Raw genomic sequence first — 144,179 nt, forward strand, 5'->3', positions numbered from 1 at the left:
GGGGTTGGATTTTGGAGAGTGATTATGCCCTTATGTTGTTGTAGTGAGTGGTTATCATCTCATGAATTTAGGATGATTGGAGGTGCATATTGTGACAAGAAAAGGACAAGTCAACAACTTGGAGGAGCTCTTCTACAAGATCAGCTGCTACTTATGGTTGTAATCTCCTTCAATTTATATCGATGCAAATAATTCATTGTTTTCCTATATGTGATGTTGTTATTTCACTTATTTCAATACCATATTGATCTATTTAATTAATTACTTAGATGATACTACATAGATCTCGTAGTTTCTTGGCTTGTTTTATCTAACTGTGCAAGTTCTAATTTTGGCATTCGGAGATGGAATTGGAGCTTCCAAGCAAAAGAAGGAGTGAAGTGTGCGAATGATTCTAGGTAGGCCTCACTCCGTCATCTATTTATTTATTTTAAGGAAAAGCATTGTGTTCCTTGTCTCTCTGTTGTTTTAGGTTAGCCACCGACCTAGAGGAGATACTTTTGTCCACAATCATAAATATCATATAATAAAGAGCTCTTTTGATGATATATTTGAAACTCCTCTGTCAGTGCTAAAAATGTTTTGTTCAAAAAATGAGTTCCTTAGTCATTCATGAGAATTCTCGGACACCCAAAATCTGGTCACTACATTATCAAATAAAAAATGCGTAGTTGTCTTTGTGTTACAATATTTGCCTAGAGCGACTTTCACCCATTTAGTCAGATAATCAGTGGCACTGATTATGTATGGTGCTCCATTTTTCCTTGTAGGGGGGCTAATTGGGCCCACAAAATCAATTACCCATTTATCGAATGGATTCAAAGTGAGATGGGGAGAAAAAGGCATGTCGTCTCTTCAGGAAGGCTTCCCCACTTGTTGGCATACATCACAGGTCTTGCAAAACTCCTTGGCGTCAGTATGAAGAGTAGTCCTATGTGCAGGATATTCTGTGCCATGGATTTCCCTACATAGTTTCCTCCAGCGAAACTTGCTTGCACTTATTTCAAAATCATCAGTCGTTCATTCTCCAATACACACCTACGTGAAATCCCATCTGTGCCTAACTTATAGAAGGAACCCACAATTAACTGGTATTCGACCACTTTTACCACTAGTTGTTTTTTTGTGCCACAGTATAGTCTTCTAGCGCCATCCCTGTACTTTAAAATCTTGTAATCTTTGCAAAATTCTCATCCACCAAGGTCACAACAAAAATTTGTGCATCTGGCAAATTGACCTCCAAATTTTGTGTGTCCTCTCCTGAGGTTAGTCACGACCAATGATTGGGTCCTACATTCAATTTACCAGGCTTGACCATCATCTAAAAATTGTATTCTTTAAAACAGAGTAGCCATCTCCAAATTCTCCCCCCCAACAAAGGATTGTTGATGAGGTACTTCAGTGCAAAATGATCAGTATAATTTAAACTTATTTCCCAACATGTAATGCTTAAACTTTTGAAGTGCATACACCTTTTCCAATCCTTCTCTTTCTATCATGGCGTAGTTCAATTAGGCCATGATAGTTTTCTACTTGCAAAAGAAATAAGATGATCAATCTCTGCCTCTCCAGGCTGGGATAAAATTGCACCTAGTGCAATTGATGAAGCATCGATATGCACGTGGAATTCCTTGTTCCAATCTGGAAATACCAAAACCAGAGTTGACACTTGCTTCTCCTTCAAGGTGTCAAAATCTTGTTGGCACTCATCATTCCACTGAAAATTGGTCCCTTTATTCAATAACTTTTCCATGAGAGTATCCTCAGATAAAATTCCGATAGTAACTTGTATGCTCCAATATAGATCGTAACTACCTGATGAATGTGGGTGGTGGCAAGTCCACTATCACCACAACCTTGGAAGGATCCACTAGTAAACCTTGCTTGCACACAACATGTCCCAAAAAAATACCAAAAGGTGAAAAAAATATACATTTATTTATGTTGAATGAAATTTGTAGCTATCTACACTTGTCCAACACTAGCCACAACACCTCGATATGCTTCTTAAGCAAATTGAACACAGTTCATACATCAAGGTACACCTATAAGAATTTATAAATAAATTCCTTGAACACTGTAAACCCTATGCACAAGAAAATGATTGGCACATTCTTCAACCCAAATGGCATAACTATGTACTGAAAACATCCCCATTATGTTGCAAAGGTGGTTTTATGTTGATCCTCTTTAGAAACCTTCACTTGATCGTAGCGAGAGAATCCATCAATGAATGAATAAGATTCTTGTCCACCTTCATTTTCCAATATCTCATCAGTGAAATGGCATAGGAAAGGGGTCATGTGCACATGCATCATTTAACTTTTGAAGTTCTATGCAAATCCTTATTTCTCCCATCATATTATTCTGGACCACCATCAGACTTATTCACTCGGTCTCTTCCACAGGGTTTAATGATTCTTTCCTTTAGCATTTTATCCAAGTCTCACTTGACCTTCTCCTTGCAGATCATATTTAATTGATAGGGCCTTTGTTTCACAGGCTTGGCCTCAGGGTTCAATGGAATCCTCATCTTGCCCAATTCTCCTACGATTCCCTTCTATTGTTATTGCTACAACACCCTCCAAAATCTTGCTATACTTAGATTTCGAGCCTACCTCTTATCATGTGAAGTGTCAATTTTGGTCGTCAAGTGTTGATTTATGTTTTTACACATGTTACAAATGTCCATGTTCCTTCCTAAGTGTCGTTATATCAGTAAGAAGACCTATAGTGCAATTTGAAGTCATAATTCACTTTCTAGTCACAAAACGACAATTTTGGTCGAAACTACACATACTTTGTTGGTTACACTTGGAGAATGTTTGTGAATTAGTGCTTTGATGTATACCTATTAGCATTGGGTTCTATATAATTTTTATTGATGAGTTGAGATCTGTCGCACTTGATTTTACTCCCAACACACTGTGTTTTCCAAGTTTTTCACCCTTCTAGACATACAATTTTTTGACTTTGCAAACTTGCCCTCTGGGCCAGGAAGAGCACACTGCGAACTCCTAAGGCCTAGTCAATACCCACCTTGTTAGTTGAAACTGCACCCTGTGCCAATCCTACTCATTCACATGCAATTCTGCTAACATCACAGAAGTAAAAGATCTTGGTTAATTCCTGTAGTTGAGATAATCCAGATCAGAAGGGATGGAAAATTTCCCCAAACTCTGTAGAATATCATAATTTTTTGATCCCCTATTGTACTCTCTTGGCATGGTCCTGTATTTAATGGTACAAAAATCTTATAAGGACATGGATGCATGAAATTCTTCACCAAGAGCCTCATACTCCCTCAAATAATCAAAGAACCCTTCACCTTTTTCCTTTTTTTCCCTGATTTCATGTAGGTTATTCTTTCAAGAACTGAGGTAAGAGAGGTCTGTGTCACTTTACATGTTTTCTGAGGTTTATTGTTAACTAGGATTTGGGTGTTGCTCCCTTCAGCATGGTTCCCATTATTACCATTTGACCCTCTTGAACCATTGATTTTGGCATTTTTTTGGTTCCCTTGATTATTTTCTCTAAGTTTGGTGATAAGTTGAACCAATTGTTTCTACCCCCTTGCAAGGTCATTTAGAATATTCACAGTGCTTCCCTTGGGTTGTTCATTCTTGTCCCCCATGTCTTCCTCTTCTTTTGATTATGAGTGAACATTCTTATTAGCCTTTCTCTGTATCCTATAGGTGATGTATTCCCTATCCTCTGGATACATCAAGATAGGATGCACTCACAAGCTAGTAGGAAAACCATCGCTCTTTTACCATTATAAAATCTTGTCTTTCTAAACAAGTAACTCAACCAATATACCCAAAACAAAATATCACAAAAAATAAATTCAACCAATATAAAAAATATATTTACTAATACCACTGTAAAATCATTTCTTGCTAAAAAAATAACTCAAATATCATACCACAAGCAAAAATAGGATAACAAATAAACTCAGCTAATATTCTTGGATCTATTTTATTAATTTGACCTCGAATTACATGTTGGGTTAGCCTTTTGAGTTACAAAAGTATATTTATGAAATTCCATAAGAAGCCATGGCTAATGGCACAATTTTTTCAGAAAATAGGAGATGATGACAATGTTGAAATGCCCCTTTACATTATTGTAAATTACTATATTGGAGCATAATTCATGACTAGTTGACCCTCCCTTTTGATGCCACAACCCAGTAAATTATGGCTTGAACTGTGGAGAAAAAAGTGGCATTGGATGGGGCAACAAAATTGGGTTGAAAATACCCACAAGAAAATATCCTATTGATAATAATTGCTATGGTCTCCTCAAGTGATACCACAATATACCAATGAGTGAATCATCCCCATTTTTATCACACAAACTATTGATGGAAAATGTGATCTCTAAAAATACCATGATATTTAATTGTACCCATGACGTGGCAATGAGATGAATCTTCAGCAAGCAATACTGGTGAAAGATTTGAGTGGTATTTCCATCTAATCAAGTAGGGTGGATTTGTTTCACCACCAAAATCAATTCACTTAAGGGTTTCACCCTTAGCACTCCATATACATAAGAGCTCTACAAATTGATATGAGGAAATGCTTAAGCATGCCTATATAGTGAGCTCGAAACTCTCTTTTATTAACTATTTTTTTTCTTTATCTATCTATCTATCTATCTATCTATCTATCTATCTATCTATCTATATATATATATATATATAAACCATTTTGAATAAATCAATGTCACCTTCACATGTTGCTTTTTCACCCAAATGATATTTAAATAAATAAAGTACTTGATCCCATTTTTTACCAACTATACCTTATGAGAATCAAATAGATTACTGAGTCGTTTTCTGGAAGTGCGTTTGGAGAGAAACATTACAAAAAATACCAAAAATATAGAGAACAATTGAGTTCTTGGAAGAGGTGGGTGGTCACTGATATCCACCTACAATAGTCCCCCCCCCCCTTAAGAAGCAATGGTCTCTATCACATCAAGTAACCTCATCAAATGGGGAAACTTTTACTAAATTTGGTTCCTACTGAGCCACTTGCGTTGGCGAAGAAGCTACCTTGCTTGGACAACCTAATATATTTGTATGTGATTTTGGAGGGTATCCTTCATCTTCGTGTCCATGATTTGATCCATTTTATCTTATTTAATGCAGTCATGATTGAGTTCAATAGGGGCCAATTTCTCAATTGCCTAGGTGCAAGCCAAAAAAAGGGGTAATACTCAATTCAAAATCATTTTCACCAATTATTATTATTATTATTATTATTATGTAAGGCCCATATCAAAGTGGTATAAGCTTCTTATGGGGGTCTTTGAGGCACTCTTTCTATAAACACAACCACACCACATCACCAACCCGCAACTTGTGTGAAACCTAATCTTGGTCATATCACTTCTTGTACTTGGAACTATCATTTTGTAGGATATCAATACTTTGTTGTTGGATGTGTTGGAATGGTTGCACAAATTTGGCCACTCTATCTACCTCAACTTGAGCATGGGAGGACTCTTCCGGTAAAGATGCAATGTGAAGTGCTACATCAAATGGGGCCAATGGTTGGAACCTAAGACACACCTAAAAAGGAATGTGGCTAACAAAGTTGTGGAAGGCCGTTTTATAGCTATGTTGAACATATGGAATGATTTCATCACATGTACCTAGATGCATGGAGTTGTACATGTGCAAGATATGCACAATCATCCTATTGACCACTTTTGTCACATCCTTCTATTTTGGGATGAAAGAAAACTGATTTGGTGAGATTTGTACCATTAGAAACAATAGCTTGGACCAAAAGGTACTAAGGAACCTACTATCCCTATTTGAAATAGTGGTCTAAGGTAGAGAAAAATGGACCCAAACATGCTCAAAGAAGAGTTTAATAGTGGTTTTGGTTGTGTTACTCTTCTTTCACGGTGTCAAAATGACCATATTAGAGAATCAATTGACAACCACAAACACACTATCATTACCATGCCTAATGGAGGGTCAACCTAACTTGTAATCAATGGAGACTTACTCCCAAGGCTTGTTTGGGGTAAGTAGGGGACTGTACAAACCCTTCTTCTTGATGGTTGGTTTAGAAATAACACAAGCAGTGCATGATATGATATTCCAATAGACATCTTGTTAAAGCTTTGGCTAAAATAAATACTTCTAATGTACTCATGTTATCTTCTCCACACCAAAGTACCCTAACACCTGCTAAAAAATTCCTTCCAAATTAGCTTGGCATGCTCACTTGAAGGAAAAAAAAGTGGTGTAGGTAGCATAAGAGCGCATCTTGGAGATGAAGTTCTAGAATTTGTTTACCTACAATCAACATCTAGTATTTAGTAGTAAATTTAGAGTCACTATTGTATAATTGTGGCCACCTAGAGGTCCCATGCCCACACGAGTTAAGAACTATGGTCTATGCCACAACCAAGGGCTAACTGAGGTAGTCTGCAACATGGTTGGCATTTCCCTTCTTATACTTGATGTCCAAGTGGAATGGTTGTAAGTATTGGACCATTTCTAATGGTAGTTGTTCTATAACTTTTCTTGTACTTGCATGAATTATATATGCCTATGATAAGTGTGGATGATTGTCTCCTTCCCCATAATATAATGCTTACATTGTTAGCATGCCTACATGATGGAGTACATCCCCTTATTATAGATGGGGTATCTTCAGATAGTATTAGAGAGCATTTGACTATGATAGGCCACAAAATTTCCTTGTTGAGTGAGGACTACATCATTAACATATGCAGAGGTGTCTGTCTCATTCTAAAATGGTTGTTGAAAGTATGGAAGGGTGAGGATTGGTGCAAATCATAGGTGGTGTTTCAAATCTTTGAATGTTTTCTATTATGATTTAGACTAGGAAAACTTTGCTTTATCTCTGCCCTAGATCACTTGACTCAAGGGCCAAGTGACATGAGAGAACCCTAACACAAACCTTCAGTAGAATTTAGCAAGGACAAAGAAGATATGAAGCTCTGTTAGGGTCGTCGAGGCCGGCCAATCCTAGATTACTTAGCTCTTAGTGGGGACCACATGCACCCCATTTTCATCCATGATGCATCCCAAATATTGAATTCACTACATGCACCCCATGTTCATCCATGATGCATCCCAAATATTGAATTCACTACATGCAAATTAGGGGAATTTTGAGGTATAAAATGAACCTCCTAAGGAAAGTAATATAATAATAGTAAAAATAATAAAATAAGAGTAATGAATTTTTAAAAGAAAAGAAATAAAACTATGTTTTTTATTGTATTTCTAACTTATCTCCTCATAGGTTAAGTCAAATTTCAAGTGTGGGCACTCCTTGGATATGGAATTAGATTACACATCTAATGAGTACCCATTCTGCATACTTTTGAGAACACCCACACCAAGAAAGATTAAAAAAACATGTTAACATGTTAAACATGTTGTTTTCATGTATTTTCATTTTTTCTCTTTGTGGGTTTACCCAAAAGTATGCATAGTGGGTACTTGTTGAATGCATAATCTAATTTTACATCCAATGAATGCCCATGCTTGAATTTTTTGTAAAACTATAAGGATATAAGTAAAAAATATGTTTTAAAAAAGTAGTTTTCTTCATTTTCCTCATAAATATTTACCCCTATGGATGACATCAACATTTTGAATCCTATTGGTTCATTTAAAGTTGATTTTTCTACATATTTGCATACAAGTTATGTTGTCGAAAGGTGCATAGGACCTATTGAATGTGTTGTAACTTCTCTTCCTGGGTTCTACTAAAATGAGGATGTCATCCAAATATACAACCGTGAAAGAGTTTGTGAATAGCCATGTTATCACCCCAAGAAACTCTCCTAGGTTGTAGCTCAGAGATGCTCGGGAACATTACAAACTCAACTTAATGTTGGAAATGGATGAATGGAAGGAATGATGCATATTCAAGCCAGATAACCACTCCTACTTTGCTTGACTCCAGACATGCGTGAACACCCCCAGACTACAAGGCTTTAGACCACCAATTACTCACAGTTTAAGGATTGGGTGAATATGGAGAATACTAACCACACCAGCAGATGCACAGGACCCTGTGATGGCCGGCTGAAACCAGTAAAAAGATCTGCAAATCTAATTCACTAGTGCATAGACAGGATGACAGCTCTCTGACACTAAGTGAAAAGAATCCTGATCAATACATCCACTGATACATGCAAGATTATAACACAGAGGTGGGATGACAGCCCCTCTAATGCTAAACGTCAAGAGTTCAAGAAGAATGCATATCAAGCACAACCTAGAACAAAAAAGAAATGGAAAGTGAGAAATTAACAACAAAAGAAGCTTGTATTAGCTGAAAATGAAGACGAGACGCTGCAAGTATCAAAGTAGTTACAGTCTCCAAAAGATGAACCTTACATCAAAACAACAACCATAAACCCTGATTACATCTATTTTTTGGGTATATATAGAGTTTGATTACAAAAATGTTCTGTTATTCTATGCATGGAGGGGTCATAACGGACCACCAACCGCTTTAACTACCTGGCAGAACTTCTGAGTACAATTACTTGCTGTAGTGAACAAAATTGATCTTCTTGGATGCTCTGTTGTACTTCTCGAGTAGGTGAAGTGTCGTAAAGGATACAATTCCATAACTGCTAAATGTATTTATCTGCTCAAGGTTCATCCTTTTCTCCTCAGGTACCCAATGAGTTGAATGCGGTGGTTGAAGAGGAAATGCAACAGGTATTGAATGCTGGCCACCTTTGTCCTTTCGGGAGTATGGAATGTCTATGGGCGTGGACAGTATGGACGAACAGAGGGGGAAGATCGGTTGTTGGATCGCGTAGATGGACGACGAATATGGCTTAGCAGGGGCTATCGGGAAGGTGAGGTGGAGGATGATCGTGAGCTGTTGGATCCCGGGCGGACAGATCCAACGGTCATCGGTGGTCAAAGATACGCGGAGTTTATCGGGTGGGGAGGATGGTTTTGGCGGCGAGCGGTATTTATCGCACCGCCTCGGGGCATAAGGTGGTAATCGTACCATGGTGTGTGATACCTATCATCGGGCAACGCATGGCAGACGGGACGTGATGAAAACCGCCTTGATCGCGAGTTAACGGGCGGTTGGTTTGTGGGTGCGGGAAGAGTGGACGCCGTCCGATCACAGCGGGGATGATCGGATGGCGGGGACTTGATCGCACGATTTTTTGTTTGATGTGACAGGGAAATGACGAATTATGGGTTTTGCGAAAGTGTGCGGTTATATGGGTTTCGGGGTTTTTGTAATGCTCGAGGCTTAAGGAAAAGCATTTTATGTAATATTAAACAAAAGCATGTGTGAAGGGGATGAAGAGGGGAATGGGCGAGGAAAATGGAGAAGGGTGAGGATATCCGGTGTAGGCCTTTTCTAAGTAAAACCAAGGACCCAAGCTTACTCCTGCTCCTCGAACATCAGCACTTGTAGCAGAGCTAACACTGGCTCCTTCTGGGGATGAGATCCTCCCTGTGAGGTCTCAAGAACTTGCATATCAATGCCTTCCTGTGAAAATAAAATAGCAAAATATCCTAGTGTTCCATTGGGCATGGAGTCTAACTGATCTTACACTAAAACTGATAAAACAACATATTTACAACTTTAAGGCCAAAAGACCTTAAATCACATAAATTTTCAGAAAACGCCTGTTTACTGGGCCATCAAAAACCGCTTCTCCTCCCATACTTTGCAATAGGAAAGTATTGTTCCCTTGAATCTGAGAAATGATAAAAGGCACTGTCCAGAAAACATCAAACTTCCCATGGTTGCCTTTCTTTTCTTTCAGTGCATCCCACTTTAGAACCAAATCTCCAACCTGAAAATTATCTGATTTTGTCCTTCTGTCAAAGACTTCCTTGATCTTCTTCTGATGTGCTACAGACTTTTCAACCAGCTGTTCTCTGATTTGGTGTAACTCTGCTAAATCAGTGATCCTATTTTCCATGTCTTCTTCCTCATTTTGTTCTTCCTGTAGGAACTTTGCCACAGGAAGAGTTAACTGAATTGGGAATACAGCCTCGGTGCCATATACCAACTTGAAAGGAGAACTTCCTGTGGATTTCTTGATGGTCACTCTGTCAGCCTACAATGCATATTTGAGCTTAGAATCCCAGTTCTTTTTATTGTCTTCCAGCAACTTTTTAATTATCCTTATCAGGCTTTTGTTGGAAGATTCTGCTAAGCCATTGCCTTGAGGGTAGTATGAGGTGGAATGAACCAGCTTAATGCCCATTGAGTCACACATGTCCACCCATTCTTTTTCCCTGAAGGCTGCTGCATTGTCTATGACTAATTTATGTGGACAACCAAATCTGGTGAAGATATTCTTTGTCAAAAACTTCATGACCACATTATGATCAGCCTTTCTGGTAGGGATTGCTTCAATCCATTTAGTGAAATAATCAGTGGCGACTAATATCCATTTGTGCTGGCCATTGGAATGTGGATTGATTTCTTCAATGAAATCCAAGCCCCACTGCTGAAAAGGTCCATTAACATGTATTTGTTTTAGGGGCAGGGACTTCAATTGCTGTTTTCCTCCAAATCTTTGGCACCTATCACATGATTTAACAAATGATAAGACATCAGAAAACAAGGTGGGCCAATAGTACCCAACTCTGAGGATCTTATGGGCTGTAGTTTTCCAATAATGATGTCCCCCACACATGCTGGAATGAAACTGCTGCATAACCTCCATTGATTGTTCTTTATCCAGACACCTCAAAACAATTCCAAATGGGTCCCTCCAATAGAGCATATTTTCATGGATGCAATATTTTGCTGCCCTGAGCTTAACAGTTCTGGCTTGACTTTGAGTAAGGCCTGGAGGGATTTCTAGCTTCAGCAAAAATTTAGCTATTGCAGAGTACCAATCACAAGAAGCTAGATTTTCTGCTAATGATTGTTCTTTCCTTGGTTCAGCTGCTTCCTTTTCTTCTGTTTGACCATTTTCTACAATTGAGCCCATGAAATCTATGTCCAATGATCTGCAATTTTCTTCAGCCATCTGTCTGGCAAGGCCCTGACCTATGACAAGCTTGGTGAGCTTCAATTCTATATTAAATTCAATTAACTTTGCAATCCATTTAGCCCTTCTTCCATCAGCATCAGGCTGTGTTAAGACATCCTTTATTGAAGCAAAGGGCACATATGCAATTATCTTGGAATGCAGAATATAAACTCTGAAATATTTCAAAGACTTGATAAGAGCATATGCTTGTTTCTCCATAATATCATACCTTAGCTCAGCATCCCTTAAGGTTTTGCTGAAAAAATCCACTGGATGCTCTGAGCCTTCTTCATCTGCTTGCAATAAAACTGCTGCAAGGGTGTCTTTAGAGGCAAAAGAAAATATGTGGAACTCCTTGCTGTAGTCTGGACTTATTAAAGTGGGAGCCTCCATAACAACTTTCTTAATGGACTCAAAGGATCTTCTTGCTATATCAATCCATTTGATCTTCGACCCCTTTCTCAACATGGAGGTAATGTGCTCTGCGTGTTCTGCAAAATTTGGGATAAACCTCCTTACAAAATTTATTTTGCCTAGAAAGGACTGGATGCCTTTCTTTCATCTAGGGACAGACAAAGTCTGTATTTCTCTTACTCTTTCTGGGTCAATTTTGACACTTGTAGCAGAAACAAAATGTCCTAACAACTTGCCCTCCTCTAAAGAAAACTGTGACTTTTTAGGATTGACTGAAATCCCAAACCTTCTACACTTCAGGAACACCCTTTTCAAATGCTGCAAATGGTCATGATGGCTGCTGGAGTATACTGTTATATCATCAAGGTAAATAAGGACAAAATTGTCCTTCTCCCCCACAAATGCTATATCCATAGCTCTCTGAAAGGTGGCTCCAGCATTCATCAGTCCAAAAGGCATCTTGGAATACATAAAAGTGCCCCAAGGAGTGGTAAATGCGGTCTTCTCTTGGTCATCTGGATGTACAGCAACCTAGTTATACCCTAAAAATCCATCCAGGAAAAACATTACTTTAGCTCCTGAGACCTTCTGCAGCAAATGCTCCATCTTGGGCAGAGGATAGTTGTGTTTTTTAGAGCATTTGTTCAAGTTTCTGAAATCAACACACAGTCTGATTTCTCCACTTTTCTTCTTCACTACCACTAAGTTGGCTACCCATTTGGAATCTCTGAGAGGGACTATGATTTTGGCAGCCAATAACTTCTTTATTTCTTTTTCAATCAGAGGAAGGAGCAAAGGATTTATTGGTCTTAGCTTCTGTTTGAAAGGGATGGTGTCTTTCTCTAAAGGGATTTTATGCTGGATGATCTTCTTGTCATATGTTTTTAGGTCACTATATTCCCAGGCAAAGACATCAGCGAATTGCTTCATTAAATTGTAGTATTTAGCACTTTGGGCAGCAGATAGATGAGTGGAAAGATTTATGTATCTTGGCTGACCTGGACTTCCTATAATATACTTACAGACTACATATTGGTCTTCTTTTTGGGCAGCCTTATAAGGCACATCATTTTGGTCAAACAACTTTTCTAATGGAACCAGACCCTTAGGTGTATAATTACTGGGCAGTTGGACAATGCTATCTTTGCCAATTTTGTTTCTAAGCTAGGATTGGGGACTTTCTTCCAAGGCTTCATTTTCTTGGTCAATTTGCATTTCAGAAAATTCATCAATGACTTGCAGAAACATATTAACTTCATCATCATCCTCAAAAACTTTCCAATGCAGGACATTATCAGGCAAGGATGGTCTGTATTTCATTGTGACTTCATAAACTAGTTTGGGAGGCATGTGAGGAATGAACATGCTAGCAGACACAACAAGGGAATCAGCAAGCTGATTTTTGGCTCTAGGGACATATGAGATATAAAAATTATCAAAGGAATCTTTGAGTCTCCATACCTCTTCTCTATATGCTTTCAGCCTTGGGTGCTTTGCTTGAAATGTTTTATTTACTTGCTGAATGATAAGATCATCATCTCCAAACACTTTTATATTTCTGATTCCTCTGTCTTTAGTTGCATTAAGGCCCAATAGCAGGGCTTCATATTCCGCTATATTGTTGGTGACTCAAAAAGCCAGCTTAAAAGATAGATGTGTGATTTCTTGTTCTGGAGATATCAGCACCACCCCTGCTACTGCAGTCTCCCTGGAACATGCTCCATCAAAGAACATCTCCCAAACCTGACTTCCTTGCTCTCCCTCGGCCTGATTGACTGGTTTCTTGATTTGTATTGAGGCCTTCTGGGATTCTTCGATTTGGAGGATACAAGCTCCAAAATCAGTGTCCACGGCATATATGGGATGATTAGTAGGGTTCCTCTCATCACTGATGATGTAGGCCAGCTGTGCTTCTCTATACAATCTCCTGCTTTCTCCTCCAAAAATTGGGACAGTGGCATAAGATAAGTCATTCTATAATGTCCCACCTAATCTCTTAATCCATCCTCTAAATAGCAGCATGCCAAACTTGGGAGGAACATCTGCTACCACAATATCCATCATCATACTCTTCATGGGAAACTGAGTTAGGGTAATGGTCAGGTCTTTGATTAATCTTAGGCATTTTACCTTCCTTGAATCAATGAGAATAAATCATGATATGGTCTGGTGATGTCAAGGCCCAACTCTTCCATGATAGCTTTAGGCATCAGATTGTGGCTAGCCGCTGTGTCTAGCAGGCAATTGTGGGGGATTTTGTCATGAATGGTTAAGGAGACATAAAATGATGGATAATTATTATCAGTAGGTTCAACCATAGGGCTAAGCACAACTGTAGGCTTGTCATCTTGCAAATTTACATAGTCAGTGGGGGTTTGTGTGGCTTTCAGCTCAAGAGCCTCAAAGATAGGCTTTCTGAAAACTTCACTCCTTACAAGTTCTAACAGAGGCACAAATATTTTTAACTTCTAGACTTCTGACTTAAAACTGAAAGGGGAAGGGGGCTTATCAGGGCCTCTTAACTCTTGAGCTGGTGCTTTGAGGATGACTGGATCAACCGCTGGTCCTTTCTATCTGATATTCTATGACTCTGTCTGGAGAGCAGCTTTTTGGGCAGGACTCTCCTTGACATTGTTTGCCTTTGACCTGAGATTATTTCTTTGTTGTTCACCAGTCTGTAGAACAACCTCTCCATCCCACTCTTGACTGGTTTGGTCCATTAGTAATGATTCTTCATATGCAGCCAATGTCAAAAAGGTAGCACTACCTTTATCTTCCATGCAATGAATTTCATCCTCTTCTTCAAACTGCTCCTCCTCCATGACTACATTTTGGAAAGGAGCCTTAACTTTTTGTTCTTCATTTGCTTCTTTACCCCTTTGAAGGACTTGTAATTTTTCATTTGCTCTTCTGAATGGATTTAGATTTTTTGTAGGAAATGTGTTTTGAAACCTTGTTTTCCCATAACTCTGCTCAACTTTCAGCTTAGATATCTCAGTAGCAAATGACTCTATCATTTTAGTCATTTTATCTAATTTGGGTTCTGAAAATGAAGAAGAGGAAGAAGAAGCCTCACTTCTCTGCCTTCTTTTGTCAGCATGCCTTTTAAGCTTTTTTGCAGCCATGATATTTGATTCCACCTCCAGTGCTGCATCTTGCATATCAACTAAAGTGGCACATCTTCTTTCTCTCAAAAGCAAGAAGGAAGCCGAGTCAAAAGCATTGGCATAAGTGAGTTTGGTAGAGGTGGGGGTAGGCTTTACTTCAGCTGGTATCTTACTATACATATGGTTAAATATTTTATTAAAATCAGGCAATGATTCCCCATTTTCCCTCTTTAGGTTTCCAAAATCTATATGGTAATAGAGCAGATCTTTTCTATCTCCCCATTGCTTCAAGAATGCATCATCCAATGCCTCAATGTCTGTTATGGACCTATGGGGAAATTCTCTGAACCATTTCCTAGCCTCTCCATCAAGTGTCTGGACAAACACTCTCATCCACACATCATCACTGATATCTAGGTTATCAGCATAACTATAAAAAGACTCAAGGTGTTCTTCAGCTATCACCCCCTCTGTACCAGTGAACTTGGGCATATATTTCTGATATTCTCCTATAGGCATAGCATTCAAAGGAATAGGCAAGACCAGGGGTCCATACCTAGCAGCTATGATTCTTTCCATCTTCGTGGGAGCTTGCTGACCTGCAATGACCGGGATATGTGGAAGGATACTAGCAGATTGTGTTATCACTCAGGTTGTCCCCCAGGTCGGAGTAAAGGGATACGGCCGAGGTAACCACAAACCAACTTTGGACTGCAGGTTCTAGCCCACTTGTAGTCAGAGAGGGCTCTCTCTTTATGATTTAGCTTTGTTGATGATGATTTTAGGCTAGCTATTGAGTTCAGGGATTTTTGTTTGTGTTTTGTTTGTGTTTTGGTGGGAAAATTGATGTTTTCAAGTAAAGAGGCAAGTGTAGTGTGAAAGTTTCAAACCATTGGGCATGGAGTCAAGGAAGTAAGACTGCTGGTGCGTTTTCTTGGTCACAAGAGGAATGAGGAGCAAGGTAGCTGCACATGGAACAATTTTCCAAGTTTTAAAGGATGGAAAGAATGCTAAGGAAGGAGAGGCAATTAAGAATCTCTCAGTCAGCTTAACAGAGAAAAGTGGATGAGCTCTATCTAAGGGCAATAAAGAATCCCTAGATAACTGTCAAACAGATGTGAATAAGAGTAAATATGAGCCACAAGGAATTCATATTCATGTCCAGTTCGTTTCAGATGAAAAAACATAAAGAAATAGCAGAAATTGAGCCTAGAGTGCAGTTAAACAAGTTCTAAGCTAATCTTTCTTTTTGCTATTTAGATGGTGAAAAATGAAAACAGAGATAAGAGGCACTTATTGGTTCATGTTGCAGCACAAGAATTCCATCATTCAGTCTCCAGAGACCATTAACAACACATCAGGCAGTCATTCTTCCAATCTCTTCAGCAATCTTTGATTAAAGAAAAATATCAGACATACAGTGCGAGTCTCTAATGAAAAGTTATCAATCAACCAACCCTTGAAACAATACAGAGGGTGGTATATATAGGGATGATTCTCCAAAATTGTTTATTACAGCTGTGACCTAAATAGGTCTGAAAGTAAATGAGTACTTTAACCTAAACTTATCAGAAATAAATGCAAAAGAAAAAAAAAATATCTATGAGCCACACTGAGGGCAGCCGTATCAAAACTGAATCAATGCGTTGTCCTCGGTGGCTTGGTGTAGTGCTTCTGTAATAACTGTGCATGGACTTCTGCTCTATTGTAGTTCGGTGGCTTTAAGTGCTTTAACTGTGATTTGAGAGCTGGGATGGGCTTACACTTCCAGACTTGACTCTGCTGGAGGCCAATCAATGCTGACCTGCCTTGGGAACTGAAGGTTTCTATTAAAAAATTAACTGATACTCTTTGCTGCTTCATCTCTCCTTTGATACTCTTTGACAAATGAATTGGGCTGGTTTCTCTCTCGCTGCGGGTCAAATCAAAACTTAATGGTCGTGGTTCGGCCCTTTGTTTCCTTTAGAATTGTCTTTTGTTTATCTCAGCATGCCTCGCGAAGAAAAACGGGTCATTCGGTGCCTTTTGGGCTTGCTGGGGGTTGCCAATGAGGGATTTTCCATTTCGGCCTAATCGCGCATGAAAAACTGCCTCGGAATTTGAATCCGGGCCTCCTAAGCACGATTTTCGCCTTTCGCCTAAAAAATTGATGATGATGTCAGCATGACATCAGTGGGGGGACCATGGTACGGCGGATGATGTGGCAGGATGATGTCAGCAGGGTGACGTCAGCATGTACGGTGGATGACGTGGCAGGATGACTCGGCAGGAGGCCGATGTTGTGCAGGTGATGTGGCACGGTGACTCAGCAGGTACGTAGGACAGGATAGGTGACATGGGGCACGCGTATAGAAGGCAGAAAGTGGTTTCATCAGACTGCTTTCTATGCGGGGGCGGTATTCGTCAGAGCCCCTCCGATGCAATAGGAAGTGGACAAGTGTCTTTGGGTACGGCGAAAAAACCGCCTCGCTATCGGAAGCTAACGACCGAGCAGCGGGGCGCCTCCGAAATCGCCGAGAGCCATCGGATGGGGAGGGCCCGATCCGACGGTGGATGGAGCGCGGAGCTGGCGGGAGAATAATGGACGGGCGCGCGAATATTCGATTTTTGATATAGCGCGGCGGGGAGGGTGAAGACTTAGGAAAATGCGGGTTTTCGTGGGTGTTAAACGAGCGGGGGTCGAATATATATGAACAAAACTTTAGGATAAGGGCAAAGAAGTGGGTTTTGTAGGTTTAGGGTTAGGGGAAAAGGTTGTTAACATGACCAGGTGTCACACCAACTCCTGTTAGGATGCGGATGGGTTCATGATAATCCCAGGTGGACTATTATGTCCCAGAACTGATAAATACATAGCTATAGTGCTAGAGGATGGGGTATGTATATAGGGGAGTTATTTAGCATAGATTTAGTAGGGGAAAAGGAAATAGATAGGGGGCTATATAATATAGTCAGGAGTTAATATGGAGATGATGAGAAAGCGCTAAGGTAAGGAACCTTAGGCCATTTTGGGGGAATAGGACTTTGTAACAGAAGAATGGAAATCCTTGAGTGAGGCAGATCTTCACCAAGGCCAATGATGTGGAAAATGATGACTAAGAGGCATCAAGCAGATCTTGACCTCTTTGGGAAAATTAGTGAGTGATTTTGGGAATAAGAATGAAAAAGGGGAGTTAGTTATGTCCGGCTTGAATTCCTCCAGATGAAAACTGCATCATGGCTGTGATCTGAAAAGATATAACACTTAGAAACACAAAATTGATCATGAATCATCATTCTGCAACCTCAAAAACTACCTACCCAGCCTACCATCCTAACATTTTTTCTTCTTTTTGGTTTGGGTGCACTTAGACTTGTAGACCCAGCTTTACAAATTTTTCTTTTTTCTGTTATCCTATCTAAGTCTACACTTATTTCTGCCAAGGGCCCAGATTAAGCAGTTAGGCTCCTTTGATTCTCTACCTATCTACAAATCTGCCAAGATTACACTGTTTGGACAGATATCATTCTCTACATTCTAAACAGGAAATTGAAACCTAGGGAGACCAATTTTAAATTGTTTGGCCCTCCCTTTCATAGAACAAAATGGTTGAGTCATGAAAATTGGAATTCAGCAGTGGCATTTGGATTGGCACACTTTCACAATGTCTTCTTTAACCTCTTCTTGAAATATGGAACACTGCAGCATGCAAAGTATGACATATTTGGCATGTAAAAATGTCAATCATGAAAAATGAACACATGTCGCAACAGGAGGCTAACAGATTGAATGGTAGGAAGTAATGAAATAGATGACAGAAATGAAGGAAATTGATGGACCATATGGGAGGCTTTCTTCGGACTGAGATCCAAAGGGAAACTAACTGAAGAAGGAGCTATATGAATCTCCGAAGGTATTTCTTTACTAACAGTGCTAGGCTCTAAATCTTCAAACTGTATATCCTCAGCTATAACCTTCTCCTTCAAAGATACATAAGATTTCTTGGGCTTACCTGATCCTGATGCTCCTTTCTGTGATGTTTTCTTCTGCTTATCAATCTTCTCAGGGTCAGGGACTGAGTCAGCTGGTGATTTCTGAGGATTTCTCCGGGTATGCCTCACAAACTGAGCTAGAACTGAAATGTGGAGTCACCACGAGGCAGGTTCTCCAGTAGAGTCGCCAGATAGATGATTACAATCGGAAATGTTTCCAAAATTTGTCTATCATCAAAGCATAGAACTGTGTCGTTCCCCCAGGGAAGCTGAGCTTCAATCTCCTCTCCCCGGCAACGATGCCAATCGATGTTATCACCCTAAGAAACTCTCCTAGGTTGTAGCTCGGAGATGCTCGGGAACATTACAAACTCAACTTAATGTTGGAAATGGATGAATGGAAGGAATGATGCATATTCAAGCCAGATAACCACTCCTAATTTGCTTGACTCCAGACATGCGTGAACACCCCCAGACTACAAGGATTTAGACCACCAATTACTCACAGTTTAAGGATTGGGTGAATACAGAGAATACTGACCACACCAGCAGATGCACAAGACCCTCTGATGGCCGACTGCAACCAGTAAAAAGGTCCGAAAATCTAATTCCCTAGTGCACAAACAGGATGACAGCTCTCTACCACTAAGTGAAAAGAAACCTGATCAATACATCCACTGATACATGCAAGATTATAACATAGAGGTGGGATGACAACCCCTCTAATGCTAAACATCAAGAGTTCAAGAAGAATGCATATCAAGCACAGCCTAGAACAGAAAAGAAATGGAAAGTGAGCAATTAACAGCAAAAGAAGCTTGTATTAGCTGAAAATGAAGACGAGACGCTGCAAGTATCAAAGTAGTTACAGTCTCCAGAAGTTGAACCTTACATCAAAACAACAACCATCAACCCTGATTACATCTATTTTTTGGGTATATATAGAGTTTGATTATAGAAATGTTCTGTTATTCTATGCGTGGAGGGGTCATAACGGACCACCAACTGCTTTAACTGCCTGACTTAACTTCTGAGTACAATTGTTTACTATAGTGAACAAAATTGATCTTCTTGGATGCCCTGTTGTACTTCTCGAGTAGGTGAAGTGTCGTAAAGGACACAATTCCATAACTACTAATTGTATTTATCCACTCGAGGTTCATCCTTTTCTCCTCGGGTACCTAGTGAGTTGAATGCGGTGGTTGAAGATATCCTGGCCCTTTTGGGTGGTCATGAATTTGACATTTTATTTCCTCATTCTCCAAGAAAGAGCATCTGTATATCACTACAAGGAAAATACCTTCTAGCAGAGGTTATAACGGAGGTTTTTAGTGTTATACAGTTGGAAAAATTTGTCAAGAAAACCTCTGCTACAACATATGTTTATGGTATTAAGTGTTTTAGAAAAGATGATAACGTAAATTCATCGCAACTAAAAAAATCTGGGCAGACAAAGGTTTCAGCGGATGTTTTTTATCAGTTTTCTTAATGGAAAAAAACACCAGTGCATTAACATTATAAAAGAATCAATGTTATAAATTTAAATAAAAGCACCAAGGCATTGAATGCAAACAACAATGGTTCTTGAAAAATATACCTCCCCAGTGCTTATGTATTAAACAAATGCCTAGGGAAGTAATTTTCAGGAACTGCACCGAGGCATGATTTTTTCTTTTTTGCAGACCCAATGCTTTTATTTTAATTTACAATGTTATTTCTTATGTATTATACAAACACAAAGGTGTGCTACTAATATAAAATAACCGATGTTGTTAATTTGAATAATGCACTGGGGTTGGAAACAATATTTTGGAGCACAAGGGAGTTGGTTTTATGAAAGCACGGTGCTTTAAGAATTGCAATGCATAGGGGCATTAAATTCAAAAAATGCTAGTGCTTGAATAGTATTATGCTCTATTTTTCATTTGTTTATAAATTCCCTAGTGCTGTAATGTTCATGAAAGGCACTTGGCCGTGAAGAAAAAGTCTTGCCCGACTGGTGCTTTTACATAGTATAACACACCAATGCGTATTTGTTTTATAGACGCACCATGATTTTTTATTATTATACCATTTTTTATAGACAATATCATTTTTATTATTATAAATATAATTGCTGAAAAATTCATATTCAGAGCGGTGCACATTAATATACAATGTCCCAGTATCCATTTTCTCCTTTTTAGAAACATCGACCTGTGACAGTGCAATTATTGTGATTTTTTAAATCCATTATTCATCAAAAAATCAACATATATCTTATAACAATATTCATATAAATTAATTTTTTATTAGTGCATTTGTATATGATGTTTGGATTAATTTGTTATATCATCAGATTTTGCATCTCTTCATTATAATATTTAATCATCCATATATTTAATCAGTGATTTAACATTTTACAACGACATTGGACAATGCAATAGAATAAATTAAAATATATTTTATTACATATGAATAAGAGGCTCTTTGACATACAAAATGTGACAGTTATTGGTAACCCCTCATCTTTCAATTGGGACACTATTTCCATTACATTAAAAAAAAAGTTTGGTTTTGACAAACAATAATTTCAAAAATTACAACAACTTGTATTGATAACAAAATAGATCATCATTCTTCACTAGAACTATTATCAGTACTACTTGAGCTACTTCCATGACTTGGGTTATTTGGACGGATATTTTGTTGATTGCATCAATTGTTTTCGTCTTCTTGTTCCATCTACAAACATCAAAATAAAGTGTAATGAGTGTATCTACATTTGTGAGAATATTGGAAATTGAAATAAATAATATACATCAAAGTAAATCGAATAGCAATGTAACATAGCAAGAAGTGACCCATGAATTGTGCACATGGTTTCAAAGCTAAGTCTCATGCCTTGTTGCAACAACTCTTTTGTTGACGTAGTTCCATACTTTGTTTCCTACAAGTTTTATACCCCATAATAAATCATAGATTTAATATAAATGATTTTTTTTTGTTTTATTAATTATAAACCTAGAGAAGTAAACCAACATATATACTTACAAAATCCACAATTAAATTTTGATATGCCAACATATACTCACAACTCATATTTAACCCAATGTCAATCAATTATTTCGATGGTTCTTCTTTGTATGTTAGCACCTATGTGAAGATATTCAAGGATGGTTGTTGTAAAACAACATAAAATATAAAACAATGGAATCTTAATTTATTATAAGGAAATATTAAAAATTGCTCACAAACTTTGATATCAACCCTTTTCTTCCTTGTTGTCCATTTTCATGTGTTGAATGGGTTCCATTTTGTTTTCTTACCTGCAAGAAAATACTTGAAAATTAATATTTAATGCTAAGTTATTTTTTTATATATACCTAATAGAAAATTTCTATGGTTACATACATTTGAAGCACGTTGTTGTTGAAATGGCTCCTTCTGTGATGCAATTATGTCCATTTTTTTACCATCTTCTTGTTAACTTTTTTTAGACATTTCTACTAGCATGTTTCGAATATCATCTCGTTGATCCTTTGAGATTTTCATAATCTTCCTGAAAAAGTAATAAACTATTTTTATATTGATATATGAAAACTAAATATAACAAAATTGATATTAATAAATGAATGCTTTGTAGTAATATATACATATAATTCTAGAAAAGCATTTTAATTAGGAATATTACTTTTTGAATGGTTCTCATTGACCATTTCTCTCGAAACACTTCCTGTAGTTTTAATATAACTTGGTTCTTGGAATCATTGGATTGATTTTTGTATTGTAAGTGGAAAGTACATCTATATGTTCGTTCCACTATATCCCTCATAGTTCTGTAAAAAAATCCCCACCCCACACCACCCCCCCCCCCACCTTTTCATTAACCTCCAACATCAATCCACATGAGCTAAGGACCAATTCATCGTCATTTACATGTTTTATAATTTTTTTCTTAAAACGACATGCTTTTCCTTAATTGTTGTTTCCTGTAGAACATTAAACGTATGTGAATTCATAGATTCTTTGAAATATGTTATCTAATATTCTTAAATATATTATTAATGAACATCAAAAGAAAAAACTCATATCGAATAATATTTTTTCATTCACCTCATTCATCCTTCTGCAATGTTTCCATCAAGATTTTACGCTCTTCTGCACTTAGATCATAAATAATTTTATTAAGTTTCCTCATTGTGTCGCTCTACGTGACATACACTAACCAATACATAATATTTGAACTTACATATAGTTCAAACATATTAATTTATAAAGAAGTTTCCTTTTCGGCTTTTTTAGATGTGTTATCATTATCTCAATCAATATTTTTGCTACTTGACCACTTCTCAAACATTTTTTATAAATATAAAACATGTACCATTTAATACATAAGCCATTAAATATATTTAATAAATAAATTACATATTTTTCATTTAAAAATAGCTCTACAAAAAGTGTGGTTATGTGAATAAACACATCGGGCATTTAATTATCAAGAAACAACAACAAAAATTAACTTAATTTTAATTTTAATTTTTAATTTTTTTACGACGGTGCGATATGTAACGATAAAAGCACTGCCATCACAATATAAGACAAAAACAAGAAAATAAACACATGTTTTTTTACTTAACGGTGCTATTTAATGATGCATTGAATAAAAATGGGGCACCAATGCATTATGATTTAGTAAATGCATTGGATGTTTAATTATTGAGCACCAATAATGAAAAATATTTTAAAAACGAAAACAAAAAATAAAAATAATTTTTTTTTACTTAACGATGTTATTTTTCGTAGGTGCCCCGATGTGTTATATCAAACATGAAACACTGATGTGTTTTTTAAAACATGGCACACCAATAAGTTGTTTTAAAAAAAATGGACAGGGCCGATAAGGTATGGATCCCATTCAACAACTGGTCCCCATGCTTTACATGTGAAACACCTTATATATAGTAATACACAAACCCCTTAAATCTAAAATGCCTAAAATGAAAAGCCCTAATTGTGAAGTGGTGGAGGGAAATTTTGCAGTAAGCAAGAATAAGCAAGGGTTTAAGGTAAGTTTTGAATTATTTTTTCCCTGAATTTTAATTAAATCTAAATAGGAACAAAGATTGTAAAAAATTTTATTAGTAAAATCAATAGTAAATTTTTTACTATGCATGGTTTTTAATTTTTTTCGAGTTTTAATTAAATCTAAGAGAAATTGTAAAATTTGTTTTTTAGTAAATCAACAGTAAAATGTAAATTTTTTACTATGAAGGGATTTGAGTGAATCACCATACCTTTCAAATTCTAATCTTCTAAATTGTTGATATGTTGTTCCAAAGTATTTTGTTGTTTCACAATGCTCCGAATATTTGTCTCTTGCAAATCTTTCTTTCAATTAAATCTAATAGAAATTGTAAAAAAAATTATTAGTAAAATCAATAGTAAAATTTAAAAATTTTACTATGTAGGGTTTTGAGTGAGTCACCATACCTTTCCACTTTTGATCTTTTGAATAGTTTTGTTGTTCGAAAGTATTATGCTGCTCCATAGTGCTCCCAGTTTGTCTCTCTTGTAAACATCTCCCTTGAAAATTTGTGAAAAATAATGAAATGGTGAATAAATTCTTACTATTTAAAAGACTTTATGAAATTAGATTTCGAAAAATCATTTACCACTCATTTTTCAATTTGAAAAAAACTAACGTGTGTTTTTAACCCCTAAACGTCAGTGTGTTTCATAGAAAAATTCATCAATGCATTTCTGTGTAAAGTGAATTGGTTAAGATAACTTATCAGTGTGATAAATTTTTATAATGCACTGATATGATAGAATTCCTTTTTTTTTAAATCTTGGAAACCATTACAGTTATCGGTGAAACACATCGGTGCAGTTATTATATTAATGCACCTACGTGGTTTTTATTGAAGCACATCAATGCGATTAGTGTTAGATGAGCACCAATATGATGGAATTTCTTTTTTAGTTTCGAAATCCCGGAAGCCAGGGCAGTTATTATGTGAATGCATTGGTGTTGTTATTATTGAACTCATTGGTGCATCGAAGTTTACAAGAGAAATGATGTGCTTTAAAAGTTATCTGAATTTTTATTTTCACATAAAATGGCATATTCATCTCAAAGTATCCTTTAGGATGCATCCACATGAGTTACTAATTCATAATATACATTTTCACTTAAATTCATCTTTTTCTTGAAAAATGGTTTGAAAACCATATTGAAATTTAGGTTGTGGTTATATGGTTCTCAGAATTGATTTGAAGTATGTACACAAAAATTTATTGTTGATTTTAATCAAATGCAGGTTGAAAATCTCATAATATCAAATGGCCAATTCTTCAGATTCCAACTCGTTCCATATTTCTCAAATTCCTTCTCGAAGTTCTCCCTTTCCATCTCCAATAAGTTCAGATTTTATTTATATTTCGATTATCTAATTGAATTTTTTTTATCCATGTCAATTTGAATAAAAATGTATCCAAATTTGTAGGATCCTGATTGAGAATTGATTTCACATGCAGAAACTATTCCCCTATTTCAAAAACGTGAGAAGCTCTTATCATGAGCAGTAGTTGGTAAATGAAAATGGACAACCGCTTCACCCTGCCAATTGGAAGATGGCATCTTCCAGCTGCAATCCTGGGTCAACAATGGTAATAATTGTTTGGTAAAATGTAATTTCAACAAACCAATTGCATTGTGCCTATTAATATTATTGATGTACTAATGCTCAATATTTTTTGAAATTAGGATTTTGGTGATAATTAGAAACTCACCTACCATCTTCGAGATAACCCCACTACAATCTCAAATTTAGAGAAGGTTGCATTAAGAGGAAAATTCAAAGAGGAAGCATACAAATAATGGGTAAATCAACCACCTATTCAATTCCCACTACATCTAGATTCATCAATTAGGAATGAATATAAAAATAGTAGTTCTTCATCATAAGTTGGCAATGGAGGTAATCAAATAGAGCTTGGCATGGACGATTACTTACATGATACAACTACCATGGAGGCAATGATGTTAGATGCATTCGAGAATGATGAGCTAGGGGATGATGCTCGTATGACTAATACCTTATTCGAAATCATAAAATATGCTTCTACCACCACTCCCTTTGGACCTACTGGCTAATTAAAGTCTACCCAACTAAGGACAACGATGTTACTGTACAACTTGAAAATAAAGTTTGGCTTGTTGAATGCATGTTTTGCTCTCATATGTACTATATATGTTGGTTTGATTTCATCTTGGAATTCTAAAATTGAAGCCATCAACAAATTCATCCTTTATGATTCAGAAGTAACACAGCGGTGGGTCGCACTATACGAATAGAAGAGGAGGAAATGGGATAGTGATAGGAAATAATTCAGATGGTTTAATGGTTGAAGTATGTCTTATCCTGATAATTTAAAAGAAAATATGTCAGTGACATGCCTTAACAGTTTGGTTGTTGATCAAGTTAGAGAGAAATACAATGCATCTGGTCGTTACCCGCGTGTTGAGGAGGATACGCTAAACATAGGGATTGGGTGCAATAACTAGATAATAATATCTTTCTGTACATTTTTAACTTCATATTGCACCTTTCAATATTTGTAACATCTATATTTTATATTTTAATTATGTTCGGGTTATTAAAAACATGACATTGTGATTTTTCACTTTTTTTATAGGTGCATTTGTTCCCAGCTGTGTGGGCTTATGGACATCATTTTCACACGGAGGATGTCGATGATGGATGCATGACACAAGAATGTGGAGTGGAAGTCGAGTTTGACCAATCTAGTCATGCTAGCCACCACGATTAAAGCCTAATACATGGGACGTTAAGTTATGTTAGAAAGATACAAGAGATCATCGAAGTGTACTTTTGTTTGTTCCAATGTGTTATTTTTAGGTGCAAGTGGTGGGACACCTTTGATAAGAATAATGTAAAGGAAGACCACAATAGTGGGCCAATATCTATCAACTCTAGAAAGTTGTGGCATGAAGCTTAGAAGCTTTATGTTTTCCACAAACACTGCAACCAAGTGTTTTTTTACCCAGATGTGTTGGATAAGGATTGGTGGTTCGTATTAAAACATGACCCTAGAACAAAACATATTTTTGAGAACAACAATGTTATCATGCCAAGCAAGGAAGATAATCAGGGTGACAACAATGAAGAGTGATATGTACTTGTGTTATTTCATCATTTATACTAGTGTTGTATGTTTTAGTTTTCTTTATTTTGCTAATTATATTTTTTTTATTCGTCTTTTTGACATTTTATATAATTGGTAAGATTCACAAACATTTTTACACGTTTTTTTTCAGTGGAAAAATTTCACACTTAAAACTGAGTATTTCCAATTGTGTAAATTATAATTTAAAAATTAAAATTTTAATATATTTGTTTAATTTTAATTTACAGCTTCTTCTATAGGCTTTGGATAGACATCAAGATGGATCCAAAGATTATAATTCTAAGCATGAGTTATCAATTTTGTACTCTTTTGTCGTACTTTTGTGACCCCAAACATATATTTCTAATATAAAACATTTTCTACTCTAGATAATTTAAAAGTCCATTTTGAATCCTAAAGGTGAGCACTCCATTAAGAATGCTTATTTATAACTATAGTTTTTTAAGAATTAATCTAAATATACTCATTATCTCCTTTCTCAAATGACATTATGAAATTCAATCTAAAATAACTCACAAAGTGATAAAAGTGGAGAAGAAAAATCATATTTTTGTTATATATGTGTATTAAAAGGTCCATTACAACTATCGTCAAAGTTTTCAATATATAGTAAAATAACCTCCCTTATTTTCACTATGCAACATATCTCCATAAATATAAATGTTTAAAACATGGTGTACAATATCTATGATAATAAGGATTCAAGGTGACAATCCTTCTCAAATAGGAAAATGAGAAGAATATCCTAAAAATGTGAAAATAGGGAATTTGGAAACATAACATTGAAGATTTATTCTAGAAAGGTTCACAAGAGCACTCCATGATTTCAATAAAATAAGTCGATTCTTCCCTACTTGACATAAAATGGTTGAGATGAAGGAATTAAAGAGAAGGAATGTATAATTAGATGTTAGATACTTATTGGTTTATTAATCATTTCACATGTTTTTTCTTCAGGTTTATATCAAAATCAATATAAATCATGTAGTGATAAATCTATGAGGACTTTAACAATGAAAAAATTGTGTATTAATATGTAAGATTAAATTCTTGACATGAGAGGTAAACTCATGTTTACTATATTTAAATTCCAATTCTTGCAACATTATGTAAACTAAAAGGAGGTCTTATGTGCATGTGTAAAATGTTGATTACATCTTTTTATGGACCATAAGAGAAACAAATGGGCTTACATGGATGTACGAGAGGTTTTACTTTTTCTTCATGAATAATGGAAGAGTTTTGACTTTTCTTTTTAATGGTAATTGTAAATAAAAGTTGAATTAATAAATATCTTATGGCTAAGAATTTAATGATAAATAGTGTGATGGTGATTAAGAGGCATTTTTTTGACTTTCTAATAGACTTGGTGATGCATTTTTTCTTTCCTATTTAGATTATGTAAAATAAATATCCATTTTTATGTATTTATAAGTAAATTGTTTAAAGTAGACATGTCTTTATCAATGTAAACATGATGTATTACCTAGGAGAATTGTGAGAACATGAATTTTAGTGACCATCTCGTGATAAGTATGTGGAAAAAGTAACATTTCTTCAGTTTTTCATTAAGAAATAATCAAATATATTATTTGTCAAAAAACTAAATCTCATATAGTATGCCTTTTATATTATTTAACTCATAATTATTATTAAAGTGATAAATTTAAATCACAATAGAAAATAAAAAACAAAATTAGCACCAAAATGTTATATCTTTATTACTAGAAAAAGGTTCACTTGCCACTTTAAGGGATAACTTCCAATAGAGCAAATCCCCAACTACAAGTAACTTCATAAGTCTTGTTTTACATTTCTTCCTCCTTTTTAGAGAGAATTATTTCTAATTTAAATTGGTAAGATTTGCTATAAATATTAAATTTAAATTGCTTGAAACTCTCATAACTTTAGTGATAAATTAAATTTGATTAAATAGGAATTTTTTAAGTTATATTAAATCTAAATTAGTTATAAAAATTATGACTAAAGTTTTTCTAATTTCACAATAGACTATTGAATTTTATAAACTAGTATAGATCCCTATCTAGATCTACCAAGAGCCGAGAGGGATAGAATCTTATTATATGAAAATATATTTTTAGAAAGCAAACTTGAAAAATGGTGTACATATTAAAATGTTTAATCTCTTTTAGTGCTTCATAAATTTGTGATTAAGATGGATCTATAGTGACTTTCTATTTCTATATATAGACCATGTATAAGTTTTCATTATTGAAATTGTATTTTGGAATAATTTATTGATATGATTAATATTTTATATTAAAAATTGAATGAGTTACACATTTTCGTCTTATTAAGAACTAGCAAAATTATTTTACTTTTAATTATTTTTTCCTTCTGATTATTGAAATATTGTACTAATTAGTTTAGAATGAATATGTATGAACTATCTAAGCAATATAGAAATATTTATAGTAATTTTACAATTATAGTTTCAACCATATTAAACTTTGTAATTTATAAAAATATCTTTGCATTTTTTTAAAGTAAGTCATTTTGCACGTAATTTCATATATAAAATTTTGATATAAGTTCACAAATACATATTCTATAATAAATGACATTTCATAGAAATAAACATCATGATGATAACCATCTAACAAACATAAACATCATCTAAAATACACATTTAAATTTGCTAACATCATCTAATTTTATACATCTCTAGCACATATAAGCGTCATTAGCTAGCACATAAATCTAATAATCTAATAGGCCATCATCATCGTGATCACATCTAACAAAACACAAGTATTGTAATCTAACATCATCACCACACACATCCTCAAATATACATCTCATGTCAAATAAATGCTATCACATACAAATCTATATACAAGCACATTAAATGAACATATCTAACATGACTTAACAATATACACATAAACACCAACATTGAAACTAAGTACATCAACATGAACAAGAAAATGCACCACACACACACATACGCACAAGTCAAATCAAATAATTGCATCAAGTGAAATATTTGATACAACAGTGATAGTGGTAGCCTGGTTTGTAGCAGAAGAAGATACATAAGTAGTTAGGGATTTTTTGTCTCTAGAAAATGATGATGGATGGTAAACTACCTCAATGGTCAAAATATGAGGTGGAGGAGAAGGTGACTAGTCTACTCTCTGATCAAGAGAAATATGAGGGAGTGGGTGATCATGAGGTGAATGATGAGGAGATGGAGTACTACTAGAAGGATCTCTAACACCCGGTTGATCATGATCTAAGTGAAGAATGTGTATATGAAGGATCACCAATAGGATCACCACCCTCATCACCAGAAGGATCATCACCCTGATCATCATGATATGATGGGTTAGTACTGAGTGAAGACTCATGTGTGTCTGTTGCATGCCCATGATCCCTCCTCACTGCCAGTAGCCTAGTAGCACCAAAGATATGACACGTTAGACTCATCATATCTTATAGACAATCCCTTAAGAGTTCCACAAGCCTATGATCTTCCCCAATGTCTCAAGTTGTCATAGGGAAGACTCCCTCCTCAACCAAAAGTCTAGAGAGTTAGCCAGAGTAATGCATCCTAAATCTGACACCATCCCTACACGCCCACATGCCTGCGCCCATCTGCATTTGAGGATGTAACTCACCCTTCGTGGCCTCGTACATCTCCGCATATCCCTCTGGTGGGGGAGGAGTCATGTCCCCAATGAAACTGTCGATGTCTACAAAATATATTATACACAACAATAATTAGACATTTTAATAAAATAAGTTAAAGAACATGCGAGAATAAATTTTATTCTAAATTATTAAGACAATAAAATTAAACTAGATTAATTTAAAGAAAACACTAATATTAACTCTATCTTCTACACACTCATCCAATATGTAGGGAATGTTGGCATATTGTCGCCAATCCATCCTTGCATAAGGACACGGCACCAAGAAAAACATGTGGTCATCCTCATTGCCCAGTAGCCCTAGTGCTCGGAAAAATCCTGGATGGATACTCTAGCAGGCCCCTCTTGGCCATCATCTCACCCCACATGCACATATGTACCTCATTCACTGGCCTAGAAGGGCGACGATCAAAAGTAGGCCTTGTCTCTAGAAAACTCTCAAAAAATAAACAAAAAGGCTCTGATGCAAAAGGGAAGTTCAGCCTCCCATGTATCATAGCACGACATCTATCTAAATCCATACAAAGCAACCACAAAAAAATGGTAGACCATCTGATACACCATGCCCTCTGCACCAAAGAATCAACATTGTTAATTTTTGGTATGTTCTATGCTGGAGCAATTTATTTAAATTTTCACAGTTAGCAATCACATCAGCATTAAGATAAACTACAGATAGAACATAAATATAAATCGCAGAAGACAAGCCAAGGCAAGAGGACACAAGATATGGTGGGAGCCAGGGACAAACCCCACAATGTGTGGGGAAACCCTTTGATCAAATCTTCTTTTATGTTCTTCAATAGTTCAGCAGAGAGAGAGAGATAGTACAAATACATGAGATTTTATGACAGCAGTAGCAAGACCATCATTCTAATAATGATGACAGTTCTGAGATGCAATCCTGAATTCTCCTGACAGTCTTCAACCAATAAGAGTGCTGTAGTAGATCATCAATCTAGTAACCCTCACAGCTGCAACATTCCACTGATAGCTTGCAGCACCTGCAAATCTGATAAGAGCACAAATAGCAGCCCTAAATAGCCTTTGCTATGATGCCATGGCCTTTGGCCTAGCACATAGCAACTTCTGTAGCATATGTTCTCAAAACATCATCAACGCAGCAATATGGGACTATAAGAACTCAGCTTAATGTTAGCACCTAATCCACATATGCTATTAAGCCCTACACTGATCTTTTATAAGCCTTAAGATCAGACCTTATGACTGCGGTTTCATTATCTAGCAGACAGTCTTAAAACCATGTGTTGAACAACCTCTTTCATCACAATGTTACCTACAGCAAACACACTATCTTTTTAGGCTTATTCACACTAAGATAAGACCCCTTCTTGCTGCGGTTAAGGATCTCTTCTTGACTGCGTCTTAGAGTTCTTCTTGACTGAAGTTTAGGGCCTCCCTTTTGGCTGTGGCTAAGGCCTCTTGATTGCGGATCAAGGGCTACTCCTTAAGTGCGTATTGAAGCTCCCTTTGACTGCGACTAGGGCTAGAGCTCCCCTCTAGGACTGCGATCAGATCTCTCCATTACCTCCGGCTAGCTGTGTGCAGAACCCTCATCATGTATAGGTTTCCATGACTATGTGGACAACATACATGAATGCGTTCCATTGTGTTCCTTACCTTCCAGCAGACCTAAATTATCATGCTGTCACCTACATGTTATAGACATTTTTGTGCCTTACAGCTCTAAGCATGAAATGTCCATAAACCAAGGGCTCCTAAGTCCCTAAAAGTGTTGTTCTAACTCCTAAAGGAACAAGGTCAACAAATTACAGCTTCTCCCAGAAGTTCTCCACCAGAAACTGCTCAGAACTAGTCAAATCAGGATCATTTCAGCTGCTCCACTAGCCAAGTGCGTTGCATAGACCCTAAGTCCACTAGCTAGGTGCGTTGCAACGCACCTAAATGCACTACCAGGGTGCGTTGAGCGGGAAATGACAAGTGGCAGAGTCATTCCACGAGGTGGAGAGACAATGGAAGCTTCCAGAATCTTCTCCAATGACACTTGCCTCACTGAATTCGACCAAGGATGAGTAAGAGGCTCTCAGTCTCCAAGTGGAAGCAAGAACTGACAGAGAGAAGCCACTAATTAATTCATGAGCTGACTCATCCTCCTTGCATACATCTATATATGAATCCCTCATCCCAGAGATCCAGAGGCTGGAATATTGCACATTGTAAGGAATTGCTGTTGGTTTTGAGATACATATCAGAGAATTGGGTGATCTATGCTTTGTTGGGGTTGAAGAAGGGACTTCTTTGCTGGGAGGTTGATGCTGGGTCAGGAATCATCGATTGTAACTCCTCCTGGATCTTCTTGTATATCAATAAAACTATTTGAGTTTCTTCTCCATGCTTGTGTTTCATTGATGCTTGTTACATTTGTATGGTTAACTTAAATCTGATCCTAAGTTATTTATGAATATAAACCCATGTCTTTGTATAGTTTCTTTCTTCTGTGATCTTACAGGAACTTGGCGAAGCTGGGCAAGTGAGAGAGTAGGTAGCTAGAAGCTGTCAAAGAGGAGAGAAATTGGATCAAAGGACTAGCGCAAGACACAGGTTGGTTCATCCTATTCCTCTTTGTTTATAGTTTGTAAAGAAGAATACAAAAGTAGTTTTCTCTGTTTGTTTCTAAGGTCGTTGTCACACCTTAGTGGGATAGAGCAGATCTAGATAGACACTTTTCCCGATAACACTACAGCAATCCAAGTTTATATCAATGACATCTTGCTGTGATTAGGGCAAATTAGATCCACCATTAACTGCGGATTTGGATCACTTAAAACAGTGAATTTATATTCCTCTTGACAGCGAGTAGTAACACCTAAATGAGGCCAGCTTTTGACTGTGTATAGCAGCCTTTATTTGACTGCGGCTAGCTGCAGATAGGAGCATATCTGAACGGTGGATCAAGGGCTCCTTATTACTACGAGTAGGGCTTCTAAAGCACCTTCATATCTATGTCTAAGACTCTCTTTAGACCTGCAGCTAGAATACCTTTGGACAGCAGCTAGACTTCTCTTTCAGCTGTATAATAGATCTCTTTACTGCAGCTACGTCTCCTCCTTATTGTGGATGCATGATCTTTAGGTGACTGCGTCCCACTCTCCTTTAGGACTGCTTCTAGGACAGCGGATAAGAGCAGCGTATAAAGTCTCCATGTACAGCGTATAAGGTCTCCTCCTGAACAGCGTATAAGTAATTGACTGCGTTGGATCAGCTAGGGCATCATCTGCAGCTAGGGCTCCTTCTTAGGCCAGCGTATTCCTTTTTTTGTTCTCTCCTTCTCCAAAAACCCAAGACGTGGAGAGGAGATCACCTCAAGAATGTGAGTGCTAAATGATAACAAATCCTCATCTATTTATACCAAAACAAGGATGATGAATAGACACGTCAGTTGGGCTTCTAGAGGCTACATAAGAGCTGGTCGGCTTGATAATAATTACATAAACAAAATAAATTCATATCTCCATAAATACTTATCGGAATCGAATGATCTTTGGATCAATCCTACACCTCTCGACGAGAGGGATCCAATAAAAATATCAGCTGCCATAAATAAGCCGACCCACATGGAGTTTGGCACTAGTTGCCAATTTAACACTCCCTCTCAACTAGGGAGAACTCCATCCGGTGATCCATAAGTTCGACTGTACTATCTCTGCCATCAGTGCCCTGCACTGTTCTGCTCAACTCTACTCAGCTCTGTTGGCTCTGCTCTACTCTGCTGGCTCTGGTAGCTCTGCTCTGCTCAGCTCTGTTAGCTCTGGTAGCTCTGGTCTGCTCAGCTCTGCTAGCTCTGCTAGCTCTGTTCTGCTCAGCTCTGCTGGCTCTGGTAGCTCTGCTCTGCTCAGCTCTGCTGGCTCTGGTAGCTCTGCTCTGCTCAGCTCTGCTGGCTCTGCTAGCTCAGCTCTACTGGCTCTGCTAGCTCTATTATGCTCAACTCTGCTGAACTATGAAGAAGAATAATTGATCGAGAATGAGTCATATCATTCTCCACTAACCCGAAGTTAGTCTCAGAGTGCGTACCACTGGTCCTAGACCAGTCTCAACCGACCCAAAGTCGGCGTCATAGTATGTACGACTCTCACTGGTCCCAAACCAGTACTACACTGACACGAAGTCAGTCTCGGAGTATGTACCACTGGTCCCAGACCAGTCTCAGCCGACCCGAAGTCAGCATCATAGTATGTACAACTCCTACCACTGGTCCCAAACCAGTATCATTGATCCCAGATCAATGGAGGTCATCCTAGTGTAGGGTGTACGGTAGATACAACGATGCGTCCATCGGTACTACTATGGTCCCTAACTTCATTTCCCTACTCATTGATCAGATGAGAGGTACTTCCCATTAGTCCGAGACTGCATGGGTAGGATGCCTCGACAGGAGAACTTAATCAATCCTGTCCTCACAGGAGAACACATCAATCCTGCTACAATCACCATGGAGAACACATCAATCCAGGCCTCACAGGAGAACACATCAATCCTGCTACAATCGCCATGGAGAACACATCAATCCAGGCCTCACAGGAGAACACATCAATCCTGCTACAATCGCCATGGAGAACACATCAATCCAGGCCTCACAGGAGAACACATCAATCCTGCTACAATCGCCATGGAGAACACATCAATCCAGGCCTCACAGGAGAACACATCAATCCTGCTACACAAGAGAGCGTATCATCTTGTCCCACAAGAGAGCGAATCATCTTGTTCCAGTACGCACCACCAGGGGAGGGTGAGTCACCCTGTGGTCGTATGTTGTTCCAATAGAATTGCAAGCCCCCTAGAGCTCCCAGAGCTCAATGTATGCAACATGCAGGACCCTTTTACAAAGGTCTCTCGATGACTCCAAGTCGTTCGGGAAAATCACAAATTTGATCTTTCCTCAGGGCTTTGTCCTGTACATCATCTTAGTGCGATGGAGCCTCCTTGATCATCGACTTACCATATCCCAGATAAGGCAGTATTTGATGTCTATCTGCTGGAGCAATTGTTGAATATGAGATTCCTCAATAATCGAATCTCACCTCTAGTTGTCACAGAGAATCACAGTGGTATTCATCATGTGTACAAACAACTCACTAAAGAGTTTCAACAACCAGAATGCCTCACAGAAGGCCATGCTATTGCTCAGAATCACCAACTTCTGCTTCCTGCTCATCGAGGATATCGAGGCAGATTCCAAAGAGAAACAGCACTGGGAAGTGCTCTAGTGATCCTCCATACTGCCTGCCCACTCATCATTCGAATAATCATGTGGTTTCATATTTCCGCCAGTGTATCTCAATCCATGAGAGATTGTGCCCTGAAGATATCTCAGAAGATTCTTGGCACCAATCCAGTGAGGCTCAAATATGAGCTCACCATGCTAACTGCATCCCATATGTCCAGACGAAGGTTCTCCAAGTACATAAATGTGAATGAGTTTATGAAACTCAAAGGCATTTCCCAAATCTGGTCCGACATCATTACCATATAACTTCTTAAAGTTAAGATCCTCGAGACAGTCACAAGCTTGCAGCTTATCTTCTCACATTCAGAATCCAACTCCCTTTGTCTCCTATAAATGAGAGGGTCTGCACCTGTCAGACATAGGTGCTGGTACGAGAGGTTTATCATCCACAACCTTCGAGTAATGGTTTGGATCGGTTTCACTCCTAGTGAATCTCAGCTTGCATTAAACAGCTATCAATCCTCTCATACTATGCCCAAGGTGTTTTTCTTCAAGCCATAGAGGGCTTTCTTCCATCAAACTCCTCGGGTTGTTCCAAACCTGTGAACCTGCTGCATGAGGGGAAAGGTCCCCTTATAATATTTTCCTTCGGTACATTTCAGACATGTACCTTCATGCTTCTTTTTGAATTCAGGCATCCTAGTCACCATCTGACTCACAGACCTCCAGTGTTGAGTCAATGGACATGGTCCCTAGTGGACTTCCTGCAACTTGATACAACCCTGAACTCAAAACATCTTTAAAAGATCTATTTTCAAACACATACCTTTCATCGATAAGTGCCACCCTGTAACCTTTGACTCCCATTTCCGAGATGGACACCAGGTTCGATCAGGTACATAAAAGAGATTTTGGGGTTCCTTGCTTTCGTGGAAGAGTCGACCATTTCCTTGATGACCTGCATTACCAGTCATTCTTTTGATCATAGAAGATGTCCCGGGGATGATTGTTATCTTTATCAAGAGATGAGTCTCTGCCATTCGGGCACTCCTTCACATAACAACTGAACTTATTTCAACAAGGCATCCGCCTTTCCTTCCACCCTTAGATCCGAACTTCTCAATGAAGTGATCTTAAGATGGACCATCAGAATCTTCCGCTGCGCCATTCTGATAACATTCTCTGCTTTGAATTCACCCTAGGTGAATTATGAGGAACCCATTGATCCTTTTGTCTTGTCCCAACTGTCTTCACTGATTGCTCTTTCACTCTTGCTTGGGCATTGTCTTCACCTCAGCTCTGATACCATGTTAATTTTTGGTATGTTCTATGCTGGAGCAATTTATTTAAATTTTCACAGTTAGCAATCACATCAGCATTAAGATAAACTGCAGATAGAACATAAATATAAATCGCAGAAGACAAGCCAAGGCAAGAGGGCACAAGATATGGCGGGAGCCAGGGACAAACCCCACAATGTGTGGGGAAACCCTTTGATCAAATCTTCTTTTATGTTCTTCAATAGTTAAGCAGAGAGAGAGAGATAGTACAAATACATGAGATTTTATGACAGCAGTAGCAAGACCATCATTCTACTAATGATGACAGTTCTGAGATGCAATCATGAATTCTCATGACAGTCTTCAACCAATAAGAGTGTTGTCGCAGATCATCAATCTAGTAACCCTCACAACTGCAACATTCCACTGATAGCTTGCAGCACCTGCAAATCTGATAAGAGCACAAATAACAGCCCTAAATAGCCTTTGTTATGATGCCATGGCCTTTGGCCTAGCACATAGCAACTTCTGTAGCATATGTTCTCAAAACATCATCAACGCAGCAATATGGGACTATAAGAACTCAGCTTAATGTTAGCACCTAATCCACATATGCTATTCAGCCCTACACTGATCTTTTCTAAGCCTTAAGATCAGACCTTATGATTGCGGTTTCATTATCTAGCAGACAGTCTTAAAACCATGTGTTGAACAGCCTCTTTCGTCACGATGTTACCTATTGCATCTTAGAGTTCTTCTTGACTGAAGTTTAGGGCCTCCCTTTTGGCTGCGGCTAAGGCCTCTTGATTGCGGATCAAGGGCTACTCCTTAAGTGCGTATTGAAGCTCCCTTTGATTGCGACTAGGGCTAGAGCTCCCCTCTAGGACTGCGGCCAGATCTCTCCATTACCTGCGGCTAGATGTGTGCAGAACCCTCATCATGTATAGGTTTCCATGACTGTGTGGACAACATACATGAATGCGTTCCATTGTGTTCCTTACCTTCCAACAAACCTAAATTATCATGCTGTCACCTACAGCAATCCAAGTTTATATCAATGACATCTTGCTGTGATTAGGGCACATCAGATCCACCATTAACTGCGGATTTGGATCACTTAAAACAGTGAATTTATATTCCTCTTGACAGCGAGTAGTAACACCTAAATGAGGCCAACTTTTGACTGTGTATAGCAGCCTTTATTTGACTGCGGCTAGTTGCAGATAGGAGCATATCTGAACGGTGGATCAAGGGCTCTTTATTACTACGAGTAGGGCTTCTAAAGCACCTTCATATCTGTATCTAAGACTCTCTTTAGACCTACAGCTAGAATACCTTTGGACAATAGCTAGACTTCTCTTTCAGCTGTATAATAGATCTCTTTAATGCAGGTACGTCTCCTCCTTATTGCGGATGCATGATCTTAAGGTGACTGCATCCCACTCTCCTTTAGGACTGCTTCTAGGATAGCGGATAAGAGCAGCGTATAAAGTCTCCATGTATAGCGTATAAGGTCTCCTCCTGAACAACGTATAAGTAATTGACTGCGTTGGATCAGCTAGGGCATCATCTGCAGCTAGGGCTCCTTCTTAGGCCAGCGTATTCTTTATTTTGTTCTCTCCTTCTCCAAAAACCCAAGACGTGGAGATGAGATCACCTCAAGAATGTGAGTGCTAAATGATAACAAATCCTAATCTATTTATACCAAAACAAGGATGATGACTAGACACGTCGGTTGGGCTTCTAGAGGCTACATAAGATCTGGTCGCCTTGATAATAATTACATAAACAAAATAAATTCATATCTCCATAAATACTTATCGTAATCGGATGATCTTTGGATCAATCCTACACCTCTCGACGAGAGGGATCCAATAAAAATATCAGCTGCCATAAATAAGCTGACCCACATGGAGTTTGGCCCTAGTTTCCAATTTAACAAACATAAAACAAAAGAGAGCAACTAATTTGTTGCCCATCACTAGTATAGTGTGCAATGGTGCTAACTAATAGTGATAGGCACCTAATATCCTATGCATCAAAATAAGTGACCTGTAGTTGTCCACTAGACACCTGAAAATTTGTTGCATGCACTACATGATCCCCAACTGTTAGGTCCCTATAATACTAGTGATGCCCCCATTAATATTGTAGTTGTATCCCTTATTAATATTGTTGTGCCCCTATTGTCCCCATATTGTTATTTTTGTGCCCTTATATTATTATTGTTATGTCGGCTTGGTTATATTATGACCCCTTGGACTCTTATATATAGAAAGGAGGTTTTGTCATTCGAATCATCCAAGAATTGTTCATTTATGTAATGTAAAGGAGGTTTCCCCCTCGAAGAGGCTGAATTCTAAGGCGTTGATCTATCTTTTCTATCTTTTTGTGAGCTGGTTTCATAACATTTGGTATCGGAGCTTTGGATTCTAGGGTTTCGCTGCTCCAAATAGGTCATCGTGGAATTTTCACTATAACTTTATTTCTGCGATGTTTCAGAAGGGAAAAAAAAACACATTTGAGACGAAATCGCATCGAACCTCGAGTTTGAATTTCAAAGCTTTTCGCGCTACATTTGCGGAGATATGATCTGAGGAAGTTGGTCTTTTTGTAGATTCCTAAATTACATTCCAAACAGGTGACCTGGGGAAAATCGTCATAACTTTTTCTCTGAGCATTGGATTGAAATTTTGTAAGAAGGCACAGAAAGCGGATGGACTGTAGTTTCTTGTATATCTTTTTCAGAGCCAAAGGTCGAAATAGTGACACGTGGCACTTCATACAGGTTCGCTCTTCTGGAAAGGTCTATAATTAGGTCATCTTGGGAGATTGTGCATAACTCTTCCTTGGAGAATCCAATTTGGATTAGACTAGTGGCATTGGAAAGAGGACGTAGAGGGCTACTACAGGTCGCAATTTCAGAACTGGATGATCCGAAATTACAGAGATACATCAGATTCAATATCAAGCTCCTACAAAGTGAAAAAAAGGTGTGTAGTTTTTTTAAAATTTTTGCATAAGCTTGGTTTGAAAAATTAGTTTGAAGGAATTCAAAGGGCATAGTAAAGCATTATTATCAGTAATTGATGCCCCGAGGAAAGAAAATGCAAACACCTAGTAAGTAATTTGAAAGCTCTAGCATGACTCATGAAGAAGAGGAAGAAATGCAACATGATATATCAAAATTACGAGACCAAGTGCAACAAGTGTCACTTGCACAAAAAGTAACAGAATCATAGATGGATGGTTTAAAGAAAGATGTAGAAGCTAAGATTGATTGTTTAAAGAAAGGCGTAGAAGCTAAGATGGATGGCATGGAAGCTAAGATGAATGGCATGGACGCTAAAATAGATGGCATGGATGACAAGATGGAAGAATTGAAGATAAATATGAATAAGTTGCTACAAGAAATGGTCACTAATGGTGAAAGGGTAGTAAAGGAAACTCATGATGAAAACAAAATAAATGTTAATCATGATTCCATATACTCTAATGTTGGATCGAAGGCCCACCATATTCTAAAAATAGATATGAGGAAGTTTGATGGCAAGGATCCCGCAACATGGATATTACAAATGGAGCAATCTTTCGATCTCAGTGATGTGCAAAACACACAAAAGGTATGTATTGCAACTTTATATTTGGAACCAAATCATTTTGTATGGTATCAATGGCTTTTCTCTTGTAAACAAATTATCACTTGGGTAATTTTTATGGAAGAATTGACAGCACGCTATGAGGATACAAAAAGCAACACTTTTTTTAGCCAATTGATAAGTTTCAAACAAAAGAGTTCAATAATGGAGCACATTGAGGAGTTCCAAAAATTGAACATAAGGGTAAAATATATTCCAGAGGAGCATAGGATTGATGTGTTCATAGGGACTTTAAAGGATAATATCCAACATGATGTTTTCCTTTGGGAACCTGATTCATTAGAGAAGGCATTCAGGTTAGCAAGGAAAATGGAAAGCAAAATTATGGCATCCAGGAAGCATACCACTCACAACTATAAAGATGGAAGTGTTGTTTCCCTAGCGTTCCACAACCTATAAGGTTGACACAACAACAATTGGAAGAAAAAAGAGCAAAAGAGCTATTTTACAGTTGTGATAGCAAATACACTAAAGGTCATAAGTGTGTTGAGAAGAAATTATTCTACATAGATTGTGAAGAGGAAGAAGAAAAGGAGCAAGAAAGGTCAAAAGAAGGGGATATACTCCAAGAACAAAGCCTAGATAAAGAAGAAATGAATCTGACCATATCTTGTAATGCATTGGCTAGAATTACCACTCCTCAAACCATCAAGATAGAAGGACAAATCAAGAAGAAAAAGGTAATAGTGTTGATTGATTCAAGAAGTACCCACAATTTTATTCATTGTAAGATAGCAAAAGAATTGAATTGCTTCCTATATCCAGCACCAGAGTGTCAAGTGATGGTTGCAAATGGAGGAACGATAAATTGCTCTGGAAAGTGCCATAATATCAAGCTATCCATGGGAGAATATGTATTGAAAAGCCCAATGCTTTCCATTCCAATGGGAGGTGCTGATGTTGTAATAGGAGTCCAATGGCTACAATCCTTGGGTACAATAGCTTTTAACATTCAAGAAATTTTCACGAAATTTTATGCGGAAGGAAAGGAAGTTAAATTAAGGGGTATTGCAGGGAAACCAGGAAAGATAATAAGCTCTAACGGTATGACAAAGCTTCTAAAAAAGGAACAACGAGGTGTAATTGCACAATTATGTTCACTAGATGTTTCCACATCGAATTCATCTATTGCTCCATATCTCCAAAAAGTCTTGGAAAATCATTCCAAGGTATTTGAGACTCCCAAAGGTCTCCCACCTATTCGTGATCATGATCATGCTATTCATTTGATTCCAGGAAGTGTTCCTCCAAACATCAGGCCGTACAGATATCCCTATGCCTAAAAGAGTGAAATTGAACGTATGGTTGCAGAAATGCTTGAGGCTGGTATAATTCAACCTAGCCAAAGTTCTTTCTCTGCTCTAGTAGTATTGGTGCACAAGAAGGATGGATCATGGCGCATGTGTCCATATTATAGGGAGCTCAACAAGCTCACTATTAAAGATAAGTTTCCCATTCCTGTCATTGATGAATTATTAGATGAATTGCATGGATCAATTTACTTCACCAAGTTAGATCTTCGTTCAGGATATCATCAAATCAGAATGAAGACTCAAGACATTCCAAAAACAACATTTAGAACTCATGAGGGTCACTATGAGTTTTTGGTCATGCCTTTTGGCCTTACCAATGCACCTTCTACATTTCAAGGTTTGATGAATTCCATTTTCAAACCCTTCCTTAGAAAATTTGTGTTAGCATTTTTTGATGATATACTAATCTACAACAAGTCTTGGAAGGATCATGTTGAGCATGTTGACAGGGTGCTACAACTATTGGAGGAGAAACAATTATATGAAAAAAGATCCAAATGTTTCTTTGGAGTACAAGAGGTGGAATATTTGGGTCATATTGTATCTCATGAAGGAGTTAAGGTAGACCCTAGCAAAATTAAAGCCTGTGAGAGATTTTTTGGCGAAAATCACATGGGATACCATTTGTCGACGCGTTTCGAACCAACTAGTGTGGTTCATCGTCAGGACTAATGTCCTGACGATGAACCACACTAGTTGGTTCGAAACGCGTCGACAAATGGTATCCCATGTGATTTTCGCTGAAAAATCTCTCACAAACTTGATATGGATCACAGAAGCCTGAACTCTATAAAATTAAAGCCATTAAGGAATGGGAAATCCCCACATCCATAAAGCATTTGTGAGGATTTATCTGATTGACAAGGTATCATAGCAAGTTTGTTAAGAATTATGGGAAAATAGCAGCACCTCTAACAACATTGTTGAAGAAAGATGCATTTTCATGGACTCCAAAAGCAACAAAGGCCTTCAAAGAGCTTAAAGAGGCAATGTGCCAAGCACCAATCTTAGCTACACCAGACTTCACAAAAACCTTTATTGTGGAATGTGATGCTTCTGGAAATGGAATTGGTGCTATTTTAATGCAAGATGAAAGACCCATTGCTTTCAAAAGTCGTCCAATCAAGGGAAAGTATTTACACGAAGCTATTTATGAGAAGTAAATGTTGGAAATACTACATGCACTTAAGAAATGGCGACCCTACCTAATGGAAATACACTTCAAGGTAAAAACCGATCATGATAGTCTTAAATACTTTTTAGAACAAAGATTATCCTCTGAAGAACAAAAAAAATGGGTCACAAAGATGCTGGGTTATGACTTTGAAATCATATACAAAAAGGGAAGCAAAATGTTGTGGCAGATGCACTCTCAAGAAAGGATGAGGATGTGGAAGCATTGTTGTGCACCATTTCTATTATCCAACCAGATTGGATAAATGAGGCAAGGGAGGAATGGAAGAATGATGAAGAAGTGTGGGAACTTATTCGAAAGTTACAACAAGATTCCAGTACATCTGATACATTTAACTAGAAAAATGATTCATTATGGTACAAAGATCGCTTATACCTCTGTAAGAATTCCCAACTCAAACAAAATATTCTTTTGGAATTGCACGCTTCTCCCTTAGGAGGGCACTCAGGAATTTTAAAAACTTACCACAGGGTTAAGAAGGAATTTTTTTGGGATGGCCTTAATTCAGATATTCAAAAGTTTGTGGCGGAATCTTTGGTATTCCAACAAAATAAAGCTGAAACAATTAAGACACCAGGTCTATTACAACCTTTATCCATTCCAAGCCAACATTGGGAGGAGGTTTTAATGGATTTTATCACAGGTTTACCCAAGTATGAGAGAAAGAGTGTCATCCGGGTGGTAGTTGACAAACTTACCAAGTATGCACACTTTTGTGCATTATCACATCCATTTAAAGCCAGTACAGTTTCTATGACATTTATGGAAACAATTCAAAAGCTACATGGAAACCCAAAAATTATTGTAAGTGACAGAGATCCCATTTTTACAAAAAAAAATTGGACAGAATTATTTTCTTATATTGGTACTTAGCTCATAGCTCATCTTATCATCCTCAATCTGATGGGCAAAAGGAGATAGTAAACAAATGTTTGGAAGGATATCTTTGTTTCTTTGTATCTGATAAACAAACACAATGGGTCAAATGGTTGCCTATGGCTGAATGGTGGTATAACACTTCCTTCCATACTACAACAAAAATGACCCCATTTATGGACTTTATGGATATCAACCACCATCCATCACATCATATTTAAGAGAAAATTCTAAGGTTCAAGCAGTGGAACATCACATCGAGCATCAACAACAAGTTCTCCGAATCTTAAAGGATAACCTCGTGTTGGCGCAGAATAGAATGAAACAACAGGCAGATCAACATCGCAGTGAAAGAAGTTTTAATGTAGGTAATTGGGTATTCCTATGGCTACAACCTTATAAACAAATGTCCATCAAGCAAGCTAAGAAGGATAACAAATTGTCACCAAAGTATTATGGTCCGTACAAGGTGTTGCAAAAGATTGGTACTATGGCATACAAATTGGAGCTTCCTGCAGCTTCTCGAGTGCACCCAATTTTCCATGTTTCATGTTTAAAGAAGGTTATAGGCAACAAGTTCCTAGTTCAAACAGTATTTCCAAAACTTGACGAGGAAGGAAAAATTATATTGGAACCAGATGCAGTCGTAGAAACAAGAACTCGACAACTACAAAATCGATCCATTTCAGAGTATCTCATCAAGTGGAGGAACTTATCCACTGAAGATTCCACATGGGAGGATGAGAATTTTATACAGAAGCATCCAAAACTACTCAAGCGTTGAGGACAACACTTTTTTGAAGGAGAGGGGCATGTTAGGTCCCTATAATACTAGTGATGCCCCCATTTATATTGTAGTTGTATCCCTTATTAATATTGTTGTGCCCCTATTATCCCCATATTGTTATTACTGTGCCCCATAGAATCCCTCTATTGTTATTTTTGTGCCCTTATATTATTATTGTTAGATCGGCTTGGTTATATTGTGACCCCTTAGACTCCTATATATAGAAAGGAGGTTTTGTCATTTGAATCATCCAAGAATTGTTAATTTATGTAATGTAAAGGACATTGCTCCCTCGAAGAGAATGAATTATAAGGCGTTGATCTATCTTTTCTATCTTTTTGTGAGTTGGTTTCATAACACCAACATATCTTTGAGAGTAGACAAGATGGATCTCTTCTGCAACACCATGGGGGACATCAGCGAATTGGGAAAAATCCTCCCCTCTCTTGGATAGGTCAGTGACGAAATACATGTCCTCCTCAGTGGGCCCATAACACATGCTAGTACTGACATAGAAATATTGTTGGTGGCATCCCACTGACGGATCAATTGTGGTAACAATCTAGAGTGCCCCTTTAGGGATGTAGCATACTCATAGTACTTAAGGATGCCTACATTTCTCAAGAAAACTTGGGTCGTTACGATAATAAGTGAGGTATAAATCTCACTCCCTCTTTCATGTTTCCCATTGTCGGACCACAATGTGTTGGTCCTCCATTTTCTCCCGTTGTTATTTCTCCTCCCTCCATTGACATCTACACTACATTATTGACATAAAAAATACATTAGCCTCATACATAAAACATATTTTTTTTATTAAATGAAAAATGTGCTTATAACTATGGAAATAAAACATCCAATAAATAAATAAAAAATCCTCGGTGCGCCAAAAAAATAGTAAAGCACTGGAAACAGTGCACCACAAAACCCACTGAAGCATCAACAATGGTGCATACAACTACTCTCTCGTCACGGTGCGCCGACATACAAAACACACTGGTGTGTATTAATAACATTTTCGCACCAAAATTGAACGTCCAGGTTAACGAATGCATCGAGCTATATTTTTTAAATATTTATGCATGTGGTGTGTTTGGTAAAAACAAACACATTAGGAAATAACTTTTACCAGATGCACTGTGCTAAAAGTTATAATTTTCCTAGTGTGTATCAATTTACCAAATGCACCGCTTAAACATTGGTTTTTTATTTCTTAACATAGTGTGTCAACATACAATTTGCACCCATGCGTATGAATAATATTTTCACACCGAAATGGAACGTTCAGGTCAATGAACACACTGAATTATATTTTTTTAATATTTATGCATGTGGTGTGTTTGGTAAAAACAAACGCACCGAGAAGTAACTTTTACCAAACACACAATGACAAAAATGATAGATTTCCTAATGCGTATCACTTTACCAAACGCACCGCAAAACTGCGGTGCACTAAAAAAATGAATCGATTTGCAGTCCACCCTATAAATTTACAGGGTGTGCCATCATCGATGCGAGTCGAACATGTCAAATGCACAACACAAGTTTTTTTTCAAAAACAATGGATTTTTTAACCTAATTTTCAATTCTACTCTACTAAAAAGTTAAATTAAATAGAAACATGGACATTACTTGGACATTTGCTCGTTGGGGAGGCATGGTTCCCACGTAAATGAAAATAAATAAATTGGAGCACCGTTTGAGAAAATTCGAAAGCAACGCACTGGGCAACGGGCGGAAGGATGACAAGCAAGGGAAGCACCAACAACATGGAACTTGACAAACGCAAGATTAACACCGATGCTTGAGACCTCCACAACACTACAAATGGTGAAAATGAATTTTTTTCGGCTAGTAGATTTTTTTTACTTAATCCTGTTTCGATGCGCTAGGGTAACCGCACCAGTGCATGCATGTTCCTGAGTGCACCACTATTTTTTAATTAAAACCATATCATAGTGCACCTTGTTGTTTACACAACGATGCATTTAAATACATTAAGAGCAATGGGGAATTATTTGAGTATAGCACCGAAATGGTGAAAATGAATTTTATGACTGACATTTTTTAAATTTATTCTTTGTATAGTGCTATCGAGTAGTATATGCACTGGTGCACTTTATATAGGTAGCACCGTTGTTTTTTATTTATATAGGTAGCACATCATTGCTTTATAGTATTGAGTAGTACTAATTTATATTAAGAACTGATGCTCTGTATTTGTTACACACCGGGGCATCATGAGAGTATAACACTAGACAGAGAAAAATGAATTTTACGACTACCATTTTTTTAAGTTCAACCCTTTCTGGTGCTATTGAGTATTATACGCACTGATGCGCATTATGTACTTAGCACATTGTTACATTTTTTATTTTATTTTATAAAAAACTTTGTCACGATGTACCATATGTTATTAAGCATTGTTGCATAAGATATATAATGCACTGGTGCATTTCAGGTATTATAGATGAACTAATAAAAAACATCTGTTAAAACATTTTCTCGCTCTTCTTCTCTACTGACCTCTGCTACAAACAGATTTTTGGGCTATTTTTATAGGGGCTTCCACAAAAACCTCCGCTAGAGGGTGTTTTCCTTGGAGTGTATTGGGCCATTAGGTAAAGGAGAAACAAGTATTAAGTATGTTATCACTCCAAAATTTCCTTTGAAAGTTATTGAAGAAAGAAATAATATAGGTAACCACAAACCACTTTTGGGGATCAGGACCTACCCTTCCTAATCTTAAAGAGGGATCTCTCTTTATGATTTAATTTTGTTTTAGTTAATTAATTTTATGCTAGTTATGGTTGCACTAGGGTTTGATTTGAATTTGGGTGGTGGGATCACTTACTTAGATGAACAGAGGTTTTCTTTTACCATTGGGCTATGGAGTCAAAATTCAGACAAACAGGACTGGATCAAGCTTTTAAAAGACAGTGTCTACAGGGCAAGATAGGTGAGTTTTTGCAGATCTCAAAGGCTGGATGGTGAAATGGTTTCTAATTGGATCCAGGGAGAAATTAAGGGTTCCCTAGGCTGGATTATGGAAGGAATGAAAGAGGTCAACCAGGATGGGAGAGAAATTAAGGGTTCTCAAATCCGGGTATCAGAGGAAAACATATAAATGACTAACTATGCAAAACAGAGTGTACTTAAACAAATTTTGAGTGATATTTCCAGTTAATACATTCAAATTTGGAAAAACATTTAAGTTTATGAAAACATAAGAAGGTAACAAAATCACATAAAGAAGATACTTCACTGCAAATAACTCATCTCATGAATCCTATAATTCAATGCTTTTATTACTTGCTCCAGTCTGTTGACTTGAAATTGGTACAATCACCCTTAGGTTCAAGATCAAAATAAATCTACAAATGTATAGTAATCCACACTAAATACTTCGAATTGTGAAGTATTTATACAAAAGGAATTTACAAAATATCTCAAACTATATTGAGAACTAATCTAGGAAAAGGAAATATCTTCATGCAAGAATATAGAGAGAACTTTTGAACTGCTGCATGTTGTCCCCGTTATTTAGGTTCTATTGTCTTTGATGTTTGATTTTTTGCCCTTTAAACTGCTTGGCTATTTGGTCTTCACGTTGGATGTCACATTCACTTATGACCTTTCACCTGATACACTTTAATCTGATACACTTTGACCTTGCTGACCTGTCAATATCCTTTACTGTTTTTTTTACTTTTACTACACATTTCAACTTTTTACTGTGTATTTCAACAGTAAATCATTTAATTTTTCACATGTATCAACCCTTGGTAGTTTGATATTGAGCATCCTTCTGTATGTTTGATATGTTTGTCCTTTAACTGTATGCTCTGTCTGCCTCCTCTGTTTTAATCTTTTAACTATATTTCTTCATGTAAATGGTTTCTTCTATGTTTTAAACAGTACTGTGTTAGTTGTCTTCTTCTTCTTAATAAAGGCTTTTGAATAGATTTCCTTTCAAATTTTGGAGTAAACAAGTTTTGTGACTAGTATCAAAATTGTTTATCCAAGCTTTCTGGTCTTCTAATCACCTGCAAAATAAAACAATTATTAATAAAACACAGGTTGGCAGGGAAGACAATTGATGGCTTTATTGAATTGAGATGTCTGTGGATGGAGTCCTGGCAGTGTTTTGAAGGTAATCGGAGGTCAAATAGGGTTGCAGACGTTCAGGGAGGCACCGAAAGGGTTTGGCAGGTTTCACTGTGTAAATGGGCAAAAGGAGTGAAAACGAGGGTCTTTGGTGTTTTAACAGGTAATTTTTTAAATTTGGCGTGAAAATTAATATTATGAATAGTGATGGTTTTAGCTTTGGCGAGAAGGCAGTTTCGGGGGCCATCGCACTGCTTTTGAGTGATGGGCGGTATTTTTTGGAGAGCACTTGAGTTAACGTGGAGTTGCCACGTAACTACAAGGGGCCCAAGCAAAACCACGAATCTCGTGTGCTCTCGGGCCTGTAAAGGTCAGAGATCAGGAGTGCGCAATATGGTTGTGGGTCGTAGGATCTGCAAGTGCAAGATCTAATGGCTATCGCATGACGAAGTTGCACAGAGGGAATAGGGGCAAAGATTAGCGGGGCCGGGGGATAATTACACTTAACTTGTAATTATTTAATGAATAAGTGGTGCGGGTTAAAAGTATAATGAACGGGTTTAAGGAGTGGGACCGGGGTTTAAGTCTGGTGGGGTTTGTTAACTACACTGAGGGGGTGGGTTAAAAGGGATTATATCAGGAAAATGTAATTTTGCGGAGGTTTGTTAAGAAATGCGGGGGTAAACAAAACTTAGGGTAAAAGGGGTTTTATGGGTTTAAGAGGGTTTTGTTGGGATTTTATGGGTATGGTGGAGTTAACTTTATAAAGCAAAGTGGGGAATAATAGTTAGGATAAGGGGTTTTGATGGGTTTTTTGGGAAAAATAGGGAAATTAATAAGGAGAAAATGATTTTTTCAAAGGGGAATGGATTTCACACTAGGGAAAAGGGGTTTTGGGTAGGGAAATGAATTTTGGAGGGTAATTTGCTAGGGAAATGTTTGAAACCATGGGGCAAGGGTGAAAATGAAGGGAAAATAGTATTTTAATAAGAAATGATGGGATAATGGGGAAATTAGTAAGTATGTAGTGGGGGGTGAAATGAAATGAGGGGAAGTTAACCAAATCAGCTTGTGAAAATATTTTCACTTCCATAACTGCTCCTGCACACTGAAACATTGAATCAAGCATGATAAATGTGCTTATTCATCAACTAGCTTTGTATTTTTGCAACCTTTCTTCTACTTACCCTTTTTACTTACCTTAACATTTTTTCTTCACTTTTTGGGTGCATTTAAGCTAGCAAACCCTTTCTTTCCTTTTTGTTTTGAAAATTAAACTATCTAATTCTAACCTTATATCTTCCAATGGCTTAGATTAAGCTTATGAGCACATTTTATTTCTCTTCCTAACTACTGATCTGCCAAGATTAAACAGTTTGGCTAGATATTTATTCTCTAACTATAAACATGAAATTTAAAGCATGAACTAGTTAAGATTAAACAATTTTACTATCATGGGTTGTGGCATTTATGACAAGCTTCACACAACCATTATTTTGTACATAAAAGTAAAAAGTAGTGGCACTTGGACTTGCACACTTTCATGATCTGTTTTTTTGTTTGGGGTTCATGTTTTTCACTTTTTTGATCTTTTCTTATTCTTTTTGTCCTTTGATATTTCTTTTAGGACATACCCTCTTTACATTTTTTAATTTTTAATATGGAAAACATTTGCATAAAAGCAAAGGTATGTACAATATTACAAGACTTAACATAGTCAATTCAAAATTATGAATCCTATTATTATATGACCCTAACAAAGTCAATTGAGTGTTTGGCCTAGTAGTGAAAAGGAACCTACATGAGTGAAGCAAATATATATTTGTATGCTTCTACAATATTGTCCACTTGATTCTATTACTTCGATAGCACCTGTGATGAGGTTTTGGTGGTTGTAGTGACCTTCCTTTCACCTTCCAACCTAACCATGAAGAGGATAAACTTTGCAGCCTTGGAGATTACCTTTCGCCATTGTTTTGTCGAGATCAAGTGAGTCATAATAGTTGGAACTACCTATACTTCCTATAGAGTTAACACTTTAGAGTAACAATGACACTACATGGATGGTACTCATAAAAAACATGATGTTTCTACATATAAGGTTGTTTTAAAAGAACATCATGAACTTTGAGGGGGAATACATCACATAGTACTTCATCTTTGAAGGGCTTGATGTTGTAGAATAGGTGACATTGCTAGCGAAAGTAAATGTATTGTCCAAGGCTTAACCAAGTAATGGTGTATGGTTGGGGATGTGGAATTGCTAGAAAATTCAATCTCTTGATGACCTTAGATGAGATTAGGTTCTTTTGGCTCCCATTGTCGACAATGAAATCTAGTAGGGTCCCCTTCACTCACATCTATGATTGGAAGAGGATATCCCCCTACTAAAGCTCCTCTAACTCTTTTGGTTGGATATTTGTGGTCATGATGGTAACACTAAATTATATATTGATAATATGCTTCCCTTTATCATGCTCTAAATAATAATTTGAGCCAAGATTTTCTTCTTTTTCTTTAACCTCAACCCACAATGATTTTTTGAGTGGTATTCATCAATGTTGTGCCAAGGGATTTTTTAGAACTCACACCACTTTCCAGTGCCCTTATTTGCTTTCCCATTACTCTTCTTTGCCTAAAAATTGGTTTGGCTATCTTTAGGTTGGATCTTCTGCTTTATCTATTTCTCTGTGATTTAGGGTTTCCTTTTCCAATAATTTTTTTGCGATAAATTGAGGAATCAAACTCTCACACACTACTACATATAGGACTAAATTGCAACAACATAGTCTGATAGTGTGGCCCATATTGTCACAAAGGTCAAGAAAAATGTAATTTTTTTAGTTTTGGTACCCTTGTTCGTCGCAATTAGGAAAAAATATTTGTCATGAATCTTAAATATGACTTATGATTTCTAAGACATAGTTATTATGACTACAGATGTCATTTGTCGCAAGTGAGATTGACTTTGTTTATAATCATAATTGTGACAAATTGCATTTGTGGTCACATTTTAAATGATTGATAGCTTTTTTCACCCCAAGGTTAATGAAGATCCATCTCAATAAATAATGAGAAATAGTGCTCACAGTCAAGTGAGCCTTCTATCGATTTTGGTGATCGTGTTTGTGGAGACATCTAGACAGAGAATGTCATGCTTCAAAGGGCTCAGGACATATTGGAATATGTTAGCTCCAATCTTAAAGGCATTCAAATGTGGGAAACATTCAATCCTAGAGTAGAAGATCAGGTTGCATGCGCGAATGCACGAGATAGTCAAAATTTTCCTGGGGTTAACATCCTTTTCACCAATATGGAAGTCGATTTCTTTGAGTACAGTTTCATACCTGCAACTTGAGTTGGAATTAATGGTGATTGTAATGGCCTTAACCATAAATAGGTTCGAGTATTTTTGAACATCATTGTGATGCATATATATATATATATATATATATATATATATATATATATATATATATATATATATATATATATATATTTCAACTCAATCCTGAAATCTTTCTATAAGCGTGAAATCTCATTTGGTAGTAGTGTCCTTGCATCTTTATTTATCAATGTGAATGTATTTTCTTGATGTCATACAATTTCAAAAATATAATAGGGCACATGCATACAAACACATAGACCACAACCTACTACCTCTAAATTTGTGTCAAAATTTCAACAATTCCTTCATAAATTATCTAGTATCTCAAATCCCCCATAACGGGTGTATAAAATCGATGTCCGTTAGAAGGAGATCACAAAGGATAATAACCAACAACCATTAAATAGTTCCCTTGTACATTTCAATAAAAACCTGACATGCCCATAGTAATTGTGACTTGATCCTCGCATCACTTACCTTGATGGCTTTGTACTGTGAATTTCATTTGGCATGTGTAACCATTATGCTACACAATTTTGAAGTACAATATTCTCTCCCTGCGAAGTATGAGGCTTGCATCAATGCCAAAACCTATTTAAACCTTGACACCATTATATATTCTTCATCGACTCATGGCACATTGCCAAAAATGATGGTTATGATTCGTTTATTCTGCAGTCACCATGCTTATAACACTTATGCTTTTAATGCACCCACTATTTCGCCTACTTCTAAGCATCATTTGGAAATCCCAATGTTGGTCAATGTGTCTCACCATTACCTCTACCTTTGGCCTCCCTCACACTCGTCCATTTGTTTTATGGGTAGGTACCGACAATTGGTCATTCAGATTCACATTTTTGGTAAGGCCTTCGCAAACCTCAATCTGCTTCATCACCTTTCATCGACTTCTCTAATTCAGTATATTTACAACTTCAGAGAGGGAAACTATGAGATAAGCATTCAATTCCCTCATTGGAAAAAACTTTGTTAATGAAACAACCCTTAAGTTCATAATTTCATGAAAATGCTCAAAGCTTTGGTTTGTCTCTGCAAACTCTAAAATTTGTCTTATGGCAACAACAAATTGGAATTGGAAAATTTTTTATAGCACCACCCTGCTCTCCATGATGCTTAGTGAAGGGTCAATTGTGGCACCTGTACCACAAAAAAATGATGATTCCCTCCATATGGAAACCCTCATTCCTTCTGTATCAAATCCTTCCATTGGTTCTCATTAAAAACATTAAGTTTGGCCTTTGGCAGTGTCTCTGCATGCTCAACTTCATTGCTCCTCTGATCATTCTTTCCAGGCTTTACTCCACACACAACGTCGACCATTTGGTATTTTATTTTAGCTCCCTTGTTTAGTACCTGACATATCCCACCTACGTGCTCATCTCCAACATCTGTAGTGACTCTTGTGCCTCCAACCCAGCCCTTTGAACCCATTTTCTCTACCATGAGCCATGTGCGAGGTATAGATTGTCGATCAAGTCATGGCAGTGGAAGAGGGAACCCACCAACTATACTTTTCGAGAACAAAGAATGGGAATTGTTTGATAATGCCATTTAGACTCACATGTGATGTGAGGTCTTTGAACTTGGAGCTGAGGAGGTCTACCATGGGTGGAACATTGTTTGGCCACTCCACAACCTTCTTACCCACAAACTCTTAGACTAGGAAAGGGACAAATCACATGCAACTTGATAGATTGTTGAGATCTTAGGCTTGAATAACCATGCCACCTCATCCCTCTACCACCTCTTCCATAACCTGATCATAGATTTCCCTCCCGCCATTCCCTCCCCCTACTCCTTCGCTCCCTCGACATTTTCTTCCCTTCCCCTAGGCTCTGCATCTCCCTCCACCTTCATGGTTTCTGGTGGTTGTTCCTCCCTTGCTCACATACATCCAGGAGTTGCTCCGCCATCAAAAAAATCTCACGTGATGGTTCGTATGCTCTCCTTTGTGCCCCATTTTGCATGGGTGTTACATTATTGAGAAAAATCCAGCAGAGGAGGTCACAACCAACCCTCCTAGCAACGGTCAAGTACAATTATAGCAAGTCGACATCTCTACAGGTCTTCAGAACTCTAATTAAACTTCCTCCACTTTTCAGTAGCATAGTTTGTTTTGGCACCATGGCTACTCTTCTAATTTTTGTTAATTAGTGGCTTTATTCCACCATAGCCTACAGATCTAGAATTTTGACTTTCTCATGCTATGTAATGGTTTTTAAATATAGCTTTTACGCAATTTTTTCTGGTTTGCCCTCTCAGGGGAAGAAAAATTCAATGGGTGATGGGTGAAGACCCCCCAATGCCACTACTATGTATTCTATGTACATTTCTCTATTAATATAATGTGAATCCATTTTCCAAAAAAAAGAATATGACCAGTGATTGAAAATTTTGGTTTAATGTAGAGTGATTTAGAGCTCAAAGTTAGTCCTTTTGTAGCCCCTTTTTTAACATTAGACATCATAGTTTCTCTTTTATTATGTCTATATAAATGATAAGAAAAAACATTGGCAATATAAAGAAACTCCATTTGTGGTTTTGGGTTAATTTCCCTTCAGGGCGGCTATTCTCACAAAGATATATCTAATGTAACATTTTGAAGCAATAATAAGAATATTTTTTTCTAAAATCCTTTCTCATCTACATGCCCATCAATTCCATCATCAAGATTCAAATGATAGTATCTCACCTCTAAATAATCTATGAATATTGATTATAGAATACACCTAGAGAGGCCCTATCTTCATCTCTGCATTATAAAAGACACAATTTTTTTTTATATGCTACAACACATTGTAGGTTTTTATTGTGGCATCCAGCTTCCTACATAGTACTCCAACTGAGAAACAATCGATTAGGAATGATGAAAACAACATTACACATCTACAAGAATAGATGGATGCCCACCATGTCTGAAATTTCAAATTCAATTTTTTCAACAAAAATACATACACTACCTTAACAACACTTATGTGGTGGTCAAAATTCCCATTTTTCATCGTGATAAGAAAAATACATAACCTACCTAACATGGTGATGAGCCCCAAAAATGGAAATTATATGGGCTCATTTAGCCTCCTAATTCGACTTAATCCACCATTCTCTCATTAGTTTATTGCATGTTTTTTATTACATTTATGCTAATAGAGTGAATTGGGTTAGTCATTATGCCAACAAGTCTAATGGGTGCTTTGTGCAGATTTTTAGTCAATTTTGAGACAAAATCAAAGGTTTTAATGAGCACTTGGTAGCCAAATTCGTGGAAGAACAAGGGAGAGGATTTGTAGGAAGATGTCCCCTTCATTTATGGGCCCTTACCTAAAATTCTCCACCATCAGCTCAGAGTTCAAGGGCAGCCGAGCAAGTGCTACTAAAAGTGATGTTAACTATAAGTTTTGGCAGCCGAGTTCCTAAAGTTTAGGAGGGTTGTTTGGGTCCTCGATTTGTATAAATAAGAGGGCTTAGGGCCTCATTTCAGTTAGTCACTTTGTAGTCAGAAGTTAGCTAGTTTGTAGTTCGATTTTTAGTCATTTTTTAGGCACTAGTTTAGCTCTGCATTTCAGCACATTTGTAAGCTTTTCCCTTGTGGACAGTTTTTGATGTAACTATTATTTCTTGCTCAATAAAGATGAATCCAGCTTTTCACCAGCTCTAACTCTCTCTTAGGAGGTTGTATCTCTTGGGGTTGGGCCCATCTCAAGTGCCCAATACCTCCTTTATTTACCTTTATGTGTTTTTGCTGCATTTTTAGAATAAAATCTGCTATTTAGATTTAAATCCTGTTTTGTTGTTTAGGTTACTTTTGATGATTAAAATGGATTTTCATGTTCAGATTGAGTTGATAGGTTAATAACAAGGAAGATCTTCAGAAAAAGGCCATCAATCACCTCTGATTTCACCTCTCCCTCAATGGGATCAGGAGCTGGGATCAAGGTGACCTTGTTGCCACTAAAAACACTATCTTTGCTTCGCCATGCAACCATTAGTGTTCGATTTTTATTTGCAGAAGTTGGTTACATGTTCAGATTCTTGATTGCTTCATTGCATAGTTATTTCACATGGTTTCATTGCAAATAGACTTCTATTCCATTTCTTTGTTGTTATCTAGGTCAGATTAGGTCAAAGTAATTAGCTTCTTGATTTTCCAAGTCTTCATTTGTCTAATTTGAAAGATAACGTGGAGGGTGCCTGTAATACCTCTCCATCCACCTGTACTCCATCAATCCCATCTACTCCATCCCCTAACTTAGATTCTTTCCTCTCATTTGGTACGTTTTCACACTCTGCCCTAGTTCCTATACTCTCACACAACATTGCTTCTCTTACCTTTGAACCAACCCAATCGCCTTAGCCACTCTTCAGCCTCATTCACCAAGTCCTGGACATCCTCACACCCCTATCTCACCTCCATACCCACTCCTTCATCTTTCTTCCTCTGTCCATCCTCCAAAATCCCATTTCTGAACATCCTGTAGAAAAATTACAGACATCCTGTAGAAATTCCAGAACATCCTATAGAACCCCTACAGACTTCCTATAGAAGCTCACGAATGAGGTTTCTTGATAGCCAAACTCTGTGAAACTCTCTGGAAGGGTGTGAGGGACCCCTTAGGCCACATTTGAACCTTCCTGACCTCCTCCAAGCATTTCCTCTCGCCAATCCACCTCTGCACAGTCAAAAACAGTTAAATCGCGTGCATGATAATTCTGACAACTTATTCAAAAATACAAAAGGATGTTTTTTTTTTTTTTTTTTTTTTGCAGATTTTACCATAGAAGTAGCTTAGACACATGCATTTTACCTTCTTAGAAGACAATGGCATCTCTCCCAGTAGCTTGCATCATCTTTCTTGCATCAGTAGGGCTAGCTGGTAAAATTAGGGTTTGCTAGGGTTTACGTTTCCTTTTAGCTTTCCAGTTTCTTTCTGCAAGTAGATTAGCCTTCTTTGAGTTAGCTTTCATCCATTAGTTAAAAAGCTTCTTCTAAGAGCTCATAGAAATTGGCTTAAGCTCCTAGCAGACTTGTGCCAGTTGACCAAGTGACAGCTACGGCAAGAGCTAGTACTTATGCATACAGCACTGTCGCTTCCAAGTTTGTTACGAACTACCGGGTTGATAAAATTAAGGAAGGGAGTCCCAGGAGTTGTAGCATTATTGTTGCAATACTGGGGCTCACCACATGGTTATGATATCACATTAGAAAAAAGTGTAAACAACAAAGAACATTGCATAAATAAATGTCAATATGAACCCTACACTTAGATGCATAACACGATAACAATGAAACAATAACAATGAAACAATAACACAAAAGGTGGACGCCAAGGTTAGAGCAGAGAAAACCCCCAATAGGAAAAATGCATTATCTTCCCAATGTGTGAAAAACCATACAAAGGACTACATTTATAATGTGAGACTCCAAAGTGGTCGCTTCAATTCTCATACAGAGGGGAACCTGAACCACCGAAATATATAGCCGCTATACAAGCAACTCTCTCATCAATTTGGCACATCCACTTATCCTCACAACACGAAGGCCCTCTCTTTAACACTTCAAAAACTTCGCTATTTATAAGAGAAAATATACAAAATCCTAATCCATAAACCATTAGGCATTAAGCTTGTCAATACATTGCAACAAACTTGCAAGCATTTATTGCATCTTTCTAGCATAAAACCTTAAGACCTGATATGTTCAGAGACTATCGTCTATGCATTCTGCTCTAAAGAGGAGTAATTATCATAACCCATTTCCTCTTGAGAGAATATATCCACCATGATTTCAAGACCATTGTTACACTTCCTTCCTAACAAGATGAAAAATATAGCTAGATAGTAAATATGTTTTTTTGCATATATCTCATTCGCTAGTTGTTGTAGAATATATTCATTGGACAAATAAAACAATGAGTGGAAAGGTCACAGTTGAACCACTAAACAAAGTCACTGAGGAAAATACACACGTAACAACAATATATGTAGTAATTGAGTGGCTCTTTAAAATTATTAAACATTTAGTCAATGGGGCATTAGTTCATTGGTGCAGACAAGAGTATTATGTCGTCTACTAGAGTTGCAATCTTTGATGCAATCTTCCCCACCCACATAACATGAGTTTCAAATGGATAGGTATGTCTGTAAGTCTCGATAATATTGAAAAAAATAGACACCCCTCAACATTAACACCAAACCAAAGTATGCTCTTTGCAGTGCATACTCTTAGGACATATTTTTCCTTTGAGTATATATACATATTTTTGAAATTCCAACTCTTAGCCAAAATAAATAAAAAGTAATTACCTCAGAATGCTAGCATGCAAACCCTAGGTCCTAGATTTTAACCAACTCTAATACCATATGTAAGATCCTTAACCTTCCAACTAGGTCTATTACCTAAGTTACCCAAAATAGGTGTTTTTTTTAACAAACAAGAAGACTCCTTAAGAGCTTTACTCTTATAACCTTGCATGTGTTCCTTTACATCTTAGTGCTTGTGAACACATTATAGTTCCAATCATAACAATAAATGAAGGAAATGATGAATGATAGTTAAATCAAATAACTTTCCGCTCATTCAATTATAACCACCAGAAAATATATGAAGTTACTATTGCCATAAGGTACATGTTTTCCTGAAAGATAATTAACATAGTCACCAAGATCTAGAGTTGATGCATTTGTAGTAGTATAACATACAATCAAGGAAATCAAGATGAATAATAGCACTAGAAATTAAAGGATCATAGAAAATAACAAGTCCCAAGAGGCACAAATGTATAAAAGAGAATTTAGAGGTTGCAACAGCTGAGACTTAAGGGAAAAACAATTATGACTTGAGGGAACAAAAACTGCCACTTGAGTGAACAACAAATACTACTTGAGGGAACATCAATTGTTACTTAAGAGCACAACAATTTTTACCTGAGGGAACAACAATAATAATTCGAGGTAATATGTTGTTGATTGCACATGTGGTGAACTATGCTTGGGGTCAGAAATGCAATGAACTGCGTCTATGGTTGCAATTACGATGACCTATGGTTTTTTTTACCCCGAGGTTAATTCGACCATTTATTTGACTTGTCATCTAATTTGACTTTGACTAGTCCTATGTCATTGCAATTGCAACGATAAATAAATATATAAATATCTCACATGTAATAAATGTTGCGACATCTTTGCGATTACAATAATTTTGAAAGGTTATAAGGTATTTTTTGCGAGTGAAAAACATATTTTGTTTTATATAATTGCTTTGTGGTTGTGCGTGGGAAGAATGACAAATGACATTAAATGGGGATCAACTAATCCGCAAGGGGTTAATGATGGGAAATGTTGTTTCCATTGCAATTATTGCAAGTGCAGACATCCATGGAGAATTTCATATGAAACAGTTGATAGACATTATAGGAAGAATGGGCACATTGAAGGGAGGAATGAATATCGTTTAGTGGTAAGTTTCTATTTATATTGAATCATTATATATATTTTCTTTATATTAATCATATTTGTAATTTGTTTTATTGTTATAAAATTTGTTCTACACACTAATTATTTCACATGATTGTTTGAAATTATTATAAAGTCAAGGTGACCTCCTAGGCACTGTGAATTGAATATTGCACCAAGTATTAGTGCTAGAAATGATGTTCTACAAGTTGAGGAATATGGAATGAATATTGAACTAGATCAAGATAATTATCCTATGCAATAAGATGAGATTAGTAACATAGTTCCAAATGATGGGACAAATCAATTGATCCAAGACGTTCTTGGTGATGAGAATTGTGATTATTACCCTGTGTTAGAGAAGGCATTGACAAGAATTTATGAAGGATAAAGAGAAAATATTCTCTCTGCTACATTATTGTTGGCGAACTTTGTAGATTTTCCTGTAGATTCATAGCTCATGTAATGTACTAAAACACGAGACAAGAATCTACTCTACTCTTTAAATAGTGGAGACCAAGAATCGATGAAAAGAATAATCGACAAGAGGAAGATAATCAAAGACACATAACACAATTGTCTCTCGGGAAAGTCACTGCTCAAAACCCTGACTATCTATTATATTAATCAGAAATTTGAGTGATAATCTAAAGCTTGTTCTCACAAGAACAATTCCTTCACAAGCATGATCAACTCTTTGCCTCACAAGCCCACATTTATCAACACTTAGCCAATTTTTGTTGTCTTCTGAGCCCTTATTTCCTTGCACAATTCCTGTGAGTAATAGTCCATATTTAATTGGGGATTCCTTCTTCCATAACTGCACAATCCAAATCTAGGTCCTCTTTTGATTGCCTACACGATCTCTACAACTCTGATCACTCTACAGCTGATAGTACAATGTCCCTGCACTCTAGTCTCAATTGGGTATTTCTCTGAATTGACATGCATGAGCTTCTCTTGAGTGAATCTCTAGTTATATGGAGTAGCACTGAGGATGCACTAGTGCATCAACTCCCTACTAGACCTCTACTAGTTCCATAATCAGTTAGAACTAGTTTAACTGACCATAACTAAGTCAAACTGAGTTATCTAGCTACAACTCAAATAAACTCATATTGGAACCCTAAAATTTAGGGAGAACATATACATAACTATGGAAAGACTCCCAACTCTAAATTCCTAAGCTAATTAAGTCAATTAAACTTAATTAACTATTTACATGTTGCTATGAGAATAGAATTTGATTTTAATTCATAGTTTAATTCAAGGACAAATTAAACTGAAATTTCTTGTTGTCATTTCTCAACACTCTTTCTTAACAAGAAAGGGATTATCATCTTCCCCATTCCTGTCTCTGTGAAACTCAAATTTACATCTTGAGAATGCCTTTGTCAAAATGTCGGTATCTTCCTCCTCCATGGGAAAGTACTCCAACAACATAATCCGACTCAATACACAATCTCTGAGATGATGATATCAGATATCAATATGCTTGGACTGATCATGAAAAAATGATTTTTTAGAGAGTTTTATACAACTCTGATTATCGCAATAAATCATAGTTTGATCCATCTGCTGACCAAACAAACCAACCAGAATATTCCTCATTCTGATGGCCTCACATGCTGCCTGACTTGCAGCCATGTACCCTGGCTCTGTCAAACTGAGTGCAACCGATCTCTATTTCCTATTGTACCAAGAAACTGGTGCCGACCCAATACTAAAGATCCCTCCTAATGTGCTCTTCCTGTCAGATGGACTCCCTACCCAATCTACACAGGTGAAGCCTTGAAGCTTCACTCTCTTTGTCCATCTGTACTACAATCCATACTGAGTAGTGCCCTTGAGGTATCTCAACACATGCTTTGTCGCCTTCCAATACAGCTTGGTAAGAATAACCATTGTTTGACTAAGCTGGTTAACTAGATAGAACATATTTGGTCGTGTGTTCAACAAATACATGAGTGAACCCACAAGCTATCTGTAAATAGTATATTCCACTACTTCCACTGAAGCAGCATCCTCCTTCCTCTAGTTACTTTCTAGAGGAGTCTCCTTGGCTTCGATGCTCTCCATGTGGAACCTCCTGAGTATCTTGTTGGCATACTTTCCCTGAGACACAAATAATTCCCCATCACCTTGCCATACTTCCATGCCCAAAAAGTAATGCATGAGCCCGATGTCCTTCATCTCAAACTCTCTTGCAAAGTCCTCCTTGCAATACTTGATCAACTGATCATCACTTGTCAAAATCAAATCATTGACATATAACATAATGAAAAAAATTTTACCTTCCACCACTATGTGGTACAGGTTCACATTTGCTTCACTCTTGGTGAAGCCCAACCTGGTGAAGTAGCTATGGACCCTGGTGTAGCAAGCACGAGGTGCTTCTTTAGCCCATACAACGCCCTCTTGAGCCGATACACATGCGACTCATTGTCAAAGGTATCAAAACCTTTAGGATGCTCTATGTACACCTCTCCCTCATTCGTGCCATTAAGGAAGGTTGTCTTTACATCCATCTAATGTAACTTCCAACCCATCTGTGTTGATAGTGCCAATATAGATCTGATTGATGTGTACCTTGCAACATGAGCAAAAGTCTCATCATAATCAATCCCCTCTACCTGTGAAAATCCACGTGCCACAAACCTGGCCTTATGCTTCTTTACACTACCACTTGCAACTTTCTTTACCTTGTAAAGCCATCAAGAGCTCACCACTAACTTGTCCTCCGATCTCGGGACCACATACCAAACACTGTTATGAACTATGGATTCATACTCCTCCACCATGGCATCAACCCAAACCGACTGATGCACTGCTTCCTCAAAGGAATATGACTCTGTCTCAACACATTCGCTTATAAGATCCATGTATCTAGTGTACCTCTCAAGTGACCTCCTCTACCTGCCTTGAGATGTGGGCACTCCCACATTCTCCAGTGCATCATGCAATAACCTATCATCCTCTCTGGTGCGCTTTCTCCCATCTCTGGAAGACTCTGTCTGAGTGGATGTCTCCACTCCCAGATCCTCTACATGTGGCTTCTCCACATCAATCTGAGGCTCCTCAACCTTAAGAGCTAAAAGATCCTCAACTGCATGTAGCTTAAGCTCCCTCTCAAGGGAAACTCTCATGGCCTTCTCCTCATCGAATATGACATCCTTGCAAACCACTGTCATCTTATTGGTCGGCAAGTACACCTGATAATTTTGAGGTCTATTAGTGTACCCCACAAATATCCCCAAATCTACTTTCGGCTCAAGCTTCTTTCGTGCATCTTTGCCCACATGGAAATATACTGATGACCCAAAAATCCTGAAGTGAAAAACATATAGTCTCTTACAGGAATAAGCTTCCTCTAGTGTCTTCATCCCAAGAATCTGATGCAGGCTACAGTTCTGCAAATAAACCATTGTGTTGCATGCCTCAGCCCATAAGTGTAGTGGTAGGCCCTATTCATGTAACATCGTGCATGTTGCCCCTATAATTCTTATGTTCTTCCTCTCGGCCACCCCATTCTGTTGTGGGTTATGGGGTGCCGTCAACTCCCGTTTAATCCCTTCTGCTGCACAAATGTTCTTAAACTAATTTGAGACATAATCACCACTATTATCACTCCTCAGAGCTTTAACCTTCTTGAAACACTCTTTCTCAACCAATTCTTTAAATTCAAAAAACTTTATGAAAGTTTAGTCCTTCTTCTACATGAAAAATATCCAACATTTACGAGAAAAGTCGTCAACAAATATAACATAATACAAGTGTTTGGTCGTGGATGCTGTCGACAATGCTCCACATACATCTAAATGGACTCACTCTAGAATCGCCTCTACTCAACTATGTCTGTCATGAAAGTAATCCTTGGTGTATTTCCCCTAAGTACACCCCTGCATGTATCAAGTTGCTCTTGCGTACCTTTGGGAAGACCAGTAGAGATCTACTACATGATTTTTCAAAGCCCCATGATGCAAGTGGCCTAATCGCGTGTGCCACAACTCGCCAAAGTCTCGGCTCTACACCTTCTCTGTTTTTGTACACAAAGCGACACAATACTCTACCTCTAGCTTATAGAGATTCTTAACTCGAATCCATATCTTCTTTACTTGACTCATGGCTATGTGTCGAAGCAAAGCCTTTCCTTTCGAAATGCTCACATCATAGCCTCTATCCTCAAGCATGGAGACTGATACTAAGTTCTTCTTTAACCTGGTCACATGCATAACATCCCTCAAGGTGAGAGGAGCACCCTACTCCCTCGGAAAAGTAACTATGCCCAATCCAGAAGCACTATACCTCCCGTCGTCACCCATCTCGATATGCATATGGAGATCCTTCTCCTCTAGGTCACTGAACAACTCCTTGTCACTAGTCATGTGGAATGAAGCTCCACTCTCAAGGTACCATACACTACCCATCATATGCCATTGTGCATGCAATGAGAGTAACGTCCAATTCAAATTCAGAGGCCAAAGCCTCACCCATCGCTCTTCCTAAGGACTTCTTCTTGTACTTCTTGAGTGGAAAATTTGTATCAAAATGGCCCAACTCATGATAATGAAAGAATCCGATTTGCAATGGGACACATTCCCTTTCCCTTTCCTTGCCTTACTCGCTAAGGCACACTTTTCCTCATCATCACTCTTTGATGAGGAACCATCTTTGGTATTCCTTCTCATCTCCTCATTCATCAAATTTGACCACAGTCATTCCCAATTTGGAAACTTCTCCCTTCCATTCATAGAGTCCCGATACCTATTCCAACTCTTAGGAGTGCCTAAGAGAGCTAGGCTCACCATATCATCCTTGACAATGGTTATTCCAACACTTCCAAGTTCATCATGACAATGAGTGAACTTGGTCAAGTATTTTGGAATATTCTCGCCTTTCTCCATATTGATTTTTTGAAGTTTTTCTTTTAGTGCCAACTTCCTATGGTCAATGTTGTTTTGGAATAGGTCTGACAATGCTTTCCACATAGAATACAGAGTTTCCTTCCCATGGAAACTCGAGACAATGTGGTCTTGAAATCCCTCAAGGATTATCCGCCTCGCTTTCGCCACATACTTCTTCCATTCAGCCAAATTTTGTGCATCCGTTGTTGTTGGCATAGGAATATCTTGATCAACGAATTCCTTCAAGCCATTATCCTCCAACAAAACCACCATTATGTCCTTCCAGGATATATAATTCAAGCTACCTTCCAAGGCATACTCGAGTTGCAAACTGTAGAATGTCATCTGTCGATCCTGAAGTATGTATTGCAACTTCGAATTTCATCTGTGACCAAAAACTTAAAACTTCGAAATCTCCTCTAGTATACTATCTTCAACTCTAATACCATTTATATTTTCCTGTAGATTCACAACTCATGTAATGTACTAAAACACAAGACAAGAATCTACTATACTCTTTAGATAGTGGAAACCAAGAATCGATGAAAACAATAATCGACAAGAGGAAGATAATCAAAGACACATAACACAATTGTTTCTCTGGGGAAATCCACTGCTCAAAACCTTGACTATCTATTGCATTAATCAAAAATCTGAGTGATCAAATCTTGTTCTCACAAGAACAATTCCTGCACAAGTATGATCAATTCTCTACCTCACAAGCCCGCACTGATCAACACTTACCCAATTTTTGTTGTCTACTGAGACCCTATTTCCTTGCACAATTCCTATGACGAATAACCCATATTTATTTGGGAATTCCTTCTTCCATAAATGCACAATCCAAATCTATGTCCTCTTCTGATTGCATGCATGATCTTTACAACTGGGATCACTCTACAACTGATAGTACATTGTCCTTGCACTCTAGTCTCAACTTGGTCTTTCTCTGAATCAACATGCATGCATTTCTCTTGAGTGAATATCCAGTTATATGGAGTAGCAGTGAGGATGCACGAGTGCACCAACTCACTATTAGACCTCTACTAGTTCCATAATCAGTTAGAACTAGTTTAACTGACCATAACTCATTCAAACTAAGTTATCTAGTTACAACTCAAATAAACTCATCCTGGACCCCTAGGGAGAACCTATACATGACTACAGAAATACTTCCAACTCGAAATTCCTAAGCTAATTAAGTCAATTAAACTTAATTAACTATTTACGAGTTGTTATGAGAATAGAATTCGATTTTAATTCATAGTTTAATTCAAGGACAAATTAAACTGGAATTTCTTGTTGTCATTTCTCAACACTCCCTCTAAAAAAGAAAGGGATTATCAGCTACCCCGGTCCTGTCTCTGTGAAACTCAAATTTACATCTTGATAATGCCTTTGTCAAAATTTCAGCATCTTGCTCCTCCATGGGAACATACTCCAACAACATAGTCCGCCTCAATACACAATCTCTAAGATGATGATATCGAATATCAATATGCTTGGACCGATCATAAAAAAGATGGATTTTCACAGAGTTTGATACAACTTTAATTATCACAGTAAATCATAGTTGGATCCATTTGCTAACCAATCAAACCAACCAGAATCTTCCTCATCCAGATGGCCTCACATGCTACCTAACTTGCAGCCATGTACTCTGCCTCTATCGAATTAAGTGCAACCGATCTCTATTTCCTGTTGTACCAAGAAATTGTTGTTGACCCAATACTAAAGATCCCTCCTGATGTTCTCTTCCCGTTGGATGGAATCCCTGCCCAATCTACATTAGTGAAGCCTTGAAGCTTCACTCTCTCTGTCTGTCTGTAACACAATCCATACTACATAGCGCCCTTGAGGTATCTCAACAAATGCTTTGTCGCCTTCTAATACAACTTGGTAAGCCTAACCATCTCTTGACTAAGTTGGTTAAATGCATAACACATATATGGTCGTGTGTTCAAAAAATACATCAGTGAACCCACAAGCTACCTATAAACAATATCTTTCACTACTTCTCCTTTAGTAGCATCCTCCTTCCTCCAGTTACCTACTAGAGGAGTCTCCATGGGTTTGTTGCTATCCATGCGGAACCTCCTGAGTATCCCGTTGGCATACTTGCCTTGAGACACAAACAATTCCCCATCACCCTGCCATATTTCCATGCCTAAAAAGTAATGCGTGAGCCCCATGTCCTTCATCTAAAACTCTCTTATAAGGTCCTCCTTGCAAGACTTGATCACCTGATGATCACCTGTCAAAATCAAATCGTCGAAATATAACACAATGATCAACAATTCACCTTCTACCACTATGTGGTATAGGTTCACATCTACTTCACTCTTAGTGAAGCTCAACCTGGTGAAGTCGTTATCGATCATGGTGTACCAAGCACGAGGTTCTTTCTTCAACCCATACAATGCCCTCTTGAGTCGGCACACATGCGACTCATGGTTGAAGGTCTTAAAACCTTCAGGCTGCTCTATGTACACCTCCTCCTCAATCATGCCATTAAGTAAGGTTATCTTTACATCCATCTAATGTATCTTCTAACCCATCTATGTTGATACTGCCAATATAGATCTGATCGATGAGTACCTTATAACAAGAGAAAAGGTCTCATCATAGTCAATCCCCTCTACTTGTGAAAAGCCACAAGCCACAAACGTGGCCTTATGCTTCTCCACACTACCATCTGTAGCTTGCTTTACCTTGTAAACCCATCGGGAGCTCACCACTGACTTTTCCACCAGTCTGAAGACCACATCCCAAACACTGTTACGAACTACAGAGTCATACTCATGCACCATGACATCAACCCAAACTGGTTGCTGCATTAGTTCTTTAAAGGAAGATGGCTATGTCTCAACAAATTTTCCCATAAGAGCCATGTATCTAGTGTACCTCTCAGGTGACCTCATTTGCTTACGCTAAGATGTGGGTGCTCCCACATTCTCCTTTGCATCATGCAATAACCTGTCATCCTCTCTAGTGCACTTTCTCCCATCTCTGGAAGACTCTTCCTGAGTGGATGTCTCCACTCCCGGATCCTCCGCATGTCGATGCTCCACATCAATCTAAGGATCCTCAACCTTAGGAGCTAAAATATCCTCAACCACATGTAGCTCAAGCTCCCCCCTCTCAATGGAAACTTGCATGGCCTGCTCCCCATCAAATATGACATCCTCGCGAACCACTATCATCCTGTTGGTTGACAAGTACACCTGATAGTTGTGAGGTCTATCAGTGTACCCCAAAAATATCCCTAAATATGTTGTTGGCTCAAGTTTCTTCCATGCATCTTCAGTCACATGGAAATATACCGATGACCCAAATATCTTAAAGTGACCAACATCTGGTCTCTTACCAGAATAAGCTTCTTCTAGTGTCTTCATCCCAAGAATTTGATGTGCCATGGTTCTACAAATAAACCTTTGTGTTGCATGCCTCATCCCACAAGTGTAGTGGTAGGCCTTAATCATGCAACATCATGGTGTTGCCCCTACAATGCTTCTGTTATTCCTCTCAGCCACCCCATTCTACTGTGGGTTATGGGGTGTCGTCAACTCCTGTTTAATCCCTTCTGTTGCACAAAAGTTCTTAAACTCATTTGAGACATACTCACCATCAGTATCACTCCTCGGAGCTTTAACCTTATTTCCAGACTCTTTCTCAACCAATGCTTTAAATTCCCAAAACTTTGTGAAAGTTTGATCCTTCTTCTGCATGAAAAATATCCAGAATTTATGAGAAAAATCGTCAACAAATATAACATAATACCTGTGTTTGGCGATGGAATCTGTCGAGAATGGTCCACACACATTTGAATGGACTCTCTCTAGAATCGCCTCTGCTCAATTGTCTATGTCGTGAAAGGAAGCCTTGGTGTATTTTCCCAAAGTACACCCCTTGCATGTATCAACTTTCTCTAATGTACCTTTGGGAAGACTAATAGAGATATGTTGCATGATTTTCAAATCCCCATGATGCAAGTGGCCCAATCACTTGTGCCACAACTCACCACTCTCTCAGCTTTGCACCTTCTCTATTTTCATGCTCAAAGCAGCACAATACTCTACCTCCAACTTATGGGGATTCTTAACTCGAACCCCTATCTTCTTTACTTGACCCATGGCTATGTGTTGAAGGAATGCCTTTCCTTTCGAGAAGATCACATCATAGCCTCTATCCTCAAGCATGGCGACCGATACTAAGTTCTTCTTCAACCTAGGCACATACATAACATCCCTCAAGGTGAGAGGAGCACCCTACTCCCTCTGAAAAGTAACCATGCCCAATCCAGTAGCACTATACCTCCCATCATCACCCATCTCGATATGCATATGGAGATCCTTCTCCTCCAGGTCACTGAACAACTCCTTGTCACTAGTCATGTGGAATGAAGCTCCACTCAAGGTACCATACACTACCCATCATTGATGACACCATGCATGCAATGAGAGTAAAGTCCAATTCGAATTGAGAGGTCAAAGCCTCACCTACCACTCCTCTTGGACTTCTTGAGCAGAATATTTGTAGAAAAATGGCCCAGCTCGTGAAAATGAAAGCACTTAACTTTCAGCATGTCTTTCTTCTTACCTCCATGGAAAGAATATTATTTGGAATTGGATACCTTCCCTTTCCCTTCCCATTCCTTACTCGCTAAGGCACAATTTTCCTCATCATCAGTCTTTGATGAGGAACCATCTCTGGTATTCCTTATGATCTCCTCCTGTATCAAATCTGACCACAGTCATTCCCAATATGGAAACTTCTCCCTTTCATTCACAGAGTCCCGTTACATATTCCAACTCCTAGGAAGGCCTAGGAGATCTAGGCTCATCCTCAACAATGGTTATTCCAACACTTCCAAGCTCATCACGACAGTGAGTGAACATGGTCAAGTATTTTGGAATGTTCTCACCTTTCTCCATCTTGATTTTTTGAAGTTTTTCTTTCAGTGCCAACTTCCTATGGTCAATGTTATTTTGGAATAGGTCCATCAATGCTTTCCACATAACATACAGAGTTTCCTTCCCATGGAAACTCGAGACAATGTGGTCTCGAACTCCCTCAAGGATTATCCGCCTCGCCTTCGCCACACACTTCTTCCATTCGGCTAGATTCTGTGCATCCGATGTTGTTGGCATAGGAATGTCTTGATCAATGAATTCCTTCAAGCCATTATCCTCTAACAAAACCACCATTCTTGAGCATACTCGAGCTGCAAACCGTAGGACGCCATATGTCGATCCTGAAGTATGTATTGAAAATTCGAATTTCACTTGTGACCCAAAACTCAAAACTTCGAAATATCCTCTAGTGTACTGTCTTCAGGTCCTATACCATGTAGATTTTCTTGTAGATTCACAACTCATGTAATGTACTAAAACACAAGACAAGAATCTACTTTACTCTTTAAATAGAGGAAACCAAGATTCGATGAAAACAATAATCGACAAGAGGAAGATAATAAAAGACACATAACACAATTGTTTCTCTGGGGAAATCCACTGCTCAAAAACTTGACTATCTATTTGATAAATCAAAAATCTAAGTGTTAATACAAAGCTTGTTCTCACAAGAACAATTCCTGCACAAGTATGATCAACTCTCTGCCTCACAAGCCCGCACTGATCAACACTTAACCAATTTCTATTGTCTGCTAAGTCCCTATTTCCTTGCACTATTCTTATGAGGAATATCCCATATTTAATTGGGAATTCCTTCTTCCATAACTATGCAATCCAAATATAGGTCCTCTTCGGATTGCATGCATGATCTGTACAACTCAGATCACTCTACAACTGATAGTACATTGTCCCTGCACTCTAGTCTCAACTAGGCCTTTCTATGAATCGACACGCATGAGTTTCTCTTGAGTGAATCTCTAGTTAGCTAGAGTAGCACTGAGGATGCAGCGATGCACCAACTCACTACTAGACCTCTACTAGTTCCATAAGCAGTGAGAACTAGTTTAACTAACCATAACTTAGTCAAACTGAGTTATCTAGTTACAACTCAAATAAACTCATCCTGGACCCCTAAATTTTAGGGAGAACATATACATGAATACAGAAATACTTTTAACTCAAAATTCCTAGGCTAATTAAGTCAATTAAACGTAATTAACTATTTACAAGTTGCTATGAGAATAGAATTCGATTTTAATTCATAGTTTAATTCAAGGACAAATTAAACTGGAATTTATTGTTGCCATTTCTCAACAAAATTAAAGGGTTTGAATGGTTTTCCAAACACTTGTATGACACAGATCCTAAGGTATAATGTAATATGTTTCATCACATGAAAGGTTGATTTTTTCCTTTTTTTAGTGTTAATTAATGTGTAAAATAAGAATGCAATATTTATGATTAATATTGTTTACACTAACTAGTGATTTTTTATGTTGTACTAGATTTCTAGGTGAATTTTTGTTACTAGTACCAAATGAGTTACCTCACACATGCCAATATTTATGTGTTGTTATGAAAGAAATTGGAATGGAGTATCAAGCTATAGATGTATGTCCTAATGATCATATTATATATTATGGACAACATGTATAAGAAAATTTTCTTGAAATGTAACAATAGTAGATACTAAACTGATCAAATAACAAAAAAGTGCCTTAAAAGGTTCTTCATCATATTCCCATAATTCCACATTTGAAGTGATTGTTTAGGTGTGAAAGCATAGAAATGTTCATGGATTTCCATCTATGGAAGAGAAGTGAAGATGGTTTTCTTCGAATGCCTACATATGGTTATGCATTTAGGGAAATTGAGGAAAAATGCTTGCATTTTAAACATGAACCTCATAATGTTAGGCTTTCATTGGCAGTTGATGGTGTTAATCCATTTAGAGAGCTTAGGTTTATTTACTTAGTGTGGCTGATTTTTGTTATCAACCATAACCCTCCTACTTGGATGCCAATAAATAGGGAGCACATTATGTTGACTATTTTTTTCAGGTATTTGTTTACATTAATATTTTTTAATATTAATGTCACATTTTGATTTGTCTTGTTTGTTGCATAATATGTTATACTTATTTATTTACTTGTATGTATATATCATAGTAGTAATTGTGTAATTTCAAACAATTAGGTAAGTACCAAGTTAAAGATATGAATGTATATACTGAGCCTCTTATCGATGATTTAATGAAGTTATGGTTCAGTATCACTATGTATGACATCTGTAAACCAATAGGGGAGAGGCAATTTCAATTATATGGAATACTTGTATGGATAATTCATGATGCCCTAGGACTAACACATTTTTTTGGCATGTAACGTTTCATTGCACTTTAATGGTATATAATAATTTCAATTAGATCATATCATGCATGTATTTTAAACAATCCCTTCATTTATAATTTACATTAATCCATATATTGCAGGCCTTCAAACTAAGGGTAAATTTTCACGTCCAATTTTTGGTCCTAAGATGAAATCTTCTCATTCAAAAAGTTTAGGAAAGGAGGTGTTGATGAATATAAGCACTTCCTCTCTAAGAACCATAGGTATCATGCTACTAAAACACATATTTTCAATGGGAAAGAAGAGACTAGATTAAAACCATGATTGAATGACACCTCACGTAAGAAGTTGGAATATAACATAAATCGTTAACATGAAGGACATGGGCTTCCACGAGGAATGAAAACTTATCTTGCACAATTCATGAGGTTTCCCTACTATGAGCACCTAAGAATAGACCATTTGTTTGATACAATTCATATCAGGAAGAATGTGAAATAAAATTTCTGGCGGATCAAAGATAGTAGGAAGGATAAAGAAAAAATCCAAAAATTGTGATGACATTGTGGAAGCCAGTCATGCTATGAAGAGTGGGATATGATCAAATAGTGATAGATATTGAAACAACCTTACATGGTTATTTTTTAACCAGAATGAGTAGTATTTTATAAATTAAAATCGCACTTGTTTGCGTGAAAAATCGGGATTTTACATAGTATTTTTTAATCTGTTGAGGGTTTTTGATACATCAATTGTTCCCCAGTCCTTCCATGAGAGATTTCCCCATGCTTCATACAAAATTTCTCATATATGGTATCCTATTGCTATACATTCGACAAAACTGAAAAAAGTAAATATTTACATTTAAAGTGTGTCATTCAAAAACATTTTCAAACCCAAAGAGAGAGCATACTATTCTTCCATGGGCGTTGTATTGTTCATATCTAGTTCAATGGATTATTTTTCATTGCTCTTGCTAATCTCCTCCATATTGAGCTTCAATTGTTCAATTTGTTGATGCAACGCATCCACCTCATTCTCTAAATGGTGGATTCGCTCCTTCTTCTCCAATTGCCACTCATGCATGGCTAGATTCTCAAGTTGTTGTTGGTGGATGCAAGGTTGCGATACAACCAATCCTTCCTTAATCTCCAAGTAATACTACACACAGTTGTTACATGACTACCTATTGGTTCCTTCGAATAGATATTTACACTCCCTTTCCCCCCTATCTTAGGCCTGCAATGACCCAAGGAGCTAGAGAGGGAGCTATCCTAAGCATAATTGCTATGCACACTCATGTTGGTCTTCATAATATCACTCACACGCAACTCAAGGATGCCATAGACCCCTAGTTTTGAAATATCGTACACCCCCAATTCTTGAATACCCGCAACCCACAACTCCAAGCTACCATTGATCTCCAAGTCCAAAGTTCCCTCGAGGTTCTACTCCATAAGCTCCTCCCATATTATCAGACTATCAACCCTCAGAATAGCATCCCTCAGACTAGCAACATTAGACTAGTAACCCTCATACTAGCAGCACTCAGATAAGTATCCCTCTGTAATTTGACACTTAGGTTCTCTAAGTTGTAGCTAACTCTTCTAAAGACACCCCTGAAGTCTGACCTTGTGAACCAAAACCAACAACTGATACTCAGATACCCCAGCTTCAGCCGCCAAGCCTTCGCAGAGGCCACCTGAGTAAAGATAAACCTTAAACCATAGAAGCATATCAAATTGTTATTCCTTAAATAGGAGGTGCATCGCCAAGTGATGATGAAGTACCAGGGAATGGTACTAATGGAGTTGTGATCCTAATTATCCTCCCTAATTTCCCAACTATCAACCATTATCTCCAAGCTCTTCTCCTGGTCCCTCATCATCACCTAAGCCTTCCTCCCACAAGTGGCCAGAGAAATTCTGAGTAGGGGAATTAAATCCTTCTTCAAATTTCTCATTATCTTTCCTTCGCTTGTGATGGATCACTGAACATTGCAACACAATCCAAGCCGTGGGGACTGGATACTCATGTTTTGTGATCTACTAGGCACAAATTTAGTACCAGTATGACAGATGCAGACATGTTGTTGTAGCAGATAGAGAAAGCCTTTGCCACGAGTCACAAGGATAAGTGAGGCCAAGCATGGGATGATGTGATAGGGACCAAGGAGAAGGAGGCTGAAATAAATGGGGAGGGGGCCATAACGGAGAGGAGAAGAGGAGGGTCGAAATGAATGAGAGGTGAAACAAAATGAGAGGAAGAAGGATGACAGAGGATAGAGAGGGGAGGGTTTAAGAGAGAAGAGGGGTGGGGGAGGAATGGGGGAGGGAAGAGAGGGAATGAAGTGGGTGGGGGGGAGAGGAGAACTTAAAGGTGAATAGCCTTGCGTAATCCAAGTTGATAGTTCTTTCTAACCTCTTGGCAAGGCCAAGAATGCCATCCTCAAACCAATAATTGAAGCCCATGAAAAATATTAGGGAATGCATATCATTTCCTCGACCTCGTTCACTATACTTTTTTCTTCAATCAACTAGAAAGCTTGATTTTATTGCTTATCAACTTCCTAATTATTCCCCCTTAGGATATGAAAAAAGGACACAAAATCGAAGGAGGGGATCAACCCTTGGGATCTATTTATAATTTGATTTAGGTTCATGTTTTTTGTTGATGAAAAATAGTTCATATGCTTTATGATAAACATTGAGTCACCTAAGACTTGAATCTTTCTAGTTTCCTTTTTTTGAGGCGATGTTAGACCGAGAAGCAAACCATAAGCTTAATCTTGATTGTTTGTCTTCCTTCCTAGTCCCCAAGCATATCTATCTTTGATGATTCCTTCGAGATTAATGAGAATCCCCCCCCCCCCCCATCCTTCCACCCCAGTCCTTCCATGGTTATTAACAGAGAAGAAAAGTGAAAATCTAAAAGAGGTCATTCAAAGAAATAAATTTCCCACAAGGTTTTCTTCAAACAGAAATAATATCTTAACAAGGAAAGGTGAATTTGGTGGGTAAAAACACATGATTGACATACATTCATTAAGGTTATTTGGTATATATTTTGTTATGAAACCAACTCAAGAAAAATATAGAAAAGATAAATCAACGCCTTAGAATTCAGCCTCTTCGAGGGGGCAACCTCCTTTACATTACATAAATGAACAATTCTTGGATGATTCAAATGACAAAACCTCCTTTCTATATATAGGAGTATAAGGAATCACAATATAACCCAGCCGACCTAACAATAATAATATAAAGCCACAAAAATAACAATAGAGGGATTTTATGGGGCACAATAATAACAATATGGGGATAATATGGGCACAACAATATTAATAAGGGGTACAACTACAATAGTAATGGGGTAATCACTAGTATTATAGGGACCCAACATGCCCCTCTCCTTCAAAAAAGTGTTGTCCTCAACGCTTGAGAAGTTCTGGATGCTTCTGTATAAAATTCTCATCCTCCCATGTGGAATCTTCAGCAGATAATTTCTTCCACTTGATAAGATACTTCGAAATTGATCGATTTCGTAGCTATCGAGTTCTTGTTTCTGTGACTGCTTCCGGTTCCAATATAATTTTTCCTTCCTCGTCAAGTTCTGGCAATATTGTTTGAACTGGGAGCTTGTTGCCTATAACCTTCTTTAAACATGAAACATGGAAAACTGGGTGCAATCGAGAAGCTACAGGAAGCTCCAATTTGTATGCCATAGTACCAATCTTTTGCAACACCTTGTATGGACCATAATACTTTGGTGATAATTTATTATCCTTCTTAGCTTGCTTGAGGGACATTTGCTTATATGGTTGTAGCCGTAGGAATACCCAATCACCTACATCAAAACTTCTTTCGCTACGATGTTGATCTGTGTGTTGTTTCATTCTATTCTGTGCCAACAGGAGGTTATCCTTTAAGAGTTGGAGGACTTGTTGTTGATGTTCGATGTGATGTTCCACTGCTTGAACCTTAGAATTTTCTCTTAAATATGATGTGATGGATGGTGGCTGATACCCATAAAGTGCCATAAATGGGGTCATTTTTGTTGCTGTATGGAAGGAAGTGTTATACCACCATTCAGCCAGAGGCAACCATTTGACCCATTGTGTCTGTTTATCAGATACAAAGCAACGAAGATATCCTTCCAAACATTTGTTTACTATCTCAGTTTGCCCATCAGATTGAGGATGATAAGATGAGCTATGAGCTAACTGAGTACCAAGACAAGAAAATAATTCTGTCCAAAAATTTCCAGTGAAAATGGGATCTCTGTCACTTACAATAATCTTTGGGTTTCCATGTAGCTTTTGAATTGTTTCCATAAATGCAGTAGAAACTGTACTGGCTTTAAATGGATGTGATAATGCACAAAAGTGTGCATACTTGGTAAGTCTGTCAACTACCACCATGATGACACTCTTTCCCTCAGACTTGGGTAAACCTGTGATAAAATCCATTGAAACCTCCTCCCAATGTTGGCTTGGAATGGATAAAGGTTGTAATAGACCCAGTGTCTTAATTGTTTCAACTTTATTTTGTTGGCAAACCAAACATTCCGCCACAAACTTTTGAATATCTAATTTAAGGCCATCCCAAAAAAAATCCTTCTTAACCCTGTGGTAAGTTTTTAAAAATCCTGAGTGCCCTCCTAAGGGAGAAGTGTGCAATTCCATAAGAATCTTTTGTTTTAGCTGGGAATTCTTACAGAGGTATAAGCGATCTTTGTACCATAATGAATCATTTTTCCAGCTAAATGTATCAGACATACTGGAATCTTGTTGTAACTTTCGAATAAGTTCCCACACTTCTTCGTCATTCCTCCCTTGCTTCGTTTATCCAATCTGGTTGGATAATAGAAATGGTGCACAACAATGCTTCCACATCCTCATCCTTTCTTGAGAGTGCATCTGCCACCACATTTTGCTTCCCTTTTTTGTAGATGATTTCAAAGTCATAACCCAACATCTTTGTGACCCACTTTTGTTGCTCTTCAGAGGATAATCTTTGTTCTAAAAAGTATTTAAGGCTATCATGATCCGTTTTTACCTTGAAGTGTCTTCCCATTAGGTAGGGTCGTCATTTCTTAAGTGCATGGAGTATTGCCAACATTTCCTTCTCATAAATAGCTTTGTGTAAAAACTTTCCCTTGATTGGACGACTTTCAAAAGAAATGGGTCTTTCATCTTGCATTAAAACAGAACCAATTCCATTTCCTGAAGCATCACATTCCACAATAAAGGTTTTTGTGAAGTCCAGTGTAGCTATGCTTGGCACATTGCCTCTTTAAGATGTTCGAATGCCTTTGTTGCTTCTGGAGTCCATGAAAAAGCATCTTTCTTCAATAATGTTGTTAGAGGTGTTGCTATTCTCCCATAATTCTTAAAAAACTTGTGATAATACCCTGTCAACCCGAGAAATCCTCGCAGATGCTTTTTGGATGTGGGAATTTTCCATTCCTTAATGGCTTTAATTTTGCTAGGGTCTACCTTAACTCCTTCATGAGATACAATATGACCCAGATATTTCACCTCTTGTACTCCAAAGAAACATTTGGATCTTTTTGCATATAATTGTTTCTCCTCCAATAGTTGTAGCACCCTGTCAACATGTTCAACATGATCCTTCCAAGACTTGCTGTAGATTAGTATATCATCAAAAAATACTAACACAAATTTTCTAAGGAATGGTTTGAAAATTGAATTCATCAAACCTTGAAATGTTGAAGGTGCATTGGTAAGGCCAAAAGGCATGACCAAAAATTCATAATGACCCTCATGAGTTCTAAATGTTGTTTTCGGAATGTCTTCAGTCTTCATTCTGATTTGATGATATCCTAAACGAAGATCCAACTTGGTGAAGTAAATTGATCCATGCAATTCATCCAGTAATTCATCAATGACAGGAATGGGAAACTTATCTTTAATAGTGAGCTTGTTGAGCTCCCTATAATCCAGACACATGTGCCATGATCCATCCTTCTTGTGCACCAATACTACTGGAGCAGAGAAAGAACTTTGACTCGGTTGAATTATACCAGCCTCTAGCATTTCTGCAACCATACGTTCAATTTCACTCTTTTGGGCATAGGGATATCTGTATGGCCTGATGTTTGGAGGAACACTTCCTAGAATCAAATGAATAGCATGATCATGATCACGAATAGGTGGGAGACCTTTGGGAGTCTCAAATACCTTGGAATGATTGTCCAAGACTTTTTGGAGATCTGGAGAAATAGATGATTCCAATGTGGAAACATCTAGCGAACATAATTGTGCAATTACACCTCTTTGTTCCTTTTTTAGAAGCTTTGTCATACCGTTAGAGCTGATTATCTTTCCCGGTTTCCCTGCAATACCCCTTAATTCAACTTCCTTTCCTTCCATAGAAAATTTCATGAAAAGTTCTTGAAAATTAAAAGCTATTGTACCCAAGGATTGTAGCCATTGGACTCCTAGTACAACATCAGCACCTCCCATTGGAATGGAAAGCATTGGGCTAGTTTCCCGAGAAATTTATTGTTCCTCCATTTGCAACCATCACTTGACACTCTGGTGCTGGATATAAGAAGCAATTCAATTCTTTTGCTACCTTACAATGAATAAAATTGTGGGTACTTCCTGAATCAATCAACACTATTACCTTTTTCTTCTTGATTTGTCCTTCTATCTTGATGGTTTGAGGAGTGGTAATTCCTGCCAATGCATTACAAGATATGGTCGGATTCATTTCTTCTTTATCTAGGCTTTGTTCCTGGAGTATATCCTCTTCTTTTGACCTTTCTTGCTCCTTTTCTTCTTCCTCTTCACAATCTATGTAGAATAATTTCTTCTCAGCACACTTATGACCTTTAGTGTATTTGCTATCACAACTGTAACAAAGCCCTTTTGCTCTTTTTTCTTCCAATTGTTGTGGTGTCAACCTATAGGTTGTGGAAGACTAGGGGCAACAACACTTGCATCTTTATAGTTGTGAGTGGTATGCTTCCTGGTTGCCATAATTTTGCTTTCCATTTTTCTTGCTAACCTGAATGCCTTTTCTAATGAATCAAGTTCCCAAAGGCAAACATCATGTTGGATATTATCCTTTAAAGTCCCTATGAACACATCAATCCTATGCTCCTCTGGAATATTTTTTACCCTTATGTTCAATTTTTGGAACTCCTCAATGTGCTCCATTATTGAACCCTTTTGTTTGAGACTTATCAATTGGCTAAAAAAAGTGTTGCTTTTTGTATCCTCATAATGTGCTGTCAATTCTTCCGTAAAAATTGCCCAAGTGATAATTTTTTTACGAGAGAAAAGCCATTGATACCATACAAACTGATTTGGTTCCAAATATAAAGTTGCAATATGTACCTTTTGTGTGTTTTGCACATTATTGAGATCAAAAAATTGCTCCATCTGTAATATCCTTGTTGCGGAATCCTTTCCATCAAACTTCCTCATATCGATTTTTGGAATATGGTGGGTCTTCGATCCAACATTAGGGTCTATGGAATCATGATTAACATTTCTTTTGTTCTCATCATGAGTTTCCTTTACTACCCTTTCACCATTAGGGACCATTTCTTGTAGCAACGTATTCATATTTATCTTCAATTCTTCCATGTCTGTCTTCAAATGTGTCTTCCAATCGTCCATCTTAGCTTCCATGCCATTCATCTTAGCTTCCACGCCCTTTATCTTAGATTCCATACCATTTATCTTAGCTTCTGTTATCTTTTGTGAGACTGACATTTGTTGCACTTGGTCTTGTAATTTTGATATATCATGTAGCATTTCTTCCTCTTCTTCATGAGTCATGCTATTGCTTTCAGGTTTCTTACTAGGTGTTTTCATCTTCTTTCCTCTGGGCATCAGTTACCAATAACAATGCCCTACTATGCCCTTTGAATTCCTTCAAAATAATTTTTCAAACCAAGCTTAAGCAAAAATTGAAAAAAATATACACACCTTTTTTCACTTTGTAGGAGCTCGATATTGCCTCTGATGTATCTTTGTAAGTTCTAATCATCCAATTCTAAAATTGAGACCTGCAGTAGCCCTCCGTGTCCTCTTTCCAATGCCACCAGTCTCATCCTAATTGGATTCTCCAAGGAAGAGTTATGTCAAATCTCCCACAGTCACCTGATTATAGACTAGTTCAATAGAGCAAACTTGTACGACGTGCCACGTGTCCCTGTTTCTACCTTTGGCTCTGAAAAATATATACAAGAAACTACAGTCCGTACTCTTTCTGTAGCTTCTTACGAAATTTCAATCCGACACTCAGATAGAAAGTTATGACGATTTTCCCCAGGTCACCTATTTGGAATGTAATTCAAGAGTCTGCAAAAAGACCAACTTCCTCAGATCATATCTCCGCAAATATAGTGCGAAAAGCTCTGAAATTCGGACCCGAGATTTAGCGCGATGTCATCTCAAATGGGTTTTTTTTTAGCTTTTGAAACGTCGTAGAAAAAAAGTTATAGCAAAAATGCCACGATGACCTGTTTGGAGCAGCGAAACCCTAGAATCCAAAGCTCTGATACCAAATGTTATGAAACCAGCTCAAGAAAAAGATAGAAAAGATAGATCAACGCCTTAGAATTTAGCCTCTTCGAGGGGGCAACCTCCTTTACATTACATAAATGAACAATTCTTGGATGATTCAAATGACAAAACCTCCTTTCTATATATAGGAGTACAAGGAGTCACAATATAACCCAGCCGACCTAAATATAAAGCCACAAAAATAACAATAGAGGGATTCCATGGGGCACAGTAATAACAATATGAGGATAATAGGGGCACAACAATATTAATAAGGGGTACAACTACAATAGTAATGGGGTAATCACTAGTATTATAGGGAGCCAACATATTTCTATATTGGTATATATACATATTTATGGTTTTTTTTGTCAACTTTGGATTAAACAAATAATGATTCATTTTTATTGTTACAATATGTTCTACCTATATCTCTCTGAGATGACTTTGATAAAAACGTCAAACAAGTTATATATGATCTTCGACGAAAATCACATAGAAAAAATCATGTCAACACGTTTCGAACCATCCAGTGTGGTTCATCTTCAGGACAAGTTGAATGAGCAAATCACATTTAGCACATTAAATAGACTTGGCAGAGAATCCATGACTTCATAGCTGTTACTTTTAGCTGTTGAGTCATGGATTCTCTGCCAAGTCTATTCAATGTGCTAAATGTGATCTGCTCATTCAACTTGTCCTGAAGATGAACCACACTGGATGGTTCGAAACGCGTCGACATGATTTTTTCTATGTGATTTTTGCCGAAGATTCTTCAATAAAATTGATATGGATCACAGAAGTCTCAGCTCAATAATTATATATGATCTTGGCAAATACATGAGGTAAGTAGCGATTTATATGCCGAGTGTTTTTTCAATTAGTTGTTGATCAACTTAATGACATGATGTGTTTTACTTGTAATGTAATATATTATGTTTTGTTGAAACATGTACTTATTTGCTTGCATCATCTATAGATGGTTGTCATTGAAAGAAATACATAAAAATGATATAAAGCATTGGAAGAGAGAAATTCCTTGACTAATGTGTGAAATGAAAAAGTATATACCTCTGACATTTTTCAATGCACAAGAACACTACCTCATACACCAAGTTGAGGAGATTGAATTGTGTGGACCTATACACACAAGGTCAATGTGGATGGTGGAGAGGCACTTGAAATCATTGAAGGCTTTGGTTAGACAAAGAGCATGTCCTGAGGGTTCTATGGTGGAGGGATATATGGCATATCAATCCATGGTGTACATTACTCAATATCTTCCTATATTAGCAGAAAATATGCATGTGGATTGCATTTGGGATGTGAACTCCATAAAAAAATCTGAAGGGGAGCACCTATTGGGGAAAGGTAGAATGATGAAAGTGAAAGGTAATTAAATATGTAATATATATATATATATATAGATATATACACTTTTTGTTTTTTTTGTATATCATACTTATTTACTTTTTATTCTTTCATCAATTATTAATATTGACCATTGTAACTAATATTTATTGGTGAATTATGATTTTTTGATACAATTGGTCGAGAGTGGGATGCACTACATTTATATATTGCAAACAATCTTGATTGGATGAAGCCATGGATTGAAATATGTGAACAATATCATGGTATGTTATCATGGAAATGGGTGTTTGCATTGGTTAAAGAAGCTCGTCATGCCCGAGATCCAATCTTACATAGAGAGGAATTGATTTAGCAAATGGTTTGAAGGATAAACATGAAAGCATGAATTTTCACCGACTTGCAATATTTTATTAATTTGAAACATATTGCAGTTGAAACACCACAATGCTATGTGGTACAAAGGTCATAAGTTTAACACCAAAAAATTGGATGAAAAAAGGAAAACTCCTAATTGTGGGATAAATGGAGTCTTCCAAGTCACTAATGTTTCCTCTAGAAGTGACACACATCCACAAGTCTTTGAAAATCGATATTATGGGTATTTAGATGAAATACTTGAATGCGACTTTGATTCCTTCAAATTAGTTGCATTCGACGTGAAATGGTAGAGGCTATGAATGAATGAACATGATCCTGATATAATTGATATTCATCATGATAATGGATTTACCATGGCTAATACAAGGTTGTTTGAGTTATGATAGGATCGCTTTGTTGTTCCAAGCCAATGCAAACAGGTCTTTTACTCAGAGGTTCCAGGTAGAGTGGGTTGGTCATATGTTGTTAGATATGATCCAAGAGGAAGGTTGGTAGAGTATAATGTAGCAGAAGAAGATGATAATGTTGAAGAGGATGATGATGTAGAGGAGCAATTAGTTGATGATCATGTGTCAGATCACGAAGATGTCGAAGAAGTTCAAGAAGACATTCAAGAAAATTTTCTTGATGAAGATGATATTGATGATATATTGTCAGATGAAGAACTTGAATAAGTTGAACCAAATGTAGGAGATGATGTTCGTCATGATGATATGGATGATGATATGATTATTGGAAATGATGGCATTGATGATGATGTTGAAATTGCTAATCGTTTCAATGCCATTTTTGAACCAGATGACATAAATGTTGATCTGATGGATGAAGAAGAAGATTAATGATATCAAAATGTTGTAATGTATGAGGTATGTGTTTATATGTTTTTAGTTGTAGATTTGTTCTCTTTCATTTAAATTTTTTTATTAGTAGTTTCTATATTATATGATTGATTCTTACCATGTTGCTTTCAAATGGTTTATAGTAGATAAATTGGGTGTTCGGAATATTGAGAGTGATGTGATGGTCGAAGGGGGAGGTGCCATATGAGCTTCCATGACCTTCATGTGGTTGGCCTTGATTAAAATTAAGAAAGTCATTACTCCATTATAAATCTTTTCCACATTGTTAGTGATTGTGACTTGAGGGAACAACAATTGTTACTTGAGGGAACATCAATTGTGACTTGAGGGAACAACAATAACTGCTTGAGGGAACATCAATTTTGGTACAAAAATTGTTACTTGAGGGAACAACATTTGTGACTTTGAGGGAAAACAAATTGTGACTTGAGGGAAAAACAATTGTTACTTCAGGGAACACCATCTGTTACTTGATGCAACAACAATGGTAATTAGAGATAACAACAACTATATCTTAAAGTAAAATAAAATAAAAAAGGTGGAAAATCAAACACAAAAACAACAAATTAAAGGATAACAGGAAATTAAAGAATCATAGAAAATAAAAAATCTCAAGAGGCACAAATATATAAAAGAGAATTTAGATGTTTTAGTAGCCGAGACCTAAGGGAACATCAATTTTGACTCGAGGGAACAACAACTGTTACTTGAGGGAACAACAATGGTAATTCAAGGTAACAACAATTGTATCTTAAAGTAAAATCAAATAAAAAAGGTGGTCCAATCCGACTTCTTGGGTTGTTCAAAGAGTCTTAATCTCAAATTTGATTGGGAAAATGGGGCTTTTACCATACACAAGTTGATAGGGCGAAAATCTTGTGGTATTATGCCAAGTGGTGTGATAAGCCCATAGGGTTTTAGGGAGCCTATAAGCCCAATCTTGGTGATTAGTAGCCACTGTTTTTGTTAAGATCTATTCTAACACCTTATTTGTGCTTTCAACCTACCCATTCACTTGAGGATGGTAGGGCGAAGTGATCTTGTGCTTAATACCATGATTCTGTAATGTTGTTGAAACACTTGCATAGGTTGGGCTTGCTCTCTTTTTTAGGACACACAATGAAATATTAAAGGGATTTTGTTGGTGACATATTTTTTTTGAATGATTTTGTTGAATCCTCACAAGAAGGTGATTTAGAGAGTGCATAGGGTCATTGTAACTATTATATGCAAGATCATAAGTAGATATATCCTTCTTAATGATTGGTAATTTATAAATTGATTATTATCTCTAATACCACCAATAATTGCCTATCATTTTGTGTCCCATTTTTTGAGTTTTGAAGGGCTTGCAATTTTGCAATGCTATTTTTGAGGATCACCATAATATTCCCACTCAGGGATAGAATTTGATGGCAAAATTGTCATCATGGGGCATTTTGGCTATCGAATATGGTTAACAAATTTAACTTCTCATTGTCAATTGTATGAGATAGGACTGGTTAATGAGTAACAAACTCAACCTTTCTCATGATCAATTTATTTATTTTTTACATCGACGTAGAGTTTTGCCTAGCTATATTCATTTTCTTTCAAAATTTCAATGCCATGAATCATTTTAACATGTTATACCAAGAACTATGAAAAGTTACAAATCCCACTGTTATTCCCACTTTGCAAGAGAAACACAATGTTAACTCTCTAAGTGCCATATATATATATATATATATATATATATATATATATATATATATATATATATATATATATATATATATATATATATATATATATATATATATATATATATATATATATATATATATATATATATATATATATATATATATATATATATAAACATCTAAAATTATAAAAATTAAGTTTTAAGTTATATATGTTAAACATTTTAATATATATAACATTATATATAAAATGTTTAACATATATAAAATTAAAATTAAGTTTTAACTAGGTTAAATAATCATTTCGTCGTTTTTTAGCATTGAGTCCTGTGGAAAAACAAATGGAGCACTGAGTCTTGTGGAAAAAGGAATGGAGTACTGAGTCTTGGCTTCACTTATTCATAGTCAAAGCCCTCAAGGAAATTGCAAACTCGTTGTTTTTTACCCTAGTTCATTTACTAGTATTTTGTTTCTTTCCAAAGGCCTCTACTTCAGGAGCCATCTAGGGTTTTGGGAAGTACCGAAGCCATTCCAGTCATTTTGTGAGGGTTCACCATTCTAGGAGTATTTTGATTGGAATAATCCATCCAGGGTTTTGGGAAGTACTAGAGCCATTCCATTCATTTCACGAGGGTTCACCATTCTAGGAGTATTTTGATTGGAATAAGCCATCCAGGGTTTTGGGAAGTACCAGAGCCATTCTAGCGATTTTGAGAGGGTTCACCATTATAGGAGTATTTTTATTAGAATAATCCATCTAGGTTTTTGGGAAGTACATGAGCCATTCCAATCGTTTCACAAGGGTTCACCATCCTAGGAGTATTTTGATTGAAATATGGGAATGTTGGGTCAAAACAACATCAGGTCAGATCCTTTGCAGGTATCTCCTCAAACTTCCAATTTCATACGAGGTTTTATGTTCTAGTTGTATGTTCCCTATCCTCTGCAGAAAATTCATACCTTGTTCATTCCTTGTCAATTTTTTAGCAATGGAACAAATATGCAGTCATAGACAAGCACCAATAGAACAACATATAGGCTAATAAAACATTATAGGCTTGTAGGAGGGATCTCAAAATGTGTTCCAACCTTTTTATCCATTGTACTATTGTGTTTTGTGAAAAAAGTTAAAGTTTGTGCAAATACAACCCCAAACATCAAACATGCCATCCAAATTGGTGATAACCCAAGAACAACTTTCACCTCTTCAACCTCTTGGATTGTGCATAGTCGCCAGTTATGGATTGTTTTTCACTCATAGTCTAATTCATCTTCAATTGTTGCTCTGTCAAGAAACATGAAAGACAAGAGTGAGGATATCCATACCAAATCTCTCAGTTCATCTAAAACTGGCCATAACAAAGTAATCCAACAAGAAGCAACAATGACAAGACTGAAATAAAATAGAATTAGGACTTAAGGATCATTGCACCATATCTGTGGTCAACAAGCACCAATATCTTATCCTATATCCTTAAAAAAATAATTTTTATCTTCCTTTATTCCTACAAAGGATTATTTCAACTACCAAGAGCTTCAACATTTCACACGTCACAAGGAAAAACCATTGTGACTCCAATAAATTTGATTTGTAGCATTAGCCAATTTTGAAAAGGTAAATTAATTTTAGTGGCAATTATTTCCCATGATTTATTTAATATAAGGGTAAAAACACTAAATGTGAATTGGGAAGAACCAAAGAGGGCTTATCTAAATTGATTAGTAGACATATATTGTCTTCTTGACTCAGATTTCAGATCTTCTCTTTCCTCAATGATAGCTACTTTCTTTGAAGCATTCCATTTGTGAAACATTGCAACAAAGAAATGAATAATTTGAGTGAGAGTACTAGCACTAGTAAATTTATTCTAGTCAAATCTTGTCCCAGACAAGAAGAAAAATGGTTCTACTACCATTTTCATAGAAAGAATGCCAAATCCTATACCCCATCAAACATTGTCCTGAATATACATGATTATAATGACTCCTACAATAATACCAATGCATATACAAAAGTACCACCAATTAAAGTGTGAGATATTATGCTTCTTCTCTTCTAGGTTCTATTCATCAAATCGATCTACACCAAATGCTTGTAAATAAGGTTTTTGGCCTCCTTGCCCTAAAGAAACCAAGTAGATTGAGAAGAAGAAAACCCCAATCTAGAATGGTGAAGCTTTAGGACAAGATTTTGAGCCATTGTGGCATGGAGGAGGTCTAAAACTCCCCAAAGAGGCTGATAAAGTGACCAAAATTAATCCTTGTAACAATCCATTTCATGCAGTGTTAGTTATTTTGGGTTTTGTACACTAGGTCAAAGAAGAAAAATTAACAACTATTTTGAAATAAGTTGAGGGTTCAATTCACCCAAATACATAGAAAAGCTGATGTTATCCATCAAATTTTGAATGAATTCATTGATCAAGTAGTTAGACAAATAGAGGATTATCCATTTCTTAATGTTGGAAACTTTAAAAAAACCCATGGGATGTCTGAAAGGTTAAGCCAGTTAGGTACTCATCAACCTTGGTTCTGATAAAGGGTTTTCTCTTCAAGGTTGATTCTTTGAAAGTAAGGTCCACGTTGGATTTATTGAGTTGGTCCTGACATAGTCTATCCTTGAACAATCATGTAAGCTCATGTGCCAACAATATGAGATTTATTGAATGTTAAGTTGTTCACTAGTGTTCCATTTTCATTTGTGGTACTAATCAACCTAGTTTTGACAAAAGGTTTAATATTCAATGTTGATTTTTGAAAGTAAGGTCCATGTTGGCTTTATTGATTTGGTCTCAACATAGCCAATCCTTGAACAATCATGTAAATTCATGTGCAACAATATGAAATTTATTGAATGTTAAGTTGTTCACTAGTGTTCCATTTTCATTGTGGTACAAATGCATGCCATAAGTTTATAAGGAGAGGAGATTGGATGCAAATACTAAGTTTTTATTGCCAAAGAATTACCTCTCAAAGTAAAGCACCTAATATCTACAAAGTCCACTTGTTGTTGGGTTATGTTTCTAAACACTTTGAAGTTCAAACTTCAGATTACTTTTCACATTCTACTCACTTCATATTTTACCACAGATTCTACAATTTGAACATGTGTCAAGAGGAATTTTGGTAACATCATAAACTTCACTCTTAGGTCTTCTTCAAGGAGTGATCTTCATGCTTCTTCCAATCAAACCAAAGCTCTGATACCATGTTGGAATTGTTCTCTCCATTTGTAAGGTGTGAAAGAGCTCTAAATTAGCTTTGGAATAAAATTGCTCTATTAATTGTCTAAGCTATTTTGGAATGGTTATGCTACTTTGTTGAATGTGTGGTAGATGTTTTTGGTGCATATTGGTGATTTTATTATGCCTTTTAGATTTTCAAAATTGAACGGGGTAATAATGGGTAATTTGTTAAAGTGAATTGGGATCTCACAACTTGTGCTTTAGGAATTTTACTCCAATTTGGAGCCTAGGAGGTAACACCTTAAAGCTTCTAAGGATTTGTTTCAAATATTTTATTGAGGTTTCTAATATTTTCTAAATACATTTTATTGAGAGGTAGTAGGTAATTGAAAGTTATAAAAGGAGGAACTCTTCTCATTTGAAAGTCAAAAGTTCAAGAGGAGGAAATACCCTCTATGAGGCCAATTCCATCATCATTTTGTAGGTGAAAGGGAATAAAGGCATTTTGGTGAAGTTATTTCATCACAACTTATTTTATTATAAATCACGTTGAAGTTTGGGTTTCCAAATTAAATATGTTTACAATAGGAAAATAAAATGTTTTCTTTCGTTGAAGATATATTTCAGAAATATTGGTAAGGGTTGAAAAGAAGGTAGGAGATTATTCGTTCAAATAATTGAAATAAATTTTATTTTTTTGAAATGTGTAGTCTAGGGGACATGGTCATAGTGATCCTGATTGGTTTGATGTTGATGAGTTGTTCATTTCTCCCAACCCAATCGTAACAATCAATAAGCATGTGGTTAGAATGAACAACATCTTCAGAGATAAGGGAATAAAGGCATTTTGGTGAATTTATTTAATCATAATTTATTTTGTTATAAATCACATTAAAGCTTGGGTTGCCAAATTGAATCGGTTTACAATAGGAAAATCAAATGTTTTCTTTCGTTGAAGATAAATTTCAGAAATATTGGTAAGTGATGAAAAGAAGTTAGGATATTATTCGTTCAAATAATTAAAATAACTTAATGTGAGATTGATTATTTGTTTAGATAAATGAAATAACTTTTATTTTGTTGAAATATGTAGTATAGGGGACATGACCATAATGATCCTGATTGTGTTGGGTTGTGTTATATTCTTTCCACATAGTTAATAGGGGGTTTGAAGGGCACCTGTAACCCCACTTTATGGGGTCTGGGGCAGCACCTCGGAAAATTTTGGTTTTGGACCATATGTTAGGTTGGGCGGACCCACCTATGGTTTTGTGCATGATTTTCGCACATGTTTTTTGGACACGATGGTTTTCGGTCCATGGTATTGGACGCGATGGTTTTCGGTCCATGGTATTGGATGCTTTGGCATGTATAAATATGCATTGTAACATTGAAAGGAACATAATGAAAAAATCAAGCTGGTAGTCCCGGTTTTGGGATCCAGGGAAAAATCTCTGTGCATATGTGTTTTATGGGTTATGCTCTCGCATTGTTTATTTTCTTTGTTTAAGAATTCGTATGCAAGTAATTTCTGTACAGGGTTAAAACCTACATTTGGTATCAGAGCTGTTTTGGCTTCAAGGGGACGCCTTTGTTGCTGAGGGGTTTCGCTCGGGCCTGTGGTAGACCCTGTTCAGTGGGAGATCTGCGAGATCGATTCTGGTGGTGAAAGAAGATGGCGAGCAGTGGAAAGATAGAGATTGAGAAGTTCAATGGTCAGAATTTTGAGTTGTGGAAACTCAAGATGGAGGATCTGTTGGTGGATAAAGATCAGTGGATCGTGGTAGATCTGGGTACTAAACCATCAGGAGTGACCGATGAAGAATGGAAGAAGTTGGATCAGAAGGCAAAGAGCACAATACGATTGTGTGTCTCGGATTCAGTATCGCTGAATGTATCAGGGGAAGCTACGGCAAAGGCTTTGTGGGTCAAGTTAGGGACTTTGTACCAATCTAAGTCTCTGGTGAATAAACTGTTCCTGCAGAAAAAGCTGTATAACCTGAGGATGAAAGATGGAGACTCAGTGACAAAGCATCTGAATGCGTTTAATACTGTGGTAAGTCAGTTATTATCTGTTGATATTAAAATTTCAGATGAAGATAAGTGCATCAGTCTGTTGTGTTCTCTACCAGATTCGTGGGATAGTCTGGTTATTGCAATAGGTAGCAATGCAACTGCTTTGCAGTTTGATGAAATAGTCTCAGCCTTGCTGACAGAGGAGATGAGACGGAAAAATATGGACAACCAGAATGGTGATGCCTTGTCTATATGAGGACGGTCCCAGAACAGAAACAAAAATAAGTCATCGAGTGGGAGATCTAAATCTAGAGGGAGATCTAAATCTCCAGGAAAACCTACAAAGGTGGTGTGCTGGAAATGCGGAAAGGAAGGGCACTTCAGAAGGGATTGTAAATCTAAAGCTCCTGATAAAGGAAAGGGATCTAATGATGCTCCTTCTGCAGAGGCGAAAACCACCTCAGATGAAGTTGGGGATGTGTACTTGGCTTCTTCAAGTACACATGTAGATCATGAGGCATGGTTGATTGACTCAGGTGCATCCTTTCACTTCACTCCCCATAGATTGTGGTTCTGCGAGTATGAGAAATACGATGGTGGTGATGTCTTCTTAGGAGATGATAGGAAGGCTAGAATCATTGGTCGAGGAAAAATAAAGTTGAATTTGCAAGGTGGAAGGGTTAGAACACTTCCGGGTGTTCTACATATTCCTGCATTGGCCAGAAATTTGATTTCTGTAAGCAAGTTGGATGATGCAGGTGTAAAGACGGTGTTCGAGAAAGATACCTGCAAGATGGTTCGAGGAGCACTAATATTGATGCGGGGAGTTCGGATTGGAACTCTGTACAAGCTGCAAGGTAGCACTATTGTTGATGGGTGTAATAGTTCTATGGTTCCTGAAAATGGAGTAGAAAATCTAGTGGTCTCTGGAGAGAAGACCATGTTGTGGCATCAAAGGCTTGGACATATTGGAGAGAAGGGCCTTCGAATACTTCATGGTAAAGGTATGAATGATAGCTCTCTGGATTTTGATTTCTGTGAAAATTGTGTGTATGGGAAGCAAAATCGGGTGAGTTTCCCCTCTGGTGGTAAGAGGACAAAACAGATATTAGAGCTTGTGCACAGTGATGTGTTTGGACCTATGAAGGTTCCATCACTGGGTAAGTCTGTGTACTATGTATCATTCATAGATGACTTCTCAAGGAATACATGGATATATTTTCTTAAGAAGAAATCTGAAGTCTTTGACAGGTTTAAAGAATTTAAGGCTCTGGTGGAAAATCAGACAGAGAAGAAGATAAAGGTGCTGAGGACAGATAATGGTGGAGAATTTTGCAGCAAGGAATTTGAAGAATTTTGTAAGAAGTGTGGTATAGCACGGCAGAAGACTACTCCATATACACCTCAGCAAAATGGAGTCGCAGAAAGAATGAACAAGACGTTGATGGAAAGGGCAAGAAGCATGCTCAGTGGTGCCGAGTTATGATAGCAATTCTGGGCAGAGGCGGTGGATACTGCATGTTACCTGGTCAACAGGTCACCTTCATCAGCGTTGGAGGATAAGACTCCACAAGAAGTATGGACTGGTAAGAAACCCTCTCTTTCACATCTAAGGGTATTTGGATGTGATGCATATGTACATGTTCCAAAGGAGAAACGAACCAAGTTGGATAGTAAATCTGAAAAGTGCATCTTTATTGGGTATAAGGATGGTTTAAAGGGTTATAAGCTTTGGAACCCAGTCACACGGAAGGTTATGTACAGCCGAGATGTGTTGTTCAGAGAGGTAAAAGATGTTATTCAACATGAAGTCCAACCAAAGGAACCTGAGAAGATAGAGTTTGAGCCAAAGGAGGAAGAATCAGACTCTGCAGCAGAGGAGGAATCAGAAGATGAAGAGCCACAAACTCTGGCTGTGAGAAGATCAGTTCGAGAAAGAAGGCAGCCAGAAAGGTATAGTCCATCTGCTTTCAGTTCAAATTTTGCTTTGTCTGTTACTGATAATGATCCCAGAACTGTGAAGGAAGCAGTGGATTCAGAGGATGGAAAACTCTGGAAAGAGGCCATGGTCGATGAAATAGCATCTTTGCACAAAAATAAGGCTTGGGATCTGGTGGAGTTGCCGGTTGGAAGGAAACCCATTGGCAGCAAATGGGTGTTCAAGAAGAAGACAAATGCAGAAGGAAAGGTGGAGAAATAAAAAGCTCGGTTGGTAGCAAAAGGTTATTCCCAGGTGCCGGGAATTGATTTTGGTGATATTTTTTCTCTTGTTGCCAAGGTAACTTCTATTAGATTACTTTTATCTGTTGCTGCTGCTTTTGATTTTGAGGTAGAACAGATGGATGTGAAGACAGCATTTCTTCACGGGGATTTGGAAGAGGAAATCTACATGAAGCAACCTGAAGGCTTTGCGGTGAAGGGTAAGAAAGAACTGGTATGCAAGTTAAAGAAGTCTCTGTATGGGTTAAAACAGTCACCAAGGATGTGGTATCAGAAATTTGATACATTTATATGGGGACTTGGCTTCACCAGAAGCAAAGCAGATCATTGTGTGTATTTTAAATTAATTTGTGACCGTATTATTTATCTGGTCTTGTATGTGGATGATATGTTGCTGGTTGGAAATGACAAAGAAATTATCCAGGATTTGAAGACCCAATTGTCCTCCAAATTCGACATGAAAGATCTTGGTGCTGCAAACTATATTTTGGGCATGGAAATTAAAAGAGATCGGTCAAAGAGGAAGCTCTAGTTAAACCAGAGGAAGTATGTCGAGACAATACTCCAGAGGTTTAATATGCAGGATAGTAAACCGGTGAAGTTTACTATTCCTGTAAGTGTGAGGTTATCTGCTGAACAGTGTCCCAAGACACAAGAAGAGGAAGAGGACATGTCTCGTGTTCCATATGCAAGTGCAGTGGGTAGCCTGATGTATGCAATGGTCTGTACTAGACCAGACATTGCACATGCAGTGGGAGTATTGAGCAGGTTTATGTCAAAACCTTGGAAGGAGCATTGGACAGCAGTGAAGCGGGTTTTCAGGTATTTGCGTGGCACTAGTGATTATGGTTTGTGCTACCAAGGAAGACCAGGATTGGACAGAGTGTTGGATATTCATGGCTTTGTTGATGCAGACTGGGCTGGAGATCTGGATCAGAGAAGATCTACAAGTGGGTATGTGTTTAACCTATTTGGAGGTGCAGTCAGTTGGATGAGTAAGAAACAATCTGTAGTGGCACTATCAACTACAGAGGCAGAATACATGGCAGCCACTCATGCAAGCAAGGAAGCAGTTTGGTTGTAGAGATTGTGTTCAAGTATGGGGTTAGTACAGGGAGCTATAAGAATAGACTGTGACAGCCAAAGTGCAATTTTCTTGGCAAAGAACCCTGCTTATCATTCAAAGACAAAGCACATTGATGTTCAGTATCACTTTGTGAGGGATATGATAGAAGACAGAAAGGTGTTGCTGGTAAAGGTGGACACTTTGAAGAATACTGCAGATGCATTGATAAAATCTGTGAGCTCTGAGAAGTTCTCTTGGTGTAGAGAAGCAATGGGAATCTCAGGGCTGAAAAAATGACTAAGCTCTCCTGTGGCCCCCTGTGGAAAGAAAACAACAAGTGGGAGATTGTTGGGTTGTGTTATATTCTTTCCACGTAGTTAATAGGGGGTTTGAAGGGCACCCATAACCCCACTTTATGGGGTCCGAGGCAGCGCCCCGGAAAATTTTGGTTTTGGACCATATGTTAGGTTGGGCGGATCCACCTATGGTTTTGTGCATGATTTTCGCACATGTTTTTTGGACGCGATGGCTTTCGGTCCATGGTATTGGACGCGATGGTTTTCGGTCCATGGTATTGGATGCTTTGGCATGTATAAATATGTATTGTAACATTGAAAGGAACATAATGAAAAAATCAAGCTGGTAGTCCCGGTTTTGGGATCCAGGGAAAAATCTCTGTGCATATGTGTTTTATGGGTTATGCTCTCGCATTGTTTATTTTCTTTGTTTAAGAATTCGTATGCAGGTAATTTCTGTACAGGGTTAAAACCTACAGATTGGTTTGATGATGATGAGTTGTTCATTTATCCCAACCCAATCGTAACAATCAATAAGCCCGTGGTTAAAATGAACAAAGAAATTCTTCATTTGATTTGAATTAGAGATAAAAGTCCTAAGATTAAGGATAGGATCAACATCTTCAGAGATATTAGGTAATAACCATATTTTAAAATGATTTTTTATGTCATAAGTTCAATTATGAAAAGTTTGTTTTTTAATTTTTAAATTATCTAATAAAAAAAAATTCTATAAGATTTTTTGGCAAAGATCACACCACAACATATGCCCACCACAAGCCAACTTTCAATGGTAGAGAATATCATAAATGAGGATCCTCTACTAGAACAGGATCATAAGGCGACCATTACAATAGTGTTGACTAGCGCACGAGGTAAAGAAAACCCTAATGCTCTTTTTATTAATGAAATACTTGTAATAATAATAACAAAAAATATCAATTTAACATTTCTTTCTTGTTACATCTGATGATCCACCCCTCTTGTGGCAGCCTCGATGATCTCCTAGGTACATGACCAAGTCGTAAAAAATAAAGAAAAAGAAAAGAAATTATTGTACTAGTTATATCATTAGAGATCACATAGTGAAAGAGACAGAGATACGAGGACTTAACACCAATATAAAATTATTCAAATCCCCCCATGTGTGTCAACCTACAAAAAAGATAAAAAATAACAGAATGTTTGTAAGAACATTCAAAAATCAAATGACTGACTTGCACATTTGTCAGAACATTCAAAAGTATACTCATCAGTATTGATGTCAATGGGAAGTAGTCAAAAAGGTTTGTAAATATCTTCCAGACATTTGCATTTCCATACCTGGACAATCATGAATAGTGTTAGCACAATGAAATCTTTGACAACACAAATAATTTGCAAGAAAAATTATGAGCTCCTTCTCTTGGGACTCCAAGCATTGTAATAACTAACAAATAACTGACAACTGACTAGCAAATAATTGTTAACAAAGGAGGGTCATAATTGAAATGAAAAAGGTAGGGTGCACACTTGCCAAGGAATGGATACTCAAGATAAATTCATCCACTTTATTTACTACTATGTTACATTTGTGGATGGAAACTTTATGTAATAAGAATACCTATAATGCAAATACAATGTGTTAAAGCTAGATAAAGAATAAGAAAAATAATAAAATAAGTTAAGAAACATTTTTATGACTAAATTAAAATTACATTATTGAGGCACATGAATACTTGAATGGTTTCCTCTTGGTTTCAGGAATAACTTATTGGAGTAGTCTAGTCTTGGATTAAACATTCCTTGATACGAAAGAGCAACAAGGAAGTCAACATTGACTTTGTTTTCATTTGTTGGAACGATGAAGGTTTGCTCCATGACTATCCAAATCCTAGATTATTCTCTACTGAATAGGGCCAACAACGTGAAGGTGGAAGCTCTTATGCCCCCTCTCCCCCTCTCATCACTCTCCATTCCCCAATACCCAATCTATCTACTATAATAATAAAAATTGATAAGAACACATTAAGATTCATGCATACACGCTAGCAAAACAAAAAAAATGATAAAGAAACATATGTGGTTTTTCACATAAATAAACATACAACAATCATTCATTAACTAATAACATTCATTCATTCATTAATCATAAACTCAAAATAATTCATCTCAATAAAATTTATCATCAAAAATATGTTTTCATAATATGGTACATGATGTAGTACAAGTGCTAAAAGGATTGATTTACAAGAAGAAGAACTTTTTGTGATAGAGTTTTTGAAGAAGTTTGAGACAAAAATTTATAATTACACCAAGCATTCTCATAGAGCTCGATGGAAGGACCAACAATTCAAAAAATCCCGTGAAATTTTTCCACCAGGGACCATTTTGTTAATAGTTGATTTTGCAGAAAATTACACATTTGTTGCACAAAATGAAATACAGAGTGAATAATATCATTCTAACCAAGTCTCCATGTTTGTCCATGTTCTATATAGAGATGCTGAACAAAATGTTGACCATATAGAAAGCACCTGTGAGAATTGAGCGATGATCGTAAACATGATACACATTTCATACAACATTGCTTTGATAATATTTATGACTCATTGAAAGGTCGTGGAATAAAGTTATTGAAAGGTCGTGGAATAAAATTAAATAAACATTGGATATGGTTAGATGGATGCGCAAGTCAGTTCAAATCTTCATGATAATTATTTTGGTTGTGTCATCTTCATAGTAAAATCAACATTAGACATTGTTGGAATTTCTTTGAAACTGGTCATGGAAAATGAGAACATGATGGTGCAAGGGCATGTATAAAACGAGCACTTCGAAGATATCAAATGGACCACTCTGCAAACCGACTTTTCTCAGTTGAACAAGTTTTTCAATGGTGCATTGTTACACTAAGCCATGAGACTAACCCATCAAGGGAGGTACACAAGTATGTACATATATACATTAACTTGTATATATTTTTAATATATGATCATTTTTATTAATTTTCTAATTTTAAGCATTTATAAATTATATAGTTTAAATAATATCACGATTTAATTATCTTTGATATATAAATTGTATTTTAAATAACATATTTAAATTCTTTTTGAATTTACTATAGGTTTTTTTGGCATATTGGAGTCCAAGATGTAGATAGATTGATTACATATGAAGCTGAAACAATAAAAGGGACTCGAAAATTGCATTCAATTAAAACAAAGGAGTACCAAAATGTGTTTTCATTTGATAAAAGAAAAGAATCTTGTTTTTGTCTTGTTTGCATAAAGGACGCACAATTCAATGATGTTTGTGAAAACAATATATATGTAAAAGATTGGAAACATACATAACTAAATACAAAGGGGAACATGTCGATTGCAAGATGCAGAAAGATGGAATTAGAGGAGACTATAGTGTCATTTGAAGGTGATCGAGTTTCTGATCTTGTTAAAAAAGGTAACATCTCAATTGCTTTCAAAGAATATGTATATGTATATGTATATGTATATGTATATGTATATGTATATGTATATGTATATGTATATGTATATATATATATATATATATATATATATATAGATATATATATATATATATATATATATATCTGTTTTATGTTTTGAAATCATTATGTATAAGTATCTAGATAATAGTTAAATATAGATCTTAATAGATAGTAAAATCAAGTCCATGTTGATAACTAATTTCTTGTTAATTATTATATGAATTTACACTTGTTTTATTGTGCAAGAGGTATTTTTGCCATAGTTGCACCCATTAACAACATAGAAAATGTCAAGTATTATTTGATGTGGTGCACTGAACGAAAGATGAAATTATTGGAAGGCTATGATGATAATGATTTTATATATGAAAGAGGGTCTATTATACTGAAAGGTTATTTTTTCCAAAAAACTCATCAAACTGAGAGGAATGTTTACTTTCAAGACTATCAGCCTGATGCCATAAGTTGTCAATATAGTCACTTGGTGTGTGCAGCACACATAAAGTTGATAGAATTTCAATAAAAAAAAAATTGTAAGTTAAAAATTTGAGAATGTCAAAAGTTGACCATGAACGGATCATTGAGGATGGTATTCCATTAGAATTTTTTTAATTGAATTGCCCAACAATTTCTTCTCCTTGTATTCATCTTTGAGAACTTAGAGTTCAAGTACATTGTTAGCCTTTCTTTTTGTGCACTCTTAAGTTGTCCATTCTAGCTAGTAAGTTAAGTATTACAAAATTGTTTTCATTAATATGGCATGACTTTGTTGTTAAGTTAAAAATAAATTCAAAGATCTCCCAAATACTACTATAATGTAAGGATGTAGCATATCACAATTTTCTTGTTTGTTGTTGATTGTACAACTATCATGTTTGCATTGCATTTTTCTTTTTTATGGACCATCATTTTATCTTTTCAAATATTTTTATTGCTATCTTAGTACCATGTTTTATAAAGAAATTTTATAGTATGTTTGCATGAACAACTTTATATTAAAAGTTAACTATCAACCGACATCCATAGTAGCCTTTCTATACATGAATGCAAAATGTATACCATATTTTATAATGCAATTTTAAGTTATGATTGTTTTAGACATCTACAACATTATAAGATTCATTCAAATGCAAAATGTACCATGTTTTGTAATTTGCAATTTTACTAAATTCATTAAATAACTTGAAAAAACATCTTTAAACAAAACCTAAGAATCATCTACTAACATTATAAGAATGATCATGCAAAATGTACCAACTAAATGCAAATTTACTTTCATTGCTACATATTCATGAACTTAAATACATGTAAAACCTTTTTAAGCATCAAACCATGCATCATGCAAATTGTACCATGTTTTATAATGCAATTTTATAGTATGTTTGCATGAACAACTTTATATTAAAATTTAACTATCAACCGACATCCATAGTAGCCTTTCTATACATGAATGCAAAATGTATACCATATTTTATAATGTAATTTTAAGTTATGATTGTTTTAGACATCTACACCAAATTATAAGATTCATTCAAATGCAAAATGTACCATGTTTTGTAATTTGCAATTTTACTATTCATTTTAAATAACTTGACAAAACAACTTTAAACAAAACCTAAGAATCATCTACTAACATTATAAGAATGATCATGCAAAATGTACCAACTAAATGCAAATTTAATTTCATTGTTACATATTCAAGAACTTAAATATGTAAAACCTTAAGCATCAAACCATGCATCATGCAAATTGTACCATGTTTTATAATGCAATTTTATAAAATGTTTGCATGAACAACTTTATATTAAAAGCTAACTATCAACCGACATCCATAGTAGCCATTCTATACATGAATGCAAAATGTATACCATATTTTATAATGTACTTTATAATGCAATTTTAAGTTATGATTGTTTTAGACATCTACACCAAATATAAGATACATTCAAATGCAAAATGTACCATGTTTTGTAATTTGCAATTTTACTACATTCATTTTAAATAACTTAACAAAACAACTTTAAACAAAACCTAAGAATCATCTACTAACATTATAAGAATGATCATGCAAAATATACCAACTAAATGAACATTTAATTTCATTACTACATATTCATGAACTTAAATATGTAAAACCTTTAAGCATCAAACCATGCATCATGCAAATTGTACCATGTTTTATAATGCAATTTTATAAAATGTTTGCATGAACAACTTTATATTAAAATTTAACTATCAACTGACATCCATAGTAGCCATTCTATACATGAATGCAAAATGTATACCATATTTTATAATGCAAAATTATAAGAATCATCATGAAAAATGTACATAAACTCCAAAATTAGCATGTATTAAATCATAATAAAGAGTTCTATTTAAAATATGTCCAAAATTTATATCATTATAAAAGTAAATATATATAATAAAAAGTTGTCAAATAAAAATATGCATCAAAGAGATCAATTCATAATAAAGAGTTTTACTTTAAATATGTCCAAAATTTATATCATGATAAAAGTAAATATAATATAAAAATATTGTCAAATAAAAAGTTGCATCAAAGAGAATCTCGTTGAAATATACGATCTATCAACATCCTTGTGCTCTCATCTGAATCATGGGTGCCCTGCACAACATGTGTAATTGCATATATACATAAGATTTTGTAGTTCAAATTAAATTTTTATGTTTTAAAATTAAATGAAAATGTAAGATCATTGAAACAAAATTATAAAAAGTTTCCAATTCCATGCAATGCTTCATAGTGTTCCCCCTCCATTGCATCCTCATGGTGTTCACCATGCATTGCACCCTCATGGATAACTTGTACAATACATGTACATTTATATATATTAAAAATTTAAAATTGCACATGAAAATGCATAAAATCGCAATATTAAAAAAATCAAGTATCAAATTCTTCAAATTGTCTAGACGATTCAATCCTTGTAAACGACTCAAGTTTCAAATTCCATGCAATACCTTGTGGTGGTCTCCCTGGATTTCTCCCTCATGGATGCCCTGTACAATACATGTACATGTATATATTAAAATTTTAAAATTTCACATGAAAATGCATAAACTCGCAATATTAAAAAAAATGTTAAACACCTTTTTTTCAAATTTTTTAGATGATCCTATCCCCATTGCTGAGTCCATTGCTAAAGTCCCTAGAGAATGAAAACCATCTCCAAAAACTTAAAATTCGAAAATTTTAAAATTGTAAGATAGAGATCTCATTTTTTAATGAAACTTGCTTCAATTTATAACAAAACAAAAGTGAAATATTCAATACTTGTGACAAGCGAATATTTGACACATCTTCTAATAGGGAGGAAGATGGTGGCACTATGTTGAAAACGTCAAACGGAATCAGAATCTGTTAACATTTAATTATATATGTAATTATTTCTTTTAAAAATATGTCCTCACGATACCGATATAATAAAAGTAGAATAATAGTATCAACATGAACTCTTAAAAAAAACTAACATCTCTCAACATATCTTGATTGGAACCTGAACCTGGGACCATGATATTATCAAAATTTTTATTCAACAAATGAGTTAACTGCAAATGGTGAACATATGATACATTTGTGTTAGATTATATTTGAAAAAATTAACAAAATGTATGTGAATCGACATTAACACATACATTACATTACATTAAAATATCCACCCTAACCATTAACACATATTGATCCCATGCCCTCTTCCTCATGACCAATTAGGTCTTGCCAACCATCACAACAACCAACAATGTAAACTTTGAAACGGGAACTATAAACTCAAAATGAGAAATCTGGCAAAAAAACCCCAAAAAAACATGAAAAACAATGCTAAAAACGAAAAGTGTGTATACTGGAACGATGGTTTTTTTTGAAGGGTCAATTTTGAACATGTTTTAAAAATGGCAGTGAAAACGATTTTTTTGTGCAAAAATTGTCCAAAAAACACCCTGAAAACGAAAAGTGTTGATACTGGAATGATGGTTTTTTTTTTAGGGTCAATTTTCAACATTTTTAAAAAATGGCAGTAAAACCGAATTTTTATGTGCAAAAAAACAATTGTTTTTGAGGAAAAAAACACACTAATGTTTTTGGTAGAATAACATTTTTCTTTCCTAAGTATAATTTCAACATGTTTTAGTAATGATGATAAAGATAAAATAATGGGATCTGAAACACATTAAAATTCTATTAGTTTTCATCCATGTTGTTAAACATATAATAACATGACACTAAAGATCGCTAAAATTCTAATTGTTTTCAACCATAACATTAAAGATACAAAAAAATTGGAAAATTTTCAACCATAAAATTAAAAAACCATGACATTATGAACAATTACATGACTAATTAATCAAAATGTCATTAATTGTAGATTGAATGAAACATACATTATATCTCTAAGTTATTGCTGCATTGTAGATATTCTAAACAATAAAAATCATCATAATTAAAACATATAATCCAACAAACATAAAAGTGACTCATAACTTCTAATTTAACACCATATGGAAATCGAAATTTTTATTTCAAGATACAATGCAAACATGAGTTATATAAATTGTCTTAGACAATTATTCGAAATCACTCAGATTTTCTTGCACACCATTAGAATTCACATCTTCAAATGAACGAGTGGATGTTGATAAAGATGTTCCATATTCTTCTCTTTCATCAACTAGTGCCCCATCTGAATCCACATGCATGCCCACCATTTCAGGTTTCAAAATTCTTCTGGATCTATAACTAGTTTTAGCAGACTCCCATCTCAACATTATTTCTTCTAGTAACAACCTTTTCAGAATCTCTAACGTCTTGAAGTGAAGAGTTCCTCTCTTTGTTAAATTGAAGTCATAAACAAGTATGTCAACATCCTCCAATTTTAAGAGGTATGTGCGACGACAATTTATAGTTGCATCGTTTCTTTTTCTCTTTTCGTTAATTGTTTTATCAACTACCATCTCTGGTTTATACATACCATTGAATGGGTGTGTATTTGTCGCATACCAATGTACTTCAACACCTATAACATTTTCATTTTCTATAATGACCTTTATAACCTTAGCAACCCATAATGGATAGCCATTGGGATCTCCATCTGTTAGCACTATGATCATGCAACCCTCCTTAATATCATGTACTGAAGCCCTGTAAAGGTCTTCCATGGCTTCACGTTGTGCATGAGATCTTTTGGAACCAATATACATCTCTCTTTCCTCTGCCTGTGAAGAATTAATAATACCTTGAGATTGTTGTTGTTCAACAATGTTTCTTTCCTCATGTTCATTTGACACATTTTGTGGCCAAATAAATGGATTTTTCAAAGGTATATCTTCATTTGTTGTTCTTGAAATGATATCACTTTGATTATTGAAAAAAGACTCCCACCAAACTGAATCAACAATATCAAAGTACTCATATGTATATCTAATACATTTTTTAATTTCTTCTAGGCAATCAGAATAATTTATATCTCTATTATGTCTGTATGCATTATGAACTTCAACAACTGATTGTAATAAAAATATATTTGATGCAAATATTGGATAATCTAGAATGAACTTCAAAAATTCCAAACCTGATGACAGTGCCCATTTTGCAGTAGTTGAATAATTTTTGCCCCATATTAGTGTTTTCCCATCAATTTTTTTGATACGAAATTGATGTTGGAACCTAATGTCATTAAATTGTGTTGAGTTGTGTTATTCTTTCCATGACTAGCCCATGTAGTGAACCGGGGGGTTAGAGGGGGCCGAAAACCCCCCCTGTCCGGGGGGTTTGAGGGGGGCGGCAACCCCCCCTGTTCGGGGGGGTTTGAGGGGGGCTGGGTAGCCCCCCTCTACGGCGTCCAGAGCAGTGCCCCGGGAATTTTTTTTTTGGACCCTATATTAAGTTGGACGAACCTACCTATGGTTTTGTGCATGATTTTCGCACATGGTTTTGGATGCGATCTTTTTTGGTCCACGGTACTGGATGCTTCGGCATGCATAAATATGTATTGTAACATTGAAAGGAAATTAATGAAAAATCAATTTGGTAGTCCCGGTTTTGGGATCCAGGGGGAAATATTTGTGTATATGTGTTTTATGTGTTATGCTCTTGCATTGTTTATTTTCTGTGTGTTAGAATTCGTATGCAAGTAATTTCTGTACGGGGTTAAAACCTACAAGGTGTTTAATGCATTTCTCCTCACCATACGATCCCAGAATAAACCTTCACATGTCAATAGTTTCTTCCAACACATCAAAAGTAGGCTCTGGCATGTATGTTTTCTTAATACATTCAATTAATGATGGAAAGCTCCCAACCTCCTTCCTCCTCAATGTGACTGAAAAATGACTGAACGTCTGATCAATATGGTCATGAGTGTGCCAAACAAGAAGGAAACCAACCTTTACCTTCTGAAAAATTCTCAATTCAACAAGCATGTTTAGATATCCAAAAGCAATCTGATTTTTGTTTTCACGGAAAGTGTTGTCCAATTGTAGATATAAAACTTTAGGAAGATTACCAGACCAATTAGAAAGCACATCATGAATTATGGTTATTGTCATATTTGCATCATTATAAATATTTGGAGCTGTGAATTACACCCTTGGCAACATTTTCCCATTGAAGACCATACAACTGACCAAGTGATACTGAATAAAGTTTTCCTCCTGTAAATTTTTGGTTGTGCAAACAAAATGTGGTAAAAGTGTTTTCTTCTGGTCCATACCATCAATTATCAAACCCAAACATTTATTCAGATTATCATAACACTTCTTTCGATGGTTGCTCAAATTTTTCCTTTCATTTGTTTGTTGTTCGTGATGCTCCTGAAGTTCTTTTACAATGGAATTTACACAACATAAAAGAAAGTCATTAAGAAATACATTTTCATAGTTGATGACTATACAATTTTAAAAGTTAAAGTTATGAATGCGTACCTCTTTCTGACCCTTCACATTTATCCATTTTTTCTTTAAGAGAAGCACATGTACTGCAAATCCCCATCCTTGTTTTCTTAGGAATATAGACATTGTTAAATTCTTTCTTCCATACCTTCACAAAATATTGATATGTAATAAATCAACCATGTCCCTCAGCACCTTCTGCATATTATTTGTATAAGTTGTAGATTTCTTATCTTGAGAAATTATCTGGAATATGTATTGTCTCTTTATTTGGCATACACTCTCCATGCTTTGAAAAGAAATCTTTCATCCATGACATTGCAGTATTTGATAATGGCCCAAACTGTCATTTATGATGTACTTCTTAATAAAATATGGGATCCTTTTCCAAATTTTCTTGGATTTTTGATAGACGAAAATTACCCATAGATTTAAACATTTTGAAAGCCTTTCTACAGATAAATAAAGACCCAATATGATAATCATAACCTGACAATGTAGATTTCGTGCACCCCACTAAATATGGATTTTGCATGCTTTTGTTCACTGACAAATATCTCTTCCTTTTCTCTATTGCAAACTTGAAATCCATATGTTAAAAGCAATCTTTTTGACAACATTCACTTGAAATGAGAGCGCTAATAGAACTTCTTCTCTTCAGATATTCTGCTCTACCCCTTGTATAGCTAGAACATCTTGGATTGATACGAAAATGTCTACTCCTACTCCTCGATACAATATTTCTCGACAACATCTCCATCATTGGATCATCATTTGTATAAGAATTTTCATCATCATTATGAGGAATTTTATCCTCACTATGATCATATGTGCTTTTGAAATACTGACTTGGAGGATATTCTTCATCTTTCCCTTCTTCAGTGCTACTCTCATAGTCCTTAGAATTAGGACTAAATGGAAAATTTGACTCGATGTTTATTGGATATTCTTCATCATGTGCATTGTGAGTGCTTCTCTCATAGTCTATAGGATTAGGACTACGTCGAAAATGTGACTCTTCAATTACTGAAAATTCTTCATCGTGCCCTTTGTCACTACTACTCTCATAGTCCTTAGGATTAGGACTAAGTGCTTCATCCTGTCCTTCGTCACTACTGCTCTCATAGTCCTTAGGATTAGGACTAAGTGGAAACCGCAAATCTTTATTTATTTGAAAATCTTCATCACTGTTGCTCTCATAGTCCATAGGATTAGGACTAAGTGGACACTGTGACACTCCATTCTTTTGAAATTCTCCATCATGCTCTTCAGCACTACTACTCTCATAGTCCATAGGATTAGGACTAAGTGGACACCGTAAAAATCCATTCTTTTGAAATTCTTCATCATGCTCTTCATCACTGCTACTCTCATAGTCCATAGGATTAGGACTAAGTGGACACCGTGACACTCCATTGTTTTGAAATTCTTCATCATGCTCTTCATCACTGTTGTTCTCATAGTCCATAGGATTAGGACTAAGTGGACTGTGACACTATTCATATGAAATTCTTCATCGTGCTCTTCATCACTGCTGCTCTCATAGTCCATAGGATTAGGACCAAGTGGACACCATGACACTCCATTCTTTTGAATTATTCATCATGCTCTTCCTCATTGCTACTCTCATAGTCCATATGATTATGATTAAGTGGACATCGTGACACTCTATTCATTTGAAATTCTTCATTATGTTCTTCATCATTGCTTCTCTCCTAGTCCATAGATTTAGGACTAAGTGGAAACTACGATTCTTTATTTATTTGAAAATCTTCATCATGATCTTCATCACTGCGGCTCTCATAGTCCATAGGATTAGGACTAAGTGGAAACCATGACTCTTTATTTCTTTGAAATTATTCATCCTGTCTTTCATCAGTGCTTCTCTCATAGTCCTTAGGATTAGGACTAAGGAAGATTTGACTCTCTATTCATTGTGGAAGAATTTCCGTTATATTCATCAATATGAATAGAGTTGTTATGCAATGAAGATGTTGATCCTTCACAAAGAGAAACTTCTCTATCAAAAGAATCCATGTATTTCAAACAGAAGAGGTTTAATGATACAAATGCACTCTCTCCTAATAATAATAGATAGCTTAAAGAATTAAAATTTCCCTCCAAAGTTTCCCTCCAAAAATTTTGTTTCATGTATTTTCCTCCATAATTTTCTTCTACAATTTATTAAAAAAATTTAACTAAAATTTTCTTATGAAATAGATCTTTTAAATTAAAATTGTAAACTAAATCTTTTACTAAATTAATTTTTTACTTAAACTATATAATATTTACTAGACAATTGAATGTTTTTTTTAAATTTTTATTATATCTTCTAAAACAAATTAATCCCACATTCATTGTGCTATAAAACAATTATGTAATGTTTGCTATATCATAATTTACTATATCGCCATAACAAAAATTATATGTTAAAGTCTTCTGTAATGTTCATTTTATCATAGTTCCCTATATCACTATAATAAAATTTACATGTTAAAGTTTTTATAAAAACAATCGTGCAGTAAAACAACTCAGTAATTTCCGATATAACATAAATTTCATTATCACTATTCCTCACATCAAATCAAAGTTTTCGAGGTTTGTTAAAAGACTTGGAGCGAATTTGTGGAGCAGCTACATTGCTTCAACAACATATTCAATGGAAGATTATTGTTGGCTTTCAGTTTTGGTCTATTTTTGCTTAGGGAAACCTACTTAATCCTTATATTTTCCATCCATTTTCCATCACATCCATCTCATTTTGATGTATTTTATGCATATTCAGGTGTTTAATTTTAATTTTGCAATTTCTAGAAGTTTTTATGTAAATTGAGTTTCAAGTGCAATTTTGGACCGAATCAGAAATTCCCCTAATAGCTATGTGGATGACATATTTTCAGGACACTTGGGCTCGAGTTTGATGCATGCAGGGACAGCTTGGGAACTAGGACTAAGCTAACTCCACTTGGTTCGGACAGAACAAGCTTTATTAGGCCCGGTCAAGGCTGGTCAAACATGACTAGTCCCCAGAAAATCCCTAGGAAATAGGGCAGTTTTGAGATTTTATGGGATTGACCATATTTCTTGGGATGAATTGGATGAGTTTGACATAGATAGGTGGATATGAGTAGATATGAGTGTTAGAGATAATATAGATCAATTTGTTTCATTAAACCTGTTAGCTACCTATACCAATAGGTTTCATATTTCATGATTGGCAAAGAAAGTTCCAAATATGCTCTGCTTTGATGATGCAAAGATCCCATATTTCCAAGAGAAGACAGGGTGTGTATATAGCTTGATGGGTACTCAATTTTGATGGATGGTCCAACAGCTTAAGCTGGATCATGCCATTTTTTAAATTTTCAGTTGTAGAATAGAGAAAGAAGGTTGTCCAAACTGTTTAATCTTGGCAGACAAGTAGCTTAGGTAGAGAATTAAGGTTCCCAACTGCTTAATCTGGGACCTTGGAAGTAATAAGGGTAGTTTTAGATAGGAAATCAAAAGAAAAGGCCAAGAGAAAAGAAAAGGCAAATAAGGGTTTGCAAGTCTAAGTGCGCCCTCCAAGAAGAAACAAAAAATGCTAGGCAAGTAGATGGGTAGGCAGATAGGGGTTGCAGAAATGTCATTCCTTACAATTGAAGGTGTGCTAACCTATTTCACAAAGCAAAATCAATGGATTGAGAATGTCTTCTTCTCTATCAGGTTGCAGCAAAGCAAAGAAGCATGTCTAACTTCCCAATTTTCCCTTTTTCCATTCATCACTAACATCCCCTCATCAGTTGAGATTCATGGAAGAATTTGTGGTTTTATGGTGGTTCTTATTCCTTTAAAAGCCACATTTCTTGTCTAAAAGTATTTTCATTTTGATCTACTCCCTAAGCTAAGTGATCTTCAAATAAACTTAGTGATATCACCCCTCATCCACCCTTTCATCCACATTAATCCCTAACTTCTATTATATAATTCCCCTATGTTACCCTTTCCCTACTATTATAACACCATGGTGTATAAACCCCCAAGCATTGTATAAATATCCCTCCCCTTGGCATTATAGCCATATGTTCTCTGTCAGGGATCAAATTGACAGCTGGTCAGTTTGAGAACCCTAAGCCTTACCCCTTTTTCCCCTCTTAAAGCCATTTGCCCCAATAAAACCTTCATTTGCTAAGAAAAACCTTATGAAGAAACCCCTTTTAGCCATAACCCGCTTCATTTGCAAAAAGCACACAAATACCCACTTTTTCCAACTTATCCAAAGTATGGGCGCGATATTATTTCCATTTGAAAATACAAAGAAAACCATATAATTCCGCCAAAACCAAAAGTCCCGCTGGGCACGCCTTTCAAAAGAAAATAATATTTTATTACTGCCTCCCTTCCGTATTGCCCGATCACCTCACTGATCCGTCAACCGTCCGATCAAGCGCCTTTGATCGGACGGCCATTATGCATATCGGGTTGGGCCCGACGTCCGAAAATTAGCACCCGAGAAACTGTCAGAGGGTGACGTCAGGCCTCTGCCACGCGTCGCCCTCACAATTTCTCGGGTCGCCCTCTGACAAAACCGTGACCGTATCTAAGGCGGTCCGAGAAAAAAAAGATTACCACTTATGATTTACCGCCAGTTCTGCTATGCCTGCGTCATCACCACGTCAGACCCACGTCAGTGCCACCCCGCCGTCGCGTCAGCACTCTTGTCCGCCCCTGCGCTGATATGTCTGCCACCTCGTTATCCCCGTGGACCAATCGCAGCTTGCCACATCACCCGGTGACGTCATGCTGACGTCATCCGACCTTGACCCCACCTGATGACGTCATGCTGACGTCATCCCAAAAACGCGCCAATATGCCAAAAATCCATATTTTAGCCAAAAATTCGTGTTTTTCCCACTTTTTGCCAAAGCAACTATTGTTATTCCTGCATGCATTTCACGACCAAATCAGCGCCAACCTGCACAACTCGACTCTGAAACCATGGGCGCCTCCGTCGTACCTGCATTTGCAACTGTTATCGGCAATTCGTAAGGTATTTCTCAAAATTGTTCCCTGCACCTGGTTTTATCCATATTTCTACAAGCAATCTGTTTAAGAGAGTGTAAAGCACTGAAATCACCATCAAGTATCTAGTGACATGTACCCATTTCCAACTGGCGAGGCAATAAACCTTCTGCAAAGCCTGCATTTGACAAGATTGGCCTGAATTTACAGTTAGTTCGCGCAGTCGTGAACTAGATACCTCAAACTGCATAAATTCACCATAGAAACACTCTTATCAGTCCTGGTACTGGCTTCATTAGTCCTTTGAGCAGTATTTCAATTGTTGTTTGCACAATTCGCCCTCTGTTCCTTACAATTCACATATCCATTGCAAAGAGACCCCTCTGTGCTGCTTTGCTCATTCTAACCAGCTTACGTACAAGTCAGAAGCCTTACTAGCCATGGAAACACCAATAGCCTTGCATATTCAGCCTCTGAATGCCCCTCAAAGGGAGTTAGAATGGAAAGCCCTGGGAGATGTAGATTATCAGATGTTAGACTGGTTCCCAATGGGCTCTAAGTTTAATATTCACATGCTAAATGAATTGAAAGCCCAACACCTTGGTGGAGCTGATATTTTAGGGATTTGGGACTCAAATTTGCTCATTTACAACCTCCCTCAAGTAAATGCCCTTCCAGACTTGATCCACAGATGCCAGGAATTCTATGATCCATGCCAGAGAGCTATTCTCAGTCCTACAGGCTCAGTCTTGTTCCATATCACCCCAGAAGCCATAAATGAGATGCTGCATTTTCACACTGCAAGGCCATTGACTCCTCTCTCCATGCTGGACTTAGTAAAGAAGGGGATTAATTTGTCAAGTGCCCAGATCATCAAAATCAATCAGTTATTCATACAGCCAAGCTCCGAAACTATAAGTACTCCTCCTATTGGATATCCTTACCTGAATGACTTGGGCAGAATGCTAGTGGATTTGATCAGCTATGTCCTGCGATACAGGGGAGTTGAAGATGTTGATGACACTATAATGGCAATGCTGTCCATATTTTCTCCTGGAAAGCCTCCAGCTGTACACTATGACTATGCCACATATATTGCAAAAAAAGATCCATGAACAGCTAATGAATCTACAAAGAGAAAGGGTGTTCAGATACACCTCATACATCTACCATCTGTTCTTATTTTATCAACCAGACAGTTTCCCCATTCCCCTCAAGAAACTTAATGCCCAGGGGAATCCAAGGTCAGTTGTGTTTTGGACTTCAGTTTTTCATAATACTTCTAAATCACCATACACATATTGTGAATTCATAGACCTATTCATTCACCCGGCTATGACCTTGCTGTATGGTGTTCCTCCTCCAAGGTTGACTGATGACATGCAAAGAATTCTCCATCTCTCCAAGGCCTACAGCATTGGTGATTGGTATTTTTACCAACACCACACAGTAATCAGAATATATGGCTGTGAGTTGAGCCCTTATAGGCTGCCAAGATATGTCCCTATGAGACTTTTTGCCTTAGAACACTTCAGGCAGTTTGGAAATGCTGACTACATCCATTTCCAAAGTAAAAACAAGAAGGTGCAGTTGAAGGTAAGGAACCAGCTAGGTCCTTTTCTATACAACAAAAGAGAGGAGGGATGGAAGGAGGCAGATATGATCCTAGAGGGCCTCAAATTACAAACCAGTTTCAAATGGACACCTTATGACCGTAATCATTTTATTTCCCTCAGGAGGATAAAATACAAATTGGGTAACTATGCACATGTAAGGCTGCCTCATGTTGAGCAGTATGCCAATTCTTTGAGCTGGAAAGAAGGCACTCTAGAAGAGCCAATTACTAGAGAGCAGATGCTAGAAAGAGAGGCTAGGAATATTAAAAAAGAGGCTGACTTGGAAACTTGTGGACAGGTTTCCTTCTCATATCAAAGGCAACTTGGAGCAGCTGCCTCATCTTCAACGACACATCAGCAAGCTGCCATGGACACTCAACAGACATCCAGCAAAGGCAAAGAAAAGCAGGTGGAGCAGGAGCAGCCACCTCCCATGACTGAAGAGCAAACAGAAAAGGAGGTGGAACAGCAAGAAGAAGTGCTGCAGCAGGAAGCGCATCAACAACCACAACACCAACAGCAAGAAGAACAAAGACAGGAGCAGCCTGTGCAGCAAGAGCAAACAATGGAAGCCCCAAAATCCACTGAGCAACAGCCACAACAAACTGTGCCTCCAAGGCAAGAAACATCAGCTGAAGCATCAATCCTCCAAACTCCACAAAAGGAGGATACAAGCAGGAAAAGGGACAGAGAGACTCCCCTTACAACATCGACAACTTATGGGGAGAAAAGACAGAGAATGAATCCTTTCTCAGAGGAAGAAATGCCATTGGGACAATCTTTGGGCATGGGCCCACCTAGCAGGGAGGCCTCTGCAAGTTCCTTCCAGCAGGGACAAGACAGAACAGTGGGAGGAGAAGTCAGCTCCTCAAGCCACCAAAGAGAAGGTGAACTGGGCATCAAACAGCAGTTCATTGACATAAAGAGGAGAAGTGAGCCAATAAAAATACAACTATATAATCATTTGTTGAAGATGGCTCCTACTAACCAGCAAAGACTCATGTCTGCATATGATGTAAATGAGGGCAAGATGATCATGAGTCACTTCATGCCAACTACATTGCAACCACAGTCTCCTTCAGACTACTTGAGGACCAATCTTGAGGTCCTTGCCAAGGACATCCACCCAATGGACAAAATCGAATTGCATAAGCAAACGGGTGAGATGGTGTATGCATCCTTGGCAGACAAGACACTGGATAACTACAGGCTAGTAAATAGCCTAAATAATACAGCTGCTCAACTTGAGTTGGAGAGGGCATCCTCTCAAGCAAAGGACAACAGAATCAGGTCCTTAGAAGATATAATCATAGAGATTGGGCATGACCCCAAGGACATCAAGGGCCTCTCTAGGCAATATGCCTGAAGTTGCCAACAGGATGATCAATGTGCTTAATAATAGAACAAGTGCTCAGTTAGCAACTATGGGAATCTCCAACAAAACTGAGACCATCCAGCTAATAAAGAGGGTCCTAACACTGAGAAACCTGGTGCAAACATTAGAAAGAAGGACCCAGGACATGCAGACCGAGGTCAATAGATTCATGGAAAAGTTTGTGGCATTACAAAACAGAGGTCTTCCAAGCTTACTGAATAGCGCAGGAAAACTACTTTCCCATGAAAGCTATGCCAAGAGGGTGAACACCTTTGCCACAAATCAGATCACAGAGAAGGCCAGCACCTCAGAGGAAACAGGGCCAGTTACAGGACAAACTCTCTACAACAAGGTAGAGAATTTATTCTTTATAATGAATGAAATCAAACATCTGTTTGAAGTGCCTCCCAATTTCTATAAATACACAGAGGCAGATGAGACACTAGAGGCAATTCTGAGACACCAATTGCCCACACAGGAATACTGGACCAAAATGATACAGCTGATATTATAAGCCAGAGCCTGTAAATCAAGTTTTGTTATTTGTTATTCAAATTTACAAGTGATCATGCACAGGAAAACTTGGAAAGATCAGCATGCATGAAAAGGGAAGGGCTGAGCCAACTCAGCAGAACTATTTGGCCAACAAAGCACAATTGACAGCTAACAGGTAGCAGGGCCGAAAGTTACAGCACGACAACCATAAAGACGCATATTCCAGCATTAAAGCAGAACATCCAGACCGACTCAGTGGCCTCCAAAGGTCAAAATATCTCCTGACAGATATAAAGAGCATTTATTTTGTATTCAATGATGTAATAACTTTCTTATCTACTGTTCTGTACAAGTTGGTGAAAACATTTATTTCTCAGATGACTCAACGCCTTAGATATTTTGTATGATCGTTTGTATATATTGCCCCTCGCATAAGTTTGCAGGGGTTGTTGTTGATTTCTCTTCAAGAGTTTCTTATGCTGTAAGTTTCCAGACTGTTAATACAAAGGCTGATGGAATTTCCAAAGCACTGTGTTCCCTGAGTTTTGTGGAGTGTTGTTGAATGTTACAGGATTCCTGCGTATTCTCATGGCACAATAAGTCCTCTATAAACTTTCGTTATGTGTTTTTGTTACCTTTTCATGGCTCATTCATGCTTCCATTTTCTATAGTTTAATAGCAGAGAAAAAGAATAGTTTCAGGATTTATTCACAGGATACCCTGAACTCAATCTATGCTGTTATGAATGTTTTATTCAGTTGTAGACATAAGGTGTAATTCTTAAATGCTGCACTTTCAAACTATAGCTTTCTCAGTGATCGTTGTTTCAGGAATTCAAGTTTGCTCCTATACAACATATCCCTTTCTTACATCTCAGCTTAGTGGAGAATTCTTAACTGCTTTTCACTGGTTGAACACACCTCATAATCACAATTTCAGAACTGTTCCTTGAGATATTTAAATGGCCCTACAATATCAGCAAACCTACACAATACTCCAGACAACATTTAGCTACAGACTCCATTGCCCAATGGACTAATACTCTTTAAAAACTTGCACCTTTGATGCAGAAGACATCCCTCAACCAAAACATAAAACAGAACCCTGAGCATAATAGCTAGCCTAAAATATTATCAAAACAGAGACAAATCATAAAGAGAGAGCCCTCTCTGATTGTAGTTTGGCTAGAAACTGTAATCCAAAGATTGGTTAGTGGTTACCCTGGCCGTATTCCCTTGGGAGTCATAGGGAACAACCTGGGTGTTAACATAATTGGCGACTCCACTGGGGACTCCTTAAAATTTTCTAATTACTGTATATCTCCTAAATCTACAGATGAAGTCTGAATAAACAGCCAGGAAGCCTTCAGGACTGTGTCTGTTTTACATTAACAGGTTCAGATAAATGCTGCTTCAGTCAATCTTCATGTTAGCTTTGAGAAATATACAGCCATTCCAAAATCTTGCCTAGTCCTTACAGATATAAAAATATTCCAAAAAACATACTCAAAAAAAAAAAAAAAAGTTCAGAAGCTGGCTCCTAAAAGGGAAACCAGACACACTAGGTCAAACCCTGACCCAAATCCACCAGCAGTTTTTGAAAATCCAAATACAATCCCCAAAATAATTAGGAAACAGCAAAGGCAGGAAAATCCTAGTGTTTTGAGTCCTGACACAGCTCACCCTGAACCAGTTCCAACTCCTATCAAGGTTCTATTTCGGTCTACTCCTGTTTCCTCCAGTTCACCATCTACATCTCAAAGCCCTCCTTTCACACCTTCATCCACTGCACATATTCCCGTGACCAACACTCTAGTTTCTACCAGCCCCACTACCCCTGTTGTACCAATCGTCCCTGTTATCCCATTTGTCCCTATCAATCCCATAAACCCTGCAAATATGGCCAATAGGTATGCACCCTTGCAGTTACCTGCTAATGCTCCAGCTTTACCTCAAGACTATCAATCCAAGATCTCATATTTTGACTCCACTGGCCCTTTCACAGCTATTCAGCACGCCAAAAGAATGCAAGACCATTTTGAGAACTATGAAATCGATGATGACAGTGTGAGAATGAGGATGTTTGTTCAAAGCTTGACTGGGGATGTAAGAACTTGGTTCAGATCACTTGCTGTAAATACCATCACAACTCCTGATGAGCTCTATCAAGCCTTTACTAACAGATGGGAGAAAAAGAAAGATCCTTTGCACATACTTGGTGAATATGATACAATCAAAAGAGGTCCCCAAGAGACTGTCTTGGAGTATTGTGCAAGATTCAACAATGTATATAACGCAATCCCACAAAATTTAAGACCTCCCCCTGATTTGGCCTTGTACAAATTTCCTGATGGTTTTGACCCTGATATGGCCTATCAGTTGAAGGAGAGAGCTCCTGAAACCCTTGCAGATGCCCAAAAGGTTGCTGTCACAGTGGAAGCTAACTTGATTGCCAAAAGAAACAGAGCAAGGTTGGAAAAGAGAACCACCTACAAAGAAGAACCCTTGGCCTTTGATCAAAAACTGGATGCAATACTCACTGGTATGAAGAGATTAGGTGATAGAGTGGAATCTGTTGAGAGAAAGTCATCATGGGAAGCACCACAAAACAACCCTCCTAGGAATCCAAATTTTAGGAGAACTCAAAATCCAAACGTTGGCAAGGCTAGTTCTGACCCATACATAAGACCCCCTTTCCAAGAGAATTATGCTGAGACTTCCACATCAAGTGAACCCAATGAAGATCCCCACATTAATTTAATGGGTTTGGATGGTGAAAGTCAAGTCTTTTTAACACAAGAAGATCATGAGAATGATGAAATCAAGCTGTTCCAAACCAAATCAGGTGAGTCATTTGACTTTAAACAAGGCTATGACACAGCTGTTTATGAAGTCCATAAACAATACAAGTTAAGGAGTAGAACTGTAAATGTAACACAGCCTGAAAAGATAAAGCACAGCCAGCAGCCCAAAAGAGCCATAGGAACATAGCCAAATGACACAACAGAATCACTTGCAAAGGAAGTAACCATAGAAGAAGTCACTGAACCATTTTCTTCAAAACAGCAGCCCATGGCTACATCATCCTTGCACCCTAACCCAAGTGTCACTCCTCAAGAGATGAGCAAGAAGGACAAGCCTCAAGATCAAGATAAGAATCAAGAAGAAGAGTTAGTGAACAAGGAAAGAACTGTCATCCACAGCCAAAAGACCCAATCTGAAAAACCCTTTGACCTAGAAACTGAAATTAGCAAATTGAAGGTAGCTATTCCTCTTTCAGAACTAGCCAAGCATGACATTTATAAACAACAAATCAAGAAGTCCCTTCAACTTACTAACAACAAAGATGATGTCAATGTGCTGGATGATACCCCAGAATTGCTGTTCGGTCCAGAAGTTGATGGAAAAGCAGTAGTCACAGGGGTCTTACCTTTTTATGTCAGTTTACATGTTCATGATAAGATATTACACAATGCAATGTTTGACTCAGGTGCCTCTCACAACCTCATGCCAAAAGCAGTTATGGAAAGACTTAATCTAGATATTACAAGGCCATATAAGGACCTATTCTCCTTTGACTCCAGCCAAGTCAAGTGCTTAGGTCTAATAAAAGATCTGTGTGTGTCCCTTGTTCAGTACCCAAATAAAACAATTCTAATGGATGTTGTAGTTGTTGATATCCCACCCAAGTATGGGATGCTGTTATCAAGGTCATGGGGGGCTAAACTTCAAGGTTCCCTACAACTGGACATGTCATATGCCACCATCACTGTTTTTGGGCAACCAAAGAGACTGTACATAGAAACACTAATGAAATACATGGTCAGCAGTGAAGAAAAGCCCCAAAACTTTCCCATATATGTTGTCCATTCAGACATAGACTCATACATTCTCTTCAATGATAATACAACTCTCTCAGATAATGAGGTTGAACCCAAGACACTCATACAAGAGGAAGACACTAATCAGCAAACTGCTACCCAAGAAACAATGATTAAGCAAACATTAAACACAGCTGCTGCTCAAGAAAGCGAACAGGTTCCATCAAGTGAGGAGACTGCCCTAGAAAACAAACCAGATGGTAAACCAGAGCTTCAACTTACAATTCCAGCACACAAGGAGGTCATTAAGTTCTCCCCGGAACAATAGTTCCTATGGTTCCTTGAATTTGATGGGTCAGGCAACAAATTAGGGGCAGGAGCTGGAGTTTGGATACATAATAAACAACACACTCATGCAGAAGGCCGAGCCTATAGACTGAATTTCAAGTGTACTAATAATATGGCAGAATATGAAGCTCTTTTACTAGGCCTCAAGCTAGTAAAGTCCCTACAAGCCATAAAAGTGTCAATTCTAGGAGACTCAGACCAAGTTATCTAACAAGTAAAGGGAAATTTTGTCACCAATGACAAAAGACTGAGGTCTTATAGGTCTGATGTGGCTGAAATACTAAGCTTCTTCTCTGAATTTCAAATCACCAAAATTTCTAGGACCCATAATCTTCATGCTCATAGTTTAGCCACATTTGCAAGTACCTGCAAGCTGCCTTTTGAGCCCCATCATTGCTTTACAGCTGAGGTAAAGCACAAACCTTCTGTCCCAAACAATGTCAAAGACTGGCAGGTATTTGAAGATGATACACAAATAAATAATTTCTTGACCTTACAACAAGAATTTGCAGGATTAAATATTGACACTGAAAGAGCAAGTCAATCACAAATACCTGAAAGAGCAAGTCAATCACAAATACAGTTTGAACAGAATAACCACCCAATATCACCCAGAACAGTAAAACAAATGCTACATCCAACCATTTTCAACAAAGAAAACATACAACAAATTCAACAAAACACTTATGAAGAACTGCCTGTTACAGAGGTTGAGATCATAGAGCTGAAAGACAATTTTCTTCCAACAGGCCTAACTCCATTAGAGGACATCTTTGATTCGAATGACATCCCTAGAAAACCAAAAATGCAGCCCTTAAATGCTGCCATTGAGGAATGCAACATTGGAACCATTGAGAAACCCAAGATAATCAAATTGTCTACATCCTTACCTCCTGATCAAAAGCCCAAATACATTGACCTTTTCAAAGAGTTTCAGGATGTGTTTGCATGGGGCTATGAGGATCTGAAATCCTATGATACCTCTGTTATCCAGCATACTATCCCTCTCAAGCCTAATCAAAAGCCATTCAAACAGAAATTGAGAAGGATTAATCCCATGCTTCTCCCTTCAATTGAAAAAGAACTTCAAAAAATGTTTAAAGCTGGCATCATAGCACCAATAAGGTTTTCTGATTGGATTTCAAATTTGGTGCCCACAAGAAAGAAAACTGGTGAAATAAGACTATGTGTTGATCTTAGAAATCTAAACCAAGTGTCTCTCAAAGACAACTATCCCTTACCTAAGATGGATCACATTCTCCAAAGAGTGGTAGGGGCCTCAAGGATTTCATTACTGGACGGATTCTCAGGTTTTAATCAAATCCTAGTGCACCCTGATGACCAAGACAAAACAGCATTCACAACCCCATGGGGAACTTTCAAATATGTGAAAATGCCTTTTGGATTGAAAAATGCAGGGGCAACATTTCAGAGAGCAATGGACATTGCTTTTGCCAAAGAGATTCATGACTTTCTTGTCATTTATTTGGATGACCTCACACCTTTCTCTAAATCTGACCAAGAACACTTGAAACACTTGAGGCAGATCTTCTTAACATGCAGGAAATATGGAATTTCCTTACATCCCAAGAAATCTCTATTTGGTTTGGAAGAAGGTAAGCTGTTAGGACATATCATTTCAAAGGATGGCATAAGAATAGACCCAGATAGGATACAAGCTATCTTACAAATGCCCCACCCAAGAAATGTAAAGGAATTACAAGCCTTTTTGGGTAAAATCAACTTCCTGAGGAGATTTATCCCAAATATGGCCGAGTTGATCAGATTATTGAACAACATGCTAAAAAAGAATTCAAAAGTGAAATGGACAGTAGAAGCAAATCAAGCCTTTGAAGGCATAAAATTGGCCCTTACCCAAACCCCAGTCCTAACAAATCCTCAATTTGACAGGGAATTTATCATTTTTTCTTTTGCCTCCCAGCATACTATTGCTGCAGTTTTGTTACAGAAAGATGACCAAGGAAATGAGAAACCCATTGCTTTCTTTAGTAGAGCTCTTAGAGATGCACCTCTGATATATCAAATCATGGAGAAACAAGCCTATGCTTTGGTCAAGGCAATTAAAGACTTTAGGATTTACATCCTCTATTCACATGTTATAGCTTATGTACCAAGTCCCATTGTTAAAGACATTCTCACCCAAGAAAATTTAGAGGGCAGAAGAGGAAAGTGGATTGCCAACATTTTGGAATTTGATATTGAGATAAAACCTACAAAACTAATAAAAGGGCAAGGTTTGGCCAAACTAATGACAGAAGCAAACTTCCAAGCCTTAGACATAAACCAGCTGGACAATGAACCAGAGCTGGCGACTCCAAAGATCAATGTAGCCTTTGAACAATCCCCTTGGTATTTTGATATCTGTTACATGTTACAAAACCTATGTGCTCCACCAAGATTGTCCAGAACTAAGTGTAGATTCCTAAAAATGAAAGCTTCAAAATTTTGTGTTATGGATGGCAATTTGCTTTGGAAAAACCATGAGGGTATACTACTGAACTGCTTGATTGAAAATGAAACTAACAGTATCATGAAAGAATTTCATGCAGGTGACTGTGGTGGACACTTGTATTGGAAGTCCACTGTGGATAAGATTTTGAGGGCTGGTTATTATTGGCCTACTGTTTTTTCTGATCTCAAGAAATTTACCACTTCATGTCATAAATGCCAAGTGTTTGAGGGAAAGAGAAAATTATTGCCATTGCCTTTGAGGCCTATTGCAACAGAGAGACCTTTTCAACAATGGGGCTTGGATTTCATTGGGGAAATTCATCCCTCATCTTCAGGCCAACATAGATGGATTCTAACAGCTACAGACTACTTTACCAAATGGATTGAAGCTGTTCCATGCAGACAAGCTAATGATTCCACTATCATTCAGTTCCTTGAGACCAATATCCTGTCCAGATTTGGTTGTCCTGATAAGATAATAACAGACAATGCTGCTGCCTTCAGATCAAAGAAGATGGTGAATTTCTGCCACAAATTTCACATAACCTTGGGCCATTCTACTGCCTATTATCCCCAAGGAAATGGCCTTGCTGAATCATCAAATAAAAGCCTTGTTAACATCAAAAAGAAGGTGCTGGAAGAAAATAAGAAGAATTGGCATAAGAAGCTGGTCAATGCCTTATGGGCAGATAGACTAACAACCAAGAGATCAATTGGGGTCAGCCCATATGAGTTAGTCTATGGATTAGAAGCCAAATTCCCTTCATCACTAGGGATTCCTGTCATGAAACTTCTTCAAGAAAGTCAAGCTGAACCAAATGATATGCAAAGAAGGATCAATCAAATAATATGTTTACAGCAAACTAGAGATCAAGTCTACAGCAGAGTTCAAGTTTTACAAGAAAAACTAAAGAAAGCTTTTGATAGAAGGACCAAGGCAGAAGATTTCAACATTGGTGACAAAGTCCTCAAGTGGGATTCAAGAAGGGAAGACAAAGGAAAACATGGAAAATTTGATTCCCTTTGGAGAGGACCATTTTCTGTCCAAGCAGTACAAGGAAACAATACTTATTTCTTTAAAAGTCTTAATGAAACTGATTTGGATGAAGGTCCTGTGAATGGCAGGATGCTGAAGCACTATTTTGACTACTGCCCATAAGTACAGTCTGAGTTTCCATTGTACATATTCAAGTGTATATATTACTCTCTGTAGGATGTAAAAATGCAATTTCTCAAGTTTTATTAACTATCAGCAAAAGGCAAATAGGATCATAGATCTACCAAGATGGGAAGAGCACAATTTTGGCATTTTAAAGCAGCATACTTCAAGTGTTGGTGAAAGCAGTCAAAGGCCAAGGCATTCTGACCTGCTGTTCTTGGTATTTCAAATGAAAAACCATCCCCATGTGGAGCCACTGTTAGCTACCTATACCAATAGGTTTCATATTTCATGATTGGCAAAGAAAGTTCCAAATATGCTCTGCTTTGATGATGCAAAGATCCCATATTTCCAAGAGAAGACAAGGTGTGTATATAGCTTGATGGGTACTCAATTTTGATGGATGGTCCAACAGCTTAAGCTGGATCATGCCATGTTTTAAATTTTCAGTTGTAGAATAGAGAAAGAAGTCTGTCCAAACTGTTTAATCTTGGCAGACAAGTAGCTTAGGTAGAGAATTAAGGTTCCCAACTGCTTAATCTGGGACCTTGGAAGTAATAAGGGTAGTTCTAGATAGGAAATCAAAAGAAAAGGCCAAGAGAAAAGAAAAGGCAAATAAGGGTCTACAAGTCTAAGTGCACCCTCCAAGAAGAAACAAAAAATGCTAGGCAAGTAGATGGGTAGGCAGATAGGGGTTGCAGAAATGTCATTCCTTACAATTGAAGGTGTGCTAACCTATTTCACAAAGCAAAATCAATGGATTGAGAAGGTCTTCTTCTCTATCAGGTTGCAGCAAAGCAAAGAAGCATGTCTAACTTCCCAATTTTCCCTTTTTCCATTCATCACTAACATCCCCTCATCAGTTGAGATTCATGGAAGAATTTGTGGTTTTATGGTGGTTCTTATTCTTTTAAAAGCCACATTTCTTGTCTAAAAATCTTTTCATTTTGATCTACTCCCTAAGCTAAGTGATTTTCAAATAAACTTAGTGATATCACCCCTCATCCACCCTTTCATCCACATTAATCCCTAACTTCTATTATATAATTCCCCTATGTTACCCTTTCCCTACTATTATAACACCATGGTGTATAAACTCCCAAGCATTGTATAAATATCCCTCCCATTAGCATTATAGCCATATGTTCTCTGTCAGGGATCAAATTGACAGCTGGTCAGTTTGAGAACCCTAAGCCTTACCCCTTTTTCCCCTCTTAAAGCCATTTGCCCCATTAAAACCTTCATTTGCTAAGAAAAACCTTATGAAAAAACCCCTTTTACCCATAACCCGCTTCATTTGCAAAAAGCACACAAATACCCACTTTTTCCAACTTATCCAAAGTATGGGCGCGATATTATTTCCATTTGAAAATACAAAGAAAACCATATAATTCCGCCGAAACCAAAAGTCCCGCTGGGCACGCCTTTCAAAAGAAAATAATATTTTATTACTGCCTCCCTTCCGTATTGCCCGATCACCTCACTGATCCGTCAACCATCCGATCAAGCGCCTTTGATCGGACGGCCATTATGCATATTGGGTTGGGCTTGACGTCCAAAAATTAGCACCCGAGAAACTGTCAGAGGGTGACGTCAGGCCTCTGCCACGCGTCGCCCTCTGACAAAACCGCGACCGTATCTAAGGCGGTCCGAGAAAAAAACCATTACCGCTTATGATTTACTGCCGGTTCTGCTATGCCTGCGTCATCACCATGTCAGACCCACGTTAGTGCCACCCCGCCGTCGCGTCAGCACTCTTGTCCGCCCCTGCGCTGATATGTCTGCCACCTCGTTATCCTCGTGGACCAATCGCAGCTTGCCACATCACCCGGTGATGTCATGCTGATGTCATCCGACCTTGACCCCACCTGATGACGTCATGCTGACGTCATCCCAAAAACGCGCCAATATGCCAAAAATCCATATTTTAGCCAAAAATTCGTGTTTTTCCCACTTTTTGCCAAAGCAACTATTGTTATTCCTGCATGCATTTCACGACCAAATCAGCGCCAACCTGCACAACTCGACTCTGAAACTGTGGGCGCCTCCGTCGTACCTGCATTTGCAACTGTTATCGGCAATTCGTAAGGTATTTCTCAAAATTGTTCCCTGCACCTGGTTTTATCCATATTTCTACAAGCAATCTGTTTAAGAGAGTGTAAAGCACTGAAATCACCATCAAGTATCCAGTGACCTGTACCCATTTCCAACTGGCGAGGCAATAAACCTTCTGCAAAGCCTGCATTTGACAAGATTGACCTGAATTTACAGTTAGTTCGCGCAGTCGTGAACTAGATACCTCAAACTGCAAAAATTCACCATAGAAACACTCTTATCAGTCCTGGTACTGGCTTCATTAGTCCTTTGAGCAGTATTTCAATTGTTGTTTGCACAATTCGCCCTCTGTTCCTTACAATTCACATATCCATTGCAAAGAGACCCCTCTGTGCTGCTCTGCTCATTCTAACCAGCTTACGTACAAGTTAGATGCCTTACTAGCCATGGAAACACCAATAGCCTTGAATATTCAGCCTCTGAATGCCCCTCAAAGGGAGTTAGAATGGAAAGCCCTAGGAGATGTAGATTATCAGATGTTAGACTGGTTCCCAATGGGCTCTAAGTTTAATATTCACATGCTAAATGAATTGAAAGCCCAACACCTTGGTGGAGCTGATATTTTAGGGATTTGGGACTCAAATTTGCCCATTTACAACCTCCCTCAAGTCAATGCCCTTCCAGACTTGATCCACAGATGCCAGGAATGTTATGATCCATCCCAGAGAGCTATTCTCAGTCCTACAGGCTCAGTCTTGTTCCATATCACCCCAGAAGCCATAAATGAGATGCTGCATTTTCACACTGCAAGGCCATTGACTCCTCTCTCCATGCTGGACTTAGTAAAGAAGGGGAGTAATTTGTCAAGTGCCTAGATCATCAAAATCAATCAGTTATTCATACAGCCAAGCTCCGAAACTATAAGTACTCCTCCTATTGGATATCCTTACCTGAATGACTTGGGCAGAATGCTGGTGGATTTGATCAGCTATGACCTAGGGTACAGGGGAGTTGAAGATGTTGATGACACTATAATGGCAATGCTGTCCATATTTTCTCCTGGAAAGCCTCCAGCTGTACACTATGACTATGCCACATATATTGCAGAAAAGATCCATGAACAGCTAATGAATCTACAAAGAGAAAGGGTGTTCAGATACACCTCATACATCTACCATCTGTTCTTATTTTATCAACCAGACAGTTTCCCCATTCCCCTCAAGAAACTTAATGCCCAGGGGAATCCAAGGTCAGTTGTGTTTTGGACTTCAGTTTTTCATAATACTTCTAAATCACCATACACATACTGTGAATTCATAGACCTGTTCATTCACCCGGCTATGACCTTGCTGTATGGTGTTCCTCCTCCAAGGTTGACTGATGACATGCAAAGAATTCTCCATCTCTCCAAGGCCTACAGCATTGGTGATTGGTATTTTTACCAACACCACACAGTAATCAGAATATATGGCTGTGAGTTGAGCCCTTATAGGCTGCCAAGATATGTCCCTATGAGACTTTTTGCCTTAGAATACTTCAGGCAGTTTGGAAATGCTGACTACATCCATTTCCAAAGTAAAAACAAGAAGGTGCAGCTGAAGGTAAGGAACCAGCTAGGTCCTTTTCTATACAACAAAAGAGAGGAGGGATGGAAGGAGGCAGATATGATCCTAGAGGGCCTCAAATTACAAACCAGTTTCAAATGGACACCTTATGACCGTAATCATTTTATTTCCCTCAGGAGGATAAAATACAAATTGGGTAACTATGCACATGTAAGGCTGCCTCATGTTGAGCAATATGCCAATTCTTTGAGCTGGAAAGAAGGAACTCTAGAAGAGCCAATTACTAGAGAGCAGCTGTTAGAAAGAGAGGCTAGGAATATTCAAAAAGAGGCTGACTTGGAAACTTGTGGATAGGTTTCCTTCTCATATCAAAGGCAACTTGGAGCAGCTGCCTCATCTTCAACGACACATCAGCAAGCTGCCATGGACACTCAACAGACATCCAACAAAGGCAAAGAAAAGTAGGTGGAGCAGGAGCAGCCACCTCCCATGACTGAAGAGCAAACAGAGAAGGAGGTGGAACAGCAAGAAGAAGTGCTGCAGCAGGAAGCGCATCAACAACCACAACACCAACAGCAAGAAGAACAAAGACAGGAGCAGCCTGTGCAGCAAGAGCAAACATTGGAAGCCCCAAAATCCACTGAGCAACAGCCACAACAAACTGTGCCTCCAAGGCAAGAAACATCAGCTGAAGCATCAATCCTCCAAACTCCACAAAAGGAGGATACAAGCAGGAAAAGGGACAGAGAGACTCCCCTTACAACATCGACAACTTATGGGGAGAAAAGACAGAGAATGAATCCTTTCTCAAAGGAAGAAATGCCAATGGGAGAATCTTTGGGCATGGGCCCACCTAGCAGGGAGGCCTCTGCAAGTTCCTTCCAACAGGGACAAGACAGAACAATGGGAGGAGAAGTCAGCTCCTCAAGCCACCAAAGAGAAGGTGAACTGGGCATCAAACAGCAGTTCATTGACATAAAGAGGAGAAGTGAGCCAATAAAAATACAACTATATAATCATTTGTTGAAGATGGCTCCTACTAACCAGCAAAGACTCATGTCTGCATATGATGTAAATGAGGGCAAGATGATCATGAGTCACTTCATGCCAACTACATTGCAACCACAGTCTCCTTCAGACTACTTGAGGACCAATCTTGAGGTCCTTGCCAAGGACATCCACCCAATGGACAAAATCGAATTGCATAAGCAAACGGGTGAGATGGTGTATGCATCCTTGGCAGACAAGACACTGGATAACTACAGGCTAGTAAATAGCCTAAATAATACAGCTGCTCAACTTGAGTTGGAGAGGGCATCCTCTCAAGCAAAGGACAACAGAATCAGGTCCTTAGAAGATATAATCATAGAGATTGGGCATGACCCCAAGGACATCAAGGGCCTCTCTAGGCAATATGCCTGAAGTTGCCAACAGGATGATCAATGTGCTTAATAATAGAACAAGTGCTCAGTTAGCAACTATGGGAATCTCCAACAGAACTGAGACCATCCAGCTAATAAAGAGGGTCCTAACACTAGAAACCTGGTGCAAACATTAGAAAGAAGGACCCAGGACATGCAGACCGAGGTCAATAGATTCATGGAAAAGTTTGTGGCATTACAAAACAGAGGTCTTCCAAGCTTACTGAATAGTGCAGGAAAACTACTTTCCCATGAAAGCTATGCCAAGAGGGTGAACACCTTTGCCACAAATCAGATCACAGAGAAGGCCAGCACCTCAGAGGAAACAGGGCCAGTTACAGGACAAACTCTCTACAACAAGGTAGAGAATTTATTCTTTATAATGAATGAAATCAAACATCTGTTTGAAGTGCCTCCCAATTTCTATAAATACACAGAGGCAGATGAGACACTAGAGGCAATTCTGAGACACCAATTGCCCACACAGGAATACTGGACCAAAATGATACAGCTGATATTATAAGCCAGAGCCTGTAAATCAAGTTTTGTTATTTTTTATTCAAATTTACAAGTGATCATGCACAGGAAAACTTGGAAAGATCAGCATGCATGAAAAGGGAAGGGCTGAGCCAACTCAGCAGAACTATTTGGCCAACAAAGCACAATTGACAGCTAACAGGTAGCAGGGCCGAAAGTTACATCACGACAACCATAAAGACGCATATTCCAGCATTAAAGCAGAACATCCAGACCGACTCAGTGGCCTCCAAAGGTCAAAATATCTCCTGACATATATAAAGAGCATTTATTTTGTATTCAATGATGTAATAACTTTCTTATCTACTGTTCTGTACAAGTTGGTGAAAACATTTATTTCTCAGATGACTCAACGCCTTAGATATTTTGTATGATCATTTGTATATATTGCCCCTCACATAAGTTTGCAGGGGTTGTTGTTGATTTCTCTTCAAGAGTTTCTTATGTTGTAAGTTTCCAGACTGTTAATACAAAGGCTGATGGAATTTCCAAAGCACTGTGTTCCCTGAGTTTTGTGGAGTGTTGCTGAATGTTACAGGATTCCTGCGTATTCTCATGGCACAATAAGTCCTCTATAAACTTTCGTTATGTGTTTTTGTTACCTTTTCATGGCTCATTCATGCTTCCATTTTCTATAGTTTAATAGCAGAGAAAAAGAATAGTTTCAGGATTTATTCACAGGATACCCTGAACTCAATCTATGTTGTTATGAATGTTTTCTTCAGTTGTAGACATAAGGTGTAATTCTTAAATGCTGCACTTTCAAACTATAGCTTTCTCAGTGATCGTTGTTTCAGGAATTCGAGTTTGCTCCTATACAACATATCCCTTTCTTGCATCTCAGCTTAGTGGAGAATTCTTAACTGCTTTTCACTGGTTGAACACACCTCATAATCACAATTTCAGAACTGTTCCTTGAGATATTTAAATGGCCCTGTAATATCAGCAAACCTACACAATACTCCAGACAACATTTAGCTACAGACTCCATTGCCCAATGGACTAATACTCTTTAAAAACTTGCACCTTTGATGCAGAAGACATCCCTCAACCAAAACATAAAACAGAACCCTGAGCATAATAGCTAGCCTAAAATACTATCAAAACAGAGACAAATCATAAAGAGAGAGCCCTCTCTGATTGTAGTTTGGCTAGAAACTGCAATCCAAAGATTGGTTAGTGGTTACCCTGGCCGTATTCCCTTGGGAGTCATAGGGAACAACCTGGGTGTTAACAAAACCTCTATTTAAAGCCAAGACTTTGATGGCTTTTGTAATGGAATTTGTATGTAACTTTTGTATAATTGGAGTTGGGAGCTAATTTGAAGAACTTGTTTCATTCCAATTTGTTGTTCATGCTTGGTTGATTAACTGAAGTTGCTGTAGCTCATATTTCTTCAAGTGTGCAAGGCAAGGATGGAGGGCCCCCACACCAAGCTAAGTACACTTCTTGGTTCAATTTTCATAGTTTTCATAGACTAGTTTTTGTTTCAAATGTATTTAGATGTGTGATGATTGCTGAATGAATATTGGTTTAATTCTAATCTACATATGAAGGGACACAAAGGAATTTAAGTTAAATTCTCCTTCTATTTGATCTTGAACTAAAACTGAATTTCATTCTTCTTTTCTTATTTGAAGTTATTTATGCATTTCTAGTTTGAAGCAATGGTGATTGTGATATAGTAGGATTGTGAAGAAGGACAATCTGGACCTCCTCAGTTAGGAGCATCTTCTTCTACATCTTCTGCATCATAAACCATTGTTAATTAGTGCTCTTAGATTTATCTTCATGAAAATAGTATTGTAGGGAAAGACAACCTGGTTCTCCTAAGTTAGGAGCCTCTTCCCTCATATATTACATAAGTGAATTAGAAATTGTTAAAATAGGTTTATATTTGTAATATGTACTTCTTTAAATCTTCAAATTTTATCTTCTAAACTTGATTATATCTGATGCCCCTATACAGTGGATTTGCCTCCAAGTTTTACAAACCCGGATTGATAATTAAATACTTGTGTTAATTTAGTCAATAAATTAGCCCAACAGTTTGGCGCCGTTGCCATGGAGGTAATTATCAGCATAGTCAAATAGAAGATACACAAAAGCACTAAAAATCTAGTTAGTATGCATTTCTCTTAGTTATGTTTCTTTATGCTTAGAAATAGAGATCCTAGAAGTAGATTTCCCAAAACAAACCCCCCAACAAAAACATAAAATTAAAAAAAAATAACTACAAAATCCATTTGCAAGACAAGATCTAAAGAATGATGTTAAAGAAATCATTTAGAGAAGGAGGGTATGCTACCACAAAACTATTTTCAAGTCCTTGTCCTCAATTTAGAATGCTCACTAGGGTTGAATCTTTATGTCAAAGGATAGAAGAGCAACAAAACATCCATGAAGATGATCCACGGGAAGAGAACCTAGATCTTTCTTCTAGCTATCTTTGTGAGGAGGTGAATGAATCATGGATCACATGCAATGAAGATCAAACATTAGAGCCAAAAATTGAAGAATTTCTAGCAAGTATATCACACGATCCCTTGTGCATACAAGATTTTGAACAAGTACCTGTTGTGCCTTACAACAACCCCCCATTTCATATCATGTTTATTTACAAAATTATCATATGAAATGGGTCCCTTTAGAAGCTAGTTGGTATCAATATTTCATTATTTGAAAAAGGTCCGCAAACCAAATAAAGACATTATATAAAACCTTTTAACAACCCATTTTTGGTCAAATAAAACAATCTTTTATCATTGCGATAAAGCGATCGCAAGATCGCATATCGCAATGGCATAGAAAACACAAATAAGTGGCACATTGGTCTCCGCCGATGCGATATCGCTATCGGCTATCGGCAATACTCTATGCACATTTTAAAGCGCCCCCATGCCATTAGTCCCGATGTGATCCACAATCGGCGATCGGCTATCGGTGGTACTCTTTACGCAGTCTTAAAACACCCCAACCCTTTCACCCCGATGCGATGGAATATCGCAATCGGCAATCGGCAGTATCCTATGCACAATAATAAGGCACCTAGGTCATACCCCCGATGCGATGCGATATCGCAATCGGCAATCGGCGATACACTATTTATGCACATTGTTATGCCCATTCACCCCGATGCGATGCGATTTCGCTATCGGCGATCGGGATTTCAAAATTGTCAACATAAGGATTTAAGTGTTCCCGACGCCCGATTATGATATAGCGCGGATTTCAAAAAAGCCGTTAAATGGGAGGGATATTATGATCAAATCATATTTAAAGCTTAATCTGCTAAGCAATGATGCACCTGCGCCAAACCGCCAAAACATCCATAGCACGCTTAAATGGGTCATTCGGCCGAATAATGGTATAATGGGCATTTAAGGGGTGGCAGGTTTTAAACGGCCATTTAATGTAATTGAAAGATCTTCCCATGGATTGTATCCGCGGCCATATTTAGAGTTAATCTCTCAGCACGCTTTGATCAATATATCTTTCCCATATTGGATTTTCATTGGCATATCTCTGTGTTACGTTTATTTTCACCTCTGTGCAGAATTCATCCAAAGGAGAAAGCTCAAGCAAAATGGGGAAGAAATCCAAGAAGACCACAGGCGCTTCCGCTACACCAGCTGCAGGACAAGCTGTCGTGGACAAAAAGAAGGGCTTGATATCTAATACTACATGTACGGGTCTCGTCAGAGTTACTTGGCAAGGCACCTACAACCTGATTGAAGCCGAAGAACCAGCAAGGACAATAGTAGAAGCTACTGTGGATTTAACTCGGAAGTCTAAGAGTACTCTCAAGGATTTAGCCGACTCTTTCCTTCACAAGATAGCGGCCAGGGAACAAATTCTCCCATACACAGACGTAGTACGGTGGGCGATTGAAGAAATCCCAATCTTGGATAGAACCTTCAGCACCAGAGACGGGAGAATTTTCGGGTCATTCAGGGCGGATGATCTAAGGCAAATGTATCATTTGCCCGAGCCAGAGAAGATATATAATAAGGCGTTCCTGGAGAAATTCGCAAACGAAAATGAAGTTGAATCCGAACCCATCCGGGATTGGAGACAAAATCCGGCCAAGCACAAACACGAATCTTCCGGTAAGTACTCGGTTGATTCTCTGGCTTCTCCTTATTGCTATGCTGGAATAATGATGTGTAGATTATGGGGATTGCATGACTCTGCTAATTTTACCATAGAAATGGTTCCTCTAATGGAAGCAGCATGCAACAGTGTAATTATGGATTGGGCCACTATCCTCTCTGACAAATTAGCACAAGCTGTGCTTGAGTTTAGAAACAAGACCCGTATTTCTGAAAGGGTAATTCCCCCATTTTACTACAGTGCCTATATTCTAGATACCCTGTGTTTTAACTCTGAATTCCCCGTACTCAGCTGGAGGTGGACTGCGCAAGACCCCACGCCTATTCATATATATCATCAGAAATTGTGGAAATCTTCTTATAAACATCATCTATACCAAGTCTGTAATGGCTTTATGTTGCCTATTTATTATTCCATTTTCGATAAACCTGCTCCCAAGATTTCCTATCAAGCCGGAATTGATTTAACCGCAATAGGTAGATGGTTTGGAGAGGAGAGATTTACCTACATAAGAGTTTTCGGTAGCCAAGCCAGACCTCATGTCCTCCCTTTGTACATACCGGATAAACTGCTAGCGAGGGAAATTTCTTACCAAATCATTCCTGAGAGTGTTACACAAACACTCAAGAAAAATAAGAAGCAAGGCTGGCCCTCTTTTCCTTTGAGGTGTGGTGTATATACCTTGCATGATCTCAAACATGCAGAAAAGGAAGCCACAAAAATTCAATCCTTGACTCTGGCGACTCTCCCAAATAGGCATTTTGATCCAAATAAGGTTGCCTATAATGCACTAGAACAGGCCAAACTGACAAGATTTGATCATAAGGAAGATATGTTTGATGACCTGTTCTCTTCAGCTGAGTCAATAAATCAGGTTAAATCATTCGCCAAAGCGAAATATAATGATGAAGGGTTGACTGAATTTAATAAACTTAGAGAACAGAGGTTGCAAACTCTGCCTCTAGATTTACTAGCAACAACCCCAGCGACATCATCAAGCGAGCCTGATCAACAACAGTCAAAGGAACCTCCCGTTGTAACAAAGGATCAGAGGAAAGAGAAAGAGGAACAGCAAATGAAAGAGCAGGAGGAAAGACAAAAGAAAGAACAAGAAGAGCAGGAAAAAGTACGGAAGGAGTCCCAAGCCGAAAAGCAAAAACAAACCACCATTGATGTCAATATAGATACTCGTATTGACCCTAAATTGCTCCAGGAATGGAAGAAATTTGACTCTATCATCAGTGGGTTGGAATGTTCAAAGGATACAAACACTTCCAAGACAAACGATACACAGGACATCACTTCACCTCAGGTTCTAAGTGGAACCAGTGGCCCACCCATTTCTAAGGATGTTGAGGTAATACCAAAGGACCCCTTCGACCAAATTATTCTCCATGTAGAAGATATTCCTCCCCTGGATGTCTTCTACAGCCCAAGGCATAAAGCAGTGGTTAAACGACAAAGGAAGAGAAGAAGGACTGATCAACCTTCCCTTTTCCCAGAGCAAACTGTTACGGGCAATGTGGTTTGGAAGGAGGAATTTGACCCCTCCGATGACCTGACAAAACTGTCGCAGTATGCGGGAGCCTATTCGGCAGCGACAATTGATAAGGCATCGGAGGTAAGTCTGCTACTGAAAACCAAGGATCAAGAGATTTTCGCATTACAGGCAGAGTTGGCTGAGACAAAGCAGAAGGCAGAGCAGGCAGAGCAGCAATTGTTGACACAACACCAAGTGAACAGTCAACTAACTCAGCAATTGCAGGCAGAAAAGCAAAGGATTGACCAAAGCGCGATCCAGAAACAGAAGGAATTATCAGAGGCATTGGCACAATTAAGGGCAGCAAACGAGCAAATGATGAAAACAAAGGATGAGCAAATTGCTCAATTGTCATCGCAACTCGAAAAAATAAAGGGTGCTCCACAAGTGGCTGAATTCAGAGCAAAAGCATTACAAATAAACACTGCATTAATATCCCAAATTAAGCTCCTGTGTCAACAAATCGCTCAGGCAGAGCCACTGTGTGAATTAACGACATCCATAAATCAGCAGGTAGAGAAGGCCAGAAATGAATTGGATCAAGCCGAAGAGATCATAACTGCATTTCTTGACTGGCAAGATTCTGATCAAGGGAGAGCATCAAATTTGCCCAGGATCTTAGAAACACATAAAGATAAACTCTTCACAGAATGGCAGTCTCAGATGATGAAAGCAGAGAGGGCAGCTTCAAGATGTAAATCAACTTCCAGCAACCTAGTTGAACTAGTTAACAACACTCTCTACTTATCAAATATGATTTCCCAATGTACACCAGGAAAGTTGACAACAACAAACACATTGGAGCAATCATGTTATCTTGATTTAGAGGAAAAGGGGAGATTAATCGCTGGGATTAACAGTTTAACCTTTGAAGCATATTGGCTCTTCCTGATTAAGCCGCATACATAGAGAGCCGCCCTTAAGTGCCTAACAGATGCGATCGGGTATATAATTCCCGATATTCAGGATGCCACCTATGCCGCCCAGCTCAGTTCGCGCCTCAACAAACCTCCTGAAGTAGAGCCAATGCTTGCGATAAGTCAGCTCAGATTTAAAGGCAAGCAGCCTACTTGATGAATCATGCCGCCGATTGCCAGATCGCTGAGGAAAATAGGATCAAGATTTATTGATACCAATTTAGTAGGCTTTCAGTTTAATAGATATTTAGATTAATTTAGTATTTATAGACCCTTTCATTGTTTTGGAAAGGGTCGTAAAGTTTTGTACCAGACTTAAAGACTGAAGTTTGCACTATTGTGCTTCAGTCAATATTCTTTTATGAAACTGGACCAGTTGTTCTTAATTCAACAAGGAAGTTTTTATACAATTGTGCACTATTGTCTTTGTTGAGAATGTTTCTGCGTTGAAGGAAGAATTACAAGTAGTGATTGATATTGGGAGTGTCAAGCAGCTCATATGGTATTTCTATCTATGTCTGAATTCATTCCTTTCATATGAATTGCTATGTGATTATTCTTGCTATTATTGATTATATGCATGCGCTGTAACAGCAGATCTATATTCATTCCACTATTGGATGTTTTATGATGTGCCTTTCTTTTTAATCATGTATATGTCAATGATATAAATGATAAGTGTGGTAATATCGCTTTAAATCGCTTTGCTTAACTATTTAAGCATAGTAATCATGAATGAAATAATGTCTATGTCTATTAAATAGAGTCATCTATATGCCTGTTTATAGACACAGATCATCAAGCGCTGCACTTTAAAGCTCAATAAGTTCCCGGGATAGATTATAGTTTATGTATTCTTGTTAATAGTTTTAGTTATTCGCTCACCGTTAGCTTAGTTTATAAATCATCCATTCATCCCGTTTATCCATTTTTGGGAAACTGGTCCCATTATCCCTAGTCGGAGCCACTATTCCAAACGGAAAAGGAGCTGTACTAAGGTCCGGACCGGGTGGTTATCCCCGATGTTGTTGCAGCGATTTTCGAGTCATCAACAGTACCACAAGAAGAGTTTTGTGCTATGACAATTAATGAGAACCAAGCAGACAAAGATCATCTTAAAACTTGGTTTCAACTAGTCATTAGCTTACAACACTACTCCATTATTCAACATTCTTTCTCATCAAATCTTGATCAAATAAATCTTCATGTCCAAAATTTCATTAAAGTATACTTTTCAAATTTGGATATGAGCTTACTTATGATCTTGTTACGAAAATGGATGCATTGGAAATTCTCTTATACTTGAGAGAATGAATTATTTTTCTAAAATAGAATAGGATAGAATAGAATAAATAAACAAGTAGAATGAATTCACAATAAAACTTCCATAATAAATTTGTTTCAAACAATTTCTTCAAATCACGGTTCAATATTCATTTGAAAGGACTACATGGAAAAATGCAGTAAGAGAAAGCCTATTTTGGGTAGTCATATAGGATCATTTTCAAATAATGGTTTATTTTACATATCTCTTGAAATCTAGTTTTAGAATCCATTTTGAAGTTCTCAATTTATATCACAAAGAAAAATGTGATCAAAATCAAAACTAGGTCTCAAGTGACATGTTAAGGACAGAGTTAGTACAGTCTATATTTGAAGTGTCTAATGGAAAAATTTCTATCTTAAATCCATAGGGAAGATAGCCCTTGAAATATAGTTTCCAAATCAATTTGAATCACTTCAATCAGTTATTATATGAAAAAGTTATTCTTGAAATACTAACTGCTTGTCGAAAAATCTGCAAAGTGACAATTCTAGGTCTTGACTGTTCATTGGCATATTTGAAATACTAAATCATATTATTTTCAAAACCTATTTATATGGGAGATATATATTCAAGTCTAGTTTAAGACACAATTGGAATCATCCCATTTAGAGGTGAAATGAAAAATTTATGCCACATTTAGTGACTGAATGTCTTCAAACCAGCATAGTAAAACTCTGCCTCCTAGGCCTGTTCATCACCAATTTTGTGATATCAAGCCTAAGAATTTTTAGAACCTGTTTCTACTAGAAATACAAAAATGAATCTACTTTAATATCCAAGTGGAATCACATTTATCTGATCTTTAACGAAGAAGTTACACTTCAAATAGTGACTGTTGGTCTAGTTACAAATTCACAAGCAGCCCTATCAAACATGGCACTCCTTATAATTTTTATCATATCATTTTGAACCATTTTGAAAACCTGTTTATACTAGAGGTAGCCATATGAATTCACTTTAACTTGGCTTTGGAATCACTCTAATAGGATATCAAAAGAATATTTTGTAAACAAAATACCGCTAGGAGGTCTAGGTTGGCCACCATTCCTCAAAAGGGTAAATAAATGCATTTTGTTTTCATATCATATTTGGGCTTGTTTTCTAAGAAATGCTTGTAATGATTTACATGTTTATTGGAAGAAGAGAGACTGTACACCTCTCTTCCTCCATCATCTAATGTTGTATTGCAGGCAAGTGCTATGTTTTTGCAGGTCACAAGAAGAATGAAGGAGTGAACTCCATGGATGAAGTAATTTTCCAAATCAAATTCATATTTCAGAATATGAATACAAATGTTCAAGTCAAATAAAAGTGAAGATACACCTGATTTTGAGTTCATTCAATGAAACTCAAACTCTTGAAGCTTACTCTTCAATGTTGACCAACAACACCACTAAACCCTACAACATGATCCAGATCAAGGCAAAAAGACATGAAGACAATCATTAGAAGAAGCAGTCAAGTTCAGTACTATGTCAAGTCACATCAATATTCAAAGAAGCCTTTCATATTGAATTCATATTGTTCATGATTTGATCATCATCATTTGTTCATGATTTGAATTCATATTGTTCATCATCCATACTGTATGTTAAGCTCCATGACCAAGCATGTTGAAGTCCAGACTTACTACTACATCATGACTTCAATATAACCTATTTCAATAAGCTTTTCATACATCCCTACTCCATTACACCCCACCTCCATCTAGAAAAGGAAAACATAAAAAAAATATAGAAAAAGATCAAAAATAATAAAGGAGTTTGGTTGTGAAAATCCACGAAAGTGGCACAATACAAACTCGAATTCATATCGGAAAACCAACCTGTTTGGCCAATATGAATTCTCTATTTTGTTTTACCATTTCTTCAGTTTGAGTTTGCAGGAATCATCCTCCAAAATAAAGAAGACTTGAGGACAAGTCTTCCCATCAGCAAGGGGGAAGGTTCACAAAAAGAAACTTAGTTATGCAGCTGCATTGACAACGGAACTTGTATTGTTGGCAGTTGGGACCTAAAATATTTTTGAAATCAATTGCAGAGGGACCTGAAATATTAGCAAAAACATGTATATATTGCATCAAAATGTACATGACAGAGGGGACCTGAGTTATTATGAATCAATTGCAGAGGGACCTGAACGACATCAACAATCAATGGACCAGAATCAATGAAGAATAAACAAGCTCTATGTTTCTATCTATCTACGATATTCGAACAAGACAACATTCATCCAATACTATCAGGGAAGTACAAGTATTATGAGTACAAAATTTTGCTCTTGTAAATTTACATTTTTGTAGAAATTTCTAGACTATGTTAAAATTGAGTTAATACCTGAATGCATATTTTATATTCATCACACTTTCCTCATTCTATACCCATTAGCCTATGTCCATCCTACATTTTCATTCTACATTTACCCTATACCTAATTCAATGTACATATGTACATCTTACATTCATTCCATAACCCTAACATTTCATAACCCTAAATATCATTCTCTATTTACCTATATTCATATATTCCATATTCTCATTTCATAACCCTAACCCTAAGTATTTTTCCTTCAAGCAAAAATAGATTAAAAGATGCAATAAAACATGCACAAACAACCAAGCAATTAGCATAATGGAAATAATTTTAAATATGACCTAAATGGTCATTTTAAAATTAAAATGATATGTTAAAACGACATAGGAGATATAAGAGATGCACATATTGCAAAGCCTTTAAACCTTATCATGGCGCATAAGAAGAAATGATATTAGTAATATATGCATGCAATACTATACAGTGGCAAGTATATATCATAACAGACTTATGGAAATACATTGCAGTAAATAGCACACATGCACATTATGGCAGCCATTAAATCGAAATGATTCATGAGTGCATGATTCATATGGTGGAAATACAATGCAACGAAGGACATGGAATTATGATGCAAACAAACTAAAGTATGGGCATGCAACGTAATGAGGGCGGTTATGATTGAAAGATGAAATGTTAAAGAATGTGGGCAGCATAATAAGGATGGCAAATGGAATGACAAGAACGTAGTAAGAGAGTACACACAGTGAAACATAAGCAACCACAAGTACGCAAGTGAAATACATCGCTGCATGTGAAAAACAATCAAAATATATTCAAAAATATGCTACAGCTATCCTTCACCATTACAGCGAAACAAGCTCTGAGATAAGCCTTTCTTCTACCATCATAGCCAAAGGCTAGCTCAGAAAGAAAGGGAGTAACGTTGTGCAGCCACATGCATTCATACAGCACCTTCAGTTGTGGAGAAATAAGGATAGCAACCAAACAATTCCATTCAGCAATTCGATGGTTATATGCACGGCATGCCAGTCAAAAGGAAATGGTCAAAACGTTTTAAAAAAAACACAGAAAAAAGCCATGTTGCATTCCGGTCAGAGCACAACTAAACAGTAGAATGGTCAAAACGTTTTGGTAAAAAAACCCTGTACAGCTACAGTAAATTGTAAAAACGTTTTGAAACAAGCAGAAATAAACCCTGTGCGTATTAACAGCAAAGAGCTCTGCCATTGTGGATGCTCAGAACCGTAAGTTTGTTCCCATCACAGCCGTTTGAGGCTCAGGCAAGACGATAGATGCGAGAAGAAAAACGTTTTGACAGCGGATGATAAAAATAGCTGAGACCGTGTAGGTAAACTAATGGAGATAATGCCAAGCCGTAATTTATGCAGAGAATCCCTCAGATTATGCGGTGAAGTCTCAGTGAAGGTAAGCATCAAAATTAAAATCGAATCCCAGATTTTATGTTCCAGATTTCGTATGCATAAAATCCTCTGCCACCTGTAGATTTTGAGATACGCTGCCACATGCTGCCTTCTTGTTTTGAAATGCTGAGAGAAGATTTTAAATTGAAATTGTCTTGCCTACACGATAAGCCAACAAATTCCAGGAAATCCGTAGAATGAGAAGGAACGTAGGTTAATTGAGCCACGTTGCAGAGGAAATCACTACAGTTCATCACAGCCAGGTAAATTGATTCTCCATGCAATCGCCGAGTTTATTAGATAAAACAGAGTGTTTGCATGATGACATCTTCAGATTAATTGCACGAGGAATGAGTTGTTAGCTGTGATTCCGGTTCTCCACGCAATAAAATGTTTATTATGGTTTGGCTGCATGCTGAAATAATGAATGAAACGTTTGAGTGAATTTTTGAAAACATGTACTTTGCTGAGCCGAAGTCTACACCTGTCCATGCGTTTTATGATCAAATAGTCGTGTTCCAGTTTGATGCATGAAGGGAATGGGTCTTTAAAAACACAGCGTGGGCTGATGTTTAAAGATTTGCATTCATATTTGCTAAATGGTTTTCAATAAATTTGTAGAATCCATGGCCTCGAGACTCATTTGGATATTGGATATTTTTTTTTATGGATTTCAGCCTTGATCCATACATTGACACTATAAATAAAAATAGTTTTTGAAGGGAAAACTTCAATACGTTTGTTGGAGTCCCTAAATATTCACAATGGAATTTCTAAGATTTTGGTTTATTTGTGTCAGTGTGGCACTCACTACGTTGGTTGGGGTTGTAGCCATTGCCTATGGAAAAGAAGGAATTATCTCCATTAGATGCCAAGGGACATTGTAGTCGGTGCAATTGATTTTCATATTTTGGTTGAATTAAACAGTGCAGTGGTATATAGATCATGGAGCAATGAAATGGCATATGACGATTGTATAAACAATGCAACGGTTTATATTGGTCATCGGAACAGTGAAGGGAAAATTGTCATATGTCGATTGTCATGCTGAAGATTAGGCTTGCATAAAGATTTATACAGAGAACAGAATTTTTCCATCTTTCTTTTTACACATAGTGGGCAAAATGCATTTCATCCATGTATGGGCACAGTAAAAAAATTCGAAACAGAGAGGGGATTTTTGATGAATTTTGGCAAGACACAGAAATTGAAGGCAGAGAAGAATGATTTTTATTTTCTAGATTTCGATTTTTGGGGAATATTATGTAGCTGAGCATAATTCTGATTGCCTTGTAGGTTGATTTTCATTTTCCAAAAATCAATTACTCAAAAGGTAGTGAATGAATGAGTGGTTATGTTGCATGCAGTGGTTACCTTGAGTAAATCTCCAGCTTTCAATTTTTGAGAAGGCGCAGAAGGTGAATTTGAAAACGATTATTCAGATTTGTGAAAATTGTTCATTTGAATAATTTGATTTCAATTGATTTCCAATCAAAGGATCATAAAATTTTATTCAGTCCCAGAAAGGCATTTTGATTTTTGAAAGCCACTATTTTTCGTTGCCTTTTCTGAGTAAAATGAAATGAAATTTGAAAAATGAAAACATGGGTTTTCTTCAGAACGAGCCTAATTAGACTCCATATGGGCAATTTTCTCAAATTCATTTATGTTTGGGATATTTTTATGGTTCTTTCAACCCCTATTTTGTAGATTGCATGGTTAAAACAATGGCTAAATTGACAGTGAATGCCTAGACATAAAAAAAAATTGCTTCTTTTAGTGAGATGAAAGAGCAACTGGATATTGGATGCTTTGAGTAAAATTTTTGATTTGAGAGGGACAAGAATCCTATGTCGGAATGTATTGCAAAATTCAAGTTTTATTTGTCGTCTGAAGCTGCTCATCCAGAATGATATATTGGTAAAGAATGTCATCCACAAGAAAAGAGAAGAAGTACATGAAGGCATAGATATCATTTTACAGGTAGATCAAGAGAAAGCTTCATCTTCAAAGGACAGAGCCACAGGTACATCAGCAGATCAGTCAGCATAGAGAAGTAAAAGGTCAAAAGGCAGAAGCAAGCATGAGGACATGCTTGAAGATCAGCAAGGGGGAGATGTTGGCCCTCAGTTTTGGTCTATTTTTGCTTAGGGAAACCTACTTAATCTTTATATTTTCCATCACATCCATCTCATTTTGATGTATTTTATGCATATTCAGGTGTTTAATTTTAATTTTGCAATTTCTAGAAGTTTTTATGAAAATTGAGTTTCAAGTGCAATTTTGGACTGAATCAGAAATTCCCGTAATAGCTATGTGGATGACATATTTGCAGGACACTTGGGCTCAAGTTTGATGCATGGATGGACAGCTTGGGAACTATGACTAAGCTAACTCCACTTGGTTCGGCCAGAGCAAGCTTTATTAGGCCCGGTCAAGGCTGGTCAAACATAACTAGTCACCAGAAAATCCCTAGGAAATAGGGCAGTGTTGAGATTTTATGGGATTGACCATATTTCTTGGGATGAATTGGATGAGTTCGACTTAGATAGGTGGATATGAGTAGATATGAGTGATAGATATAATATAGATCAATTTGTTTCATTAAACCTCTATTTAAAGCCAAGACTTTGATGGCTTTTGTAATGGAATTTGTATGTAACTTTTGTATAATTGGAGTTGGGAGCTAATTTGAAGAACTTGTTTCGTTCCAATTTGTTGTTCATGCTTGGTTGATTTACTGAAGTTGCTGTAGCTGAGATTTCTTCAAGTGTGCAAGGCAAGGGTGGAGGGCCCCCACACCAAGCTAAGTACACTTCTTGGTTCAATTTTCATAGTTTTCATAGACTAGTTTTTGTTTCAAATGTATTTAGATGTGTGATGATTGTTGAATGAATATTGGTTTAATTCTAATCTACATATGAAGGGACACAAAGGAATTTAAGTTAAATTCTCCTTCTATTTGATCTTGAACTAAAACTGAATTTCATTCTCCTTTTCTTATTTGAAGTTATTTATGCATTTCTGGTTTGAAGCAATGGTGATTGTGATATAGTAGGTTTGTGAAGAAGGACAATCTGGACCTCCTCAGTTAGGAGCATCTTCTTCTACATCTTCTGCATCATAAACCATTGTTAATTAGTGCTCTTAGATTTATCTTCATGAAAGTAGTATTGTAGGGAAAGACAACCTAGTTCTCCTAAGTTAGGAGCCTCTTCCCTCATATATTACATAAGTGAATTAGAAATTGTTAAAATAGGTTTATATTTGTAATATGTACTTCTTTAAATCTTCAAATTTTATCTTCTAAACTTGATTATATCTGATGTCCATATACAGTGGATTTGCCTCCAAGTTTTACAAACCCGGATTGATAATTAAATACTTGTGTTAATTTAGTCAATAAATTAGCCCAACAATTATCCCATTTGAAAGGTTAGTTTTTCTTTTGTCGTGTGCAAGTTTTAAAATTCAATACGTTTAATGAAATTTTAATTTTTTTTAGAAATTAAAAATTTAAATGATTCAGATTTACCCACTACGTCCATTGTGGGCATGGTGGGCCTGGTCATGCTCCCGGCGACCAACCGGGCCCGTGGGGGAGGGACGAGGGACTGGGAGCCAGCCCCCCTACCCCACCCCACCCCGGCGACCCAACGACCGACTGAGGTAGCGGGCCATTGGGCCACCGTGGTGGGGCGACAGGGGGCCGTATTTTTTTAATTTCTTATTTTTTAATTTTTTTTAAATTGTTATGTTTTACAAAATTAATTATTATTTATCGTTTTGTTTGTTAATTTAAGCTTTTTTTTTTTGTAATTTACTGATTTATATATGTGTATTTTTTTGTAGGAAAATGGCATCAAAGAAGATTTTTGTGAATCTTTCTGGACCAATGATTGCTAAAATTAAAGGTGGATCTTCAAAAAGCACTATTGAACGAACCAAACCTGAGCTGATAGATACAAATCTTTCAAGTGCCTCAAACAATAAGAAGATGATTTCATACTGGAAGAAATCAAAAGAATTGAAACTTCGAGAAAATATATGGTATGTGAAAGAAAGAGAAGGCGAAGATGTGCATATATATCTATATGTTGATATCCCTAATGATAGTGGAATTTATGAGGTGTTGGGAAAGGTCATAGACGTGTGTTTGGTACCGGACACTGAAGTTGTTTATATACTTACAAAAATGCCCAAGTCACATGACATGATTAAATATCAGTTATTATATTCATTGTATGACACGAGAGAGGTATCTACAAAGTTGTGTAAACAAATCGTAAATGAGATTACACAAGATATCGTAAGTATTGTTATTTATTTTTGTGTTATTGTAACTGTCTCATTATATTTTTATAACTTAGTTTTTATTGACATATGATATTTTGTTTGACAGAATTTTGTTGAAAGTCTTTCAATTATGTTGGGAGGCATTCATTTCATAGAGAAATATGTTATGAATGTTGTCAGCAGTTTCTACCCAGGGTCAAAAGAAGATATGGCAAACAAGCAAAAATTAGTAATTCATGATGCTACAAAACTACATCCAAAGGATCATAAGAAAAAAAATGCCTCTAGTGGAGAAATCTAGCAAAGGTAGACATGTTACTTGACACTGAAAAATGTGTTGTCATTACTGCGGATGACATTGGAACTAATGTTAAAAAGCAAAAGAGCCATAAAAGAGCAAAGGTAACAATGCCCAGGAATGTCCCTATTCAAGTTAATGATGAGAATGTTAGGGGGAAGAAAAGTAAAGTTGAACATTCTCAAGTAATCATTACCAACAGTGAAGATCATAGTGAAACTTCAAAAATAGCAAGGAAATTATTACACCAGGAGTTGATTTAGAGGATGGCATTATTAAAACAAAACGAAATTCCATTCAACAGAACTTGACAAAGAGAAACTTAAATGAGGGTGGTCATACATTTCAGCTTAATGTGAGTCAAACCTATAAGGCAAGTGAAGCACAATGTAAATATCAAATCAGAAAGCCACACCACCTACATGTTCACAACTTGAATACATTGATGAGGTACAATCCATATGCTCATGTGGTTAATTATGTGCTTCTTGTTGATCTAGTTCAAGTTCCCAACAAAGAAGCATTTGAATACACTTATTATGTGCTTGGGGGGAACCATTCTGTAGAAGCTCAAACACAATTGATGGAGGAATATCCCAATAACCCACATTTTGAAACAATGAAATGTATCATTTATGCTGGTTTATCAGATACAGAACCAAAGTTAGTGGCATGGGATCATAATTCAGATAATGAGTATAGGATGTCTATTACTTTCATCCAAAGGGTTAGATTTATTCATAGTGAATTTGAAGAAAAATGTGGCGGGGATAAAATAAATGTTACTATAGATTTCTGAAAGGAATGTTGTATGGAAATATGCTATCAAATTGAGGAGAAAATCAATTCAAAAGGTGACATAGTAAATACTGATATGTTCAGAGGTATTGATAACATTTTCCAGTTGGCATTTAGAACTAAAGAGATATGGGAATTGATTAATGAGATTTTTAGCATGTGGGAGAACATTGGCATTAAAAATTAGAAGGCCAAAAGGTCTAAACCATTGATATGTAGCAAGAGTACTAAATCAGGTCCTGAAATGAAGCAGCTTCCAGAAGATATGACTATGACACCTTGGAGAGCATTGCAAGGAGTGAAAGATGAAAACTTGTCAAGGCAATATTATCTAGTGTGAGGTCAGGGGAATTATCATTGGAGGAAATGTCTGAGGAATTTCAAAAGTAAGTTTGTTGAATTATTTTTACTTATTTCTAGATTATAATTTTCTTTTAGATATAACATATTGTTCTTTGTAGTATTTGTTATACATATAATTATATTAACTTTTTTTACTTTATCTCTTCAGTCACAAAGTTTAAATGAAAATACAAGAAGAAATGGTTAAATTGTTGAATTAAAACAGTTGGGATGATGTTGTATGCAACTATTCAGATTCAAGTTCTACATCAACACTAAAAAAAATGTATCTTGCATTTAAAAAGGTATGTTGATTTATACATTCAGTTTTATTCATCTGTATACTATTTTTATTTTATAACTTATACATATATTTGTTTATTTTATTAAAGAGGAGGAAGGGTGAAAATGGAGCACTAGATAGTTTCAGAACCTTTATTGAAAAAATTAAGATCGAAAGACTGAAGAAGCAGCGTCTTAAGAATGTTGAGCTTGATCCAACTCTTACTCATTTCATTTGGAATGGGATTCACACTATTCAATATCAAGTAATACAAGGCAATTGTGAATACATTGCTAAACTCATACCTAAAAGGGATTATGCCCTAGTTATTGTAGATATTCCCCATGGTTTCAATATCCCAAACATTGACTATGATAGTGACCCTTATACTTATCAAGCTCTTAGTAAAATGGTTACGGGATTTGTAGAAGTCACATCATCACCATTATGGAGATTTGTGACATTTAATTCAGACACACAATTGGTAATGTTATTGTCAAACTTCAAGGGGAAAACAAACTCAATGATGCATCTTACATGGTAAGACATCGAAAATGTATGTTTGATTAATGTTTAAAAAATCATTTATGTACAAGTTAATTGAACTTTTACTATTTCATGTTACAAACAAAAGTCGAATCTTCATAACCGTGAAGATCAACCATTTATAAATGATTGTGAGTTCATCCATATTGATAGTTGGGCAAAAGATGATAGCTATATGTCTATGCTTTTTAATCAGGTAGATGGAAAGAGTCATAGCCAAGTACT

The sequence above is a fragment of the Pinus tabuliformis genome, chromosome Q (assembly GCF_031772625.1).
Source record: "Pinus tabuliformis cultivar Carrire ecotype Pingquan chromosome Q, CPIR1, whole genome shotgun sequence".
NCBI lineage: Eukaryota > Viridiplantae > Streptophyta > Pinopsida > Pinales > Pinaceae > Pinus > Pinus tabuliformis.